Here is a 101419-nt window from a genome sequence, read left to right on the forward strand (position 1 = left end):
TGATTATGTAAATTGGGCACCTTCTTAATGGAAAAGAGAAGGTTGAGAGGTGATCTGATTGCTGTTTTTAGGATTCTAAAAGGACTAGATATTGTCGACCACGACCTGCTGTTTCACCTTGTCCAGAACTGTAGATCCAGAGGACACGGCCTGCGTTTGAAGGAGGGTAAATTCCAAACTAATTTGCGGAAACAATATTTCAGCGAGCGAGGGGTCAATCTATGGGACAGGCTCCCTAGGCAGCAGCGAGTGTTGATTCATTCAAATACAAAATAGATCGATTTCTTTCAGAAAATAACATTTTGGGATACGGTATATCGGTGATTTGAGACATGACATGTGGTGAGTGTGCTGTGCTCGGGAGGAACAGGTGACTTTGGACCTATGGCTCCCTGAGCTCTCCACCACTGGGAGTTTTCCTCGCCTCATGTCTGGGTCTGTTGTAGACTCATTGATCGAGACTGATTGCAAGGATTAGTCAACAAATCCCATTATTGTTGTATCATGCGACTACCAGGCTGTTAGAAGACGAGCTAAATGGACCTTGGTCTTTCTCGTCTAGCAATTCCTATGTTCCTACGATACCTCCAGTGCGATCTGCAATCTGAGAGGTTTATCATTCATCTTGATTACAGGGTCATTAAAAAGGATTGTGTACCTGAGGCTGGGCAGAATCCTCTAACCTTGTTACAGGGGCACTGTCTTCAATTAAAGATATAAAGAGTGGGTAATCATTATTGGTTTACCAAGTGCTTTGCCAAGTTTTCAGTGTGAGACACCCGCCCCCTCCCACCCTCCTTGGGACCCCCTGCAAATGAATATTGATCCATTCCTGGGGACCCCTTGCAAGTTTTTTAAAAATTTGTTCTCGGGTAACACTGCCAATTTACTACCCATCTCTAGTTGCTCTTGAGTAGGCGGTGGTGAGCCACCTTCTTGAACCGCTGCAGTCCGTGTGGTGAAGGTGCTTAAGAACATAAGAAATAGGAGCAGGAGTAGGCCATACGGCCCCTCGAGTCTGCTCCGCCATTCAATCAGATCATGGCTGATCTTCGACCTCAACTCCACTTTCCCGCCCGATCCCCATATCCCTCGATTCGCCGAGAGTCCAAAAATCTATCGCTCTCAATCTTGAATATACTCAACGACTCAACACAGCCCTCTGGGGTAGAGAATTCCAAAGATTCGCAAACCTCTGAGTGAAGAAATTTCTCCTGATCTCAGTGCTAAATCGCCTACCCCTTATCCTGAGACTATGACCCCTCGTTCTAGACTCTCCAGCCAGTGGAAACATCCTCTCAGCATCTACCCTCTCAAGCCCAGATGCTCCCACAGTGCCATTAGTAGGGAGTTCCAGGATTTTGACCAAGCAATGATGAAGGAACGGCCGATATATTTCCAAGTCGGGATGGTGTGTGACTCGGAGGGGAATGCATCTGCTGCCCTTGTCCTTGGTGGTAAAGGTCGCAGGGGAAGGGAGGTGCCAAAGTAACTCCGATGAGTTACTTTGGGCTCATAAGTGGCAAGTAACATTCGCGCCAGATAAGTGCCAGGCAATGACCATCTCCAACAAGAGAGAGTCTAACCACCTCCCCTTGACATTCAACGGCATTACCATCGCCGAACCCCCCACCATCAACATCCTGGGGGTCACCATTGACCAGAAACTTAACTGGACCAGCCATATAAATACTGTGGCTACGAGAGCAGGTCAGAGGCTGGGTATTCTGCGGCGAGTGACTCACCTCCTGACTCCCCAAAGCCTTTCCACCATCTACAAGGCACAAGTCAGGAGTGTGATGGAATACTCTCCACTTGCCTGGATGAGTGCAGCTCCAACAACACTCAAGAAGCTCGACACCATCCAAGATAAAGCAGCCCGCTTGATTGGCACCCCATCCACCACCCTAAACATTCACTCCCTTCACCACCGGCGCACTGTGGCTGCAGTGTGTACCATCCACAGGATGCACTGCAGCAACTCGCCAAGGCTTCTTCGACAGCACCTCCCAAACCCGCGACCTCCATGGAACCTCCTGCAAATATCGACACTCCCAGGGGTCTAACGAAAGACTTGCATTTATATAGCGCCTTTCACGACCTCAGGACGTCCCAAAGCGTTTTACAGCCAATGAAGTGCTTTTGAAGTGTAGTCACTGTTGTAATGTAGGAAACGCGGCAGCCAATTGCCGCACAGCAAGATCCCACAAACAGCAATGTGATAATGACCAGATCATCTGTTTTAGATGTTGGTTGAGGGATAAATATTTGCCCAGGACCCCGGGGAGAACTCCCCTGCTCTTCTTCCAATAGAGGCCGTGGGATCTTTTACGTTCACCTCATCGGAAAGACGGCACCTCCGACAGTGCAGCACTCCCTCAGTACTGGCACTGGGCACGTCGGCCTGGATTATGGACTCGAGTCTCTGGAGTGGGGGCTCGAACCCACGACCTTCTGACTCAGAGGTGAGAGCGAGAGTGAGACCGACTAAGCCGTGGCTGAGACACCTTGGAAAACACTATGATCAGGTAGGGATTTAAAGAGTAGCGTTAGGGATAAGCAGCTGGCTTGCAAAACGTACAAGAAATCGCTGGGCAAGAACAGGTGAAAATATGAAGTTGAAAGCAAGAAACATCCCAAGCAATAATAAAAAGGTTTTCAAGCCTAAGAACATAAGAAATAGGAGCAGGAGTGGGCCATCCGGCCCCCCGGGCCCGCTCCGCCATTCAATCAGATCACGGCTGATCCTCGACCTCAACTCCACTTTCCTGCCCGATCCCCATATCCCTTGATTCCCAAAAATCTATCTGTCTTAGCCTTGAATATACTCAACGACTGAGCATCCACAGCCCTCTGGGGTAGAGAATTCCAAAGATTCATAGATACTGTTAATAAAGTGTGACAGGAAAAGTTGGAGCACTTCAAAGTTATACTTCGAAATAGTCCGCCTAAATCTGGGGACAAAGAAATAGGACAGTTATTAAATATTTCAGGCCCAGTTTTAGTCAGGATCGGGGTGGGGGGAATGTTGGCTCAATTCGATATTAACTTCCAAGGAATGCCAGGAAAATAACTAGACAGTATAAAAATAACAATAGACAAAGTCAGGAAAAATCTCGGCGCTCCTCCAATTCTGGCCTCTTGCGCATCCCCGATTTCCATCGCTCCGCCATTGGCGGCCGTGCCTTCAGCTGCCCGGGCCCTAAGCTCTGGAATTCCCTCCCGAAACCTCTCCGCCTCTCTCTCCTCCATTAAGACGCTCCTTAAAACCTACCTCTTTGACCAAGCTTTTGGTCACCTGTCCGAATGCCTCCTTATGTGGCTCGGTGTCAGTCTTTTTGTCCAATTATTCACCTACGAAGCACCTTGGGACGTTTTACTACATCAAAGGCGTTATATAAATACAAGTTGTTTTGGAGTAATTTTGAGACACTAAGGAGGTAAGTTTCCTCGGGTGTTCAATGTGTATCGGTGTGGAATAATTAGTGTCGGGGCAAAGAACCAAAAGGGGCAGGTGTGTGTTAAATGGGACAGTGTGCTGATCAGTAAAGAGATCTAAGGATTATAGTGAGTGATTTATGAAAACATCAGCACAGTGACCTGAAGAGATACAACATTGGAAATAAGGCAGTGAGCCTCTTTAGCAGAGGGACAGAGGACAGATCTAAAGAGGTATTATTTCTGTATGAGATGTGGTTCAGATCCCATCCAGAGTATTGGGTATCTGGGCACCTCATTACAGAAAGGACATCAATTCCCTTGAGAGACAAATAGCAAAGATGGTTTCGGACAAAAGAACGGTCAAGGAAGTTAACTTTGCAAACAAGGCTCTGAAATGATCCCCAGTTAGGGGTTGCCAACTCTGGTTGGACGTATTCCTGGAGGTTTCATCACATGACCTCCGACCGGCCCAGCCCCCACTCTCCCGCCATTGGCCGCCCAGAAGCTCACGACACCCCGCCTTCCCACGCCCAATCGGAAAGCGAACCGACTCTTCGTTCCCCGATTGGTCGAATTCTCGACTGTCCGTCAAACAGCCTTTTTTCCCATCTCCAATATTTTTATAACTAGTAAACGGAAGTGTTCAGAGTGAATGAAGGAAACACACCATTTTTTGTGTTGTCCCTATGATTTTTCTCCTGGTTTGCCCGCGACAGTGCCGTGGAGATTAATCTTCGATTCCTGGAAACTCCAGGCCAACCCTGGAGGGTTGGCAACCCTAATCCCAGTGGGGTTCTAAAGGTCGGAAAGGGGACAAGCAAAGTCCGATCAAGGTAAGTTGCTCACTGGGTGACTAACAGGGATTCAGCAGCTAACAGGGAGGAGGTCAGGAGAAAGAAGGGAAGTCGGGGGGACTTTTACCCCCCTCAATAGGGAACCGAGTTTGTGGAATAAGTTGCCAGGGAAGGACATTGAAGCGGACAGTGTCGGTGGGGTCAGGGGGCAGTTTGATGGTTCTAGGGAGAGAAGGGGAGTTCTTGAGAAGATTCGTATAGAAGATTGAGGGGCTGAGCTAATCGAGGTGTTTAATTATGTTAAAAGGGTTCGATAGGGTAGATATGGAGAAACTATTTCCTCTAGTCCCTCTGCTATTTCCTCTAGTGAGGGGAGTCCAGAACCTTAAAATTAGAGCCAAGCCGTTCAGGGGTGATGTCAGGAATCACTTCTTCACACAAAGGGGAGTGGAAATCTGGAACTCTCTCCCCCAAAAAGCTGTGGATGCTGGGGGTCAATTAGAGCTTTCAAGACTGAGAGCGATAGATTTTTGTTGGGTGAGGGTATCGAGGGATATGGAACAAAGGCGGGTAAATGGAGTTGAGGTACAGATCAGCCGTGATCTGATTGAATGGCGGAGCAGGCTCGAGGGGCTGAATGGCCTCCTCCCGTTCCTACGAGACAGGGATTGAATAGCTGGACAGACCGGTCGCAAAGGGAGAGGGCTGTATGGTGCCTCTTAGTGCAGCCCTTGATCTGGGTTGGGGTTCACAGCAGAGTCAGTCAGTCCCTTGGCTAGGGGAGGGGGTGTAAACCCAGCCAGGACCCTGCTCCCCCATCGCTAGCGACGCCCTCCCCACTAGAACATGCGCGCGGATGTAAATCCAAGAACAATATCAGACTCTCCCCTGACCCCCCCCCCCGGTCTGAGCTGGCTCACGATGAATTGCCCCCCCGGGTGAGATGCCGTGGATCGTCCAGCGCCCGTGAGACCGTAGCCCGGCAACAAGTCAGTGCTTTAGTCCAATTCTGGGCACCGCACTTTAGGAAGGATGTCAAGGCCTTGGAGAGGGTGCAGAGGAGATTTACTGGAATGGGACCAGGGATGAGGGACTTCAGTTATGTGGAGAGACTGGAGAAGCTGGGATTGTTCTCCTTAGAGCAGAGAAGGTTAAGGGGAGATTTAATCGAGGCGTTCAAAATCATGAGGGGTTTTGACAGAGTAAATAAGGAGAAACTGTTTCCAGCGGCAGGAGGGTCGGTGACCAGAGGACACAGATTTAAGGTAATTGGCAAAAAATCCAGAGGGGGGAGATGAGGTGAATTTTTTTTACGCAGCGAGTTGTGATGATCTGGAATGCGCTGCCTGAAATAATAACTTTCAAAAGGGAATTGGATAAATACTTGAAAAGGAAAAATTTACAGGGCTACGGGGAAAGAGCAGGGGGAGAGTGGGACTAATTGGATAACTCTTTCAAAGAGCCAGCACAACCACGATGAGCCGAATGGCCTCCTTCTGTGTTGTATGATTCTATGATAGGGAACCTATCAATGAATAAGTAACGCCTTAAAAAACACAGAGAGAAAGAAAGCAATTAGCCTTTAATTTACCTCATCATGTGCCTATTCACAGAATTTAGGGGAGGCAAGGGGGGGAATTAGGAACACAGGAACAGGAGGAGGCCATTCAGCCCCTCCAGCCTGTTCCGCCATTCAGTTAGATCATGGCTGATCTGTATCTTAACTCCACCTACCCGCCTTGGTTCCATATCCCTTAATACCTTGTCTTATCAATTCTAACTAGTTTGACCGTGATGGAAGTCATGTTATTAAGAAGGAGATTGGAGTCCCCTCGGAGCAAGACCATCGTACGCCTTACGTACTTGCGAACCTGACCCAGCAACAAGCCGCTCACGAGATATCCACCAAGGTAAGATGACTGACGCTGAAAACCTCAGGCGGCTCGCTGAACATCAAAGGTTTATAGTCCTCTGCCCGGACTTTACCTCAATCGAGATCTCTGGTGGTTGCTAATGTATAACTGCAGATTACATATTAGCCCGAGCTCTGTCACCAAACAGGTGGATCCTCCCACGGGTACAAAGGTCAACGGGTCCCAGCTACAAGAGAGGGCCAGCCTGCCCCCCCCCCCGCGGTTCGGCTCTTGCCTACGGCGTGGAACTACGGCTCGGGATGAAGGTCTGGCTCGTTGCTCTGATCAGCGTGCTCGGCGGGGCCACCACCTTAACCATCGGCCTCCTGCTCGGCCACCTCGCCATCCAGAAGGATGGCGGCGCGGAACGGTGGCTGGACGCCACCCAGGACATCGACGAGTCCGTCATCCAGCACTTCATGGGCGCGGTCGACAGCAAGCGGATCGAGGAGAACTTGCGGTACGTGCGGGAAGGGGAGGGGGACTGTCACCGTAGATGGGTCCAATTCTGGGCACCGCACTTTAGGAAGGATGTCGAGGCCTTGGAGAGGGCGCAGAGGAGATTTACTAGAATGGTACCGGGGATGAGGGACTTCAGTTATGTGGAGAGACTGGAGAAGCTGGGATTGTTCTCCTTAGAGCAGAGAAGGTTAAGGGGAGATTTAATCGAGGTGTTCAAAATCATGATGGGTTTTGATAGAGTAAATAAGGAGAAACTGTTTCCAGTGGCAGGAGGGTCGGTGACCAGAGGACACAGATTTAAGATAATTGGCAAAAAATCCAGAGGGGGGGAGATGAGGTGAATTTTTTTACGCAGCGAGTTGTGATGATCTGGAATGCGCTGCCTGAGAGGGCGGTGGAAACAGATTCAATAATAACTTTCAAAAGGGAATTGGATAAATGCTTGAAAAGGAAAAATTTACAGGGCTACGGGGAAAGAGCGGGGGGGAGGGGGACTAATTGGATAGCTCTTTCAAAGAGCCAGCACAAGCACGATGGGCCAAATGGCCTCCTTCTGTGTTGGGAACTTATCAATGAGTAAGTAGCGCCTTAAAAAACACAGAGATAAAGAAAGCAATTAGCCTTTAATTGACCTCATCATGTGCCTATTTACACAATTTAGGCTTTGTGGCCTTAAAAGGATGGGTCATGTTAAACACAGTTCCCAATTAGGAGAATAGTGCATTATGGGTTACAGGGGATCATTCTTAAGTCCTTATGAAACAGTGTATGCACTGAATTACAGTGAGCAATGCCATGGGATATCCACTAGTTGAATGTATGTATTTGAATTGATGATTCCTGCACTATATGTTCTATTGCATTTTCCTGTCTCAGGGAGCTGGCTAAAAAGCCCCATATGGCCACAACCAAAGGAGACCTCGATCTGGTCAACCTGATGTTAGACAGATGGAACAACAAAGAGACGGGTTTGGATGAAGCTAAGAAGGTGACATACAATGTGTTGCTGTCCTTTCCACAGAAGGACAAACCTAACAGCGTCGCAGTAGGTAAGAACACATGATCCCTGCAGCATCCAAGTCAAACACTCCCAGAGCAGGTACAGCACGGGTCAGATACAGAGTAAAGCTCCCTCTACACTGTCCCATCAAACACTCCCAGGGCAGGTACAGCAGGGGTTCGATACAGAGTAAAGCTCCCTCTACACTGTCCCATCAAACACTCCCAGGGCAGGTACAGCACGGGTTAGATACAGAGTAAAGCACAGGTTAGATACAGAGTAAAGCTCCCTCTACACTGTCCCTTCAAACACTCCCAGGGCAGGTACAGCACGGGTTAGATACAGAGTAAAGCTCCCTCTACACTGTCCCATCAAACACTCCCAGGGCAGGTACAGCACGGGTTAAATACAGAGTAAAGCTCCCTCTACACTGTCCCATCAAACACTCCCAGGGCAGGTACAGGGTTAGATACAGAGTAAAGCTCCCTCTACACTGTCCCATCAAACACTCCCAGGACAGGTACAGCACGGGTTAGATACAGAGTAAAGCTCCCTCTACACTGTCCCATCAAACACTCCCAGGACAGGTACAGCACGGGTTAGATACAGAGTAAAGCTTCCTCTACACTGTCCCATCAAACACTCCCAGGACAGGTACAGGGTTAGATACAGAGTAAAGCTCCCTCTACACTGTCCCATCAAACACTCCCAGGGCAGGTACAGCAAGGGTTAGATACAGAGTAAAGCTCCCTCTACACTGTCCCATCAAACATTCCCAGGGCAGGTACAGCACGGGTTAGATACAGAGTAAAGCTCCCTCTACACTGTCCCATCAAACACTCCCAGGGCAGGTACAGCACGGGTTAGATACAGAGTAAAGCTCCCTCTACACTGTCCCATCAAACACTCCCAGGACAGGTACAGCACGGGTTAGATACAGAGTAAAGCTCCCTCTACACTGTCCCATCAAACACTCCCAGGGCAGGTACAGGGTTAGATACAGAGTAAAGCTTCCTCTACACTGTCCCATCAAACACTCCCAGGGCAGGTACAGGGTTAGATACAGAGTAAAGCTTCCTCTACACTGTCCCATCAAACATTCCCAGGGCAGGTACAGCACGGGTTAGATACAGAGTAAAGCTCCCTCTACACTGTCCCTTCAAACACTCCCAGGACAGGTACAGCACGGGTTAGATACAGAGTAAAGCTCCCTCTACACTGTCCCATCAAACACTCCCAGGGCAGGTACAGGGTTAGATACAGAGTAAAGCTTCCTCTACACTGTCCCATCAAACATTCCCAGGGCAGGTACAGCACGGGTTAGATACAGAGTAAAGCTCCCTCTACACTGTCCCATCAAACACTCCCAGGTCAGGTACAGCATGGGTTAGATACAGAGTAAAGCTCCCTCTACACTGTCCCATCAAACACTCCCAGGTCAGGTACAGCCTGAGAGGTGTATTGCATCCCATTAGTGTTGACCTGATTCAAACTAACGTTCCAAGATTTTTAAGTAACAGTCATGTGTCAACATTCTGCAGAAGAAAATCTGTCTACTCACATAAAAATCTTGGATCTGGCCTGCCCGTCACAATCCAGGTGTCACACTCCAGGTGTTACATTCCAGGTGTCACACTCCAGATGTTACAATCCAGGTGTCACGCTCCAGGTGTCACACTCCAGGTGTTACATTCCAGGTGTCACACTCCAGATGTTACATTTCAGGTGTCACACTCCAGGTGTTACATTCCAGGTGACACACTCCTGGTGTCACACTCCAGGTGTTGCAGTCCAGGTGTCACACTCCAGGTGTCACAGTCCAGGTGTTACACTCCAGGTGTCACACTCCAGGTGTCACACTCCAGGTGTTACATTTCAGGTGTCACCATCCAGATGTTACATTCCAGGTGTCACACTCCAGGTGTTACATTCCAGATGTCACAATCCAGGTGTTACATTCCAGGTGTCACACTTCAGGTGTTACAATTCAGGTGTCACACTCCAGGTGTTACACTCCAGGTGTTACACTCCAGGTGTCACACTCCAGGTGTCACAGTCCAGGTGTCACACTCCCACCGTCACACTTTGTATGAAACACCAGCAAATCGCAACTGAACAATCTTTAACGCAAAATGTATAGAAAACGGAAAGAAGCCAGTCATTTATTTCTGTCTTTCTCTGACCTTGAGATAACTCGGCCTCTCCCCAAGGAGGAGAGACAAGTAGCTGCTAATCTAGAGAAACCTCCAACAGTAATTAGCCTCTATCTGACCTCTGGAAATGTCCAATTAGATCATTTCCCCGCAACGAGTCCCTGAGCAGTGCTTGTAAAGGGTACCTGGCAGCAACAACTCAGTCAAGCAGCCAGTCTCCGATTAATTTTAATGAGGGTGGCACTCATTAAGTGTCAGCTTGACTCAGTCAGCAACACTCTCGCCTCTGAGACCATCGGTCATAAATTCACGCCCTACTCTGGGACTTGAGCCCGTAATCCAGGCCGACACTCTCAACACGATACCGAGGGAGTGCTGCACTGTCGGAGGTGCCGTCTTTCGGATGAGACATTAAACCGAGGGCCCCGTCTGCCCCTCTCGGGTGGATGTAAAAGATCCCACGGCCACTATTGGAAGAAGAGCAGGGGGGAGTTCTCCCCGGTGTCCTGGGGCCAATATTTATCCCTCAACCAACATCACTAAAAAAAAAACAGATTATCTGGTCATTATCACATTGCTGTCTGTGGGATCTTGCTGTGCGCAAATTGGCTGCCGCGTTTCCTACATTGCAACACTTCCAAAAAAAATACTTCATTGGTCGTAAAGAGCTTTGGGACGTCTTGAGGTCGGTGAAAGGCCCTGAATAAACGCAAGTCTTTCTTTCTCCACAGTTGCACCAAACGGCACCCAGCTTTTCACGTCACGGGTTAAAGAGCTGAATTACACCAAGGATCAGCTCGACCCAGACGTAGTCCAGCCCTTTGCAGCCTTCGCACCGCCTGGAACACCAAAGGTATGTCAACCAGGAACGGGGTTTCTGGCAGTGGGACCATTCCCGAGCCCCTCAGCTCCCGCACTGCTCCTTCGTTCTTGCGGGTAAGAAGGAAAGAAAGACTCCCATTTAAACAGTGCCTTTTGCCACCTCAGGACGTCCCAAAGTGCTTTACAGCCAATGAAGTACTTAGGAAATTCAGCAGCCGATTTGCGCACAGCAAGATCCCACAAACAGCAATGTGTTAATGATCAGATCATCTGTTTTTTAGTGATGTTGGTTGAGGGATAAATATCGGCCCCCAGGACACCGGGGAGAACTCCCCCACCCCCTGCTCTTCTTCCAATAGTGGCCATGGGATCTTTTACGTCCACCTGAGAGGGGCAGACGGGGCCCTCGGTTTAACGTCTCATCCGAAAGACGGCACCTCCGACAGTGCGGCACTCCCTCAGTACCGGCACTGGGAGTGTCGGCCTGGATTATGGGGCTCGAGAGTCTGGAGTGGGGCTCGAACCCGCGACCTTCTGACTCGGAGGAGAGCGAGAGAGAGAAACCCACTGAGCCTGTAAGGGTAACTCGCCCTTCCCTTCCCTTCCCTCCCGGTTTCCCCCCCCCCCTCCCCCTGAGGGCGCTGGCTCTCGCCGGGATACGGGTTCCGCCGGCTCTGAGCCCTCTCCGGTTACTTCGTCCATTGTTTGCGTGCGAGTTCCGTCAGCCGGCTCCGGCGGGCTATTCGACTGTGGCGGCGGCGCGGTCGATCCAAACTCCCGTTATCGGCCGACAGACGCCCACGGCCATTCCCGGTCGGGGAAAGAGGGCGGCTGGCCGGCGCTCAGGAGCAGGAGCTCCGTCCGGGATTTCGATCCCTCTTTGACCCAGAGTCCGAGCACGGCAAACCCCTCGTACCGCACGCAGCGGACCCGGGCCGAGGGACTGCGCGCTTCGAGGAGAGAGAGAGAGAGAGAGAGAGACCTCCTCGTAGGCTCTCTTCGACAAGTCACAGGGCAGCGCGCGGGGGAGGGGGAGGAGATTCTCCCTCTCCCTCTCCCCTCCGTCGCCGGGGGGGCGCCCGAGTGGGGGAGGCGGGCACGGAAAGCCCGTGTACCCCCCCAGGGAGCCTGTGAGCCTGGCCCCCCTTCCACACGGTTTAGTCCCCGGCCAGAAGAAGCAGCGATCCGCTGCCCTCGCCACGATCTCTGCCCCTCTGCCCCTCGAGAGACCAGAAGCTGGCGGGAGTGCCCCTGGGCGCAGGGGAAGGGGGGGAAGCTGGCCTTGTTACCGGGCACTGCGAGGCCCCTGGTTACAGCCGCCAGACGGTAACACTCTCTCTCTCGCCTTCTGACACAGGGCAAGCTGGTGTACGCCAACTATGGCACGATGGACGACTACCAACGTTTGAATCAAACTCTCGGCATTGACCTGAACAACACAATCGCTATTGTTAAGTACGGAGGTACAGGCCGGGAGGACAAGGTAAGATGTGTGGGGGTTTTTAAGCGGTAATTGAGGGAGCCTGTGGGCACCGACTGGCACTGACACCCGCTGGTGGGGTGAAGTACTCCAGCCTGGAGGTGCGTTCCCCCCCCACCCCGCCCCCGGGGTCACCGCGACACGTACGGGCCGTGGGGGAAAGGGGCAGAACGCAACGTTAATAAGCCGCGCCCCCACCGCGAGTTCCTGATCTCAGCAGCGTTGCCTGGGGAGCGAGCGTCTTCCCAGGGCCATTCTGCTGGCTCCCAGTGCAAGAAAGACCTGCATTTATATAGCGCCTATCACGACCTCAGGACGTCCCAAAGGGCTTTACAGCCAATGAAGTACTTTTTTGAAGTGTAGTCGCTGTTGTAATGTAGGAAACGCGGCAGCCAATTTGCGCACAGCAAGATCCCACAAACAGCAATGTGATAATGAGCGGATCATCTGTTTTTTAGTGATGTTGGTTGAGGGATAAATATTGGCCCCAAGACACCCCGGGGAGAACTCCCCCCTGCTCTTCTTCCAATAGTGGCCGTGGGATCTTTTACGTCCACCTGAGAGGGGCAGACGGGGCCTCGGTTTAACGTCTCATCCGAAAGACGGCACCTCCGACAGTGCAGCACTCGATGGGAGGGTTAGTGGTCTAGAGGATGGGCTTCGATGGGAGGGTTAGGAGACTAGAGGGATGGGCTTCGATGGGAGAGTTAGGGGACTGGAGGGATGGGCTTCGATGGGAGGGTTAGTGGTCTAGAGGATGGGCTTCGATGGGAGGGTTAGGAGACTAGAGGGATGGGCTTCGATGGGAGACTTAGGGGACTGGAGGGATGGGCTTCGATGGGAGAGTTAGGGGACTGGAGGGATGGGCTTCGATGGGAGAGTTAGGGGGCTGGGGGATGGGCTTCGATGGGAGAGTTAGGGGGCTGGGGGATGGGCTTCGATGGGAGAGTTAGGGGACGAGAGGGATGGGCTTCGATGGGAGAGTTAGGGGGCTGGGGGATGGGCTTCGATGGGAGAGTTAGGGGGCTGCGGGATGGGCTTCGATGGGAGAGTTCGGGGGCTGGGGGATGGGCTTCGATGGGAGGGTTAGGAGACTAGAGGGATGGGCTTCGATGGGAGAGTTAGGGGACTGGAGGGATGGGCTTCGATGGGAGAGTTAGGGGACTGGAGGGATGGGCTTCGATGGGAGAGTTAGGGGACTGGAGGGATGGGCTTCGATGGGAGAGTTAGGGGACTGGGGGATGGGCTTCGATGGGAGAGTTAGGGGACTGGAGGGATGGGCTTCGATGGGAGAGTTAGGGGACCGGAGGGATGGGCTTCGATGGGAGAGTTAGGGGACTGGAGGGATGGGCTTCGATGGGAGAGTTAGGGGACTGGGGGATGGGCTTCGATGGGAGAGTTAGGGGACTGGAGGGATGGGCTTCGATGGGAGAGTTAGGGGACTGGAGGGATGGGCTTCGATGGGAGAGTTAGGGGACTAGAGGGATGGGCTTCGATGGGAGAGTTAGGGGACTGGAGGGATGGGCTTCGATGGGAGAGTTAGGGGACCAGAGGGATGGGCTTCGATGGGAGAGTTAGGGAACTAGAGAGATGGGCTTCGATGGGAGAGTTAGGAGACTAGAGGGATGGGCTTCGATGGGAGAGTTAGGGGACGAGAGGGATGGGCTTCGATGGGAGAGTTAGGAGACTAGAGGGATGGGCTTCGATGGGAGAGTTAGGGGACTAGAGGGATGGGCTTCGATGGGAGAGTTAGGGGACTAGAGGGATGGGCTTCGATGGGAGAGTTAGGGGACTGGAGGGATGGGCTTCGATGGGAGAGTTAGGGGACTAGAGGGATGGGCTTCGATGGGAGAGTTAGGGGACTGGAGGGATGGGCTTCGATGGGAGAGTTAGGGGACTAGAGGGATGGGCTTCGATGGGAGAGTTAGGAGACTAGAGGATGGGCTTCGATGGGAGAGTTAGAAGACTGGAGGGATGGGCTTCGATGGGAGTGTTAGGGGACTGGAGGGATGGGCTTCGATGGGAGAGTTAGGGGACTGGAGGGATGGGCTTCGATGGGAGAGTTAGGGGACTGGAGGGATGGGCTTCGATGGGAGAGTTAGGGAACTGGGGGATGGGCTTCGATGGGAGAGTTAGGGGACTAGAGGGATGGGCTTCGATGGGAGAGTTAGGGGACTGGAGGGATGGGCTTCGATGGGAGAGTTAGGGGACTAGAGGGATGGGCTTCGATGGGAGAGTTAGGAGACTAGAGGGATGGGCTTCGATGGGAGAGTTAGGGGACTGGAGGGATGGGCTTCGATGGGAGAGTTAGGGGACTGGAGGGATGGGCTTCAATGGGAGAGTTAGGGGACTAGAGGGATGGGCTTCGATGGGAGAGTTAGGGGACTGGAGGGATGGGCTTCGATGGGAGAGTTAGGGGACTAGAGGGATGGGCTTCGATGGGAGAGTTAGGGGACTGGAGGGATGGGCTTCGATGGGAGAGTTAGGGGACTGGAGGGATGGGCTTCGATGGGAGAGTTAGGGGACTGGAGGGATGGGCTTCGATGGGAGTGTTAGGGGACTAGAGGGATGGGCTTCGATGGGAGAGTTAGGGGACTAGAGGGATGGGCTTCGATGGGAGAGTTAGGGGACTAGAGGGATGGGCTTCGATGGGAGAGTTAGGGGACTAGAGGGATGGGCTTCGATGGGAGAGTTAGGGGACTGGAGGGATGGGCTTCAATGGGAGAGTTAGGGGACTGGAGGGATGGGCTTCGATGGGAGTGTTAGGGGACTAGAGGGATGGGCTTCGATGGGAGAGTTAGGGGACTGGAGGGATGGGCTTCAATGGGAGAGTTAGGGGACTGGAGGGATGGGCTTCGATGGGAGTGTTAGGGGACTAGAGGGATGGGCTTCGATGGGAGAGTTAGGGGACGAGAGGGATGGGCTTCGATGGGAGAGTTAGGGGACTAGAGGGATGGGCTTCGATGGGAGAGTTAGGAAACTAGAGGGATGGGCTTCGATGGGAGAGTTAGGAGACCAGAGGGATGGGCTTCGATGGGAGAGTTAGGGGACAAGAGGGATGGGCTTCGATGGGAGAGTTAGGGGACTGGAGGGATGGGCTTCGATGGGAGAGTTAGGAGACTAGAGGGATGGGCTTCGATGGGAGAGTTAGGGGACTGGAGGGATGGGCTTCGATGGGAGAGTTAGGGGACTAGAGGGATGGGCTTCGATGGGAGAGTTAGGGGACTAGAGGGATGGGCTTCGATGGGAGAGTTAGGGGACTGGAGGGATGGGCTTCGATGGGAGAGTTTGGGGACTGGAGGGATGGGCTTCGATGGGAGAGTTAGGGGACTAGAGGGATGGGCTTCGATGGGAGAGTTAGGGGACTGGAGGGATGGGCTTCGATGGGAGAGTTAGGGGACTAGAGGGATGGGCTTCGATGGGAGAGTTAGGGGACTAGAGGGATGGGCTTCGATGGGAGAGTTAGGGGACTAGAGGGATGGGCTTCGATGGGAGAGTTAGGGGACTGGAGGGATGGGCTTCGATGAGAGAATTAGGGGACTGGAGGGATGGGCTTCGATGGGAGAGTTAGGGGACTGGAGGGATGGGCTTCGATGGGAGAGTTAGGAGACTGGAGGGATGGGCTTCGATGGGAGAGTTAGGGGACTGGGGGATGGGCTTCGATGAGAGAATTAGGGGACTGGAGGGATGGGCTTCGATGGGAGAGTTAGGGGACTGGAGGGATGGGCTTCGATGGGAGAGTTAGGGGACTGGAGGGATGGGCTTCGATGGGAGAGTTAGGGGACTGGAGGGATGGGCTTCGATGGGAGAGTTAGGGGACCAGAGGGATGGGCTTCGATGGGAGAGTTAGGGGACTGGAGGGATGGGCTTCGATGGGAGAGTTAGGGGACTAGAGGGATGGGCTTCGATGGGAGAGTTAGGGGACTAGAGGGATGGGCTTCGATGGGAGAGTTAGGGGACTGGAGGGATGGGCTTCGATGAGAGAATTAGGGGACTGGAGGGATGGGCTTCGATGGGAGAGTTAGGGGACTGGAGGGATGGGCTTCGATGGGAGAGTTAGGAGACTGGAGGGATGGGCTTCGATGGGAGAGTTAGGGGACTGGAGGGATGGGCTTCGATGGGAGAGTTAGGGGACTGGGGGATGGGCTTCGATGGGAGAGTTAGGGGACTAGAGGGATGGGCTTCGATGGGAGAGTTAGGGGACAGGAGGGATGGGCTTCGATGGGAGAGTTAGGGGACTGGGGGATGGGCTTCGATGGGAGAGTTAGGAGACAGGAGGGATGGGCTTCGATGGGAGAGTTAGGGGACTAGAGGGATGGGCTTCGATGGGAGAGTTAGGGGACAGGAGGGATGGGCTTCGATGGGAGAGTTAGGGGACTGGGGGATGGGCTTCGATGGGAGAGTTAGGGGACTGGAGGGATGGGCTTCGATGGGAGAGTTAGGGGACTAGAGGGATGGGCTTCGATTGGAGAGTTAGGGGACTGGAGGGATGGGCTTCGATGGGAGAGTTAGGGGACTGGGGGATGGGCTTTGATGGGAGAGTTCGGGGACTAGAGAGATGGGCTTTGATGGGAGTGTTAGGGGACTAGAGGGATGGGCTTCGATGGGAGAGTTAGGGAACTGGAGGGATGGGCTTCGATGGGAGAGTTAGGGGACTGGAGGGATGGGCTTCGATGGGAGAGTTAGGGGACTGGAGGGATGGGCTTCGATTGGAGAGTTAGGGGACCAGAGAGATGGGCTTCGATGGGAGAGTTAGGGGACTAGAGGGATGGGCTTCGATGGGGGAGTTAGGGGACTAGAGGGATGGGCTTCGATGGGAGTGTTAGGGGACCAGAGAGATGGGCTTCGATGGGAGAGTTAGGGGACTAGAGGGATGGGCTTCGATGGGGGAGTTAGGAGACAGGAGGGATGGGCTTCGATTGGAGAGTTAGGGGACCAGAGAGATGGGCTTCGATGGGAGAGTTAGGGGACTAGAGGGATGGGCTTCGATGGGGGAGTTAGGGGACTAGAGGGATGGGCTTCGATGGGAGTGTTAGGGGACTGGAGGGATGGGCTTCGATGGGAGAGTTAGGGGACTAGAGGGATGGGCTTCGATGGGAGAGTTAGGGGACTAGAGGGATGGGCTTCGATGGGAGTGTTAGGGGACTGGAGGGATGGGCTTCGATGGGAGAGTTAGGGGACTGGAGGGATGGGCTTCGATGGGAGAGTTAGGGGACTAGAGGGATGGGCTTCGATGGGAGTGTTAGGGGACTGGAGGGATGGGCTTCGATGGGAGAGTTAGGGGACTAGAGGGATGGGCTTCGATGGGAGAGTTAGGGGACTGGAGGGATGGGCTTCGATGGGAGAGTTAGGGGACTGGAGGGATGGGCTTCGATGGGAGAGTTAGGGGACTGGAGGGATGGGCTTCGATGGGAGAGTTAGGGGACTAGAGGGATGGGCTTCGATGGGAGTGTTAGGGGACTGGAGGGATGGGCTTCGATGGGAGAGTTAGGGGACTAGAGGGATGGGCTTCGATGGGAGAGTTAGGGCACTAGAGGGATGGGCTTCGATGGGAGAGTTAGGGGACCAGAGGGATGGGCTTCGATGGGAGAGTTAGGGGACGAGAGGGATGGGCTTCAATGGGAGAGTTAGGGGACTGGAGGGATGGGCTTCGATGGGAGAGTTAGGGGACCAGAGGGATGGGCTTCGATGGGAGAGTTAGGGGACTGGAGGGATGGGCTTCGATGGGAGTGTTAGGGGACTGGAGGGATGGGCTTCGATGGGAGAGTTAGGGGACTGGGGGATGGGCTTCGATGGGAGTGTTAGGGGACTGGAGGGATGGGCTTCGATGGGAGAGTTAGGGGACTGGAGGGATGGGCTTCGATGGGAGAGTTAGGGGACTGGAGGGATGGGCTTCGATGGGAGAGTTAGGGGACAGGAGGGATGGGCTTCGATGGGGGAGTTAGGGGACTGGAGGGATGGGCTTCGATGGGAGAGTTAGGGGACTGGGGGATGGGCTTCGATGGGAGAGTTAGGGGACTGGAGGGATGGGCTTCGATGGGAGAGTTAGGGGACTAGAGGGATGGGCTTCGATGGGAGTGTTCGGGGACTGGAGGGATGGGCTTCGATGGGAGTGTTAGGGGACTGGAGGGATGGGCTTCGATGGGAGGGTTAGGGGACTGGGGGATGGGCTTCGATGGGAGGGTTAGGGGACTGGGGGATGGGCTTCGATGGGAGAGTTAGGGGACTGGAGGGATGGGCTTCGATGGGAGAGTTAGGGGACTGGGGGATGGGCTTCGATGGGAGAGTTAGGGAACTGGGGGATGGGCTTCGATGGGAGAGTTAGGGGACTAGAGGGATGGGCTTCGATGGGAGAGTTAGGGGACTAGAGGGATGGGCTTCGATGGGAGAGTTAGGGGACCAGAGGGATGGGCTTCGATGGGAGAGTTAGGGGACCAGAGGGATGGGCTTCGATGGGAGAGTTAGGGGACCGGAGGGATGGGCTTCGATGGGAGAGTTAGGGGACTAGAGGGATGGGCTTCGATGGGAGAGTTAGGGGACTGGGGGATGGGCTTCGATGGGAGAGTTAGGGGACTGGAGGGATGGGCTTCGATGGGAGGGTTAGGGGACTGGAGGGATGGGCTTCGATGGGAGGGTTAGGGGACTGGAGGGATGGGCTTCAATGGGAGAGTTAGGGGACTGGAGGGATGGGCTTCGATGGGAGAGTTAGGGGACAGGAGGGATGGGCTTCGATGGGAGAGTTAGGGGACTGGAGGGATGGGCTTCGATGGGAGAGTTAGGGGACTAGAGGGATGGGCTTCAATGGGAGAGTTAGGGGACTGGGGGATGGGCTTCGATGGGAGAGTTAGGGGACTGGGGGATGGGCTTCGATGGGAGAGTTAGGGGACTGGAGGGATGGGCTTCGATGGGAGAGTTAGGGGACTAGAGGGATGGGCTTCGATGGGAGGGTTAGGGGACTGGAGGGATGGGCTTCGATGGGAGAGTTAGGGGACTGGAGGGAGGGGCTTCGATGGGAGAGTTTGGGGACGAGAGGGATGGGCTTCGATGGGAGAGTTAGGGAACTAGAGGGATGGGCTTCGATGGGAGGGTTAGGGGACCAGAGGGATGGGCTTCGATGGGAGGGTTAGGGGACTAGAGGGATGGGCTTCGATGGGAGAGTTAGGGGACTGGAGGGATGGGCTTCGATGGGAGAGTTAGGGGGCTGGGGGATGGGCTTCGATGGGAGAGTTAGGGGGCTGGGGGATGGGCTTCGATGGGAGAGTTAGGGGACGAGAGGGATGGGCTTCGATGGGAGAGTTAGGGGGCTGGGGGATGGGCTTCGATGGGAGAGTTAGGGGGCTGGGGGATGGGCTTCGATGGGAGAGTTAGGGGGCTGGGGGATGGGCTTCGATGGGAGGGTTAGGAGACTAGAGGGATGGGCTTCGATGGGAGAGTTAGGGGACTGGAGGGATGGGCTTCGATGGGAGAGTTAGGGGACTGGAGGGATGGACTTCGATGGGAGAGTTAGGGGACTAGAGGGATGGGCTTCGATGGGAGAGTTAGGGGACTGGAGGGATGGGCTTCGATGGGAGAGTTAGGGGACTGGGGGATGGGCTTCGATGGGAGAGTTAGGGGACTGGAGGGATGGGCTTCGATGGGAGAGTTAGGGGACCAGAGGGATGGGCTTCGATGGGAGAGTTAGGGGACTGGAGGGATGGGCTTCGATGGGAGAGTTAGGGGACTGGGGGATGGGCTTCGATGGGAGAGTTAGGGGACTGGAGGGATGGGCTTCGATGGGAGAGTTAGGGGACTGGAGGGATGGGCTTCGATGGGAGAGTTAGGGGACTAGAGGGATGGGCTTCGATGGGAGAGTTCGGGGACTGGAGGGATGGGCTTCGATGGGAGAGTTAGGGGACCAGAGGGATGGGCTTCGATGGGAGAGTTAGGGAACTAGAGAGATGGGCTTCGATGGGAGAGTTAGGAGACTAGAGGGATGGGCTTCGATGGGAGAGTTAGGGGACGAGAGGGATGGGCTTCGATGGGAGAGTTAGGGGACGAGAGGGATGGGCTTCGATGGGAGAGTTAGGAGACTAGAGGGATGGGCTTCGATGGGAGAGTTAGGGGACTAGAGGGATGGGCTTCGATGGGAGAGTTAGGGGACTAGAGGGATGGGCTTCGATGGGAGAGTTAGGGGACTGGAGGGATGGGCTTCGATGGGAGAGTTAGGGGACTAGAGATGGGCTTCGATGGGAGAGTTAGGAGACTAGAGGATGGGCTTCGATGGGAGAGTTAGGAGACTGGAGGGATGGGCTTCGATGGGAGTGTTAGGGGACTGGAGGGATGGGCTTCGATGGGAGAGTTAGGGGACTGGAGGGATGGGCTTCGATGGGAGAGTTAGGGGACTGGAGGGATGGGCTTCGATGGGAGAGTTAGGGAACTGGGGGATGGGCTTCGATGGGAGAGTTAGGGGACTAGAGGGATGGGCTTCGATGGGAGAGTTAGGGGACTGGAGGGATGGGCTTCGATGGGAGAGTTAGGGGACTGGAGGGATGGGCTTCGATGGGAGAGTTAGGAGACTAGAGGATGGGCTTCGATGGGAGAGTTAGGAGACTAGAGGGATGGGCTTCGATGGGAGAGTTAGGAGACTAGAGGATGGGCTTCGATGGGAGAGTTAGGGGACTAGAGGGATGGGCTTCGATGGGAGAGTTAGGGGACTGGAGGGATGGGCTTCGATGGGAGAGTTAGGAGACTAGAGGATGGGCTTCGATGGGAGAGTTAGGGGACTAGAGGGATGGGCTTCGATGGGAGAGTTAGGGGACTGGAGGGATGGGCTTCGATGGGAGAGTTAGGGGACTAGAGGGATGGGCTTCGATGGGAGAGTTAGGGGACTAGAGGGATGGGCTTCGATGGGAGAGTTAGGGGACTGGAGGGATGGGCTTCGATGGGAGAGTTAGGGGACTAGAGGGATGGGCTTCGATGGGAGAGTTAGGGGACTGGAGGGATGGGCTTCGATGGGAGAGTTAGGGGACCAGAGGGATGGGCTTCGATGGGAGAGTTAGGGGACTGGAGGGATGGGCTTCGATGGGAGAGTTAGGGGACTAGAGGGATGGGCTTCGATGGGAGAGTTAGGGGACTAGAGGGATGGACTTCGATGGGAGAGTTAGGGGACTGGAGGGATGGGCTTCGATGGGAGAATTAGGGGACTGGAGGGATGGGCTTCGATGGGAGAGTTAGGGGACTAGAGGGATGGGCTTCGATGGGAGAGTTAGGGGACTAGAGGGATGGGCTTCGATGGGAGAGTTAGGGGACCAGAGGGATGGGCTTCGATGGGAGAGTTAGGGGACGAGAGGGATGGGCTTCGATGGGAGAGTTAGGGGGCTGGGGGATGGGCTTCGATGGGAGAGTTAGGGGGCTGGGGGATGGGCTTCGATGGGAGAGTTAGGGGGCTGGGGGATGGGCTTCGATGGGAGGGTTAGGAGACTAGAGGGATGGGCTTCGATGGGAGAGTTAGGGGACTGGAGGGATGGGCTTCGATGGGAGAGTTAGGGGACTGGAGGGATGGACTTCGATGGGAGAGTTAGGGGACTAGAGGGATGGGCTTCGATGGGAGAGTTAGGGGACTGGAGGGATGGGCTTCGATGGGAGAGTTAGTGGACTGGGGGATGGGCTTCGATGGGAGAGTTAGGGGACTGGAGGGATGGGCTTCGATGGGAGAGTTAGGGGACCAGAGGGATGGGCTTCGATGGGAGAGTTAGGGGACTGGAGGGATGGGCTTCGATGGGAGAGTTAGGGGACTGGGGGATGGGCTTCGATGGGAGAGTTAGGGGACTGGAGGGATGGGCTTCGATGGGAGAGTTAGGGGACTGGAGGGATGGGCTTCGATGGGAGAGTTAGGGGACTAGAGGGATGGGCTTCGATGGGAGAGTTAGGGGACTGGATGGATGGGCTTCGATGGGAGAGTTAGGGGACTAGGGGGATGGGCTTCGATGGGAGAGTTAGGGAACTAGAGAGATGGGCTTCGATGGGAGAGTTAGGAGACTAGAGGGATGGGCTTCGATGGGAGAGTTAGGGGACGAGAGGGATGGGCTTCGATGGGAGAGTTAGGAGACTAGAGGGATGGGCTTCGATGGGAGAGTTAGGGGACGAGAGGGATGGGCTTCGATGGGAGAGTTAGGGGACGAGAGGGATGGGCTTTGATGGGAGAGTTAGGGGACTGGAGGGATGGGCTTCGATGGGAGAGTTAGGAGACTAGAGGGATGGGCTTCGATGGGAGAGTTAGGGGACTAGAGGGATGGGCTTCGATGGGAGAGTTAGGGGACTAGAGGGATGGGCTTCGATGGGAGAGTTAGGGGACTAGAGGGATGGGCTTCGATGGGAGAGTTAGGGGACTAGAGGGATGGGCTTCGATGGGAGAGTTAGGGGACTAGAGGGATGGGCTTCGATGGGAGAGTTAGGGGACTGGAGGGATGGGCTTCGATGGGAGAGTTAGGGGACTAGAGATGGGCTTCGATGGGAGAGTTAGGAGACTAGAGGATGGGCTTCGATGGGAGAGTTAGGAGACTGGAGGGATGGGCTTCGATGGGAGTGTTAGGGGACTGGAGGGATGGGCTTCGATGGGAGAGTTAGGGGACTGGAGGGATGGGCTTCGATGGGAGAGTTAGGGGACTGGAGGGATGGGCTTCGATGGGAGAGTTAGGGAACTGGGGGATGGGCTTCGATGGGAGAGTTAGGGGACTAGAGGGATGGGCTTCGATGGGAGAGTTAGGGGACTGGAGGGATGGGCTTCGATGGGAGAGTTAGGGGACTAGAGGGATGGGCTTCGATGGGAGAGTTCGGGGACTGGAGGGATGGGCTTCGATGGGAGAGTTAGGGGACTAGAGGGATGGGCTTCGATGGGAGAGTTAGGGGACTGGAGGGATGGGCTTCGATGGGAGAGTTAGGGGACTGGAGGGATGGGCTTCGATGGGAGAGTTAGGGGACTAGAGGGATGGGCTTCGATGGGAGAGTTAGGGGACTAGAGGGATGGGCTTCGATGGGAGAGTTAGGGGACTAGAGGGATGGGCTTCGATGGGAGAGTTAGGGGACTGGAGGGATGGGCTTCGATGGGAGAGTTAGGGGACTAGAGGGATGGGCTTCGATGGGAGAGTTAGGGGACTAGAGGGATGGGCTTCGATGGGAGAGTTAGGGGACTGGAGGGATGGGCTTCGATGGGAGAGTTAGGGGACTAGAGATGGGCTTCGATGGGAGAGTTAGGAGACTAGAGGATGGGCTTCGATGGGAGAGTTAGGAGACTGGAGGGATGGGCTTCGATGGGAGAGTTAGGGGACTGGAGGGATGGGCTTCGATGGGAGAGTTCGGGGACTGGAGGGATGGGCTTCGATGGGAGAGTTAGGGGACTGGAGGGATGGGCTTCGATGGGAGAGTTAGGGGACTGGAGGGATGGGCTTCGATGGGAGAGTTCGGGGACTGGAGGGATGGGCTTCGATGGGAGAGTTAGGGGACTAGAGGGATGGGCTTCGATGGGAGAGTTAGGAGACTAGAGGATGGGCTTCGATGGGAGAGTTAGGAGACTAGAGGGATGGGCTTCGATGGGAGAGTTAGGAGACTAGAGGATGGGCTTCGATGGGAGAGTTAGGGGACTAGAGGGATGGGCTTCGATGGGAGAGTTAGGGCACTGGAGGGATGGGCTTCGATGGGAGAGTTAGGAGACTAGAGGGATGGGCTTCGATGGGAGAGTTAGGGGACTAGAGGGATGGGCTTCGATGGGAGAGTTAGGGGACTAGAGGGATGGGCTTCGATGGGAGAGTTAGGGAACTGGAGGGATGGGCTTCGATGGGAGAGTTAGGGGACTAGAGGGATGGGCTTCGATGGGAGAGTTAGGGGACTGGAGGGATGGGCTTCGATGGGAGAGTTAGGGGACTAGAGGGATGGGCTTCGATGGGAGAGTTAGGGGACTGGAGGGATGGGCTTCGATGGGAGAGTTAGGGGACTAGAGGGATGGGCTTCGATGGGAGAGTTAGGGGACTGGAGGGATGGGCTTCGATGGGAGAGTTAGGGGACTGGAGGGATGGGCTTCGATGGGAGAATTAGGGGACTGGAGGGATCGGCTTCGATGGGAGAGTTAGGGGACTAGAGGGATGGGCTTCGATGGGAGAGTTAGGGGACCCGGGGGATGGGCTTCGATGGGAGAGTTAGGGGACTGGAGGGATGGGCTTCGATGGGAGAGTTAGGGGACTGGAGGGATGGGCTTCGATGGGAGAATTAGGGGACTGGAGGGATGGGCTTCGATGGGAGAGTTAGGGGACTAGAGGGATGGGCTTCGATGGGAGAGTTAGGGGACAAGAGGGATGGGCTTCGATGGGAGAGTTAGGAGACTGGAGGGATGGGCTTCGATGGGAGAATTAGGGGACTGGAGGGATGGGCTTCGATGGGAGAGTTAGGGGACTAGAGGGATGGGCTTCGATGGGAGAGTTAGGGGACTGGGGGATGGGCTTCGATGGGAGAGTTAGGAGACAGGAGGGATGGGCTTCGATGGGAGAGTTAGGGGACAGGAGGGATGGGCTTCGATGGGAGAGTTAGGGGACTGGGGGATGGGCTTCGATGGGAGAGTTAGGGGACTGGAGGGATGGGCTTCGATGGGAGAGTTAGGGGACTAGAGAGATGGGCTTTGATGGGAGTGTTAGGGGACTAGAGGGATGGGCTTCGATGGGAGAGTTAGGGGACTGGAGGGATGGGCTTCGATGGGAGAGTTAGGAGACAGGAGGGATGGGCTTCGATGGGAGAGTTAGGGGACTAGAGGGATGGGCTTTGATGGGGGAGTTAGGGGACTAGAGGGATGGGCTTCGATGGGAGTGTTAGGGGACTGGAGGGATGGGCTTCGATGGGAGAGTTAGGGGACTAGAGGGATGGGCTTCGATGGGAGAGTTAGGGGACTAGAGGGATGGGCTTCGATGGGAGAGTTAAGGGACTGGAGGGATGGGCTTCGATGGGAGAGTTAGGGGACTAGAGGGATGGGCTTCGATGGGAGAGTTAGGGGACTAGAGGGATGGGCTTCGATGGGAGAGTTAGGGGACTAGAGGGATGGGCTTCGATGGGAGAGTTAGGGGACTAGAGGGATGGGCTTCGATGGGAGAGTTAGGGGACTGGAGGGATGGGCTTCGATGGGAGAGTTTGGGGACTGGAGGGATGGGCTTCGATGGGAGAGTTAGGGGACTGGAGGGATGGGCTTCGATGGGAGAGTTAGGGGACTGGAGGGATGGGCTTCGATGGGAGAGTTAGGGGACTAGAGGGATGGGCTTCGATGGGAGTGTTAGGGGACTGGAGGGATGGGCTTCGATGGGAGAGTTAGGGGACTAGAGGGATGGGCTTCGATGGGAGAGTTAGGGGACTAGAGGGATGGGCTTCGATGGGAGAGTTAGGGGACCAGAGGGATGGGCTTCGATGGGAGAGTTAGGGGACTGGAGGGATGGGCTTCGATGGGAGAGTTAGGGGACTGGAGGGATGGGCTTCGATGGGAGAGTTAGGGGACTGGAGGGATGGGCTTCGATGGGAGAGTTAGGGGACTGGAGGGATGGGCGTCGATGGGAGAGTTAGGGGACTAGAGGGATGGGCTTTGATGGGAGAGTTAGGGGACTGGAGGGATGGGCTTCGATTGGAGAGTTAGGGGACTGGAGGGATGGGCTTCGATTGGAGAGTTAGGGGACTGGAGGGATGGGCGTCGATGGGAGAGTTAGGGGACTAGAGGGATGGGCTTTGATGGGAGAGTTAGGGGACTGGGGGATGGGCTTCGATGGGAGTGTTAGGGGACTGGAGGGATGGGCTTCGATGGGAGAGTTAGGGGACTGGAGGGATGGGCTTCGATGGGAGTGTTCGGGGACTGGAGGGATGGGCTTCGATGGGAGAGTTAGGGGACTGGAGGGATGGGCTTCGATGGGAGAGTTAGGGGACTGGAGGGATGGGCTTCGATGGGGGAGTTAGGGGACTGGAGGGATGGGCTTCGATGGGAGTGTTAGGGGACTGGAGGGATGGGCTTCGATGGGAGAGTTAGGGGACTAGAGGGATGGGCTTCGATGGGAGTGTTAGGGGACTGGAGGGATGGGCTTCGATGGGAGAGTTAGGGGACTGGAGGGATGGGCTTCGATGGGAGAGTTAGGGGACTGGAGGGATGGGCTTCGATGGGAGAGTTAGGGGACTAGAGGGATGGGCTTCGATGGGAGGGATAGGGGACTGGGGGATGGGCTTCGATGGGAGGGTTAGGGGACTGGGGGATGGGCTTCGATGGGAGAGTTAGGGGACTGGAGGGATGGGCTTCGATGGGAGAGTTAGGGGACTGGGGGATGGGCTTCGATGGGAGAGTTAGGGGACTGGGGGATGGGCTTCGATGGGAGAGTTAGGGGACTAGAGGGATGGGCTTCGATGGGAGAGTTAGGGGACTAGAGGGATGGGCTTCGATGGGAGAGTTAGGGGACTAGAGGGATGGGCTTCGATGGGAGAGTTAGGGGACCAGAGGGATGGGCTTCGATGGGAGAGTTAGGGGACCAGAGGGATGGGCTTCGATGGGAGAGTTAGGGGACTGGAGGGATGGGCTTCGATGGGAGAGTTAGGGGACTGGAGGGATGGGCTTCGATGGGAGAGTTAGGGGACCAGAGGGATGGGCTTCGATGGGAGAGTTAGGGGACCAGAGGGATGGGCTTCGATGGGAGAGTTAGGGGACTGGAGGGATGGGCTTCGATGGGAGAGTTAGGGGACTAGAGGGATGGGCTTCGATGGGAGAGTTAGGGGACTGGGGGATGGGCTTCGATGGGAGAGTTAGGGGACTGGAGGGATGGGCTTCGATGGGTGGGTTAGGGGACTGGAGGGATGGGCTTCGATGGGAGGGTTAGGGGACTGGAGGGATGGGCTTCAATGGGAGAGTTAGGGGACTGGAGGGATGGGCTTCGATGGGAGAGTTAGGGGACTAGAGGGATGGGCTTCAATGGGAGAGTTAGGGGACTGGGGGATGGGCTTCGATGGGAGAGTTAGGGGACTGGGGGATGGGCTTCGATGGGAGAGTTAGGGGACTGGAGGGATGGGCTTCGATTGGAGAGTTAGGGGACTGGAGGGATGGGCTTCGATGGGAGAGTTAGGGGACTAGAGGGATGGGCTTCGATGGGAGGGTTAGGGGACTGGAGGGATGGGCTTCGATTGGAGAGTTAGGGGACTGGAGGGATGGGCTTCGATGGGAGAGTTAGGGGACTGGAGGGATGGGCTTCGATTGGAGAGTTAGGGGACTAGAGGGATGGGCTTCGATGGGAGGGTTAGGGGACTGGAGGGAGGGGCTTCGATGGGAGAGTTTGGGGACGAGAGGGATGGGCTTCGATGGGAGAGTTAGGGAACTAGAGGGATGGGCTTCGATGGGAGGGTTAGGGGACTAGAGGGATGGGCTTCGATGGGAGGCTTAGGGGACTAGAGGGATGGGCTTCGATGGGAGAGTTAGGGGACTGGAGGGATGGGCTTCGATGGGAGAGTTAGGGGACTGGAGGGATGGGCTTCGATGGGAGAGTTAGGGGACTGGGGGATGGGCTTTGATGGATCAGGTGGCCGTTTCTCCTCCTCCCATTTTACATCTGGCCCACACCAACTCCTCCCCAGGCAGCGGATTGGAGTCGAGGGTCGCCAAGCCAGGTCCCACCACTCCACATGTGGCACATCAACGCACGGGTGGGCTGAGCCACCCATCAGCCATTCCAGCGGAGACGACCGGGCAGCAGGGATGGGCCAAGTTCCGATTTCATGGCCTGTCCTTCCCTTTGGTGAAGTGAGCAGTTCTCAGCTGTTCTCAGCGAAGACCATCCTTCCAGACAGTGATCACTCACACCACTTACTGGACACCTCAAAGGCCCCGCTGGTCAGGCCAGCGTGGTAAGACCCACCTACTACGGAGGTCGGGCCGAGTCCCAGTGTCTCGGGAAGAGAGGCTTGGAGTTGGTGGTGGCGGAGGTGAGATTTACAACTCGCAGTGGGGCGTGAGGGAGGGTGACAGAGTGAGATGGGCCATCCCGTTGCAATCTAGGATTGCAACGGGATCTTGATAAATTGGGCCAGTGGGCCGATGAATGGCAGATGGAGTTTAATTTAGATAAATGTGAGGTGATGCATTTTGGGAGATCGAATCAGGCCAGGACCTACTCCGTTAATGGTAGGGCGTTGGGGAGAGTTATAGAACAAAGAGATCTAGGAGTACAGGTTCATAGCTCCTTGAAAGTGGAGTCACAGGTGGATAGAGTGGTGAAGAAGGCATTCAGCATGCTTGGTTTCATTGGTCAGAACATTGAATACAGGAGTTGGGATGTCTTGTTGAAGTTGTACAAGACATTAGTTAGGCCACACTTGGAATACTGTGTACAGTTCTGGTCACCCTATTATAGAAAGGATATTATTAAACTAGAAAGAGTGCAGAAAAGATTTACTAGGATGCTACCGGGACTTGATGGTTTGACTTACAGGGAGAGGTTAGACAGACTGGGACTTTTTTCCCTGGAGAGTAGGAGGTTAAGGGGTGATCTTATCGAAGTCTATAAAATAATGAGGGGCATAGATAAGGTCGATAGTCAAAATCTTTTCCCAAAGGTAGGGGAGTCTATAACGAGGGGGCATAGATTTAAGGTGAGAGGGGAGAGATACAAACGGGTCCAGAGGGGCAATTTTTTCACTCAAAGGGTGGTGAGTGTCTGGAACGAGCTGCCAGAGGCAGTAGTAGAGGCGGGTACAATTTTGTCTTTTAAAAAGCATTTGGACAGTTACATGGGTAAGATGGGTATCGAGGGATATGGGCCAAGTGCAGGCAATTGGGACGAGCTTAGTGGTATAAACTGGGCGACATGGACATGTTGGGCCGAAGGGCCTGTTTCCATGTTGTAACTTCTATGATTCTATGATAAGCTGAGGTCTACCCTGATCCTCGGATGGGAGGGAGGGTCTGCCTTCTCGGACTGTGACGTGACTCAGACCCCCCACCCCACCACGTTCATGGCATTAAAATGCTTTTACTGAAATGCGTTAATAGATTATGTATTTGTTTTGGTCGGCAGGGTATAAACGGAGCAAAGTTTGGGGTGATTGGAGTCATTGTCTACACCGATCCCGCCGACATCAATGACGGAAAAGTGAATGACAGGAACGAGACCTACCCACACTCCTGGTACCTGCCCCCCTCTGGGGTCGAACGCGGCTCCTACAAGCTCAACTTTGGCGACCAGCTGACGCCCTATTACCCTGCGAAAGGTGCGGCCGCTACTGCTCTCAGCCTTCCTTCTCCTGCATGGTCACAGCTCAGAGCCCAGCCCCCAAGGCCTCATCTCAGGGTCGAACCCCAGGGCCTGGATCCGTGGCCTCATCTCAGGGACTAGTTCCAGGGCCTCAGCTCAGGGCCTAGTCCCAGGGCCTCTGATCATGGCCTGGAACCAAGGCCTCATCTCAGGGCCTAGTCCCAGGGCCTCAGCTGAGGGTCTAGTGCCAGGGCCTCATCTCAAGGCCTAATCCCAGGGCCCCAGCTCAAAGCCTAATCCCAGGGCCTCATCTCAGGGCCTAGTCCCAGGACTTCATCTCAGGGCCTAGTTCCAGGGCCTCAGCTCAGGGCCTAGCCCCAGGGCCTAGTACCAGGGCCTCTGATCATGGCCTGGAACCAGGGCCTCAGCTCAGGGCATAGTCCCGGGGCCTCAGCTCAGGGCCTAGTCCCAGGGCCTCGTCTCAGGGCCTAGTCCCAGGGCCTAACCCCAGAGCCACAGCTCAGGGCCTAGTCCCAGGGCCTCATCTCAGGGCCTAGTCCCAGGGCCTCAGCTGAGGGCCTAGTCCCAGGACTTCACCTCAGGGCCTAGTCTCATTGCCCAGACCCAGGGCCTCTGTTCAGGGCCTAGTCCCTGGGTCTCATCTCAGGGCCTAGTCCCAGGGCCTCTGTTCAGGGCCTAGTCCCTGGGCCTCATCTCAGGGTCTAGTCCCAAGGCCTCTGATCAGGGCCCAACCCCTGTAGCCTTTGATAGAGCCTCCCATCCAACTCCCTGGGACTAGGCTCTGAGCTGAGGTCCTGGGATTAGGCCTTGAGATGAGGCCCTGGGACTAGGCCCTGAGATGAAGACCTGGGACAAAGCCCTGAGCAGAGGCCCTGGGACTAGGCCCTGAGTAGAGCCCCTGGGACTAGGCTCTGAGCTGAGGCCCTGGGACTAGGCTCTGAGATGAAGACCTGGGACTAGGCCCTGAGATGAGGTCCTGGGACTAGGCCCTGAGATGAGGCCCTGGGACTAGGCTCTGAACTGAGGCCCTGGGACTAGGCTCTGAACTGAGGCCCTGGGACAAAGCCCTGAGCAGAGGTCCTGGGGCTAGGCCCTGAGATGAAGACCTGGGACTAGGCCCTGAGCTGAGGCCCTGGGACTAGGCTCTGAGATGAAGACCTGGGACTAGGCCTTGAGCTGAGGCCCTGGGACTAGGCTCTGAGATGAAGACCTGGGACTAGGCCCTGAGCTGAGGCCCTGGGACAAAGCCCTGAGCTGAGGCCCTGGGACTAGGCCCTGAACTGAGGCCCTGGGACTAGGCCTTGAAATGAGGCCCTGGGACTAGGCCCTGAGCAGAGGCCCTGGGGCTAGGCCCTGGGACTAGGCCCTGAGTAGAGGCCCTGGGACTAGGCCCTGAGCTGAGGCCCTGGGACTAGGCCTTGAGATGAGGCCCTGGCACCAACAAAGATCAGAAGCTTACCGGACGAGCCAGTCTCAACACCGTACTCACGTGTTATTCTGTTCACTCACTTACAGATTATACCTTTAGGCTGCCTGAATCCAGCATCAGAGGTTTATCACCCATCCCAGCACAGCCTATTGGGTTTGAAGATGCCCGTCACCTGATCTGGTCAGTATTCCTGTCAAGCAGCTCTCGATTTCTCAGCCAAAGCTCCAGGCAAAACCGATTGAAAGGCACAGGAGTATCTGCGTCGATCTGAAGTTGACTCAGAACTGAGACAGTCGTTTCTGAGTGGCTGCACTGTGGGCCTCCTCCTCCCTGCTTAAGTAGAATGAGACCAGCACCTCTATCACCAGATGGCTCCAAACATTTCCACTACCTACCATCACCGGGGTTCAAAGTTACCCATTCCCACCCCCACCAGCGCCCCAACTGATTTTGAGGGACCTGAGCGGGAAGAGAGAGACAGTTAGAGGAGGCAGCTCATGGAGGGGACAAAGCAGAAGGCTTACAGGAGGCTTTTGAAGGTCAGGAGAGAGGTAGCAAGGGGGGGAGGGAGTAGGGAGTAATAGGGCAAGTTAGGGGGGGTAATAGGGGAAGTTAGGGGGCAATAGGGCAAGTTAGGGGGGTAATAGGGCAAGTTATGGGGTAATAGGGCAAGTTAGGGGGTAATAGGGCAAGTTAGGGGGCAATAGGGCAAGTTAGGGGGGTAATAGGGCAAGTTATGGGGTAATAGGGCAAGTTAGGGGGTAATAGGGCAAGTTAGGGGGTAATAGGGCAAGTTAGATGGACAGTAGGGCAAGTTAGGGGGTAATAGGGCAAGTTATGGGGTAATAGGGCAAGTTAGGGGGTAATAGGGCAAGTTAGGGGGACAGTAGGGCAAGTTAGGGAGTAATAGGGCAAGTTACGGGGTAATAGGGCAAGTTATGGGGTAATAGGGCAAGTTAGCGAGTAATAGGGCAAGTTAGAGGGGTAATAGGGCAAGTTAGGGGGACAGTAGGTCAAGTTATGGAGTAATAGGGCAAGTTAGAGGGACAGTAGGGCAAGTTAGGGAGTAATAGGGCAAGTTACGGGGTAATAGGGCAAGTTAGGGAGTAATAGGGCAAGTTAGGGGGACAGTAGGTCAAGTTATGGAGTAATAGGGCAAGTTAGAGGGGTAATAGGGCAAGTTAGAGGGTCAATAGGGCAAGTTAGAGGGTCAATAGGGCAAGTTAGAGGGTCAATAGGGCAAGATAGAGGGACAGTAGGGCAAGTTAGAGGGACAATAGGGCAAGTTAGAGGGTCAATAGGGCAAGTTAGAGGGGCAATAGAGCAAGTTAGAGGGTCAATAGGGCATGTTAGAGGGTCAATAGAGCAAGTTAGAGGGACAATAGGGCAAGTTAGAGGGGCAATAGGGCAAGTTAGAGGGGCAATAGGGCAAGTTAGAGGGGCAATAGAGCAAGTTAGAGGGTCAATAGGGCATGTTAGAGGGTCAATAGAGCAAGTTAGAGGGTCAATAGGGCAAGTTAGAGGGACAATAGAGCAAGTTAGAGGGACAATAGGGCAAGTTAGAGGGTCAATAGGGCAAGATAGAGGGTCAATAGGGCAAGTTAGAGGGACAATAGGGCAAGTTAGAGGGTCAATAGGGCAAGACAGAGGGTCAATAGGGCAAGTTAGAGGGACAATAGTGCAAGTTAGAGGGACAATAGGGCAAGTTAGAGGGACAATTGGGCAAGTTAGAGGGTCAATAGGGCAAGTTAGAAGGTCAATAGGGCAAGTTAGAGGGTCAATAGTGCAAGTTAGCGGGACAATAGGGCAGGTTAGAGGGGCAATAGAGCAAGTTAGAGGGTCAATAGGGCATGTTAGAGGGTCAATAGAGCAAGTTAGAGGGGCAATAGGGCAAGTTAGAGGGGCAATAGGGCAAGTTAGAGGGTCAATAGGGCAAGTTAGAGGGACAATAGGGCAAGTTAGAGGGTCAATAGAGCAAGATAGAGGGACAATAGGGCAAGTTAGAGGGACAATAGGGCAAGTTAGAGGGACAATAGGGAAAGTTAGAGGGTCAATAGGGCAAGTTAGAGGGACAATAGGGCAAGTTAGAGGGTCAATAGAGCAAGTTAGAGGGACAATAGGGCAAGTTAGAGGGTCAATAGGGCAAGTTAGAGGGTCAATAGAGCAAGTTAGAGGGACAGTAGGGCAAGTTAAAGGGACAATAGGGCAAGTTAGAGGGACAATAGGGCAAGTTAGAGGGTCAATAGGGCAAGTTAGAGGGACAGTAGGGCAAGTTAGAGGGACAATAGGGCAAGTTAGAGGGACAATAGGGCAAGTTAGAGGGATAATAGGGCAAGTTAGAGGGACAATAGGGCAAATTAGAGGGGCAATAGAGCAAGTTAGAGGGTCAATAGGGCAAGATAGAGGGGCAATAGGGGAAGATAGAGGGTCAATAGGGCAAGTTAGAGGGACAGTAGGGCAAGTTAGAGGGACAATAGGGCAAGTTAGAGGGTCAATAGGGCAAGTTAGAGGGTCAATAGGGCAAGTTAGAGGGACAAAAGGGCAAGATAGAGGGTCAATAGGGCAAATTAGAGGGTCAATAGGGCAAGTTAGAGGGTCAATAGGCAAGTTAGAGGGACAATAGGGCAAGTTAGAGGGTCAATAGGGCAAGTTAGAGGGTCAATAGGGCAAGTTAGAGGGACAAAAGAGCAAGATAGAGGGTCAATAGGGCAAATTAGAGGGTCAATAGGGCAAGTTAGAGGGTTAATATGGCAAGTTAGAGGGACAATAGAGCAAGTTAGAGGGGCAATAGGGCAAGTTAGATGGACAATAGGGCAAGTTAGAGGGACAATAGGGCAAGTTAGAGGGACAATAGGGCAAGTTAGAGGGTCAATAGGGCAAGTTAGAGGGGCAATAGAGCAAGTTAGAGGGTCAATAGGGCATGTTAGAGGGTCAATAGAGCAAGTTAGAGGGACAATAGGGCAAGTTAGAGGGGCAATAGGGCAAGTTAGAGGGGCAATAGGGCAAGTTAGAGGGGCAATAGAGCAAGTTAGAGTGTCAATAGGGCATGTTAGAGGGTCAATAGAGCAAGTTAGAGGGTCAATAGGGCAAGTTAGAGGGACAATAGAGCAAGTTAGAGGGACAATAGGGCAAGTTAGAGGGTCAATAGGGCAAGATAGAGGGTCAATAGGGCAAGTTAGAGGGACAATAGGGCAAGTTAGAGGGTCAATAGAGCAAGTTAGAGGGACAATAGGGCAAGTTAGAGGGGCAATAGGGCAAGTTAGAGGGGCAATAGGGCAAGTTAGAGGGGCAATAGAGCAAGTTAGAGGGTCAATAGGGCATGTTAGAGGGTCAATAGAGCAAGTTAGAGGGTCAATAGGGCAAGTTAGAGGGACAATAGAGCAAGTTAGAGGGACAATAGGGCAAGTTAGAGGGTCAATAGGGCAAGATAGAGGGTCAATAGGGCAAGTTAGAGGGACAATAGGGCAAGTTAGAGGGTCAATAGGGCAAGACAGAGGGTCAATAGGGCAAGTTAGAGGGACAATAGTGCAAGTTAGAGGGACAATAGGGCAAGTTAGAGGGACAATTGGGCAAGTTAGAGGGTCAATGGGGCAAGTTAGAAGGTCAATAGGGCAAGTTAGAGGGTCAATAGTGCAAGTTAGCGGGACAATAGGGCAGGTTAGAGGGTCAATAGGGCATGTTAGAGGGTCAATAGAGCAAGTTAGAGGGGCAATAGGGCAAGTTAGAGGGGCAATAGGGCAAGTTAGAGGGACAATAGGGCAAGTTAGAGGGTCAATAGAGCAAGATAGAGGGACAATAGGGCAAGTTAGAGGGACAATAGGGCAAGTTAGAGGGACAATAGGGCAAGTTAGAGGGTCAATAGGGCAAGTTAGAGGGACAATAGGGCAAGTTAGAGGGTCAATAGAGCAAGTTAGAGGGACAATAGGGCAAGTTAGAGGGTCAATAGGGCAAGTTAGAGGGTCAATAGAGCAAGTTAGAGGGACAGTAGGGCAAGTTAAAGGGACAATAGGGCAAGTTAGAGGGACAATAGGGCAAGTTAGAGGGTCAATAGGGCAAGTTAGAGGGACAGTAGGGCAAGTTAGAGGGACAATAGGGCAAGTTAGAGGGACAATAGGGCAAGTTAGAGGGACAATAGGGCAAGTTAGAGGGACAATAGAGCAAGTTAGAGGGTCAATAGGGCAAGATAGAGGGGCAATAGGGGAAGATAGAGGGTCAATAGGGCAAGTTAGAGGGACAGTAGGGCAAGTTAGAGGGACAATAGGGCAAGTTAGAGGGTCAATAGGGCAAGTTAGAGGGTCAATAGGGCAAGTTAGAGGGACAAAAGGGCAAGATAGAGGGTCAATAGGGCAAATTAGAGGGTCAATAGGGCAAGTTAGAGGGTCAATAGGGCAAGTTAGAGGGACAATAGGGCAAGTTAGAGGGTCAATAGGGCAAGTTAGAGGGTCAATAGGGCAAGTTAGAGGGACAAAAGAGCAAGATAGAGGGTCAATAGGGCAAATTAGAGGGTCAATAGGGCAAGTTAGAGGGTTAATATGGCAAGTTAGAGGGACAATAGAGCAAGTTAGAGGGGCAATAGGGCAAGTTAGATGGACAATAGGGCAAGTTAGAGGGACAATAGAGCAAGTTAGAGGGGCAATAGAGCAAGTTAGAGGGTCAATAGGGCAAGTTAGAGGGACAATAGTGCAAGTTAGAGGGACAATAGGGCAAGTTAGATGGACAATAGGGCAAGTTAGAGGGTCAATAGGGCAAGTTAGAGGGACAATAGGGCAAGTTAGAGGGACAATAGGGCAAGTTAGAGGGTCAATAGAGCAAGTTAGAGGGACAATAGGGCAAGTTAGAGGGGCAATAGGGCAAGTTAGAGGGACAATAGTGCAAGTTAGAGGGGCAATAGGGCAAGTTGGAGGGACAATACGGCAAGTTAGAGGGACAATAGGGCAAGTTGGAGGGACAATAGGGCAAGTTAGAGGGACAATAGGGCAAGTTAGAGGGTCAATAGGGCAAGATAGAGGGTCAATAGTGCAAGTTAGAGGGTCAATAGTGCAAGTTAGAGGGGCAATAGGGCAAGTTAGAGGGACAATAGGGCAAGTTAGAGGGACAATAGGGCAAGTTGGAGGTACAATAGGGCAAGTTAGAGGGACAATAGGGCAAGTTAGAGGGTCAATAGGGCAAGTTAGAGGGTCAATAGGGCAAGTTAGAGGGACAATAGGGCAAGTTAGAGGGTCAATAGGGCAAGTTAGAAGGTCAATAGGGCAAGATTGAGGGTCAATACGGCAAGATAGAGGGTCAATAGGGCAAGATAGAGTGTCAATAGGGCAAGTTAGAAGGTCAATAGGGCAAGATAGAGGGTCAATAGGGCAAGATAGAGGGTCAATAGGGCAAGATAGAGGGACAAAGGGCAAGTTAGAGGGTCAATAGGGCAAGATAGAGGGTCAATAGGGCAAGATAGAGGGTCAATAGGGCAAGATAGAGGGTCAATAGGGCAAGTTAGAGGGTCAATCGGGCAAGTTAGAGGGACAATAGAGCAAGTTAGAGGGACAATAGGGCAAGTTAGAGGGACAATAGAGCAAGTTAGAGGGACAATAGGGCAAGTTAGAGGGTCAATAGAGCAAGTTAGAGGGACAATAGGGCAAGTTAGAGGGACAATAGGGCAAGTTAGAGGGTCAATAGGGCAAGTTAGAGGGACAATAGGGCAAGATAGAGGGGCAATAGGGCAAATTAGTGGGACAATAGGGCAAGTTAGAGGGACAATAGGGCAAGTTAGAGGGGCAATGGGGCAAGTTAGAGGGGCAATAGGGCAAGTTAGAGGGACAATAGGGCAAGTTAGAGGGTCAATCGGGCAAGTTAGAGGGGCAATAGGGCAAGTTAGAGGGGCAATAGGGCAAGTTAGAGGGTCAATAGGGCAAGTTAGAGGGACAATAGGGCAAGTTAGAGGGTCAATAGGGCAAGTTAGAGGGGCAATAGGGCAAGTTAGAGGGGCAATAGGGCAAATTAGAGGGACAATAGGGCAAGTTAGAGGGGCAATAGGGCAAGTTAGAGGGACAATTGGGCAAGATAGAGGGGTAATAGGGCAAGTTAGAGGGTCAATAGGGCAAGATAGAGGGTCAATTGAGCAAGATAGAGGGTCAATTGAGCAAGATAGAGGGTCAATAGGGCAAGATAGAGGGTCAATAGGGCAAGATAGAGGGTCAATAGGGCTGGATAGAGGGTCAATAGAGCAAGTTAGAGGGGCAATAGGGCAAGATAGAGGGTCAATAGAGCAAGATAGAGGGTCAATAGGGCAAGATAGAGAGTCAGTAGGGCAAGTTAGAGGGTCAATAGAGCAAGTTAGAGTTGCAATAGGGCAAGTTAACGGGGCAATAGAGCAAGATAGAGGGTCAATAGAGCAAGATAGAGGGTCAATAGGGCAAGATAGAGGGTCAATAGGGCAAGTTAGAGAGTCAATAGGGCAAGATAGAGGGTTAATAGAGCAAGATAGAGGGTCAATAGAGCAAGATAGAGGGTCAATAGGGCAAGATAGAGGGTCAATAGGGCAATTTAGAGGGTCAATAGGGCAAGATAGAGGGTTAATAGGGCAAGATAGAGGGGCAATAGGGCAAGTTAGAGGGTCAATAGGGCAAGTTAGAGGGTCAATAGGGCAAATTAGAGGGGCAATAGCGTAGGTTAGAGGGGCAATAGATGAAGGTTAGAGGAGGGACAATGGGGCAAGTTTCGAGGAGCGGGAGGTGGGTGCTGGGATGAGGGCTTGTGGAAAATTGAAGAGGGAAGGAGGAGCAAGAGTGGGGGAGGTTTGAAAATGAGGGTGAGAATTTTTAATTCGACGGGCTCAGAGACAAGGAGCTGACAGAAACCGGTGAGGGTAGGAATGATAGGAGAGCAGGAATTGGCTCAGGACAGGGTACAAACGGAAGAGAATTGAATTCCTGTTGGCTAGTCTGGCATTCGGCTGGAAGGTGACAAAAGGCCCAGAATTTGTACTGAATTACAATTTATCTCGAGCGTCTGGTAGGGGAAATGGAGAATTTCACCTCCTTGGTCTAAGGTAACTGGCAGTAGAATTTCAACAGCCTATTGGTCGAGCCTGGGGCCTACCAGACTAATGTCAATTTTAACTCTCACTCCACTGGACACTGGCGAGCCCATTTTCCTGGCTCGTGGCACTGCCGGGCGGGCACCTCGGCCACCAGACACGCACAGCGGGAAATCGCTGGCACCCTTACCCGCAGATTTCCATCCGGAGGCAGGATTTCCATCTGCAGGGCCTACTGAGAAACTGGCCGCTGATGTCAGCCAGGCTGACCGACGGGTGATCCTGCTCTGACCTCGACCTCCGACCTCTCTCCGTCCCTTTTCTTCTTTGTTCGTTCTCGGGATGGCGGGCGTCGCTGGCGAGGCCGGCATTTATCGCCCGTGCCTGGCGCCCCCTTGAGAAGGTGGTGGCGAGCCGCCTTCTTGAACCGCTGCGGTCCGTGTGGTGAAGGCGCTCCCACTGTAGGGAGGGAGTTCCGGGATTTTGACCCAGTGACGATGAAGGAACGGCCGATATATTTCCAAGTCGGGATGGTGTGTGACTTGGAGGGGAACGTGCAGGTGGTGTTGTTCCCATGTGTCTGCTGCCCTTGTCCTTCTAGGTGGTAGAGGTCGCGGGTTTGGGAGGTGCTGTCGAAGAAGCCTTGGCGAGTTGCTGCAGTGCATCCTGTGGACGGTACACCCTGCAGCCACGATGCGCCGGTGGTGGAGGGAGTGGGTGTTTAAGGTGGTGGATGGGCTGCCGATCGAGCGGACTTGCTTTGTCCTGGATGGTCTCACCCTTATTGCTCTACTTTATCGATTCTCCTCACAGCCTCTCTCTTTTTGCCCCTTCTGCTCCCCCAAATTCCCCCGTCCTACACACTCTCCCTCCTCCCTGTGTTGAACTCACGACCCCTGGCGCCATCTCCGACTTGGCATCACCGCGTTGCCCAACTTGTCTCACCAGGCCCGGCGATGGCCTGCCGCCGTAGGCCTCAGGCCCTGGGTTTCCCAATGGTCGACTCCAGATCGCGTCATTGACATTATTGGCCGGCCACTGACAGCTCAGTTCTGACCAATGCAAAGCTGCGTTTGCCCTGGTCCTGATGTTGAACGTCCTTCCATTTTTCTCAGTGGGTTAGGTGGCGATGATGTCCCCAACGGCTGGCAAGGAGGTCTTGGCTGCAAATACCACATGGGACCCGGGTTTCACAATGGAAGCTCCTTTGAGAACAGGTTGGCTTTTCTATCTTTCATTGATGGGTTCACGAGGGTTTGGGTAAATGTGGTGCAGAAGGTTCAGCAGCACAAGGTATTAACCTTCAAATTTCCAGTATTGGATTAGTCTCAGTTGGACTATGAGAATGACTCGATTAACTTCTCTCTCATCTGCCCAACCCCTGCCCTTGGCTGATCCCATGGACTGGTTGAATGTTAGACATCAACAGAGGCCTCAAATCTCAGCCTCAACTGATATTTGAATTTGGCTTCTTATGACTAAAACACTTTTGACCTTACCCTATCGAAAAGAAAGAATGAACTTGCATTTATATAGCGCCTTTCAATATAATCAAGAAGGCTAATGGAATGCTGGCCTTTATATCTGGAGGACTAGAGTACAAGGGGGCAGAAGTTATGCTGCAGCTATACAAAACCCTGGTCAGACCGCACCTGGAGTACTGTGAGCAGTTCTGGGCACCGCACCTTCGGAAGGACATATTGGCCTTGGAGGGAGTGCAGCGTAGATTTACTAGAATGATACCCGGACTTCAAGGGTTAAGTTACGAGGAGAGATTACACAAATTGGGGTTGTATTCTCTGGAGTTTCGAAGGTTAAGGGGTGATCTGATCGAAGTTTATAAGATATTAAGGGGAACGGATAGGGTGGATAGAGAGAAACTATTTCCGCTGGTTGGGGATTCTAGGAGTAGGGGGCACAGTCTAAAAATTAGAGCCAGACCTTTCAGGAGCGAGATTAGAAAACATTTCTACACACAAAGGGTGGTAGAAGTTTGGAACTCTCTTCCGCAAACGGCAATTGATACTAGCTCTGGCCACAGGGGATGTGCCAGAGGACTGGAGAACTGCTAATGTAGTACCATTATTCAAGAAGGGGAGTAGGGAAAAACCGGGGAACTACAGGCCAGTGAGCCTAACATCAGTGGTAGGAAAATTATTGGAAAAAATTCTGAAGGACAAAATTAGTCTCCACTTGGAGAAGCAAGGATTAATCAGGGATAGTCAACATGGCTTTGTCAAGGGAAGATCATGTCTGACTAATTTGATTGAATTTTTTGAGGGGGTGACTAGGCGTGTGGATGAGGGTAACGCAGTGGATGTGGTATACATGGATTTCAGTAAGGCCTTCGATAAAGTCCCGCACAGGAGACTGGTCAAGAAGGTACGAGCCCATGGAATCCAGGGTGCCTTGGCACTTTGGATACAAAACTGACTTAGTGGCAGAAGGCAGAGGGTGATGGTCGAAGATTGTTTTTGTGACTGGAAGCCTGTGGCCAGTGGGGTACCACAGGGATCGGTGCTGGGTCACTTGCTGTTTGTGGTCTACATTAATGACTTGGATATGAATGTAAAAGGTATGATCTGTAAGTTCGCTGATGATACAAAAATTGGTAGGGTGGTAAATAGCGAGGAGGATAGCCTCAGTCTGCAGGACGATATAGATGGGTTGGTCAGATGGGCGGAACAGTGGCAAATGGAATTTAACCCGGAAAAGTGCGAGGTGATGCACTTTGGAGGGACTAACAAGGCAAGGGAATACACAATGAATGGGAGGACCCTAGGCAAGACAGAGGGTCAGAGGGATCTTGGTGTGCAAGTTCACAGATCCCTGAAGGCGGCGGAACAGGTAGATAAGGTGGTAAAGAAGGCATATGGGATACTTGCCTTTATTAGCCGAGGCATAGAATATAAGAGCAAGGAGGTTATGATGGAGCTGTATAAAACACTGGTTAGGCCACAGCTGGAGTACTGTGTGCAGTTCTGGTCGCCACACTACAGGAAGGATGTGATCGCTTTGGAGAGGGTGCAGAGGAGATTCACCAGGATGTTACCAGGGCTGGAGCGCTTCAGCTATGATGAGAGACTGGGAAGATTGGGTTTGTTTTCCTTGGAGCAGAGGAGGCTGAGGGGGGACATGATTGAGGTGTACAAAATTATGAGGGGCACAGATAGGATGGATACTAAGGAGCTTTTTCCCTTCGTTGAGGGTTCTATAACAAGGGGGCATAGATTCAAGGTAAAAGGCAGGAGGTTTAGAGGGGATATGAGAAAGAACTTTTTCACCCAGAGGGTGGTTGGAGTCTGGAACTCACTGCCTGAAAGGGTTGTGGAGGCAGGAACCCTCACAACATTCAAGAAGCATTTGGATGAGCACTTGAAATGCCATAGCATACAAGGCTACGGACCAAATGCTGGAATATGGGATTAGAGTAGACAGGGCTTGATGGCCGGCGCGGACACGATGGGCCGAAGGGCCTCTATCCGTGCTGTATAACTCTATGACTCTATGACTAATTGCTCAATTTAAATGTGAGATAGTTAGCTTTTTGGCAACCAAAGGTATTAAGGGATATGGGCCAAAGGCAGGTATATGGAGTTAGATCACAGATCAGCCATGATCTTATCAAATGGCGGAGCAGGCACGAGGGGCTGAATGGCCTACTCCTGTTCCTATGTGCCTATGATCCTATGTACCTCAGGACGTCCCAAAGCGCTTTACAGCCAATGAAGTACTTTTGAAGTGTAGTCACTGTTGTAATGTAGGAAACGCGGCAGCCAATTTGCGCACAGCAGGATCCCACAAACAGCAATGTGATAATGAGCGGATCATCTGTTTTTTTTAGTGATGTTGGTCGAGGGATAAACATTGGCCCCAGGACACGGGGGAGAACTCCCCCCCTCCCCATCCTGCCCCAACCAGAGATAGGGCTGACACCAGACATGGCATTCTCATACCCGCTGCTGCCAGGGGGATACAGAGTGACCCATCTTCCCCTGTACGCTCCCCCCCCCCCCCACCCCTCCATCCCGCCCTCTCAGCTGACCCACTGCTGTATTGCATGGAAGCATGGCAGCCATTTTGCGCACAGAAAGATGCCACAAATAGCAAATGGTGTGGGTCCTCCTGAGTGCTTGGCTGTGAGGAATTGCATGGATGGAGAGCGCAGGGAGGAAAAAAACAGACGGGAAGAAACATCGAAACATCGAAAATAGGAGCAAGAGTAGGCCATTCGGCCCGTCGGGCCTGCTCCGCCATTCAAAATGATCATGGCTGATCGTCTAACTCAGTACCCTGTTCCCGCTTTTTCCCCATATCCCTTGATCCCTTTAGCATCAAGAAATAGATCGATCTCCTTCTTGAATACATCTAATGACTTGGCCTCCACTGCCTTCTGTGGTAGAGAATTCCACAGGTTCACCACCCTCTGAGTGAAGAAATTTCTCCTCATCTTGGTTCTAAATGTCCTACCCCATATCCTGTACGATTGTTGGGACACGTCGATTAATGGATGAATAATGGTCCACAGAGCCAATTCCTCACATTTAAAGCCTGGAGAGGAAACTCTGGCTGAATGTTTTTAGTGATGTTGGTTGAAGGATAAATATTGGCCCCAGGACACCGGGGAGAACTCCCCCCTGCTCTTCTTCCAATAGTGGCCGTGGGATCTTTCCGTCCACCCGAGAGGGCCAGACGGGGCCTCGGTTTAATGTCTCATCCAAAAGGCGGCACCTCCGACAGTGCAGCGCTCCCTCAGTACTGACCCTCCGACAGTGCAGCGCTCCCTCAGTACTGACCCTCCGACAGTGCGGCACTCCCTCAGTACTGACCCTCCGACAGTGCAGCGCTCCCTCAGTACTGACCCTCTGACAGTGCGGCACTCCCTCAGTACTGACCCTCCGACAGTGCAGTGGTCCCTCAGTACTGACCCTCTGACAGTGCAGTGCTCCCTCAGTACTGCCCCTCCGACAGTGCGGCACTCCCTCAGTACTGACCCTCCGACAGTGCAGCGCTCCCTCAGTACTGCCCCTCCGACAGTGCGGCACTCCCTCAGTACTGACCCTCCGACAGTGCAGCGCTCCCTCAGTACTGCCCCTCCGACAGTGCAGCGCTCCCTCAGTACTGACCCTCCGACAGTGCAGCGCTCCCTCAGTACTGACCCTCTGACAGTGCAGCGCTCCCTTGGTACTGACCCTCCGACAGCGCAGCACTCCCTCAGTACTGACCCTCCGACAGTGCAGCGCTCCCTCAGTACTGACCCTCCGACAGTGCAGCGCTCCCTCAGTACTGACCCTCCGACAGTGCAGCGCTCCCTCAGTACTGACCCTGCGACAGTGCAGCGCTCCCTCAGTACTGACCCTCCGACAGTGCAGCGCTCCCTCAGTACTGACCCTGCGACAGTGCAGCGCTCCCTCAGTACTGACCCTCCGACAGTGCAGCGCTCCCTCAGTACTGACCCTCCGACAGTGCAGCACTCCCTCAGTACTGACCCTGCGACAGTGCAGCGCTCCCTCAGTGCTGACCCTCCGACAGTGCAGCGCTCCCTCAGTACTGACCCTCCGACAGTGCAGCGCTCCCTCAGTACTGACCCTGCGACAGTGCAGCACTCCCTCAGTACTGCCCCTCCGACAGTGCAGCGCTCCCTCAGTGCTGGCACTGGGAGTGTCGGCCTGGGTTATGGGGCTCAAGTCTCTGGAGTGGGGCTCGAGCCCACCACCTTCTCACTCAGAGGTGATAGAGAGTGAGACCAACTGAGCCATGTTGAGACTTAATGGGTCTTTTACTTACTTTGCCCCCTCTGGCAGACGAGGATGCGGGCAAACGGTCAAAGCTCTGTCCGCTGATTGAGGACCACTCGATGTTTAATGAAATGCTCGTTGCCTTTTAACAGTGACGTACAAGTCAACGTGTTCAACAGACAGGAGACCAAAGCATCGGACAACGTGATCGGAATCATCCGCGGGAGCGTGGAACCAGGTGGGTTTCCTTCTCAGCGAGCACCCGAGGGGGTTTGACGTCAGGGGGGGGGGGGGGCGGTCGGGAGCAGTAGGAAGGTGGAGGGGTTGAAGGAAGAGGATTGCATGGGGAGGATGGAGGGCGAGCGCAGAGGAGCAGCGTCGGGAGAGATAAGGGAGATAATGGAATGGCCCTGCCCGTTCAGAGCCCAGAGTCGGGGTCGAGTGCGATCGAGATCCAGCGAGAGGTCTGATTCCCCGATCCACAGGCTCCCTTTTGTTGGTTTAGAAGCATCTCCCCACCCGCAGGCGGGTCCCATTGCTGGTAATAGGGAGCTCGGAGTCGCAATGGAGCAAGTGTCTCGGTCAATAATGTCAGAGGCTGCGGACAGGCCCAGGAGGAACAGAAAGCAAGAACTTGCATTTATATAGCGCCTTTCACAACCACAAAGCCAATTAACTACTTTTGAAGTGTAGTCTCTGTTGTAATGTAGGAAACGCGGCAGCCATTTTGCGCACAGCAAGATCCCACAAACAGTGCTTATGATAATGAGCGGATAGTCCTGTTTTTAGAGGGATAAATATCGGCCCAGGACACCGGGGAGAACTCCCCCCTGCTCTCCTTCACAATAATGGCCGTGGGATCGTTTACGTCCACCTGAGAGGGGCAGACGGGGCCTCGGTTTAACGTCTCAGCCGAGAGACGGCACCTCCGACAGTGCGGCACTCCCTCAGTACTGGCACTGGGAGTGTCGGCCTGGGTTATGGGGCTCGAGTCTCTGGAGTGGGGGCTCGAACCCACGACCTTCTGACTCAGAGGCGAGAGAGAGAGCGTTACCAGTGAGCCATAGTTGACGAGGAGGGATGAGGCACACACAGTCGCGGGTCCCAGTGAATATTACGTGAGCCTTTGGCCTTGGGCCAGTTCGCTGCGGACGGCGAATTGGAAGCGGGAGTTGCGGGAGAGATGGGCAGGGCGGTGAGTGCAAAAATAAACGTGAGGACCTTAGGGAGGATGGGGGTGGTGGGGGGGGGGGTTAGAGAAGGAGGGATAATTGGAAGGGGGGGGGGGGGGGAATAGGGCGAGAGGGGGTTTTGTTTGAGGAGGTGAGTGAAGGGGAGGGGGAGAGGGAAATATCTGCTGCAGCGAGGGTCAGGAGGAGCAGATGAGTGGAGTGGGGAGAGGATTGAGGAGAAGGCTGGATCTTGTGGAAGAGATGAGATAGGAGAGAGGAGGACGAGAAACAGAAGAGTGTAGAGAACTACAGTGGGGTGGGAGGTTGGCGGAGGGGGGGGGTTTAAGGGGAAGAGGGAGGGGACAGTGAACCAGAGGCAGCTGAGTGGATGGTCTCGAACGTAGAGACGAAGGAATCCCCGAGTACCTCGCTCTTGGGATTGGAGCTGATGGGGCAGCAGGACAGGGCACGAGGAGTCCACCAGCCTTGGAGAGGAGGTGTCCACGGTCATTCTTGACCTCCAGTAGTGGGCGGCTTTAGCTGAGGAGACCGAGGCACAGTTTCAGCCACATCTGGTGACTGGGCCCTGGCTACAATCGAGTTTGCGCCCCTCTGCTTCGAAGGTCCGACGGTGGGGGCTGCACCGAGGGGAGCGTCAGGGGTGGGAGACGGTGATCGAATTGGCTGGGGTGGGGGAGGGGGGGGGGCGCGAGGACACGAGTGGACGAGTGGCTTAGGAGGTTGACAACAGCAGAGGAGAGGGAGTCGAGGGTTCGAGAGGAGCTGAGAGGGGATTTTTCCCATGAATGAACGTGGGGAATAATGGGATAGGGGAAGAATAGAGGATTGTAGGGGGGGGGGGTAAGAGAAGCAACAAAGTGATCAGGATCGGACTTGAGAGGATAAGCAGGCAGAGAAGTCAGAGCTCGGGGGTGGGCGGGCGGCGGGGGGGGGGGGGGCGGGGGAGTTTGCGCGAAGTCACCAAAGATGGGGAGTTGTCCGATTAAGAGCGGAGACGAGGATCTCAGCCAGGAAGTCAGCCCGGAGTTTGGGAGGGCTGGAAGAGGGTGAGGTGTTTGATGGAAGAGGCTGAGTGGGACTTGGGCAACGACGGGTACACCACAGCCCAGCCAGCCAGAGAGGGAGGCGGAGAGAAGAGAGGAGGAGGAGAATCAAGCAGGGACGAGGATCAAGGGAAACAGGCCACTGGGGAATGGAAGCGTAGCGAGTTGGCCGGGTGGGGAGACGAGGAGCACCGCAGGGTTATATTAATGTAAACGGCGGATATATCGATACAAAAAGCTATCGTGTCGTTAATATTGACAGCAATTCACCAAATATTTAACATTTAATTCTGGGCCCCACACTTTGGGAAGGATGTCGAGGCCTTAGAGAGGGTGCAGAGGAGATTTACTAGGCCAGGGATGAGGGACTTCAGTTATGTGGAGAGACTGGAGAAGCTGGGATTGTTCTCCTCAGAGCAGAGAAGGTTAAGGGGAGATTTAATCGAGGTGTTCAAAATCACGAGGGGTTTTGACAGAGTGAATAAGGAGAAACTGTTTCCACTGGCAGGAGGGTCGGTGACCAGAGGACACGGATTTAAGATAATCGGCAAAAGAACCAGAGGGGGGAGATGAGGAGAATTTTTTTTACGCAGCGAGTTGTGACGATCTGGAACGCGCTGCCTGAAAGGGCGGTGGAAGCAGATTCAATAGTAACTTTCAAAAGGGAATTGGATAAATAGAATCATAGAAAGGTTACAGCACGGAAGGAGGCCATTCGGCCCATCGAGCCTGTACCGGCTCTATGCAAGAGCAGTCCGGCTAGTCCCACTCCCCCGCCCTTTCCCCGTAGCCCTGCAAATTTTTTTCCTTTCAAGTACTTATCCAGTTCCCTTTTGAAGGCCATGATTGAATCTGCCTCCACCACCCCCTCGGGCAGTGCATTCCAGATCACAACCACTCGCTGTGTAATAAAGTTTTTCCTCATGTCACCTTTGGTTCTTTTGCCAATCACCTCAAATCTATGTCCTCTGGTCCTTGACCCTTCCGCCAATGGGAACAGTTTCTCTCTATCTACTCTGTCTGGACCCTTCATGGTTTTGAACACCTCTATCAAATCCCCTCTCAACCTTCTCTGTTCCAAGGAGAACAAGCCCAGCTTCTCCAGTCTATCCACGTAACTAAAGTCCCTCATCCCTGGAATCATTCCAGTAAATCTCCTCTGCACCCTCTCTAAGGCCTTCCTGAAATGCGGTGCCCAAAATACTTGAAAAGGAAAAAATTTGCAGGGGCTACGGGGAAAGAGCAGGGGGAGAGTGGGACTAATTGGAGAGCTCTTTCAAAGAGCCGGCACAGGCACGATGGGCTGAACGGCCTCCTTCTGTGCTGTACTCACTATGATAATACTATGATGAGAAGCAAGAGTGACGTTGTACAATGTGACTCTCTCCCTCTCACTGACACTGTACCACGCGACCCTTGTTTATATTGTGCCTGTAGCAATCTCGCTCCAAAGCGCCCTCTTGTTACAGATCGGTACGTCATCTACGGCAATCACCGGGACAGCTGGGTCCACGGCGCCATCGACCCGAGCAGTGGCACCGCCGTCATGTTAGAAGTCACCAGGGTCCTGGGCAAGATGGTGAAAGACGGTGAGTGATCGCGCGGTCTGCCCCTGTCACGACGCACAGACCCTCTCGCCTCGTTGTGACCCCAGCCCAGCCCGACTGCAGGGCACGGCCCCCCTAAAGGAGGATTACCCTGCAATAACAAGGCCTCAGCAGGTTATTTTTGTATCCGCACTCTCTTCCCTTGGAGAATAGCGTAGTGGAAGGATTAGCAGGCTGATTAACAGCCTGACGGGCCGCGACCTGGACGCTCCGCCCATGGCTGTAACCATTTCTATATCAGATGGCAGGGGGGTTTCATGGGTTCCCACAACCCATACGATGAGGGAGGGGCCACCCACGCCCACCGGACACGAGTATCCCCCTCGATCGTGGAATTCCGAGCTCCGGTCTCCGCTCCCCAGGACCGTCTGGAGCTCCGGTCTCCACTCCCCGGGACAGTCTGGAGCTCGGGTCTCCACTCCCCGGGACAGTCTGGAGCTCGGGTCTCCACTCCCCGGGACAGTCTGGAGCTCCGGTCTCCACTCCCCGGGACAGTCTGGAGCTCGGGTCTCCACTCCCCGGGACAGTCTGGAGCTCGGGTCTCCGCTCCCCGGGACTGTCTGGAGCTCGGGTCTCCGCTCCCCGGGACAGTCTGGAGCTCGGGTCTCCACTCCCCGGGACCGTCTGGAGCTCGGGTCTCCACTCCCCGGGACTGTCTGGAGCTCGAGTCTCCACTCCCCGGGACTGTCTGGAGCTCCGGTCTCCACTCCCCGGGACAGTCTGGAGCTCGGGTCTCCACTCCCCAGGACAGTCTGGAGCTCCGGTCTCCGCTCCCCTGGACCGTCTGGAGCTCCGGTCTCCGCTCCCCGGGACAGTCTGGAGCTCCGGTCTCCGCTCCCCGGGACAGTCTGGAGCTCCGGTCTCCACTCCCCGGGACAGTCTGGAGCTCGGGTCTCCACTCCCCGGGACAGTCTGGAGCTCGGGTCTCCACTCCCCGGGACTGTCTGGAGCTCCGGTCTCCGCTCCCCTGGACCGTCTGGAGCTCGGGTCTCCACTCCCCGGGACAGTCTGGAGCTCGGGTATCCACTCCCCGGGACAGTCTGGAGCTCCGGTCTCCACTCCCCGGGACAGTCTGGAGCTCGGGTCTCCACTCCCCAGGACAGTCTGGAGCTCCGGTCTCCGCTCCCCTGGACCGTCTGGAGCTCCGGTCTCCACTCCCCGGGACCGTCTAGAGCTCGGGTCTCCACTCCCCGGGACAGTCTGGAGCTCCGGTCTCCGCTCCCCGGGACAGTCTGGAGCTCCGGTCTCCGCTCCCCGGGACAGTCTGGAGCTCCGGTCTCCGCTCCCCGGGACAGTCTGGAGCTCCGGTCTCCGCTCCCCGGGACAGTCTGGAGCTCCGGTCTCCGCTCCCCGGGACAGTCTGGAGCTCCGGTCTCCGCTCCCCGGGACCGTCTGGAGCTCCGGTCTCCGCTCCCCGGGACCGTCTGGAGCTCCGGTCTCCGCTCCCCGGGACCGTCTGGAGCTCCGGTCTCCGCTCCCCGGGACCGTCTGGAGCTCCGGTCTCCGCTCCCCGGGACCGTCTGGAGCTCCGGTCTCCGCTCCCCGGGACCGTCTGGAGCTCGGGTCTCCGCTCCCCGGGACAGTCTGGAGCTCGGGTCTCCGCTCCCCGGGACCGTCTGGAGCTCCGGTCTCCGCTCCCCGGGACGGTCTGGAGCTCCGGTCTCCGCTCCCCGGGACCGTCTGGAGCTCCGGTCTCCACTCCCCGGGACAGTCTGGAGCTCCGGTCTCCACTCCCCGGGACCGTCTGGAGCTCGGCTCTCCGCTCCCCGGGACAGTCTGGAGCTCCGGTCTCCACTCCCCGGGACCGTCTGGAGCTCGGGTCTCCACTCCCCGGGACAGTCTGGAGCTCCGGTCTCCACTCCCCAGGACAGTCTGGAGCTCGGGTCTCCACTCCCCGGGACAGTCTAGAGCTCGGGTCTCCACTCCCCGGGACAGTCTGGAGCTCGGGTCTCCACTCCCCGGGACAGTCTGGAGCTCGGGTCTCCACTCCCCGGGACTGTCTGGTGCTCGGGTCTCCACTCCCCGGGACTGTCTGGAGCTCGGGTCTCCACTCCCCGGGACAGTCTGGAGCTCGGGTCTCCACTCCCCGGGACTGTCTGGAGCTCGGGTCTCCACTCCCCGGGACTGTCTGGAGCTCGGGTCTCCACTCCCCGGGACAGTCTGGAGCTCGGGTCTCCACTCCCCGGGACGGTCTGGAGCTCGGGTCTCCACTCCCCGGGACAGTCTGGAGCTCGGGTCTCCACTCCCCGGGACTGTCTGGAGCTCGGGTCTCCACTCCCCGGGACTGTCTGGAGCTCGGGTCTCCGCTCCCCGGGACAGTCTGGAGCTCGGGTCTCCGCTCCCCGGGACAGTCTGGAGCTCGGGTCTCCGCTCCCCGGGACAGTCTGGAGCTCGGGTCTCCACTCCCCGGGACTGTCTGGAGCTCGGGTCTCCGCTCCCCGGGACTGTCTGGAGCTCGGGTCTCCACTCCCCGGGACTGTCTGGAGCTCGGGTCTCCACTCCCCGGGACTGTCTGGAGCTCGGGTCTCCACTCCCCGGGACAGTCTGGAGGTCGAGTCTCCACTCCCCGGGACTGTCTGGAGCTCGGGTCTCCACTCCCAGGGACAGTCTGGAGCTCCGGTCTCCACTCCCCGGGACTGTCTGGAGCTCCGGTCTCCACTCCCCGGGACAGTCTGGAGCTCGGGTCTCCACTCCCCGGGACTGTCTGGAGCTCGGGTTTCCACTCCCCGGGACTGTCTGGAGCTCCGGTCTCCGCTCCCCTGGACCGTCTGGAGCTCGGGTCTCCACTCCCCGGGACAGTCTGGAGCTCCGGTCTCCGCTCCCCGGGACAGTCTGGAGCTCCGGTCTCCACTCCCCGGGACAGTCTGGAGCTCGGGTCTCCACTCCCCAGGACAGTCTGGAGCTCCGGTCTCCGCTCCCCTGGACCGTCTGGAGCTCCGGTCTCCGCTCCCCGGGACTGTCTGGAGCTCCGGTCTCCGCTCCCCGGGACTGTCTGGAGCTCGGGTCTCCGCTCCCCGGGACAGTCTGGAGCTCGGGTCTCCGCTCCCCGGGACAGTCTGGAGCTCGGGTCTCCGCTCCCCGGGACTGTCTGGAGCTCGGGTCTCCACTCCCCGGGACTGTCTGGAGCTCGGGTCTCCACTCCCCGGGACCGTCTGGAGCTCCGGTCTCCGCTCCCCGGGACAGTCTGGAGCTCCGGTCTCCGCTCCCCGGGACAGTCTGGAGCTCCGGTCTCCGCTCCCCGGGACAGTCTGGAGCTCCGGTCTCCGCTCCCCGGGACAGTCTGGAGCTCCGGTCTCCGCTCCCCGGGACAGTCTGGAGCTCCGGTCTCCGCTCCCCGGGACCGTCTGGAGCTCCGGTCTCCGCTCCCCGGGACCGTCTGGAGCTCCGGTCTCCGCTCCCCGGGACCGTCTGGAGCTCCGGTCTCCGCTCCCCGGGACCGTCTGGAGCTCCGGTCTCCGCTCCCCGGGACCGTCTGGAGCTCCGGTCTCCGCTCCCCGGGACCGTCTGGAGCTCCGGTCTCCGCTCCCCGGGACCGTCTGGAGCTCGGGTCTCCGCTCCCCGGGACAGTCTGGAGCTCGGGTCTCCGCTCCCCGGGACCGTCTGGAGCTCCGGTCTCCGCTCCCCGGGACGGTCTGGAGCTCCGGTCTCCGCTCCCCGGGACCGTCTGGAGCTCCGGTCTCCACTCCCCGGGACAGTCTGGAGCTCCAGTCTCCACTCCCCGGGACCGTCTGGAGCTCGGCTCTCCGCTCCCCGGGACAGTCTGGAGCTCCGGTCTCCACTCCCCGGGACCGTCTGGAGCTCGGGTCTCCACTCCCCGGGACTGTCTGGAGCTCGGGTCTCCGCTCCCCGGGACTGTCTGGAGCTCGGGTCTCCACTCCCCGGGACTGTCTGGAGCTCGGGTCTCCACTCCCCGGGACTGTCTGGAGCTCCGGTCTCCGCTCCCCGGGACCGTCTGGAGCTCCGGTCTCCGCTCCCCGGGACCGTCTGGAGCTCGGGTCTCCACTCCCCGGGGCTGTCTGGAGCTCGGGTCTCCACTCCCTGGGACTGTCTGGAGCTCGGGTCTCCACTCCCCGGGACTGTCTGGAGCTCGGGTCTCCACTCCCCGGGACAGTCTGGAGCTCGGGTCTCCACTCCCCGGGACTGTCTGGAGCGGGGTTCGAACCCTGCACCTTCTGGGGAATGCAAAGCACTGAGCCAAAGGCTGGGTCCAGACTCTCCTGGCGACACCTTGGTAACGTGGCGAATCAGGCATTACTCTATATTGGGGTATCGGTGGGGACCCTGAATAAACGACATCTGGGTCTGGGCAATCCAACATAATCCAGCCCAGGGTCAACGCATCCTTAACTTCATCAGTCCTCTAATGAAAAAAAACCTCGGCGGGGGGGCGGGGGGGGGAGCAATTTTTACCTAATCCGCCCATGGGGAAACTGACCATCCGGCTGGTTTCACGTCCCGCCCGATATCAGTCACCGGAGACCAATATTAGACGAGGGGGTAAAACCATCGTTCCACCCGATCCCGTGGGATTCCCGCCCGGTGAGTTTGGTTAAAATGATCCCCCTTTGTTTCTCTAACCAAGACGTCTCCGCCTGCTCTCTCAGAGCCCGGGAGAAGCCGCCGCCTCGGTCTTGGAAAGTGGACGGGTAAAACCAACGACAGAAACTTCTTGTCACAGCCGCCTCCCTCTTTGCTGAAGATCGCCTCCCTCTTCTCTGTCTCCACCCCCCCCCCCCCACAAAATTGGCAATTTCCCGTTTTCTAGCTCTCCCTGACCCAGCTGCCCGCCGCTCCCTCTCTCCGCTCAGGATAATTAACGTGTCACACTGTTTCAGTCCAGTCCAGACTCGACTATTCCAATGCTCTCCCGGCCGGCCTCCCACCTTCCACCCTCCCTGAACTTGAACTCATCCAAAACTCGCACCGAGTCCCGTTCACCCATCACCCCCTGTGCTCGCTGACCTACATCGGCTCCCGGTCAGGGAACGCCTCGATTTTAAAATTCTCATCCTTGTTTTCAAATCCCTCCATGGCCCTCGCCCCCCCCGCCCTATCTCTGTAACCTCCTCCGGCCCCTACAACCCTCCGAGATCTCTGCGTTCCTCCAATTCTGGCCTCTTGTCCATCCCCGATTTTAATCGCTCCCCCATTGGCGGCCGTGCCTTCAGCTGCCTGGGCCCTAAGCTCTGGAATTCCCTCCCTAAACCTCTCCGCCTCTCTCTCCTCCTTTAAGACGCTCCTTAAAACCCACCTCTTTGACCAAGCTTTTGGTCACCTGTCCTAATATCTCCTTATGTGGCTCGGTGTCAAATTTTGCCTGATTTACGCTCCTGTGAAGCACCTTGGGACGTTTTACTACGTTAAAGACGCTGTATAAATGCAAGTTGTTGTTTTGTAGGAAAATGGCGGCCACGACGCTCGATAATCTTTGGTAGCTGGGGCGCAGAGGAGTTCGGCCTAATTGGCTCCACAGAATGGACGGAGGTAAGATGGAGGCAATCCCCTCCCCCTCCCCACAATCAGCCAGCGTACAGAACACCCACTAGCAGGAATCAATTGTGGTAATACGGCCAATCGTACGGTTTAGTAATTGTGGCAGCCAATTTGCGCACAGCAAGATCCCACAAACAGCAATGTGATAATGACCAGATCATCTGTTTTTTTAGTGATGTTGGTTGAGGGATAAATATTGGCCCCAGGACACCGGGGAGAACTCCCCCCTGCTCTTCTTCCAGTAGCGGCCGTGGGATCTTTTACGTCCACCTGAGAGGGGCAGACGGGGCCTCGGTTTAACGTCCCATCCGAGAGACGGCACCTCCGACAGTGCAGCACTCCCTCAGTACCGGCATTGGGAGTGTCGGCCTCGATTATGGGGCTCGAGTCTCTGGAGTGGGGCTCGAACCCACGACCTTCTGACTCTGAGGCGAGAGAGACACCCAATGAGCCACGGGTGACAGCTTTGCACAAATTGGCTGCCACGTTTCCTACATTACAGCAGTGACTACACTTCAAAAGTACTTCATTGGCTGTAAAGCGCTTTGGGACGTCCTGAGGTTGTGAAAGGTGCTGTAGAAATGGGAGTTCTTTCCTTGTGTGTGAGAGACTTGTTATCGTAGCAACGCAGTGCGGGGTTTACATTGAATGCCGGTGATTTCTGCTCCAGTGGTTGCCCGCCTGAGGTTGTGTCGAGGAAGCTCGGCCTGCCCAGCCCTTGACAGACTCCATGGGTTGACTGAGGGGCAGTGGGAGCCTGGGATCCACTGGGATCAGTGACTGAGGGATCTCCTCCTTTATCAGGCAGACCCTGAGTCACACATACACCCAGTCAATCAATGCCTAAGGTAACCGGACAGCTGCTTGAGGGGATGTTCGGGGGAGAGGCCCATTTGGGGGCGAGGCCCGTTTGGGGGCGGGGCCTGTTTTGGGGGCGGGGCTTGTTTTGGGGGTGAAGCCTGTTTGGGGCGGGGCCTGTTTGGAGAGAGGACTGTTTGGGGGCGGGGCCTGATTGGGGAGAGGCCTGTTTGGGGCAGGGTCTGTTTGGGGTGGGGCTGTTTGGGAGTGAAGCCTGTTTGGAGGCGGGGCCTGTTTGGGGGTGGGGCCTGTTTGGGGGCGGGGCCTGTTTGGGGTGGGGCTGTTTGGGGGTGGGGCTGTTTGGGGTGGGGCTGTTTGGGGGTGGGGCTGTTTGGGGTGGGGCTGTTTGGGGGCGGGGCCTGTTTGGGGTGGGGCTGTTTGGGGTGGGGCTGTTTGGGGGTGGGGCCTGTTTGGGGTGGGGCTGTTTGTGGTGGGGCCTGTTTGGGGGCGGGGCCTGTTTGGGGTGGGGCTGTTTGGGGGCGGGGCCTGTTTGGGGTGGGGCTGTTTGGGGGCGGGGCCTGTTTGGGGTGGGGCTGTTTGGGGTGGGGCTGTTTGGGGGCGGGGCCTGTTGACCTGATTTCACGTTGAGTTCTGCCCCTTATCCAGGAGTACTACAAAAAGCTGATTGAGAGAACTGTGGGATACATCAATGTGGATATTGCTGTGTTTGGTAAGTGACGGCTTCGACTGCCCATGTGTGTGTGTGTCTTCTCTGTTATGCTCTGTCTCTCTCTCTCTGTCTCTCTCTCTGTCTCTCTCTTGGTGCCTCTGTCTCTCTCTCTCTCTGACAGTTACATGGGTAAGATGGGTATAGAGGGATATGGGCCAAGTGCAGGCAACTGGGACTACCTTAGTGGTATAAACTGGGCGACATGGACATGTTGGGCCGAAGGGCCTGTTTCCATGTTGTAAACTTCTATGATTCTCTCTCTCTCTCTCGGTGCCTCTGTCTCTCTCTCTCTCTCTCTGTTCCCCTCTCTTTGTCTCTCTCTTCTACTGTCTATGTGTCTCTCTCTGTCTCTCTGCTTCTACTATCTCTCTATCGGTTGCTCTGTCTTTTTCTCTCTCTCCCTCTTTCTGTCTCTCTCTCCCTTTCTCTGTCTGTCTGTCTGTCTCTCCTCTCTCTCTGTCTGACTGTCTCTGTTTCACTCACTGTCTCTCTCTCTCTGCCTCTCTCCCTCTGTCTGTCTGTCTGTCTCTCTCTCTGTCTCTCTCCTCTCTCTCTGTCTCTCTGTCTCACTCACTTTCTCACTCTCTCTGTCTGTCTCTGTCTCACTCACTGTCTCTCTCTCTCTGTCTCTCTCTCCCGCTCTCTGTCTCTCTCCTTCTCTCTCTCTGTCTCTCTCCTTCTCTCTCTCTGTCTCTGTCTCTCTCCTTCTCTCTCTCTGTCTCTCCTTCTCTCTCTCTGTCTCTCTCTCCTGCTCTCTCTCTGTCTCTCTCACTCTGTCTGTCTCTCTCTCTCTGTCCTTCTCTCTCACTCTGTCTCTGTCTCACTCACTGTTTCTCTCTCTCTCTGTTTCTCTGTCTGTCTCTCTCCTCTCTCCCTCTCTCTCTGTCTCTCTCTCTTTCTCTGTCTGTCTATCTCAGTCTGTCTCTCTCTCTCCTTTTCTCTCTCTCCCTCTCTCTCTGTTGCCCCTCTCTATTTCTCTCTTTCTCATTTTCCGTGTTTCTATTTGTGTTTCTCTCTGTCTCCCACATTCTCTCAGTTGCTGTCTCGCTCCCCATCTTTCTGTTGTTTTCTCCCCGTTTCTCCCTGCCTCTCTCTCTCTCTCTCTTACTCTCTCTTTCTTTCTCATCTATCTGTCTCTGACTATTTGTCTGTGTCTCTCTCCCTATCTCATTTTTCCCCTCTCTCTTTCACTTGGTCTCTCTCACATTCTGCCTATCTCTCTGTTTCTCTCTTTATCTTGATGTTTTGCTCTCTCTCTATCTTTCCCCTTGTCAGCTGTGGCTCAGTGGGTCTCTCTCTCTCTTCCCCCCCCCCCCCCGCCAAGTCAGAAGGTCGTGGGTTCGAGCCCCACTCCAGAGACTTGAGCCCCATAATCCAGGCCGACACTCCCAGTTCCAGTACTGAGGGAGTGCCGCACTGTCGGAGGTGCCGTCTTTCGGATGAGACGTTAAACCGAGGCCCCGTCTGCCCCTCTCAGATGGATGTAAAAGATCCCACGGCCACTATTGGAAGAAGAGCAGGGGGGAGTTCTCCCCGGTGTCCTGCGGCCAATATTTATCCCTCAACCAACATCACTAAAAAAACAGATGATCTGCTCATTATCACGTTGCTGTTTGTGGGATCTTGCTGTGCACAAATTGGTTGCTGTGTTTCCTACATTACAACAGTGACGACACTTCAAAAATACATAATTGGCTGTAAAGCGCTTTGGGACGTCCTAAAGTCATGAAAGGCGCTATATAAATACAAGTCTTTCTTTTTTTCTCTCTCCCTCTGTGCTCCCCTCTTTCTATACCCATCTCTACATTTTTTGTCTGCCTCCCTATCTCTTTCTCTCCATCTCTCTTTTTCTCTCTGTCCCTCTCTCACTTTCTCTCTATCACTATCTTTCTTTGTCACTCTTTCTCACAGTTTCTCTTTCTCTGTCTGTCTGTGTGTGTCTCTCTCTCCCTCGCTCTCTCCCTCTCCCACTGTCTCTCTCACCCTTTCTCTCTCTCTCCCCCATTCTCTCTAACTCTCTTTCTCTCTCCCTCTCTCTATCTGTCTGTCTCTCACCCATCTCTCTGTCTCTCTCTCTCTCTCCCCTAACTCTCTCTCTCCCTCCCACTGTCTCGCTCCCTCTCTCTGTGTCAGTGTCTCTCTCCCTCCCCCATCTCTCTGACTCTCTCCCCCAACTCTCTCTCTCACTCTCTCTCCCATTGTCTCTCTCTCTCTCCCACTCTCTCACTGTCTCTCTCTCTCTGCGTTTGTGTATCTCTCTCCCCCCAACTCTCTCTCTCTCTCTCCCACTCTCTCACTGTCTCTCTCTGCGTTTGTGTGTCTCTCTCCCCCAACACTCTCTCTCTGTCTCCCACTCTCTCACTGTCTCTCTCTGCGTTTGTGTGTCTCTCTCCCCCAACACTCTCTCTCTGTCTCTCTTCCCCCAACTCTCTCTCACTCTCCCATTGTCTCTCTCTCTCTGCGTCTGTGTATCTCTCTCCCCCCAACTCTCTCTCTCTCTCTCTCCCACTGTCTCTCTCTGTGTCTGTGTGTCTCTCTCTCTCCCCCATCTCTCTGTCTCTCTCCCCCAACTCTCTCTTACTCTCCCATTGTCTCTCTCTCTCTGTGTCTGTGTCTCTCTCCCCTATCTCTCTGTCTGTCTCCCTCTCTCTCTCTCCCCCTATCTATTTCTCTCTCTCTCACTCTCTCCCCCATTGTCTCCCCCTCTCTCTCCCACTCTTTCTCACTCTCCCATTGTCTCTCTCTCTCTCTCTTTCTCTGTGTCTCTATGTATCTCTCTTCCCTCTATCTCTCTCGCTCCCTATTTCTCTCTCTCACTCACTCACATCATCTCTCTCTCAATCTCCAGAGGACATTATGGTTCTGTTTGAGGTATGGTGCCACAGGATGACATGGGTAGGGTGTTGGGGTCAGGATAACGGGCCTTTTATGACCACTCTCTCTCTCTTTCTGACGGTTACAGCCAACGCCACCCTGAGGGCCTTGGGATCACCGGCGGTGCAGAGCGTGGTGTTCGACGCAGCCCGGCAGGTAAGGATAGCCCAATCCCTGCCTGTAAAACATGCCGCCAATCGGGCACTTGGTGGACGATCTGAACAGGACCCAATGCCGAATGTGAGGTCCCGCCCCCTTTGACCTGATGTCATTACATAGAATTTACGTAGAAAGATTTACATAGAATTTACATATAATTTACATAGATTTACATAGAATTACACATAATTTACATATAATTTACATAGAATTACATAGAATGTACAGCACAGAAACAGGCCATTCGGCCCAACTGGTCCATGCCGGTGTTTATGCTCCACACGAGCCTCCTCCCTCCCTACTTCATCTCACCCTATCAGCATATCCTTCTATTCCTTTCTCCCTCATGTTTATCCAGCTTTCCCTTAAATGCATCTATTCTATTCGCCTCAACTATGAGGGGTTTTGATAGAGTAGATAGAGAGAAACTGTTTCCAGCGGCAGGAGGGTCGGTAACCAGAGGACACAGAGATTTAAGGTAATTGGCAAAAGAACCAGAGGGGGTGAGATGAGGAGAATTGTTTTTACGCAGCGAGTTGTGATGATCTGGAATGCGCTGCCTGAAAGGGCGGTGGAAGCAGATTCAGTAGGGAAATGGATAAATACTTGAAGTGGACAAAATTTGCATGGTTACGGGGAAAGAGCAGGGGGGAGTGGGGACTAATTGGACAGCTCTTTCAAAAGAGCCGGCACAGGCATGATGGGCCGAAAGGCCTTCTTCTGCACTGTAAGATTCTATGTGGTTCCACATTCTCACTACTCTCCAGGTAAAGGAATTTCTTATTGGATCTATTGGCGACCATCTTATATTTACGGCCCCCAGTTTTGGACTCCCCCAAATGCAATGAATGTTGCCGTGGAGACTGCATTTCTAAAGCATTGCCTTGTGCTAAAACCATGCCTGGCCCTTTTACCGACCGTGTCTCCTGGGTTCTAGGTCTCAACGCCAGGACACCGAGATCTGTCTGTCTATGACAACTGGATGAAGCATTCGAATCGGACCAGCCCTCTCCATGGTGCCATCCCAAAGTAAGCTCTCTCCTTGATACCTAATCTCTATCTGTAATGTATTAAAAAATCTAACACACAACTTTTCCCGTTGATAAATTCCCATGTCCACATTTAGAATGGGAAATGCCTATGTAAACATGTCACGTTGTAATTACACCCGCCCACCAGTGGTGGCGCTGCTTTGCCTCTGTTTAGGTCTCCTGGCTCCTAGGAACACAGGAACAGGAGGAGGCCATTCAGCCTCTCAAGACTGTTCCGCCATTCAGTTAGATCATGGCTGATGTGTATCTTAACTCCATTTACCCCCCTTGGTTCTGCAACCATTAATACCCTCACCCAACAAAAATCGATCAATCTCAGTTTTGACGTTTCAGTTGACCGCCCCCACCACCTCCCAGGCTCGACAGCTTTTTGGGGGAGAGAGTTCCAGATTCCCACTCCCCTTTGTGTCAGGAAGTGCTTCCTGACATCACCCCTGAACGGCCTCGCTCTAATTTTAAGGTTATGCCCCCTTGTTCTGGACTCCCCCCACCAGAGGAAAGTTTCTCTCTATCGGCCCTATCAAATCCTTTAATCATCTTAAACATCTTTATTAGATCACCCCTTAATCTTCTATACTCAAGGGAATACACGCCCTGTCTCTGCAACCTGTCCTCATAATTTAGCTCTCAACTCCTATGCTCCACCTTCTCTGCTTGTAAAAGCGAAGAATAATTAAAAATGGGGACAGAATTACCTTTGCATGCCTTGGTACAAGTAGCCCCCTTTAGCCCCAGATCAACAGAACACTTGATTTTGACTGTGTGCAATGACAGGGGAGATCAACAAGTATTATATCAAAAAACATACCTATGTGTACATTTCCTGTCCACAAGCCTCACTTCCCGGTGTCCCGAAGTCTGGTCACACTTTTTAACGTCAACACTTATGTTATGTTATGCCTATGTTACTGGTTATCAAGGGGAACCCCTATGTAAACAATGAGGCTGTAATTGCGGGGTTGTGGCCACTAGTTGGCATCGTAGCTCCACCGTATCCTCCGACACACTGTGAGCAACACCAAGGGAGCACTGATGTGTGAGCAGATTTACGACTGTAATATTAGGGTTTGTTGCAGGGTCACAGTGGGTGAGCTGGTGCAGGGAGACTGGGTGTTACCTGAGCCTGCCACAGTCTGTGGTTTACTTAGAACCTTCTTAAAATTCATTCTCGGGATGTGGGCGTCGCTGGCGAGGCCGGCATTTATTGCCCATCCCTAGTTGCCCCTTGAGAAGGTGGTGGTGAGCCGCCTTCTTGAACCGCTGCAGTCCGTGTGGTGAAGGTTCTCCCACAGTGCTGTTAGGAAGGGAGTTCCAGGATTTTGACCCAGCGACAATGAAGGAACGGCGATATATTTCCAAGTCGGGATGGTGTGTGACTTGGAGGGGAACGTGCAGGTGGTGTTGTTCCCATGTGTCTGCTGCTCTTGTCCTTCTAGGTGGTAGAGGTCGCGGGTTTGGGAGGTGCTGTCGAAGAAGCCTTGGCGAGTTGCTGCAGTGCATCCTGTGGATGGTACACACTGCAGCCACAGTACGCCGGTGGTGAAGGGAGTGAATGTTTAGGGTGGTGGATGGGGTGCCAATCGAGCAGGCTGCTTTGTCCTGGATGGTGTCGAGCTTCTGGAGTGTTGTTGGAGCTGCACTCATCCAGGCAAGTGGAGAGTATTCCATCACACTCCTGACTCTTGCCTTGTAGATGGTGGAAAGGCTTTGGGGAGTCAGGAGATGAGTCACTCGCTGCAGAATACCCAGCCTCTGACCTGTTGTCGTCTTTATACCCTGTATTCTTGTGACTGTAAGATACGAGAGGCAAACGTCACGGTTTGTCGGATGCACGATTCTCTACGTGCTGAATTACTGACATCAGCCATCGTCTTCGGTCCCCGCCACAAACTCTGTTACCTAGCCACCGACTCCATCCCTCTCTCTCTCAAACCTCAGCGGCGGCGGGGGGGGGGGCTACCAACTGAGTCACGGCTGAAACCTGACCAGCTGGTGACCATCCTCCTTTGGCTTCATGTTGACTCCAAGACAGCCCTCCCACCCCATCTCCTGCGTACGCAGATAGGACAATCTCCCGGCTAAGGTTTAGAAGGTCATCGCCTCGTTAACCATTTAGCAAAGAGTTGGAGCTGGGCGCAGTTCCCGTTCACGCCGTGAATTGGGGGTTCCCGCTGAAGCTGTGTCGGCCGATCGGGAGGCTCCCAGAGGGAATTCCCGATCAGCTTCAGGATCAGAAGGGTGCTTGTGGACGTGGCCAGCTGATGCTCGGATTGCAGTCCCGCCAGGACTGGGAGCAGCGTAGGAGAGTGGACCACTCCCTCGATGGACCAGTGGGCAGGCGCCTCGGTCCAGCGCGGGTACAAAGATGGAGGGCGGCAGAGGTTGGCGCTGTACGATTGACCCTAGTGCCCCGGGGGTTAGAGAGGAGGAAGAATCAGGTCGGGTTCCAGCTCCTGGTCACTGTCCAGCGACCCCTGCGGGAATGGGCGCAAACAGGGTCAGGTGTGATGCTCCCCCCATGGTCAAATAGCCTGCTAACACTCACTGCCTGGGCTTACAGATGAGCAGAGGCCCCAGAGGGTGGTCAGCACCCATGGGCCCCACACACCCGCAGGAGGCATTGTCTGCGGAGCAGGCGAGAGCCACGGGAATGAGGTGCAATGCTAGGCAGAGCTCGGAGTATTTCTAAGATATTATCTGCTTTTTCCCAGCATGGGCACCCTGGGAGCGGGCAGTGACTATGCGCCCTTCTTCCATTACCTGGGGATCAGCTCCATGGACATTGCGTACACGTACGACAGGGTAAGCTCAGGTCTTTTGTTTCTCTCTGCCCCTCGGTGTGAGACAGGGCAGTCCCAGGGCAGTGGGTGGGCACTGTTCAACTTGGCTCAGGTGCGGCGTGTGTTGGGGCGATGTGTATGGTGAGATGCAGTGTGTGTTGGTGTGAGGTTGTGTGTTGGTGCAATATCGTGAGTTGGTGAGACGCGGTGTGTTGGTGCGACGCCGTGTCTTGAGACGCAGTGTGTTGGTGCGATGTCGTGTCTTCGTGAGACACGGTGTGTCGCTGCAGACTGGTGACGGTATTGGTGCCACTATAACTTGATCATGTGGTGTGGGGAGCTGGTACTGTGTGTTGGTGTCGGTGTTGGCTTGTGTTTCATTGTGTGTCCACGTGTTTTTGTGTGTGTTTCTGTGTGTGTGTCTGTGTTTTTGTGTGTGCACGTGTGTCTGTGTTTTTGTGTGTTTGTGTCTGTTTTTTTGTGTTTGTGTCTGTTTTTTTGTGTGTGCACGTGTGTCTGTGTTTGTGTGCGCGCACATGTGTGTGTCTGTGTTTTTGTGTGTGCACGTGTGTGTGTTTTTGTGTGTGCATGTGTGTCTGTTTGTGTGTGCGCACGTGTGTCTGTGTTTGTGTGTGCATGTGTGTATCTGTGTTTTATGCGTGTGTGTATGTGTTTTTGTGCGTGTGTGCATGCGTGTATGTGTTTCTGTGCATGTTTCTGTGTGTGTTTGTGCGTGTGTACAGGGGAATGGATTTCACTCAACTTTGTTCTCTCCTCTCTCCTCCCAAGTCAAAAACGAAAGCTCGGATCTATCCTGCTTACCACACAGCCTACGACACCTTCGATTATGCCTCCCGCTTCATCGACCCAGGTACGTGCAGTTAGCACTGGCGCTAACTCTGCCACCCTATGCCCCCAGGGCAGGCAGCGTGAGGGAGGGGGAGGGGGGGGGGAATATGCTTGTGATTCCCAGGGCAGTCACTCCCTGATCTCAGCATTACTGTCGGGGCAGCTGCCACAGAACAAGATGATCGCAGCCCATTCTTGCGTAGCGGGGGCTGGTTTCAGCAGGCCGGGGCATCATGCCCACCCTCCCTGTTGGTGGGGGCATGGAACGCCACCCTAGGGTGAAGAATTTGGGATTCCCAGGGGCCTAGTCAGCATTAAGGGATCAACGGATTGCGCACTTACACTTCCCGGAAATCACTACTTTACATCACCAAAAGATGCTTTGCCCACTCACCCACCCTCTCAAACAGGCAACACAATGGGACCAACACTCTCCACAGCAGCACTGTCGGAGGTGCCGTCTTTCGGACGAGACGCTAAACCGAGGCCCCGTCTGCCCCTCTCGGGTGGATGTAAAAGATCCCACGGCCACTATTGGAAGAAGAGCAGGGGGGGAGTTCTCCCCGGTGTCCTGGGCCGATATTTATCCCTCAACCAACATCACTAAAAAAACAGATTATCTGGTCATTATCACGTTGCTATTTGTGGGATCTTGCTGTGCGCAAATTGGCTGCTGCGTTGCCTACATCACAACAGCGACTACACTTCAAAAGTATTTCATTGGCTGTAAAGCGCTTTGGGACGTCCTGAGGTTGTGAAAGGCGCTATATAAATGCAAGTCTTTCATTGTTTTCCCCTAAACAAGCTCTTGTAACCAAGGCAACCCATCGCTCTGGGCCAAACCCAGTTGACGCACTTGAGAATCCCACACAAGCTCATGAAAGGCGCTGTGGAAATGGGAGTTAAAGGCAGTCTATGATCTGTGAGGTGTGTGGGGTCCGTAATCGTCCACCAAACGGCTTTCTGCAGCGATCCATCGTAGACGCGGCCTGTGGCGGCAAAATGCCCGTCTGGAGCCGCGCACCCGAGGCCTAGTCTCCCGGCAAGAGCCTCAGTGCGGCCAAGAGGCCTGGGAATACCCACGCGCTTTGCCCCCTCGCCCTCTGCGCCCGCGGGTTACCGCCCTGCCTCACCACCCGCCTCGCGTTCCACCCTCCAGGGTTCACCAGCCACCAGACGGTGGGCAGGACGGCCGGGAACGTGCTGCTACGTCTAGCCGACAGCGCCCTCCTCCCCTTCAACGCCAGCGACTACACCGAGGCCATCGATCAGCTCTACCGCACGGCACAGAAAGAGTTCGCCGCCGAACTCAACAAGCAAAACATCTCTCTGGGTGAGAGCACGGGTAACGGGCACAGTCGGGAACCGTCCGGGCATCGGCGGCTGCTCGACCGGGGCGGTCATCGAAAGTCCACAGCAACCCCCTCCCCCGCGGGCTCTCCCCCTCACAAAACCCCTCGATGAGATTCCAGCCTGTAACTCACTCCCGGGTATCTGTTATTCTATATATAAACCCCCCGAACCCCTCGATTAGATTCCAGCCTGTAACTCACTCCCGGGTATCTGTTATTCTATATATAAACCCCCCCGAACTCCTCGATTAGATTCCAGCCTGTAACTCACTCCCGGGTATCTGTTATTCTATATATAAACCCCCCGAACTCCTCGATTAGATTCCAGCCTGTAACTCACTCCCGGGTATCTGTTATTCTATATATAAACCCCCTGAACCCCTCGATTAGATTCCAGCCTGTAACTCACTCCCGGGTATCTGTTATTCTATATATAAACCCCCCGAACTCCTCGATTAGATTCCAGCCTGTAACTCACTCCTGGGTATCTGTTATTCTATATATAAACCCCCCGAACCTCTCGATTAGATTCCAGCCTGTAACTCACTCCTGGGTATCTGTTATTCTATATATAAACCCCCCCGAACCCCTCGATTAGATTCCAGCCTGTAACTCACTCCTGGGTATCTGTTATTCTATATATAAACCCCCCCGAACCCCTCGATTAGATTCCAGCCTGTAACTCACTCCCGGGTATCTGTTATTCTATATATAAACCCCCCGAACCCCTCGATAAGATTCCAGCCTGTAACTCACTCCCGGGTATCTGTTATTCTATATATAAACCCCCCCGAACTCCTCGATTAGATTCCAGCCTGTAACTCACTCCCGGGTATCTGTTATTCTATATATAAACCCCCCGAACCTCTCGATTAGATTCCAGCCTGTAACTCACTCCCGGGTATCTGTTATTCTATATATAAACCCCCCCGAACCCCTCGATTAGATTCCAGCCTGTAACTCACTCCCGGGTATCTGTTATTCTATATATAAACCCCCCGAACCTCTCGATTAGATTCCAGCCTGTAACTCGCTCCCGGGTATCTGTTATTCTATATATAAACCCTCCCGAACCCCTCGATTAGATTCCAGTCTGTAACTCACTCCCGGGTATCTGTTGTTCTATATATAAACCCCCCGAACCCCTCGATTAGATTCCAGCCTGTAACTCACTCCCGGGTATCTGTTCATAGAATCATAGAAAATTTACGGCACAGAAAGAGGCCATTCAGCCCATCATGTCCATGCCAGCTGAGAAACGAGCCACCCAGCCTAATCCCACTTTCCCGAATCTGGTCCGTAGCCCTGCAGGTTACGGCTCTTCAGGTGCACATCCAGGTATTTTTTAAATGAGTTGAGGGTTTCTGCCTCTCCCACCCTTTCAGGCAGTGAGTTCCAGACTCCCACCACCCGCTGGGTGAAAAACTTTCTCCTCAGCTCCCCTCTAATCCTTCTACCAATTACTTTAAATCTATGCCCCCTGGTCACTGACCCCTCTGCTGAGGGAAATAGGTCCTCCCTATCCACTCTATCTCGGCCCCTCATAATTTTATACGTCAATTAAATCTCCCCTCAGCCTCCTCTGTTCCAAGGAAAACAACCCCAGCCGATCCAATCCTTCCTCACAGCTAAAATTCCCCAGTCCTGGCAACATCCTCGTAAATCTCCTCTGTACCCTCTCTAGTGCAATCACATCTTTCCTATAATGTGGTGACCAGAACTGTACGCAGTACTCAAGCTGTGGCCTAACTAGTGTTTTATACAGTTCTAGTATAACCTCCCTGCTCTTATATTCTATGCCTCGGCTAATAAAGGAAAGTATCCCGTATGCCTTCTTAACCACCTTATCTACCTGTCCTGCTACCTTCAGGGATCTGTGGACATGGACTCCAAGGTCCCTCACTTCCTCTACACCTCTCAATATCCTCCCATTTATTGTGTACTCCCTTGCCTTGTTTGCCCTCCCCCAATGCATTACCTCACACTTCTCCGGATTAAATTCTATTTGCCACCTTTCTGCCCACCTGACCAGTCCATTGATATCTTCCTGCAGTCTACAGCTTTCCTCCTCACTATCAACATTCTATATATAAACCCCCCCTCGATTAGATTCCAGCCTGTAACTCACTCCCGGGTATCTGTTATTCTATATATAAACCCCCCCGAACCCCTCAATTAGATTCCAGCCTGTAACTCACTCCCGGGTATCTGTTATTCTATATATAAACCCCCCCGAACCCCTCGATTAGATTCCAGCCTGTAACTCACTCCCGGGTATCTGTTATTCTATATATAAACCCACCCCGAACCCCTCGATTAGATTCCAGCCTGTAACTCACTCCTGGGTATCTGTTATTCTATATATAAACCCCCCCCCGAACCCCTCGATTAGATTCCAGCCTGTAACTCACTCCCGGGTATCTGTTATTCTATATATAAACCCCCCCGAACCCCTCGATTAGATTCCAGCCTGTAACTCACTCCCGGGTATCTGTTATTCTATATATAAACCCCCCGAACCTCTCGATTAGATTCCAGCCTGTAACTCACTCCTGGGTATCTGTTATTCTATATATAAACCCCCCGAACCCCTCGATTAGATTCCAGCCTGTAACTCACTCCTGGGTATCTGTTATTCTATATATAAACCCCCCAAACCCCTCGATTAGATTCCAGCCTGTAACTCACTCCTGGGTATCTGTTATTCTATATATAAAGCACTGTTGGAGTGTCCCAGATGTTGCGTTGTCCCAGATCTCGGGGTGCCCCCGATCTCGGGGTGCAGTTTGACCTTGCCTTTGGTTTTCTAGGACACCTAGAGTCCGCAGTGAAGAGGCTGAGAGAAGCAGCAGATGGGCTGAATGCTCGAATTTCTGAGCTGAATGTTCGGAGTGAAAGGTAGGTGCCATCCGCTGTCTGACCCTAGCACCTGCACCCTTGCTGATTTTGCCCCTCAGGGAGGACCTACTGGATTTCACTGTGTGGTGTCAGTGACCGTCCGACACTGTGGTTTAAAGTGGGACAGATCTCGCCTGCTCTGATGCAAACCCCAAATACACTACACCCCAAAATGGGACATCAGATCCTGCTCTCGGCTTCAGGGAACAGAAACTGCTTTGATATGATTAACTGTACTGTACAGGAGCTGACACTGAGACACACACGGGCCGTACAGTACCAGACGGGAGTGAATCGTTCCCTTTTACCCACTGTGTGCTGTACATGTACAGGAGACACAGACACACACGGGCTGTACAGTACCAGACGGGAGTGAATCGTTCCCTTTTACCCACTGTGTACTGTACATGTACAGGAGCTGACACAGACACACACGGGCCGTACAGTACCAGACGGGAGTGAATCGTTCCCTTTTACCCACTGTGTACTGTACATGTACAGGAGCTGACAGACACACACGGGCCGTACAGTACCAGACGGGAGTGAATCGTTCCCTTTTACCCACTGTGTAATGTACATGTACAGGAAACACTGAGACACACACGGGCTGTACAGTACCAGGCAGGAGTGAATCATTCCCTTTTACCCACTGTGTGCTGTACATGTACAGGAGACACAGACACACACGGGCTGTACAGTACCAGACGGGAGTGAATCGTTCCCTTTTACCCACTGTGTACTGTACATATACAGGAGACACAGACACACACGGGCTGTACAGTACCAGACGGGAGTGAATCATTCCCTTTTACCCACTGTGTACTGTACATGTACAGGAGACACAGACACACACGGGCTGTACAGTACCAGACAGGAGTGAATGTGCCGGGTATATCTCTAAGAGCTGTCCTTGTGTGCGGATTCTATGTGCTTGTGATGGTGTCTCACTGCTCTGTGTCCTGTAATCCAGCCCACTGAAGGTGCGGATGGTCAATGATCAGCTGATGCTACTCGAGCGAGCCTTTCTCGACCCAGTGGCCTTTCCGGACAAGCTGTACTATCGGTAAGTCTAGTAACTGCTCCGAGGTAACCAGCGTACCCCACCATTCACTGCCCTCTACCAACCCCTCTCACCCTCGCATCCCAACTCCCTCTCTCCGGGAAACCCGAGGGCATGAGGTGCAGGAAGTGCCTGTTCAGTAGAACCTGATTGTCTGAAAGTGTAACCTCTCGCTCCCTGTTTCATTACTCCAGACCTGAATCCCGTTACACCCCGGTCTAGGCCCCCGTCACACGGGGTCTAGGCCCCCGTCACCCGGGGTCTACTCCCCGTCACACGGGGTCTACTCCCCGTCACACGGGGTCTACTCCCCGTCACACGGGGTCTACTCCCCGTCACACGGGGTCTACTCCCCATTACCCCTGATCTACATCCCATTACCCGGGTCTACTCCCCGTCACATGGGGTCTACTCCCCGTCACACGGGGTCCGCGCCCTGTTACACTGAGGGGGTGAATTCCCTCAAGGCTTCTCCCGCTCCGTCACCATAACTTTGGCCGACGTTGGGCAGAAGCCGCCGGGACAAACCATGTGCGGGTACTGGCGATGACAGCAGCTGGTGGCGGGTTTGCCCCCGACCATCCCTGGAGGAGACGGCCCTGAGCAAGGGGTAGCGGTGGGGGTGGGGGTGGAGGGGGATGTTGGCGGAGGCGGAAAGGGCAGCACGAGCGACCCGCGGGTTGGCGAGGGGACGGCGGAGTGACGGGAGTCTCCCCTTGTCCGTTCCGCAGGCACGTCGTCTACGCGTCGAAAGCCTCGGCCGTGCAGACCTTCCCGGGACTGGCTGACGCGTACCAACGAGCCACAGGCGGGGGCGGAGGAGCAGACGCCTGGGCAGAGGTCCGCAAGCACGTGACGATCGTCACCTACGCGCTGGAGAGCGCCGCGTCCACCCTGGAGGCGGTGATCTAGCGGGAGGGGGTGGGGGAACGGGCGGCAGACGAACCTCTGCTCGATCTCCCACCGGGACCGCTCAACCTGGAAACGACAATAAAAAGGATGATGGGTTTGGGGTGTCTTGGCACTCATTGTCCCTTCTTAATTCTTTACCGCCCCCCCTTCATGGCGCTGACCCCCCCCTCGTGGTGACCCCTCACACTGACCCCCCCCAACACTGTACCTTTTGAAGTGTAGTCACTGTTGTGATGTAGGAAACGCGGCAGCCAATTTGCGCACAGCAAGATCCCACAAACAGCAATGTGATAATGACCAGATCATGTTTTTTTTAAGTGATGTTGGTTGAGGGATAAATATTGGCCCCAGGACACCGGGGAGAACTCCCCCCTGCTCTTCTTCCAATAGCGGCCGTGGGATCTTTTACGTCCACCTGAGAGGGGCAGACGGGGCCTCGGTTTAACGTCTCATCCGAAAGACGGCACCTCCGACAGTGCGGCGCTCCCTCAGTACTGCACACTGGGAGTGTCGGCCTGGATTATGGGGTCAGATTAGTGGAGTGTGGCTCGAACCCACGACCTTCTGATTCAGAGGGGAGGGGGAGGGAGGGAGAGAGATTATATATATATATATATATACCCGCTGAACCACTGCTGACACCTGAGGGGGGCCTCGGTTTAACGTCTCATACAAATTAACGTTTGTCGAGCGTCCAACAGTTGAGGATTTGGGGATTGCAAGGGTCGACTTGGCAGCGACAAGCTCTGCCGACCTCGAGGGGGTGGGACAGACGATCAGAGTGTCGAGGCCTCCTTCGACCCCAGGGTTAAAGGGTGCCTCGTCACCACTCACTCAGCAAAGGGGCTGTCAGGGGGGAATCCGGCAGACAGCTGGTCTGAGCTGCCAGCTTCTGGCATTGAACGAGCAACAGATAATCTGGGATTTAAAACTGGGATGGAGTTGAGCATTTTTCCTTTTCGAAGCTGTGTTGCACTACAGCATGGCCAGGGAGCCCAGTCAGTCAGCAAAGGGTCTTCCCACAGAAACGCAAGGGGACGACAGGGTAGAATTCACTCTGGGGAGGACCCACAGCTGATTATTTGAACTCAAGCCTCTTCCCTTGCGTCGCGCCGGGAGATTAGACACAAGCACATCCGCAAACCTGCTGAAAAATAAAGAATCGAGGGACCGATAAAGATTTTACACGGGATCCGAGCTGTGAATGCTCCAGGTGACTCACTCACCCACCCCTTCCCCCTTATCCATCACACTCATCGACCTAGAGAATTTTACAGGACAGACACAGGCCGTTCGGCCCAACTGGTCCATGCTCCACACGAGCCTCCTCCCTCCCTACTTCATCTCACCCTATCACCATATCCTTCTATTCCTCTCTCTCTCATCTGGTTGCCTCTTAAATGTATCTATTCTATTCGCCTCAACTACTCCTTGTGATAGAGAGTTTCACATTCTCACCACTCTCTGGGTAAAGAAGTTTCTCCTGAATTCCCTATTGGATTTATTAGTGACTATCTTATATTTATGGCCCCTAGTTCTGGTCTCCCCCACAAGCAGAAACATATTCTCTGCCTCCACCCTATCGAACCCTTTCATAATCTTAAAGACCTCTGTCAGGTCACCCCTCAGCCTTCTCGTTTCTAGAGAAAAGAGCACCAGCCTGCTCAATCTTTCCTGATAGTTATAACCTCTCAGTTCTGGTATCATCCTGGTAATCTTTTATGCACCTTCTCCAATGCCTCTACATCCTTTTTTTTAAAAATGGAGAACAGAACTGTACTCACCCTCCCCCCAATCCATCACACTCCGTATAGCTCACCCCATATCCGTCGCACTCCGTATAGCTCACTCACCCCATATCCGTCGCACTCCGGATAGCTCACCCCATATCCGTCGCACTCCGGATAGCTCACCCCATATCCGTCGCACTCCGGATAGCTCACCCCAGATCCGTCGCACTCCGGATAGCTCACCCCATATCCGTCGCACTCCGGATAGCTCACCCCATATCCGTCGCACTCCGGATAGCTCACCCCAGATCCGTCGCACTCCGGATAGCTCACCCCATATCCGTCGCACTCCGGATAGCTCACCCCATATCCGTCGCACTCCGGATAGCTCACCCCATATCCATCGCACTCCGGATAGCTCACCCCATATCCGTCGCACTCCGGATAGCTCACCCCATATCCGTCGCACTCCGGATAGCTCACCCCATATCCGTCGCACTCCGGATAGCTCACCCCATATCCGTCGCACTCCGGATAGCTCACCCCATATCCGTCGCACTCTGGATAGCTCACCCTCATATCCATCATACTCCGTATAACTCACCCCCATATCCATCACACACCCCAACATTCCCTGTAATGTAGCCCAATGTTCTCTGAGAAATATAATGTAAACGGACAAAAGCCCTTTCAAATCTGCATAAAAATTTTATTTCTATTAAGGTCTGATTACAGATTAGCGAGGCCGGGTTCTATCTGAGAGACTGTAGTGTTTTATTGGAAGGGATCACATTGGGATCAAAAGTACTCGAACACACTGAAATCTAGAGAACTCCTTTGCCCTGTGCCAAACTCACCAGCTCTCCGTGGAAACTTTATTAAAAACATCAGCGAGAAACCATGTGTAATATGGGAGCAAAAAAAGGGAGGCCTCATCCCTCACAGAACTGTCAAGGGGCAGAAGGGGATTATAAACAAGCGTAGCTAGTCTCAAATGTTTTGTTTTAAAAGAAAATCCCAAATTCCTCCCCTCTCTTCCAGCAGCCTCCTGGAGATCTCATCCAAGTGTCAATGTTGGGAGGGCTATTTGACTACAGTGGGCATCGCAGCCAGACTCACCCTGCTGTCGCACAACGTGGACGTGATTTAGGAGGGCGGTTACTTGGCGGATTTCCTTCCTAGCAACTGATCCTCTCTTGGGCCGGGGGGGGGGGGTCTGCAGCCAGCGACAAATATTTACATCGGACCCCCCCCCAATCCCGACTAGTCCATATTCCACCATTCCTTGTCAAATTGTCATAAATGTTTAGGTATCCCCACCCACCAAGGATCGGCTGTAAATAACATTCCCAGCTCTCAAAATCCCGAGCTGAAGCAACGACAGCGAGGCACATTTTCCAAGTCCATCAATCAGAGAGTACCCTGGCCACCCCAGTCCATCGGAATATCAGCGGCTCTCCACTTTGCAGCATGCTTCAGAATGTTTACCCTGATGGTCTCATATGAACAACCTTCAAACGTGTGTCGCACTGAGCGTTAATCCCTTGTGTGCGTAAATCCAGATCATACATTCCATCAGTAGTGAATGGAAAAGGGGTTTGGTCCATTGGGATTCCGTACAATGGGTGTGAATGGGAAGGGGCTGGGTCCATCGGGAATTGTGCGCAATGGGAAGGGATTGGGTCCATTGGGAATTCTGTACAATGGGAGTGAATGGGAAGGGGCTGGGTCCATCGGGAATTGTGTGCAATGGGAAGGGATTGGGTCCATTGGGAATTCTGTACAATGGGAGTGAATGGGAAGGGGTTTGGTCCATTGGGATTCTATACAGTGGGAGTGAATGGGAAGGGATTGGTTTCATTGGGAATTGTGCACAATGGGAAGGGATTGAGTCCAGTGAGAATTGTGTAGAATGGGAAGGGATTGGGTCCATTGGGAATTGTGCACAATGGGAAGGGATTGGGTCCAGTGAGAATTGTGTAGAATGGGAAGGGATTGAGTCCATTAGGAATTGTGTAGAATGGGAAGGGAATTGGGTCCATTGGGAATTGTGTAGAATGGTAAGGGAATTGGGTCCATTGGGAATTGTGTAGAAATGGAAGGGATTGGGTCCATTGGGAACTGTGTAGAATGGGACGGGATTGGGTCCATTGGGAATTGTGTAGAATGGGAAGGGATTGGGTCCATTGGGAATTGTGTGGAATGGGAAGGGATTGGGTCCATTGGGAACTGTGTAGAATGGGAAGGGATTGGGTCCATTGGGAATTGTGTGGAATGGGAAGGGATTGGGTCCATTGGGAATTGTGTGGAATGGGAAGGGATTGGGTCCATTGGGAATTGTGTAGAATGGGAAGGGAATTGGGTCCATTGGGAATTGTGTAGAATGGGAAGGGATTGGGTCCATTGGGAATTGTGTAGAATGGGAAGGGATTGGGTCCATTGGGAATTCTGTACAATGGGAGGGGATTGGGTCCATTGGGAATTCTGTACAATGGGAAGGTATTGGGTCCATTGGGAATTCTGTACAATGGGAAGGGATTGGGTCCATTGGGAAGGGATTAGGTCCATTGGGAATTCTGTACAATGGGAAGGGATTGGGTCCATTGGGAATTCTGTACATTGGGAAGGGATTGGGTCCATTGGGAATTCTGTACGTTAGGAAGGGATTAGGTCCATTGGGAATTGTGTAGAATGGGAGGGGATTGGGTCCAGTAGGAATCTCTGTGTGGGGCTCAGTCCTATCCCGGGCAGGGCATTTACCCCCAAGTCATCGGGGAAGCCTTCTACCATCTTAACCCTTGTAGTCTGCTGGGTTAGGCCCCGATCTCCAAGTGCCTGGTGCCCCTTCCCTGTTTCACGTACTCGCTCAGCTGTCTTGTCAGCTACACGAAGGAGGGGGAACGCTAATGGATTTAGGCCCCTATCCCCCCCTCAGGAGCTGTGGCAAAAAAAAAATGGGGGGGAGCTATCAAAAAGTCCAAGGGTCCCCCCTCGCCACCGCAGGCGATCTCAATCTTGCCTCTCCCGCGTTAATACCAAACCGTTCAACAGAGCAGGATTGGCACGGGGCCTTTTTTAAGGCAGCTTAGCCTTGTAATCCGTCTTAAGGCGGCCTTTAATCGCTCGTCGAGATCATCTTAGTGCTGACCTTCTTACGATAAACCTGAAAGCCGGAATACAATTTAATCAGGACGGACGGGTTTAAATCGGCCGACAAGATTCTCTGCCAGTCTCAGCCTGCCGGGCGTCGCATGAATAAACAGAGGAGGGGCTGTGCCCAGGCCAGGGTGGCATCACACTTCGAGACAGAGGGCGAGGAGGGGGCTGGAGGAGGAGGCTCCCTCCTCTGCCTCCGCGAGCACCTCAAGCAGCAGGGTGGGGGGGGGCCCAGTTGGAGGCGGACTGACTGGGGCGGGATTAGTCAGCTGGTTCCTCCGACGGGCATTTTAGCCGCCGCTTGACCTCAGGAGTGGGCCGTCCGGGGAGGGGGTGGAGCGGTTCGCTGGAAAAGGGCGTTCCCTCCCCCACCGCGTCGGGCCGCCCCTCCACAGAAGGGTCGCTCGCTCTCCTACAGGCTGCCGGGGGACTTGAAGAGGTCTGGGATGACATTGTCCAGTTTGCTGATCACCTTGTAGATGGGCTTTTTCCAGGAGGGGTCAGAGTCTCGTCCCTTCACGATGGCATCGAAGAACTCCTGCAGGGTGGTCTGGGAGACCTCCAGGAACTTGTCGGGCACCTGCTGACACAGATGAGAAAGGATGGAGGAGCACGCTCTTCCAGACCGGCCTCCCGCTCCCCCCCCACCCACCCCCCCACACACACACTGTGAGCCCCGACCCGCTATTCGACTGTGGGGGGGGCGTCACAGTCAAGCCCGGCCCTGTCCCCGCCCGATAGCCGCACGCACCTTCCCCCAGTAGGGCATCCGCTGGACAGTGATCAGGAGGGGGATCCCGGGCTGATTCCCACCCACCTCCCAACCCCGACCCGCTCTTCGCTAACCCAGGGGGGGGGGGCAACTCGGCCCCGATTATTCCATCTTCAAATTCAACCCTGACTTTAAGAATCGGAACGTGATCCCTCGGCGCTCGTTTACTGAGGCCCCCTTTGCCCGTGGAAAGGCAGGCCCGAGTCCCCGGGTGACCTATCCCTGGCCAGCGGGCTCTCCGCTTGGCACCTCGGAAGATGGCGGATAGAAGGCGGCCATTTTCAGGGCGGCGGCGGCGGCGCCCCAAGAAGCCGCAGGTAGGCCTCGGAGCCCCCCCCCCCCCCACCCTCCCACCCAAAAAGGAGGGCCCGCCTACCTCAAACTCGCTGGATTTGTTGTAGTGCTGGTTCAACGTGCGGAAGAGGTCGGAGTCGCGGTTGACGGCCAGCTGCTCCGAGCCGCTGACCCCCTCGCTCAGCGCCTGTCGGGCAAACTTCTCCACCTGGATGTAGAAGAACTCCCGGAAGTTGCTGAACCATTTGATGAGCTGAGAGGTGATGCAGCGGTTAAACTGGAGAGGGGAGAGAGGGGAGACGCGGTGATTCGCTGGGGGGGGGGGGGGGTGAAGAGCAGCTCGTCCCTGCTCCCGACCTACCCGAGGGACGTGCGAGCCCACGCCGGGCAGGGCCCTCCACCCAGATTGGTCTTGCCCTGGCCCCCCCCCCCCCACTCTCACGCCATTGGTCGCCCGACACGTCCATCCTCGCACAGCCCCGCCCGCACGCACCCGCCATTGGTCGCCCGACACGTCCATCCTCACAGATCCCCATCCCCCAAACTCCCACCATTGGTCACCCAACATGTCCATCCTCACATAGCCCCACCTCCCCCCCAAAACCCCCGCCATTGGTCACCCGACACGTCCATCCTCACATAGCCCCGCCTCCCCCCAAAACTCCCACCATTGGTCACCCAACATGTCCATCCTCACATAGCCCCACCTCCCCCCCAAAACCCCCGCCATTGGTCACCCGACACGTCCATCCTCACATAGCCCCGCCTCCCCCCAAAACTCCCGCCATTGGTCACCCAACATGTCCATCCTCACATAGCCCCGCCTCCACACTCCCGCCATTGGTCGCCTGACATGTCCATCCTCATGGAGCCCCGCCTTCCCACAGCCAATCAGAAAGTGAACAGACTCTTCATTCCCCGATTGGCTGATGCTTGACTGTTAGTCAAACAGCCCTCTCTCCGCCATCTCCAATATTTTTATAACTAAATATCTAAATATTCAACAAAGGTGAAGCAATGTCGTGGGGGTTAATCCCTGAAAACTCCAGGACAATCCTGGAGAGTTGGCAACCCCGAACTCACGGTCGGTAAAGACATGGGAGAGCGCGCAGGCCTGGTGACATCAGAGAGGGGAGGAGACAGTGGGTACAGCACGGGTTAGATAGAGAGTAAAGCTCCCTCTACACTGTCCCATCAAACACTCCCAGGGCAGGTACAGCACGGGTTAGATACAGAGTAAAGCTCCCTCTACACTGTCCCATCAAACACTCCCAGGGCAGGTACAGGGTTAGATACAGAGTAAAGCTCCCTCTACACTGTCCCATCAAACACTCCCAGGGCAGGTACAGGGTTAGATACAGAGTAAAGCTCCCTCTACACTGTCCCATCAAACACTCCCAGGGCAGGTACAGGGTTAGATACAGAGTAAAGCTCCCTCTACACTGTCCCATCAAACACTCCCAGGGCAGGTACAGGATTAGATACAGAGTAAAGCTCCCTCTACACTGTCCCATCAAACACTCCCAGGGCAGGTACAGCACGGGTTAGATACAGAGTAAAACTCCTGTCACAGTAATAACCCCACCCCCTGTACTGTTTATCACAGTAAAACTGCTCCTTACCTTGACGTCAGGAAAGTATATTTTCAGCGTGTTGGAGCTGGGGTACCTGCTGTACAAGAAGATCAGTTTGGCTTTCTTCAGGTGCGCAGGACACAGCCCATCCTGACCAACCATTAAAGAAAAGGTGCAAGTGGAAATGAGAGAAAGCGGCCGGTGGGATCAGCCTGCTCCCAGCCCCCCTCCCCGACCTGCTCACAGCCCCCCTCCCCGACCTGCTCACAGCCCCCCTCCCCGACCTGCTCACAGCCCCCCTCCCCGACCTGCTCACAGCCCCCCTCCCCGACCTGCTCACAGCCCCCCTCCCCGACCTGCTCACAGCCCCCCTCCCCGACCTGCTCACAGCCCCCCTCCCCGACCTGCTCACAGCCCCCCTCCCCGACCTGCTCACAGCCCCCCTCCCCGACCTGCTCACAGCCCCCCTCCCCGACCTGCTCACAGCCCCCCTCCCCGACCTGCTCACAGCCCCCCTCCCCGACCTGCTCACAGCCCCCCTCCCAGAACTGCTCACAGCCCCCCTCCCCGACCTGCTCCCAGCCACCCTCCCCGACCTGCTCCCAGCCACCCTCCCCGAACTGCTCACAGCCCCCCTCCCCGAACTGCTCACAGCCCCCCTCCCAGACCTGCTCCCAGCCCCCCTCCCAGACCTGCTCCCAGCCACCCTCCCAGACCTGCTCCCAGCCACCCTCCCAGACCTGCTCACAGCCCCCCTCCCCGAACTGCTCACAGCCCCCCTCCCCGAACTGCTCACAGCCCCCCTCCCCGACCTGCTCACAGCCACCCTCCCCGAACTGCTCACAGCCACCCTCCCCGAACTGCTCACAGCCCCCCTCCCCGAACTGCTCACAGCCCCCCTCCCCGAACTGCTCACAGCCCCCCTCCCCGAACTGCTCACAGCCCCCCTCCCCGAACTGCTCACAGCCCCCCTCCCCGAACTGCTCACAGCCCCCCTCCCCGAACTGCTCACAGCCCCCCTCCCCGAACTGCTCACAGCCCCCCTCCCCGAACTGCTCACAGCCCCCCTCCCCGAACTGCTCACAGCCCCCCTCCCCGAACTGCTCACAGCCCCCCTCCCCGAACTGCTCACAGCCCCCCTCCCCGAACTGCTCTGCTCACAGCCCCCCTCCCCGAACTGCTCTGCTCACAGCCCCCCTCCCCGAACTGCTCACAGCCCCCCTCCCCGAACTGCTCACAGCCCCCCTCCCCGAACTGCTCACAGCCCCCCCCTCCCCGACCAGCTCCATCCCCGACCAAATCCAACCCCGCTCTCTGCCCCATCCCCGCACCCTGCCCCCTCCCCGACCTGCTCCATCCCCGCTCCCTGCCCCCTCCCTGACCAAATCCAGCCCCACTCTCTGCCCCATCCCCGACCTGCTCCAGCCCCGCTCTCTGCCCCCTCCCCGACCAGCTCCATCCCCGACCAAATCCAGCCCCGCTCTCTGCCTCATCCCCGACCTGCTCCAACCCCGCTCTCTGCCTCATCCCCGACCTGCTCCAACCCCGCTCTCTGCCTCATCCCCGACCTGCTCCAGCCCCGCTCTCTGCCTCATCCCCGACCTGCTCCAGCCCCGCTCTCTGCCCCATCCCTGACCTGCTCCAGCCCCGCTCTCTGCCCCATCCCTGACCTGCTCCATCCCCGCTCCATGCCCCCTCCCCGACCTACTCCAGCCCCGCTCTCTGCCACGCTCCCCGACCTGCCCCCGACTCCAGCCTCGCTCTCTGCCCCGTCTCCGACTTGCCCCCAACTCCAGCCCCGCTCTCTGCCCCCTCCCCAACCTGGTCCCTACTCCAGCCCCGCTCTGTTATTCTATATATAAACCCCCCGAACCCCTCGATTAGATTCCAGCCTGTAACTCACTCCCGGGTATCTGTTATTCTATATATAAACCCCCCGAACCCCTCGATTAGATTCCAGCCTGTAACTCACTCCCGGGTATCTGTTATTCTATATATAAACCCCCCGAACCCCTCGATTAGATTCCAGCCTGTAACTCACTCCCGGGTATCTGTTATTCTATATATAAACCCCCCCCGAACCCCTCGATTAGATTCCAGTCTGTAACTCACTCCCGGGTATCTGTTATTCTATATATAAACCCCCCGAACCCCTCGATTAGATTCCAGCCTGTAACTCACTCCCGGGTATCTGTTATTCTATATATAAACCCCCCGAACCCCTCGATTAGATTCCAGCCTGTAACTCACTCCCGGGTATCTGTTATTCTATATATAAACCCCCCCGAACCCCTCGATTAGATTCCAGCCTGTAACTCACTCCCGGGTATCTGTTATTCTATATATAAACCCCCCGAACCCCTCGATTAGATTCCAGCCTGTAACTCACTCCTGGGTATCTGTTATTCTATATATAAACCCCCCCCGAACCCCTCGATTAGATTCCAGTCTGTAACTCACTCCCGGGTATCTGTTATTCTATATATAAACCCCCCGAACCCCTCGATTAGATTCCAGCCTGTAACTCACTCCCGGGTATCTGTTATTCTATATATAAACCCCCCGAACCCCTCGATTAGATTCCAGCCTGTAACTCACTCCCGGGTATCTGTTATTCTATATATAAACCCCCCGAACCCCTCGATTAGATTCCAGCCTGTAACTCACTCCTGGGTATCTGTTATTCTATATATAAACCCCCGAACCCCTCGATTAGATCCCAGCCTGTAACTCACTCCTGGGTATCTGTTATTCTATATATAAACCCCCCGAACCCCTCGATTAGATTCCAGCCTGTAACTCACTCCCGGGTGTCTGTTATTCTATATATAAACCCCCCGAACCCCTCGATTAGATTCCAGCCTGTAACTCACTCCTGGGTATCTGTTATTCTATATATAAACCCCCCGAACCCCTCGATTAGATTCCAGCCTGTAACTCACTCCTGGGTATCTGTTATTCTATATATAAACCCCCCGAACCCCTCGATTAGATTCCAGCCTGTAACTCACTCCTGGGTATCTGTTATTCTATATATAAACCCCCCCGAACCCCTCGATTAGATTCCAGCCTGTAACTCACTCCTGGGTATCTGTTATTCTATATATAAACCCCCCCGAACCCCTCGATTAGATTCCAGCCTGTAACTCACTCCCGGGTATCTGTTATTCTATATATAAACCCCCCGAACCCCTCGATTAGATTCCAGCCTGTAACTCACTCCTGGGTATCTGTTATTCTATATATAAACCCCCCAAACCCCTCGATTAGATTCCAGCCTGTAACTCACTCCCGGGTGTCTGTTATTCTATATATAAACACCCCGAACCCCTCGATTAGATTCCAGCCTGTAACTCACTCCCGGGTATCTGTTATTCTATATATAAACCCCCCGAACCCCTCGATTAGATTCCAGCCTGTAACTCACTCCTGGGTATCTGTTATTCTATATATAAACCCCCCCGAACCCCTCGATTAGATTCCAGTCTGTAACTCACTCCCGGGTATCTGTTATTCTATATATAAACCCCCCGAACCCCTCGATTAGATTCCAGCCTGTAACTCACTCCCGGGTATCTGTTATTCTATATATAAACCCCCCGAACCCCTCGATCAGATTCCAGCTGGCACCGTGTCCAGGTGCAGTGAAGGATACGGCGCCAGCTCCGTACACTTGTCCGTCGGACCCCTCTTGGAGGTCGAGGTTTTCGGTCTTGGTGACGGGCAGCCCCTCGGCCGAGCCGTGGGGGTGCCGGGGGGAGCAGGGCGGCTGGGGCACGGGGTGAGCGGAGATCTTGGTCCTCAGCCCCAGCGTCTCGCGGAAAGCCTCGGGGGGGTCCGGGTGGGTGCGTTCGCAGGCGGCGAGCGGCCCGGGCACCGCGTAGGCCAGCAGCGGCCAGGGCAGGGGGCGCGGGTACCCCGACCGCAGCAAGCCGCGGCCGGGGGCAGGCGGGCAGTGGGGGGCGACCCCGGCCGTGCCCGCCGGCTCCTCGGGCGGGCACCGCCGGACGACCAGGGGCAGCGCTTCCGCCTGGGCCTGAGGCCGGTGCCCCCTGGCACTGCCCGGCGTGCCCTCCCCCGGGCACCGGGGTGGGCACCGGCTGGGGTCGCCCAGCAGCAGCAGCCGGGGGTGGGCCGCCGGCAGCGGCGGGGGAGGAGGAGCCTGGCAGCAGGGCCGGGGGCCGAACATCTTGACCACCGTGTCCACCACCTGGGCCACCGCCGAGTTGAGCTCCTCCTTCAGGGCCTGGGCCAGCTCCTTGCCCCCGGGCTGGGCGCCGGCCTGGAGGCCCGGGCCTCGGCCTGGGGCTCGGGCTCGCCCGCCGCCGCCGCCGCCGCCGGCCTGGGCCCGGCCGATCTTGCCCTGCAGCTGCTGGAGCTGCCGCTTCATGGCCTCCAGCTGGCGCTTGAGCCGCCGCCGCTCTTGCTCCCTCTCCTCCCTCCTGGCGGCGGCCGGCCCCGGGTACCGGGGAAGGCCCAGTCCCAGTCCCAGTCCCAGCCCCACTCCGCCGGGGGGCTGGATGAGTCCTCCGGGAGCTGGGATGAGTCCTCCGACTGCGCAGTCGAGCCGGACCCTCTTGACCCGCAGCCGGTCGTCGTCGTCAAATCGGACCGTCTCAAAATGGCTGCCGGCGGGGGACGGACACTCCGGGTCGGGCGAGCTGCCGCCGCTGACCTCCTCCTCCTCATCATCATCTTCTTCTTCTTCCTCCTCCTCCTCCTCCTCTTCTTCCTCCTCCGGCTCCGGGCTGGACTCCAAGCAAATACGGCGGCCGTCTCCCAGCGACTCCCCGGCCGCGGCCTTCATGGCGCTTCTCCTCAGTAACCGGGAGCCGCCGGCGGGTCCGTCCCGGTAACACCTCCCCCGGCTCAGCGCGCCCGGACCGCGTTCCGCGGAGCGACAGGCGCCCGACTCTTCCATTACCCGGGGAGAGGGGGGTTTGCGGTGGATTGAGGGCCGGTTTCCGTTGCTGGTGATGATTTCCCCCCCCCCCCCCACGAGCAGAGTAGGCTTCCCCGTCGAGGTCAGGGGGTCACGGTTGGAAGGTCAATGGCCAAGTGCCCTGTGGACAAGGACAGAGGGTCAATGCACAGGAGGCCACTCAGCCCATCGAGCCTGTACTGGCTCTCCCATTAGTCCCACTCTTTTTCCCCCCTTGCCCTTTCCCCCACAATTTTTTTCCTTTTCAAGTATTTATCCAATTCCCCTTTTGAAAGCGGTTCTGGGCACCGCACCTTCGGAAGGACATATTGGCCTTGGAGGGAGTGCAGCGTAGGTTTACTAGAATGATACCCGGACTTCAAGGGTTAAGTTACGAGGAGAGATTACACAAATTGGGGTTATATTCTCTAGAGTTTCGAAGGTTATGGGGTGATCTGATCGAAGTTTATAAGATATTAAGGGGAACAGGTAGGGTGGATAGAGAGAAACTATTTCCCCTGGTTGGGGATTTTAGGAGTAGGGGGCACAGTCTAAAAATTAGAGCCAGACCTTTCAGGAGCGAGATTAGAAAACATTTCTACACACAAAGGGTGGTAGAAGTTTGGAACTCTCTTCCGCAAACAGCAATTGATACCAGCTCAATTGCTAAATTTAAATCTGAGATAGATAGCTTTTTGGCAACCAAAGGGATTAAGGGATATGGGCCAAAGGCAGGTATATGGAGTTAGATCACAGATCAGCCATGATCTTATCAAATGGCGGAGCAGGCACGAGGGGCTAAATGGCCTACTCCTGTTCCTATGAAAGTTATTATTGAATCTGCTTCCACCGCCCTTTCAGGCAGCGCATTCCAGATCAGAACAACTCGCTGTGTTTTTAAAAAATACTCCCTCCGGTTCTTTTGACGGTTAACTTAAATCTGTGCCATTAAAATTGAGTTTGTGTCACTCATACTGAGATTCCCCTCAAGGCGAGCCCCTCAGCTTCTGGCAATCCTCGGACAGGGTGGAGAGGAGTGAGGTATCACCCTCGGGGTCCCTCTTGTGCACACACCGCCCCTTTTCGCCCTCCCCTCCCTCTTTCTCTCTTTTCCCCCCCCCCCCCCCCAATTAGAATCCTGCCTGGGACACAAACCCCTCGATTGGATTACAGTCTGAAACACAAACCCCTCGATTAGATTACAATCTGAAACACAAACCCCTCGTTTAGATTACAGTCTGAAACACAAACCCTAGATTAGATTACAATCTGAAACACAAACCCCTCGATTAGATTACAGTCTGAAACACAAACCCCTCAATTAGATTACAATCTGAAACACAAACCCCTCGATTAGATTACAATCTGAAACACAAACCCTGGATTAGACTACATTCTGAAACACAAACCCTAGATTAAATTACAATCTGAAACACAAACCACTCGATTGGATTACAGTCTGAAACACAAACCCCAGATTAAATTACAATCTGAAACACAAACCGCTCGATTAGATTACAGTCTGAAACACAAACCCCAGATTAAATTACAATCTGAAACACAAACCGCTCGATTAGATTACAGTCTGAAACACAAACCCCTCGATTAGATTACAGTCTGAAACACAAACTGTGTCATCTTGCCTAACACAGTCCAGGCCGTGTGTCATCTTGCGTTACACGGCCCTGTCCGTGTGTCACCCTGTGTGCACAGCACAGCCTACATGTGACAATATAACAATTGACCTATAGGACAAATGAATGCTGTTTGGAAAATGAAGGAGTTTGCCAGCTGAACTGATTCAGATGCTCACACGCGGCATTCGAAACCTCTCTAAAATTAGACCTCCTCTGGGAACATTCCCAACATCTATGTTAACTATTGTTACAATCACTGGTAATTTAAGATACTCTATACACACGCACAATTTATAATTAATTGACAAATCGACTTTATAAGTAAAACTCATCGTACGTCTGTTGCTGTAATTCACATTCCCAGTCTGAAACTGACCACTGCCTCAGTACTGAGCCGGACTGAAACTGACCACTGCCTCAGTACTGAGCCGGACTGAAACTGACCACTGCCTCAGCACTGAGCCGGGCTGAAACTGACCACTGCCTCAGCACTGAGCCGGGCTGAAACTGACCACTGCCTCAGCACTGAGGGGGGCTGAAACTGACCACTGCCTCAGCACTGAGGGGGGCTGAAACTGACCACTGCCTCAGCACTGAGGGAGACTGAAACTGACCACTGCCTCAGCACTGAGGGGGGCTGAAACTGACCGCTGCCTCAGCACTGAGCGGGGCTGAAACTGACCGCTGCCTCAGCACTGAGCCGGGCTGAAACTGACCGCTGCCTCAGCACTGAGCCGGGCTGAAACTGACCGCTGCCTCAGCATTGAGCCGGGCTGAAACTGACCACTGCCTCAGCACTGAGGGGGGCTGAAACTGACCACTGCCTCAGCACTGAGGGGGGCTGAAACTGACCACTGCCTCAGCACTGAGGGGGGCTGAAACTGACCACTGCCTCAGCACTGAGGGGGGCTGAAACTGACCACTGCCTCAGCACTGAGGGGGGCTGAAACTGACCACTGCCTCAGCACTGAGGGGGGCTGAAACTGACCACTGCCTCAGCACTGAGGGGGGCTGAAACTGACCACTGCCTCAGCACTGAGGGGGGCTGAAACTGACCACTGCCTCAGCACTGAGGGGGGCTGAAACTGACCACTGCCTCAGCACTGAGGGGGGCTGAAACTGACCACTGCCTCAGCACTGAGGGGGGCTGAAACTGACCACTGCCTCAGCACTGAGGGGGGCTGAAACTGACCACTGCCTCAGCATTGAGCCGGGCTGAAACTGACCACTGCCTCAGCACTGAGGGGGGCTGAAACTGACCACTGCCTCAGCACTGAGGGGGGCTGAAACTGACCACTGCCTCAGCACTGAGCTGGGATGAAACTGACCACTGTCTCAGCATTGAGCTGGGATGAAACTGACCACTGTCTCAGCACTGAGCCGGGCTGAAACTGACCACTGCCTCAGCATTGAGAGGGGGCTGAAACTGACCACTGCCTCAGCATTGAGAGGGGGCTGAAACTGACCACTGCCTCAGCATTGAGAGGGGGCTGAAACTGACCACTGCCTCAGCATTGAGAGGGGGCTGAAACTGACCACTGCCTCAGTTTTGAGCCGGGCTGAAACTGACCACTGCCTCAGCACTGAGGCTGACTGTAGCCTGCCTCTCTCTGCCAGCAAACCCGGGGACTGGCTGGAAAACCCTGACCTTCTCCCCCCACCCCCCATCTCATTTCACTTTGCCCCCCCATTGCTGGACTCAATTTCCCGGAATTAACCCCCCAAACCAGGGGTTCTTCGCACCCCCTTTTCCTCTCCTCTCCCCTCCCCTAAAAATCAGCCTGATGTCTCGCAACAGCCGCCAGGCTGGGGTTTGCACCTGCTCCCCCGCTCGCAATTTTTTTTTTTAGCTGATGCAAAAATGAATAGATTACCTGGTACCCCAGGGCCAGGATTTACGATCCCTCTTAAATAGTTAAGATGAGCTTAGGGTGAAGACTTAAATTCTGGCCCCCTCCTGCTCTGCTCTGCTCTGCTCGCTGGGCTGCTGCATTGCAAAGGATTACAAAGTATTTACTCTGCACCTTGTACTCCTTCGCCCTCGGCCGTGTCTTTGCTACGAGCTCCCTTGTGCTCCGCTGCAACTACGTCGTAAAAAGAAACCCTCCGCCGCCGCCGCCTGTCCCTTTAAGAGATGATTGACAGCGGCCCCCGCTTCCAACCCTTTGTGACGTCACGGGCAGAGGACCCGCCTCCTCCGCGCTGCACCCCCACGTGGGCGCCGCGCCCACTCCGCCAATCACAGCCGGCCCGGGCAGAGACCTTGCGCTCTGATTGGGTGAGCGCCCCCCTCCCGCTCTCCACTTCCCAGCGAGGGCTTGCTGATTGGTGGAGGGGGTGCTACCAATGAGAGGCTGGGATCTCAGTGACTCCTCCCCCCCTTTACTTTAACCCCTTGTGTACCAGGGTTGAGTGGGGGGGGGGTGGCACACAGCGGGCGCCTGTATGGGGGGCAAGGTTTAATGTCATGGGGCGTAGACCCCACTTTGCAGGTCACCCGCTTACCCAGCCCCCAGCCCATGCCTCCCACCCACCCCCGGGACTAACCCCAACCCCCACCCCCCCCGGACTAACCCCCCCCCCCCCGGGACTAACCCCAACCCCCACCCCCCCCCGGGGACTAACCCCAAACCCCCCCCCCCCCCCCGGACTAACCCCAACCCCCACCCCCCCCCCCCCGGGACTAACCCCAACCCCCACCCACCCCCGGGGACTAACCCCAACCCCCACCCCCCCCGGACTAACCCCCACACCCCCCCCCCGGGGACTAACCCCAACCCCCACCCCCCCCGGACTAACCCCAACCACCACCCACCCCCCCACACCGGGACTAACCCCAACCCCCACCCGCCCCGTCCCTCCTCCCTCCTCCCCGTGACTGGGCAACGGACGGACACGATGGGTGTCCCCCACACCACCCCCCCCCCCCCCCGCAGCCCAGCCCAGGCGACCCGGGACCCACAATTGTAGGGGGAGGGCGACGCCAGCATAGGGACAGGGCGAGGCCATTCAGCCCCTCGAGCCTGTTCCGCCATTCAATTAGATCATGGCTGATCTGTATCTTAACTCCATCTACCCGCCTTGGTTCCGTGACCCTTAATACCCTCACCCAACAAAAATCCATCAATCTCAGTTTTGAAATTTTCAATTGACCCCCGGCCTCAACAGCTTTTTGGGGGAGAGAGTTCCAGATTCCCACTCCCCTTTGTGTGAGGAAACGCTTCCTGACATCACCCCTGAACGGCCTGGCTCTAATTTTAAGGTTATGCCCCCTTGTTCTGGACTCCCCCCACCAGAGGAAATAATAATCTCTCTATTCACTCTATCACATCCTTTAATCATCTTAAACACCTTAATTAGGTCACCCCTTAATCTTCTATATTCAAGGGTCTATAAGCCTGGTCTCTGCAACCTGTCCTCATAATTTAACCCTATTTAACCCTCAACTACTATTCTCCATCATCTCATCCTCTCTGTCGCTCTCTCTGTGTCTCCTCTCTCTCGCTTTTGCTCTCTCTCTGTCGCTCTCTCTCTGTCTCCTGTCTCTCTCTCTCTGTCGCTCTCTCTCTCTGTCGCGCTCTCTCTGTCTCCTGTCTCTCTCTCTCTGTCGCTCTCTCTCTCTGTCGCTCTCTCTCTGTCTCCTGTCTCTCTCTCTGTGTCGCTCTCTCTCTCTGTCGCTCTCTCTCTGTCTCCTGTCTCTCTCTCTCTCTGTCGCTCTCTCTCTCTGTCGCTCTCTCTCTGTCTCCTGTCTCTCTCTCTCTGTCGCTCTCTCTCTCTGTCGCTCTCTCTCTGACTCCTGTCTCTTTCTCTGTCGCTCTCTCTCTGTCTCCTGTCTCTGTCTCTGTCGCTCTCTCTCTGTCTCCTGTCTCTCTCTCTGTCGCTCTCTCTCTCTCTGTCGCTTTCTCTCTCTCTCTCTGTATCCTCTCTCTGTCGCTTTCTCTCTCTCTCTGTCGCTCTCTCTCTGTTTCCTCTCTGTCTCTGTCTCTCTCGCTCTCTGTCTCTCTTGCTCTCTCTGTCTCCCAGTCTCCTCTCTTTCTGTCTCTCTTTCTGTCTCCCTTCTGTCAGTCTCAGTCTCTCTCTCTCTGTCTCTCTCTCTCTCTGTGTGTCTCTCTCTCTCTCTGTCTCTCTTTCTGTCTCCCTTCTGTCAGTCTCAGTCTCTCTCTCTCTGTCTCTCTCTCTCTGTGTGTGTCTCTCTCTCTCTCTGTCTCTCTTTCTGTCTCCCTTCTGTCAGTCTCAGTCTCTCTCTCTCTGTCTCTCTCTCTGTTTCTCTTTCTGTCTCCCTTCTGTCAGTCTCTGTCTCTCTCTCTCTTTCTCTCTATCTCCCTTCTGTCAGTCTCTCTCAGATCTCTCTCTCTCTCTCTCTGTATGTTTATCTTTCTCTTTCTCTCTATCTCTCTTCTGTCAGTCTCTCTCAGCCTGTCTGTTTCTGTCTACCTCTCAGTGTTTGTCCCTCTGTGTCTCTCCAGGTTTTTAACCTGATAGTGAGCAGTTGGAGGGGGGGTGGGTGGGGCTTGGGAAGTCATGTCTTAAAGGTAAGGGGGAAATAAATGACTGCTGAAAAATCTGAAATAAGAAGAGGAAATCGTTGCCAGCACGGACACTTTGTGGGGAAGTCACTCTTGGGTTCCACTGTTACCCCCGGAAAACACTGCACAAGGTGGAGGGACAGATAGATACAGAGAAAGACAGAGGGAGAGAGAGAGACAGAAAACAAAAGATAGAACAAGGGAGACGGAGACAGAGAGAGAGATGGAGAGAGAGAGAGTGACATAGAGACAGAGAGAGAAAGAGAGAGATATAGAGACAGACAGAGAGAGAGAGAGACAGAAAACAAAAGATAGAACAAGGTAGACGGAGACAGAGAGAGATGGAGAGAGGCAGAGTGACATAGAGAGAGACAGAGAGAGAGAGAGACATAGAGACAGACAGAGAGAGAGAGTGACATAGAGACAGAGAGAGAGAGAGAGACAGAGTGACATAGAGACAGACAGAGAGAGACAGAGTGACATAGAGACAGAGAGAGAGAGAGACAGAAAACAAAAGATAGAACAAGGTAGACGGAGACAGAGAGAGATGGAGAGAGAGAGAGTGACATAGAGACAGACAGAGAGAGAGACAGAGTGACATAGAGACAGAGAGAGAGAGAGGCAGAGTGACATAGAGACAGACAGAGAGAGAGAGACAGAGTGACATAGAGACAGACAGAGAGAGAGACGGAGTGACATAGAGAGAGAGACAGAGTGACATAGAGTCAGACAGAGAGAGAGAGAGATAGAGTGACATAGAGACAGACAGAAAGAGAGACAGAGTGACATAGAGACAGACAGACAGACAGAGAGACAGAGTGACATAGAGACACAGAGAGAGAGAGACAGAGTGACGTAGAGACAGACAGAGAGAGAGACAGAGTGACATAGAGACAGACAGAGAGAGAGAGACAGAGTGACATAGAGACAGACAGAGAGAGAGAGAGACAGAGTGACATAGAGACAGAGGGAGAGAGAGAGAGAGAGACAGAGTGACATAGAGACAGACAGAGAGAGAGGGAGGCTTATAGAGAAAGACACACAAACAGAGACAGAGAGAGACAGAGCGAAACAGTAAAATGGAGAAAAATAGAGAAACAGAATGAAAGAGACAGAGAGAGAGAAACACAGAGACAAAGAGGGACAGATGAAGAGAGACACTGAGAGAAAGACAGGACACTGAGCCGTTTCTGAGCTGCTGAATCCTGCAGATGGTCGTGATGTGTTAGTTGTTTATTCTTTAAATACCATTTCCTCATTGCTCTTTCTACCATCATCATCCTCCTCCCCTCCTTCACCCCCACTCTCACCATCAGCCCCTGGGAAAATCTCCCTTCCCCCCTCTCCCCCTCCCAACTTTCTCAAATTCCCAAATCCATCGCCACCGTTCCTGTCCCCTCTCGGCTGACCCACTCCCTCACTCCTACCCTTGATACCCTCGTCCCCTGGGGACCATTGCTCTCTCTCTCACCCTGGTCGTAGCCCCTGGTTCGGCCCTCATCTCCCCTCCCTTAAATCCGAGGGACGCAGACTCGAGCGTTTGTGGCGGGCGACTGGTTTGGCCGTTCATCGCCAGATCTGGCTGGACCGCACTATCGGGTGCTGCTCTCCTCTGCTCACTATTCCAGGATCATCCTGCAATGCAAAGATAAACCCCCCCGGCTTCTCACCTCCACTCAAACCCCTCTCCCCTGCCCCCTCCACCTCCAACAACTTGTCACTCAGATTGAGACCGTCCGCTCAGTTGCCTCTGCCACTACCCTCCCTCCCACACCGAGCCAAACTTCCCCGATGTTTCCCCACAGCCCTAGCCCTAAACTCACATCTTTCTCTAGTTTCTCTCCTATCTCCCCTCATGCCCTCTCCGAGCTCACCTTGACCCTGAGACCCACCTCCTGCTCCCTCCACCCTATTCCCACCAAACGTCCCCTCCTGGCCCCCGTGTTAGCTGATATTGTTAACGGTTCCCTCCCCTCAGGTTTCCGCCCCTGCCACAGGACTGAAACGGCCCTTATCAAAGTCACAAGTGACATCCTATGTGACTGTGACCGTGGTAAACTCTCCCTCCTCATCCTTCTCCACCTGTCTACAGCCTTTGACCCGGTCGACTCCACCATCCTCCTTCAATGCCTCCCCTCCGTCGTCCAGCTGGGTGGGACTGCCCTCGCCTGGTTCCAGTCTTCGTCGTAGCCTGAGAATCTCCTGCAACGGCTTCTCTTCCCACTCCCGCACCGTTTACCTCTGGAGTCCCCCAAGGATCGATCCTCGGCCCATTATCCGCTCCGGTCCGGTCCCGTCGGCCGAGGCTGGCACCGGTCTAATACTGAAGGAGCGTTGCCAATTATACTGGCCGCTCTCCGGTACTTCACCAAATTGGCCATTCCTTGCCTGTGGGCCTAAACGGTGGATCGTCCGGATATTCGACCAGGAGGGGCTTCGTAGCCGACCCTGACGAGGCCCACTCTTCCAGCACTGGACGGCGGTCGGGAGCAGAAAACCTGGTAGCTTTTTCCTCTGGCCAACTCTAGTGCCACCCCCACCCCACCTCCGCGCCCCCCCCCCCCCAGCTGCTGCCTTAGCTGAGAACCAATCGCAGACCACGGCCTCAGAGCCCCTGGGTTGGATGGGGGGAGGGAACCCCCGCTCCGGTAACCGTGGCAGCGACCCCTGCTGGAGAGCGCCCGCGGGGTCAGGCCCAAGGGTGGGAAGAGGCGCTTCCCCCCAAAGTCGAATATCCCGCCGCCCGCCACTCACCGTCTCAATGGACTTGCACGGGGTGGGGGATTTTAACACCAATCGGGCTTGAACTGGTGCCTCTCCCCACCCCGAGACCCTTTAAAGAAGACAGATGTCAAAGCTTCGATCGTCAATTGTTCCCACCTCCCCCACCCCAAACCGGGCTGTGTTTGCAGCTGTCAATCACGTACGGAATTCCCTGCAAACAAGTTTGGGGAGAGGACGGGGGCCGGAGAATCAACATTAAAGTCTCGGGGGGGAGTGGCTGAAGAAAGGAAATAACTGGGAAAGTTCCTCTATTTGCACTAGAAAGAAAAACACCAAAGTGCGTAGATCTGGCCGAGGCAGGTGAGCCCCGTCGTCACGGTGAGACGTGATATGGGCTGGTGCCAGAGGAGAAGCTGTGTTAGGAGGTCGGACAGAACCATGTTTATACAGGGCTCAGAGCTATAAATCAGCGCTTGCTGAAAGCTCATAACACACACACACACGCTGCTGCCTTCAGATAGAAGCCTTGTGTTTGATTCGCAAAAATAACAAGACTGGCTTGTGTCAGTGGCTGTCTCTCTCTCTCTCTCCCTCTCTCTCACTCCAGACTCGAGCCCCATAATCCAGGCCGACACTCCCTGTGCCGGTACTGAGGGAGCGCTGCACTGTCGGAGGTGCCGTCTTTCGGATGAGACGTTAAACCGCCTGCCCTGTAAAAGATCCCACGGCCACTATTGGAAGAAGAGCAGGGGGAGTTCTCCCCGGTGTCCTGGGCCAATATTCCTCCTCACCCCCTTCGCTCCACTCTGTGCCTTTCACTCATCTAGGCCCTAAGCTCTGGAATTCTCTCCCGAAACCTCTCCGCCTCTCTCTCCTCCTTTAAGACGCTCCTTAAAACCTACCTCTTTGACCGAGCTTTTGGTCACGTGTCCTAATATCTCATGTGGCTCGGTGTCAAATTTTGTCTGATAATCGCTCCTGTGAAGCGCCTTGGGACGTTTTACTACGTTAAAGGCGCTATATAAATGCAAGTGACTCACCTCCTGACTCCCCAAAGCCTTTCCACCATCTACAAGGCAAGAGTCAGGAGTGTGATGGAATACTCTCCACTTGCCTGGATGAGTGCAGCTCCAACAACACTCAAGAAGCTCGACACCATCCAGGACAAAGCAGCCCACTTGATTGGCACCCCATCCACCACCCTAAACATTCACTCCCTTCACCACCGGCGTACTGTGGCTGCAGTGTGTACCATCCACAGGATGCACTGCAGCAACTCGCCAAGGCTTCTTCGACAGCACCTCCCAAACCCGCGACCTCTACCACCTAGAAGGACAAGAGCAGCAGGCACATGGGAACAACACCACCTGCACGTTCCCCTCCAAGTCACACACCATCCCGACTTGGAAATATATCGGCCGTTCCTTCATCGTCGCTGGGTCAAAATCCTGGAACTCCCTTCCTAACAGCACTGTGGGAGAACCTTCACCACACGGACTGCAGCGGTTCAAGAAGGCGGCTCACCACCACCTTCTCAAGGGGCAATTAGGGATGGGCAATAAATGCCGGCCTCGCCAGCGACGCCCACATCCCAAAGAATTGTATGTGTGAAAGAAGATACATCCATGAAAAAGCTAAGGATGAATTTGAAAGAAAGTGTGAGGGCAATTTCCTCTCTGAGGTCCCGCCTGAAATTAGCTACTGAATACAATCTGCTTCTATATACTCTGCCCCATCCTTTCAAATCTTCCTTTGAATCTGTAATTCCACACACCAGGCAGCGTCCTCGTGAATCTGCGTCACAGAAAGATCTTGCATTTATCTAGCACCTTTCACGGCCTCAAGATGTTCCAAAGCACTTCACACAGTCACTGTTGTAATGTAGGAAACGCGGCAGCCAATTTCCGCACAGCAAGATCCCACAAGCAGCAATGTGATAATGTCCAGATCGTCTGTTTTTTAGTGATGTTGGTTGAGGGATAAATATTGGCCCCAGGACACCCGGGGAGAACTCTTCTTCCAATAGTGGCCGTGGGATCGTTTACGTCCACCTGAGAGGGGCAGACGGGGCCCTCGGTTTAACGTCTCATCCGAAAGACGGCACCTCCGACAGTGCGGCGCTCCCTCAGTACCGGCACCGGGAGTGTCGGCCTGGATTGTGGGGCTCGAGTCTCTGGATTGTGGGGCTCGAACCCACGACCTTCTGACTCAGAGGCGAGAGATAGAGAGAGAGAGAGGGGAAAGGATGTCAGCCTTAATGCGCCTCAGGGTATTAAATTGGGCTCTCATGCGATGCCTCCCACAGTCGAATATCCTGCCGCCGCTCGCCGTCAAGTCTCTGGAGTGGGGCTCGAACCCTCGACCTTCTGACAACACGTTATACCCTCAACTATTGTCTCAATGCTCTTCCTGCAGTGTGGAGCCCAATACTGCACGCAGTTCTCTAACTGAGGTCTTAAGGTTTGCGATGGACTCATCCTTATCTCGGGGCTTTTACATTCCGAACCTCTTGTGATAAACACTAGGATTTCCATTAGCCTTTTTTCCACACCCTTATCAATCTGAGGTGGGTGCCTTTAATGAACCCATGGCCCCAAATCTCTCTGCTCTCCCACAGCTCCCGAGCCTTCTTGCATTCACAGTAATAATTACTGCAGCTATTTTTAGCGAAATGCATCACCTCACACTTACTGACAATGAGTTCCGCTGGCACTTTTAACCCGTTTCCCCCCCGCCCCCGTGGTGATGCAGAACCGTATTCTGTGCGGCTTAAAAGCTGCACAGTTTGCTCCTGTGCTGTACGAGTACATGGGGAGGAGCTGGCTGCTGTCACGCTAAAGCTCGTAACCTTGGGATAGTCAGGCCATTCAGCCCTCGAGCCTGTTCCGCCATTCAATGAGATCATGGCTGATCTGTATCCTAACTCTATTGGTTCCGTAACCCTTAATCCCCTCACCCAACAAAAATCTATTAATCTCAGTTTTGAAATTTTCAATTGACCCCCGGCCTCGACAGCTTTTTGCGGGAGAGAGTTCCAGATTCCCACTCCCCTTTGTGTGAAGAAGTGCTTCCTGACATCACCCCTGAACGGCCTGGCTCTAATTTTAAGGTTATGCCCCCTTGTTCTGGACTCCCCCCCCCACCAGAGGAAATAGTTTCTCTCTCTCCACCCTATCAAATCCTTTAATCATCTTAAACCCCTCGATTAGATCACCCCTTAATCTTCTACACTCGAAGGAATACAAGCCTCGTCTCTGCAACCTGTCCTCGTAATTTAACCCTTTTAGCCCCGGTATCATTCTGGTGACCTGGTCTGTTGTCCAGACCTGGACAACATCCAGGCTTGGGCTGACAAGTGGCAAGTAACATTCGCGCCAGACAAGTGCCAGGCAATGACCATCTCCAACAAGAGAGAGTCTAACCACCTCCCCTTGACATTCAACGGCATTACCATCACCGAATCCCCCACCATCAACATCCTGGGGGTTCACCATTGACCAGAAACTTAACTGGACCAGCCATATAAATACTGTGGCTACGAGAGCAGGTCAGAGGCTGGGTATTCTGCGGCGAGTGACTCACCTCCTGACTCCCCAAAGCCTTTCCACCATCTACAAGGCACAAGTCAGGAGTGTGATGGAATACTCTCCACTTGCCTGGATGAGTGCAGCTCCAACAACACTCAAGAAGCTCGACACCATCCAGGACAAAGCAGCCCGCTTGATTGACACCCCATCCACCACCCTAAACATTCACTCCCTTCACCACCGGCGCACTGTGGCTGCAGTGTGTACCGTCCACAGGATGCACTGCAGCAACTCGCCAAGGCTTCTTCGACAGCACCTCCCAAACCCGCGACCTCTACCACCTAGAAGGACAAGGGCAGCAGGCACATGGAACAACACCACCTGCACGTTCCCCTCCAAGTCACACACCATCCCGACTTGGAAATATATCGGCCGTTCCTTCATCGTCGCTGGGTCAAAATCCTGGAACTCCCTTCCTAACAGCACTGTGGGAGAACCTTCACCACATTTTGATGCCACTCCCTCTAGCCCTATATCCAAATCATTGATACACACAGTGAACAGAATTGGCTGCAGAACTGAACCCTGTGGGACACCGGGGAGAACTTCCCTGCTCTTCTTCCAATAGTGGCCGTGGGATCTTTTACGTCCACCTGAGAGGGGCAGACGGGCCTCGGTTTAACGTCTCATCCGAAAGACGGCACCTCCGACAGTGCAGCACTCCCTCAGTACTGGCACTGGGAGTGTTGGCCTGGATTATGGGGCTCAAGTCTCCGGAGTGAGGCTCAAATTTCTGACTCCGAGGGGAGAGAGTGAGAGACCCAGTGAGCCAATTTACGGGGAAAACTAGAGATAGAGAGAGAGCTGGGGAGGGGGGCAGGAGAAATTACCACTAAGGTAGCAGAGAGACAGGAGGGTGAAGAGATAGTGGAGGTTGACTGCAGAGCTTTGCATGGGGTCAAATTGAACATCTACCCACAATCCCCTAGCATCCTCGCTAAAGGTCGCAGCTCCCCACTCATGCCCTGTGTTTTGACAGAGCAGGTTTGAGTTTAAAGGGATGAGGTTTGCTGGGGCCTGTTTGAATGTCACCTGTTCCTTTAATAGCACATCAACAACAACCACAGCCTGCATTTATATAGCGCCTTTAACGTAGTAAAACGTCCCAAGGTGCTTCACAGGAGCGATTATCAAACAGAATATGACACCGAGCCACATAAGGAGATATTAGGACAGGTGACCAAAAGCTTGGTCAAAGAGGTAGGTTTTAAGGAGCGTCTTAAAGGAGGAGAGAGAGGCGGAGAGGTTTAGGGAGGGAATTCCAGAGCTTCGGGGCCCAGGCAGCTGAAGGCACGGCCGCCAATGGTGGAGCGATGGAAATCGGGGATGGGCAAGAGGCCAGAATTGGAGAACGCAGAGATCTCGGAGGGTTGTAGGGGCTGGAGGAGGTGACAGAGATAGGGAGGGGGGAGCGAGACCATGGAGGGATTTGAACACGAGGATGAGAATTTTAAAATCGAGGCGTTCCCGGGACCGGGAGCCAATGTAGGTCAGCGAGCGCAGGGGGTGATGGGTGAACGGGACTCGGTGCGAGTTTGGATACGGGGGGGTAGCAGAGCTTTGGAATAGTCGAGTCTGGAGGTAACAAAGTCATCATGTAGAAACCCTCCCTCCAATCTCAGCGCTTTGCTCTCATGTCATGGATCTGATCTATCAACAAACGCACAGATGTGCTGTTCCTGTTTCAGCAGTCGCCACTGAGTGAATCAGATCAGCTTCTGTCCGACCAGGAAACTGAGGCTGGCCGTCCGGCCTCAGACGGGCAGAAGGGCCTCTAGTGTCAGGTGGCTGTAGAAACAGGTTCGGGAAGGCCACGGTCTTGAGGTGAAGGCAGACAGTAAAGAAGACGAGGATTAAGTGGGGCCTGCTCCCACGATTTGCGAATGACGTACTCCGACTGAGCAGATTGGAGCAGGAGGCTGAGTCCCAGTGATGTTGGCTGTACGCTGCTGGCTCCTCACATAGTGTCCGAGCCATCTGATACTCCTCATCATCAGCTGTCCCAGGGCCCTGCAGCACAGGCTGAAGGTCACACACAGACACTGATCATCACACAACAAACCAGCAGTCCACTGGAGGCCACCCCTCCCTCATTGTGTCTGGATTCTTGCTCCCTTGAGGGCCTGGCACAGCTCTCTCGAAATCACAGTGTCCTCCCCTTTGTACTGCTGCAAAGGACAGAATCTAAGGACAGATTAATCCATTCTCAGCATTGAGCACATGCTGAAAGGGTCACTCAGAATTCAGCACCACATGTACAGCACACAGTGGGTAAAAGGGAACGATTCACTCCCGTCTGGTACTGTACGGCCCGTGTGTGTCTCAGTGTCTCCTGTACATGTACAGCACACAGTGGGTAAAAGGGAATGATTCACTCCCGTCTGGTACTGTACGGCCCGTGTGTGTCTCAGTGTCTCCTGTACATGTACAGTACACAGTGGGTAAAAGGGAACGATTCACTCCTGTCTGATACTGTACGGCCCGTGTGTGTCTCAGTGTCTCCTGTACATGTACAGTACACAGTGGGTAAAAGGGAACGATTCACTCCCGTCTGGTACTGTACAGCCCGTGTGTGTCTCAGTGTCTCCTGTACATGTACAGTACACAGTGGGTAAAAGGGAACGATTCACTCCCGTCTGGTACTGTACAGCCCGTGTGTGTCTCAGTGTCTCCTGTACATGTACAGTACACAGTGGGTAAAAGGGAACGATTCACTCCCGTCTGGTACTGTACAGCCCGTGTGTGTCTCAGTGTCTCCTGTACATGTACAGTACACAGTGGGTAAAAGGGAACGATTCACTCCTGTCTGGTACTGTACGGCCCAGTGTGTGTCTCATGTACACAATGTATTAAGTACACTGAACAACCTCTGTGCGAGGGGTGAACGTTAGACCATCGCTCAGTTGTCAGTGATGGAGGAGCGGCTCGAACTGAGTCCGCAGTCTGTGCTGCTTTTAATCTGTCCCTGTTACACTCCACTATTGGTTCTATAATTAACTGGGTTTATTGTGACCTGTGCACAGATTGTGGGTACTTGTTACTGGGAGTCCGACAGAGCTGAGCTCCAATACTGAGGCACAACAATCAGTCGAGTCCACACCGAACGCTGACCTTCAACAGTCTGGCCGCTGCCGCTGACTATAGGGCTCAACACTGTCCCTTTAAAGGAGGCGGGGCTAATCTGAAGGAGGTGGAGCTAATCTGAAGGAGGTGGAGCTAATCTGAAGGAGGTGCAGCTAATCCAAAGGAGGTGGAGCTAGTCAGAAGGAGGTGGGGTTAAGCAGAAGGAGGCGGGGCTAATCAGAAGGAGGTGGGACTAATCGGAAGGAGGTGGGGCTAATCGAAGGAGGTGGGGCTATTCGGAAGGAGGCAAAACTAATCAGAAAGAGGAGGAGCTAATCTGAAGTAGGCAGAGCTAATAAGGAGGCGGGGCTAATTTGAAGGAGACGGGGCTAATCTGACGGAGGCGGAGCTAATCGGAACGAGGCGGAGCCACACAGAGGGAGATGGAACTACACTGAAGGAATCCTAGGGCGGTGATCTCCCGCTCCGTGTCTCTCAGTCCCCCCACACCGGGCGGTGATCTCCCGCTCCGTGTCTCTCAGTCCCACACCGGGCGGTGATCTCCCGCTCCGTGTCTCTCAGTCCCCCCACACCGGGCGGTGATCTCCCGCTCCGTGTCTCTCAGTCCCCCCACACCGGGCGGTGATCTCCCGCTCCGTGTCTCTCAGTCCCACACCGGGCGGTGATCTCCCGCTCCGTGTCTCTCAGTCCCACACTGGGCGGTGATCTCCCGCTCCGTGTCTCTCAGTCCCCACACTGGGCGGTGATCTCCCGCTCCGTGTCTCTCAGTCCCCCCACACCGGGCGGTGATCTCCCGCTCCGTGTCTCTCAGTCCCCCCACACCGGGCGGTGATCTCCCGCTCCGTGTCTCTCAGTCCCACACCGGGCGGTGATCTCCCGCTCCTTGTCTCTCAGTCCCCCCACACCGGGCGGTGATCTCCCGCTCCGTGTCTCTCAGTCCCCCCACACCGGGCGGTGATCTCCCGCTCCGTGTCTCTCAGTCCCCCCACACCGGGCGGTGATCTCCCGCTCCGTGTCTCTCAGTCCCCCCACACCGGGCGGTGATCTCCCGCTCCGTGTCTCTCAGTCCCCCCACACCGGGCGGTGATCTCCCGCTCCGTGTCTCTCAGTCCCCCCACACCGGGCGGTGATCTCCCGCTCCGTGTCTCTCAGTCCCCCCGACACCGGGCGGTGATCTCCCGCTCCGTGTCTCTCAGTCCCCCCACACCGGGCGGTGATCTCCCGCTCCGTGTCTCTCAGTCCCCCCACACCGGGAGGTGATCTCCCGCTCCGTGTCTCTCAGTCCCCCCACACCGGGAGGTGATCTCCCGCTCCGTGTCTCTCAGTCCCCCCACACCGGGCGGTGATCTCCCGCTCCGTGTCTCTCAGTCCCCCCACACCGGGCGGTGATCTCCCGCTCCGTGTCTCTCAGTCCCCCCACACCGGGCGGTGATCTCCCGCTCCGTGTCTCTCAGTCCCCCCACACCGGGCGGTGATCTCCCGCTCAGTGTCTCTCAGTCCCCCCACACCGGGCGGTGATCTCCCGCTCCGTGTCTCTCAGTCCCCCCACACCGGGCGGTGATCTCCCGCTCCGTGTCTCTCAGTCCCACACCGGGCGGTGATCTCCCGCTCCGTGTCTCTCAGTCCCCCCACACCGGGCGGTGATCTCCCGCTCCATGTCTCTCAGTCCCTCCGACACCGGGCGGTGATCTCCCGCTCCGTGTCTCTCAGTCCCCCCACACTGGGCGGTGATCTTCAGGTAATCCAGAAGGCAAATGGAATATTGGCCTTTATTTCTAGGGGAGGGAGTATAAAAGCAGGGAAGTCAATGCTACAACTGTACAGGATGCTTGTGAGACCACACCTGGAGTACTGCGTACAGTTCTGGTGCCCTTATTTAAGGATGGACATACTTGCGTTGGAGGCAATTCAGAGAAGGTTCACCAGGTTGATTCTGGGTATGGAAGGGTTGTCTTATGAGGAAAGATTGAACAGGTTGGGTCTATACTCATTGGAGTTTAGAAGAATGAGAGGAGACCTTATTGAAACATACAAGATTCTGAGGGGACTCGATTGGGTAGATACTGAGAGGACGTTACCCCTCATGGGGGAATCTAAAACTAGGGGGCATAGTCTCAGAATAAGGGGTCGCCCGTTTAAGACGGAAATGAGGTGGAATTTCTTCGCTCTGAGGGTCGTGAATCATTGGAATTCTTTACCCCAAAAAGCTGTGGAGGCCGAGTCATTGAATACATTCAAGGCTGAGTTAGAGAAATTTTTGATCAGCAAGGGAGTCAAAGGATATGGGGAAAGGGCAGGAAAGTGGAGTTGAGGTCAAAATCAGATCAGCCATGATCTCATTAAATGGCGGAGCAGGCTCGAGGGGCCGAATGGCCAACTCCTGCTCCTATCACTTATGGTCTTATGTGTGGAGCTCAGAATCAGAGAAAAACACACTGAGAAGGTCTGTTTGAATAAACGGACTGAAAGATGAACTCTGCACTTCACTCTAGGGCTTAATGGCTCTCATGTTAAAACTATGGGTCGAATTTTGCTGGGAAAATAACAGCGCATTCACAATGCACCCCGTTATTAATGCACAAATCGGCCAGCGAGTTCCGGGGGTTAAGAGATAAACCATGAGTTGCGAATCTTCAGAACTTGCTGGTCGATTTACACCGCTCCTCCGTTTGCCTCTCACAAACGGCATCTCGCCCTCAACCTCCCCGTTATTTTTGAGAACATACTGGATTTGCACATTGACTGCCCATTAAACTCGCCGCAGAAAGTTAGAGCTGGTACTTAACAGCGTAAGTACCTTTATAACGTCCTGATAATGGTTAACGCAATGCCAATCAATCGCTCCGGCCCAGAAAGGGATCAATTAAAACCGTTCAATCTCATTCCTACAGGTGGTAAATTCTTCTGAGAGATTTGAAAATTGTCAAATTTATTTTATTTTTCACTTTTTCTGTCTCTTTTTCTCTCTCTTAATCCAATCTTTCTTTCCCCTCTCTATTTCTCTTTCTGTGCCTGATTTCACTCTAATTCACCCCATTTCCTTCTCCGTCGTTCCCCTGTTTCTTTCACACTCCTTAAAGCTCTTTGGTTAAGCAGATGGACCCATAGTTCACCAGATTGCACTTCCAGCAAGTTACAGGAAGGTTGAGAGAAAAAGTCTAGTTAACGAGGCTCCAGTATTTTCACTCTCTGTCCCTTTCATCTCTTGTCCCGGGGGAGATTCCATGTGTTTTCATTTTACAATGTTCCCGGAAAGCTTTCAACGGACCAAAACAGTAATTCTCCAGATGTCTGAACATCTGTGCGCCGTGAGGGGTCGGGACTAAGTTTCTGACTGCTCTCAGTGTTTACAAAAACGTTTCATTCACGAAACAAATCTCAGGCGGCTCCCCCCCGGCCCCACTCCGTGTGACTCAGTCCCACACCAACCAGAGGATCTTAAGGAGCAATACTCCTGCCTTAACTTGACTGAGGAGCAGTGTATAAGGCGCCTTCGGTTCACTGAGAAAAATCACCTGCAGCAGCCACCACTCCAGCCTCGCACCAGGCCACGGACAGCACTGCCTCTGGTTGTCAAGGTCACCGTGACTTTTAACCTTTATGCCACGGGCTCCGTCCAGGCTGCAGCAGGTGACATCAGCGTCATCTCCCAGTTCGCAGTCCGCCGCCGTATCAGGGAGGGCTCCGAAACTCTGCAACAGGAGGAACACCTACATCTCCTTCCCCATGGACAGAGCGAAGCAGGTCGGGAGATCACTCGGCCTCGTCCACATGGCAGGCAGGGTGCCAGTGACTCACTCACATTGCCCTACTGCTCCCCATCACCAGCCTGGAATCTTTTTATCAATCGCAAGGGACTCCCCTCCCTCAATGTGCAGCTGGTTTGCGACTACATGCAGTGTATCATGCAGGTTGCAAGCTTGTTACTGGGTGACAAGGGTTATCCCCTCTGGTCATGGCTCAAGATTCCTGTCAGGGACTCGAGCACAGCTACAGAGGTGCAGTACGATGAAAGCCAAGCTGTCACAAGGAATCTCATCGAGTGAACAATTGGCGTGTTCAAAGCAACGCTCCCGCTGTCTGGACCGTTCCGGAGGAGAATCGCAGCATAAGACGTCTCAGATTGAAACGCGAAACGAAGGTAGGAATTATTGGATGGAGAAAGATCGATCGACTCCACCTTCTACCGTCATAGTTGCCTGACACAATGATAATGGAGTTGTTAACTGTCAGCCGTGACTCAGTGGCTATCACTCTGAGTCAGAAGGTCGTGGGTTCGAGCCCCACTCCTGAGACTTGAACCTCATAATCCAGGCCGACGCTCCAGTGCCAGTACCGAGGGAGTGCTGCACTGTCGGAGGTGCCGTCTCTCGGACGAGACGTTAAACCGAGGCCCCGTCTGCCCCTCTCAGGTGGATCGAAAAGATCCCTCGGCCACTATTGGAAGAAGAGCAGGGGGGAGTTCTCCCCGGTGTCCTGGGGCCAATATTTATCCCTCAACCAACATCACTAAAAACAGATTATCTGGTCATTTATCACATTGCTGTTTGTGGGATCTTGCTGTGCGCAAATCGGCTGCCGTGTTTCCTACATTACAACAGTGACTACACTTCAATCCAGAAACAACACTGTAAGAGGCCATTCAGCCTGTTGTGCTGAGGACATCCTGAGACCTGACACAGAGCAAGATCTGTAGATTATTTTGTCTGTAAATTCCACCCCCACCCTCTCCCACCCTCCTCTCCCACCCCCTCCCACACAGTCCCACCCCCTCCCACACGGTCCCACTCTCTCCCACCCCCACCCACATGTTCCCAGCCCTTCCACACAGTCCCACTCTCTCCCACCCCCTCCCACACGGTCCCACCCCCTCCCACACGGTCCCACCCCCTCCCACAAGGACCCACTCTCTCCCACCCCCTCCCACATGTTCCCACCCCCTCCCACACGGTCCCACCCCCTCCCACATGGTCCCACTCTCTCCCACCCTCCTCTCCCACACACTGTCCCACTATCTCTCCCACCCCCTCCACTCTCTCCCACTCCCACCCCCCTCCCACTGTCGCACTCCTATCCCCCTCTCCCTCTCCCTCCCACCCCCTCTCCCTA

The 101419-nt window shown here is 54.6% G+C and overlaps 2 protein-coding genes across 4 annotated transcripts; one reads left to right on the forward strand and one right to left on the reverse strand.

Moving 5' to 3' along the window:
• Positions 1-6055: 6055 nt before the first annotated feature.
• naaladl1 (N-acetylated alpha-linked acidic dipeptidase like 1) lies at positions 6056-68417 on the forward strand. Its single transcript, XM_067975747.1, has 20 exons — positions 6056-6145; positions 6297-6608; positions 7487-7659; positions 10495-10616; positions 11943-12068; positions 29114-29306; positions 30827-30920; positions 38883-38984; positions 43658-43743; positions 47211-47330; positions 52747-52832; positions 54306-54369; positions 57332-57399; positions 58340-58431; positions 61166-61256; positions 62024-62105; positions 63243-63416; positions 66246-66333; positions 67304-67396; positions 68125-68417. Exons 2-20 carry the CDS (start codon positions 6409-6411, stop codon positions 68303-68305), a joined length of 2235 nt encoding a protein of 744 aa, XP_067831848.1. The 5' UTR covers positions 6056-6145; positions 6297-6408; the 3' UTR covers positions 68306-68417.
• A 2306-nt stretch (positions 68418-70723) lies between these two features.
• On the reverse strand, positions 70724-84503 carry LOC137306489 (prospero homeobox protein 1-like). Of its 3 annotated transcripts, XM_067975751.1 has the most exons (6): positions 84414-84503; positions 79487-80894; positions 75880-75981; positions 74340-74534; positions 73664-73771; positions 70724-73198 (listed from the first exon to the last, which is right to left on the reverse strand). In XM_067975751.1, the coding sequence occupies exons 2-6, from the start codon at positions 80750-80752 to the stop codon at positions 73151-73153; spliced, it is 1719 nt and encodes a 572-aa protein (XP_067831852.1). In that variant the 5' UTR covers positions 80753-80894; positions 84414-84503; the 3' UTR covers positions 70724-73150. The 3 variants fall into 3 exon arrangements, with proteins under 3 accessions (XP_067831852.1, XP_067831850.1, XP_067831851.1); XM_067975749.1 differs by having other exon boundaries at positions 70724-73771; XM_067975750.1 differs by lacking the exon at positions 84414-84503 and adding an exon at positions 84264-84365 and having other exon boundaries at positions 70724-73771.
• Positions 84504-101419: the final 16916 nt, after the last annotated feature.

Source organism: Heptranchias perlo, chromosome 43 (assembly GCF_035084215.1).
Source record: "Heptranchias perlo isolate sHepPer1 chromosome 43, sHepPer1.hap1, whole genome shotgun sequence".
NCBI classification, from domain to species: Eukaryota; Metazoa; Chordata; class Chondrichthyes; order Hexanchiformes; family Hexanchidae; genus Heptranchias; species Heptranchias perlo.

What these genes read in the sequence shown, in the direction of transcription:
- naaladl1 (XM_067975747.1), top strand. Translation starts at nt 6,409, where the DNA reads ATGAAGGTCTGGCTCGTTGCTCTGATCAGCGTGCTCGGCGGGGCCACC. An exon ending in GCTCCACAGAATGGACGGAG is followed by an intron (nt 52,833 to 54,305) that starts GTAAGATGGAGG and finishes CCCCTTATCCAG; the next exon opens with GAGTACTACAAAAAGCTGAT. An exon ending in CCGGACAAGCTGTACTATCG is followed by an intron (nt 67,397 to 68,124) that starts GTAAGTCTAGTA and finishes TCCGTTCCGCAG; the next exon opens with GCACGTCGTCTACGCGTCGA.
- LOC137306489 (XM_067975749.1), bottom strand. Translation starts at nt 80,752, where the DNA reads ATGGAAGAGTCGGGCGCCTGTCGCTCCGCGGAACGCGGTCCGGGCGCG. An exon ending in AAGTGTACGGAGCTGGCGCC is followed by an intron (nt 75,982 to 79,486) that starts GTATCCTTCACT and finishes ATGGTTGGTCAG; the next exon opens with GATGGGCTGTGTCCTGCGCA. An exon ending in ACAAATCCAGCGAGTTTGAG is followed by an intron (nt 73,772 to 74,339) that starts GTAGGCGGGCCC and finishes CTGTGTCAGCAG; the next exon opens with GTGCCCGACAAGTTCCTGGA.